Here is a 144,179-nt window from a genome sequence, read left to right on the forward strand (position 1 = left end):
AATGGCTTAATAAGTACTATTTCTACAACTATTTTTCCTCCAAAAGGCCCATATCACTGGTATTCATTCATTCAGTTGTATTTATTGAGTGCTTGCTTCATGCAGAGCACTGTACTAAGCGCTTGGGAAGTACAAGTTGGCAACATATAGAGACGGTCCCTACCCAACAATGGGCTCCAAACATTCCAAAGAAATAGATAGTAAAGATAGTTTCCTCAGTTTTACTGCTTGCCACAGAATAACTGTGACTCACAAAGTAGCATGGCCTGGTGGAAAGAGCGTGACCTGGGATTGGGTTCTAATCCTGGCTCTGCCACTTGTCTGTCATGTGACCTATAGCATTTTGAGCCTCAGTTTCTTCACCTATAAAATGTGAATTCAATATCTGTGAATTCAATATCTGTTCTCCCTTCTATTTAGATTGTGAGCACCACAAGGGTCAGGGAGTGTGTTCCACCTGATCAATACTTGGCACACTAGTAAGAGTGTAACAAATATCATACTTATTATTACTATTCATCTACAGGTATAAGTACTCTATAGTCCGGAACGACTCCAGAAGAGTTGAGAAATAGTGTGGTCTAGTGGATAGAGCTCAGACTTGGGAGTCAGCAGGACCTGGGTTCTAATCCCAGCTCGGCCATTTGCCTGCTGTGTGACCTTGGGCAAGTGACTTGACTTCTCTGTGCCTCAGTTACCTCTTCTCTAAAATGGGGATTATGAGCCCCATGTGAGACAAGGACTATGTCCAACATGATTAGCTTGCATCTACCCCAGTGCTTAGTACAGTGCCTGGCTTAACAAGTGCTTAACAAACAGCATTAAAAAAAACTCAGATAATAATAATAATAATGATGGCATTTGTTAAGCACTTACTATGGGCAAAGCACTGTTCTAAGAGCTGGGGAGGATACAAGGTGATCAGATTGTCCCACCTGGGGCTCACAGTCTTCATCCCCATTTTACAGATGAGGTAACTGAGGCACAGAGAAGTTAAGTGACTTGACAAAAGTCACACAGCTGACAATTGGCGGAGCCAGCATTTGAACCCTTGACCTCTGACTCCCAAGCCCATGCTCTTTCCATTGAGCCACGCTGCTTCTCTAGAAGAATTAGAAGAATTAGGGATACATTTATCTTCAAATTTTTTCTTTGTCCAGATTACTAAATATTGCAGGTACAAAGAGCCTGGACTTTTTTTATATAAAAATAGATAGAATAATGGAGCCAAAGAACTGAGTGAATATTTTCCCAAAGGTTGTTCCCTCTTTAAGATGATTAAGTGTCTCAATGATACAGCACAAATGTTACACTTGAACATGCGGCACTGAAACAGTTTGAATGGCAAAAGAATAAAAACGTCTTTATTCTTTAGTATCCAGCATCATTGAAGCCCATAAAAAAACAGCTTCATTTAATTACCCCCAAATGGCAAAGTAGGAACAATTCTATATAAGAATGCAAAGTGAACAGCCTTTATTAGACTTTAATGAATGACTAAGTGTCTCCTGTCAGGAACGTGCCATGAGCCCCATCCCGGAGACAACAAGACTGAGACACTGTGCAGAGGAATTTATTTTAGTGTTAGTGGCTTGCATCATGCCCTCCCACGCTCTCCTTCCCTCTCAGGTTTCTGCGGTGGTGTTCCTGCTGGGGCTCGAACCGTGGCCATTTAGTATGTGGGCAGTGAGGGTGGCTCATTGATGATGATATTGATAGTATTTGTCAAGCACTTATTATGTGCCAGGCACTCTACTAAGCGCTGGGGTGGATACAAGCTAATCAGGTTGGACATAGTCCCTGTCCCACATGGGGCTCACAGTCTCAATCCCCATTTTACAGATGAGGTAACTGAAGCTGAGAGAAGTGCAGTGACTTACCCAAGGTCACACAGCAGATAAATGCTGGAGCCGGGATCAGAACCCATGACCCTCTGTCTCCCAGGCCTGTGCTTTATTCACTATATGTTTGTACATAGTTTTTACTCTATTTATTTATTTATTTATTTTATTTGTACATATCTATTCTATTTATTTTATTTTGTTAGTATGTTTGGTTTTGTTCTCTGTCTCCCCCTTTTAGACTGTGAGCCCACTGTTGGGTAGGGACTGTCTCTATATGTTGCCAATTTGTACTTCCCAAGCACTTAGTACAGTGCTCTGCACATAGTAAGCGCTCAATAAATACGATTGATGATGATGATGATACTGCTTCCCATTGCCTGGGGCCCAGGACAAAAACTCAGGTCTCCTGATTCCCAGAGCCACGTTCCTTCCACTGGGCCATCCACAGGGCCGATGTGCAACTAATAAGATCTGGAAAAATCCTGGGTGACTAAATGTTGCTGGGGCCACTGAACAGAGAGTTCGCTTCAGAACCTACAGAGTTCATTTCAGCAGATTAGAACTAGGACCAAAGTAAAGCCTGAATTAGTTTATCAAGTAAGAATTGATTTCAGGGTCAAAGTGTTAATAAATGGCAAATATTTTAGATTTGGTTTTCAGGTCCTTTCTTAACTGAAGAAGCATGGCCTCCTGCTTAAAGCATGGGCTTCAGATCCTGGCTCCGCCACTTGCCTGCTCTGTGACTTTAGGAAAGTTACTTAACTTCTCTATGTCTCAGTTTTCTCAGCTGCAAAATAGGATTTCAATACCTGTTCTCCCTCTTACTTAGACTCTGAGCCCCATGTTGGACATGGACAGTGTCTGACCTGATTAACTTGTATCTACAAATCACAAGTCACCTGTGCTGGGCAGCAGCGGCATGGGAGAGAGTCGAGGGCGGAGACTCAAGTTTACTGCACGGAAGGAGGCAATGGTAAACCACTTCAGTATTTTTACCAAGAAAACTCTATGGATACATTACCAGAATGATTGCAGCTGGAGGTGGGGTATTCTGGGAGAGATGTGTCCATGGCGCTGCTATGAGTCAGAGATGACTCAACAGCATAAGACAAGAATCCCGGTGTTTAAAACAATGCTTGACAGTTAGTATGCACTCAACAATAAAATAAAAAAACAACAAGTGACCAACAGGGTTCAAGGGCACAGGGGTTGGGAGATCAACAGTCCCGTGGACACCAGGATGGGGAGGAGGGGATGAAGAAAGAAAATGCAGTAAAGGAAAAGAAAGCAGCATATCCTAATGGATAGCATATGAGCCTGGTAATCAAAAGGACCTAGGTTCTAATCCAGGATACTTCACTTTCCTGATGTGTGACCTTGGGCAAGTCACTTCACTTCTTTGGGCCTCATGTACCTCATCTGTAAAATGGGGATTAAGAACGCGAGCCCTCTGTGGGACAGGGACTGTGTCCAACCTGAGTACCTTGTATCTACCCCAGCACTTAGAACAGTGTCTGACTCATAGTAAGCTCTTAACAAATACATTTTAAAAAGGCAGGATGGAAACAAAGATGCAGACACAAGGAGAAGACTGTAAGCTCCTTTAGCCTGTAAACTTGTTGTGGGCAGGGAACGTGTCTTCCAATTCTGTTATAATGTACTCTCCCAAGTGCTTAGTCCAGTACTCTGCACACTGTAAGCACTCAATAAATATATAGGCAGTGAATGGCAAGAATATTAAATAGACACTTCCCCCAAGTCCTCAAGCCTCATACTCTTTCAGTTTCATATGAAAATACACCCACATAATAATAATAATAATAATAATAACAACAATAATAATAATAATTGTGGTATTTGTTAAGCACTTACTATATGCCAGGCACTGTACTAAGCACTAGGGAAGATATGAGGTGATCAGGTTGGACATAGCCCATGTCGCAGGGGGGACTAACAGTCTTAATCCCCATTCTACAGATGAGGAAACTGAGGCACAGAGAAGGTAAGTGATTTGAAGCAGCGTGGCTCAGTGGAAAAGAGCGCGGGCTTTGGAGTCAGAGGTCATGGGTTCAAATCCCGGCTCCGCCAATTGTCAGCTGTGTGACTTTGGGCAAGTCACTTAACTTCTCTGTGCCTCAGTTACCTCATCTGTAAAAATGGGGATGAAGACTGTGAGCCCCCTGTGGGACAACCTGATCACCTTGTAACCCCCTCAGCGCTTAGAACAGTGCTTTGCACATAGTAAGCGCTTAATAAATACCATTATTATTATTATTATTATTTGCCATAGGTTAACCAGAAGACAAGTGGCAGAGCCAGGATTAGAATCCAGGTCCTCTGATTCCCAGGTCTATGCTCTTCCCACTAGGCCATGTGACTTTAAGAAATATCAAAATTAATATTATTATACCAGTGCAATAGAGCTGGTAGGCAGGATTCCTACCCTCAAGAAGCTTACAGCCTAGTAGGGGAGTCAGGCATTAATAATAAATTGGAGGTAAGGGAGCTGCAGTGTGGAAGGATATGTACCCAAGTACTGTGGGGCTGGGTTGGGATGAGTATCAGAGGTCTTAAGGGAACATGTGCAGAGGTCACTGAGGGGCAAAAACATTCCCTTGACCCCCTCTCTCGGCTACTCTTCTGGAGTTGGTGGCCTATGCAGGACTCAGTTGTGAACTTCTCTCAGGCTGATAAACTAGTGAGGAGGAAACTGAAATTGAAAAGCACTGCAATTGCTACTAAAGAATTGCTGGAGGATAGACATCTCATAAACACCATCAGGAGAGCAACTTCCAGGCACATGAAGACATGTCAAATAATAGGATTGAGTTCTTACTGTGGGCAGAGCACTAAATTAAGCACTTGGAAGAGTACAGTACAATAGAGTTGATCATCACAATCCCTGCCCTGAAAGAGTTTAAAGTGTACCTGAATCAATCTCTAGGAGAGCTGAGGGAATGTTAGGGACTTCATGTCAAAACTAGCCTCCTTCCCCTTAATAACATCATTATCTTCATCATCTACTTCATCCCCATCACAGTAAGTACATATGCTTTCAAGGAGCCAAGGAGACGGACATTGAAATGAATTACAGATAGGGGAATCCTTGGATTTGTATGTAATTGCTGAGAGGGTGGGATAGAGGGTGAGTGCCTAAATGCTCAAAGGTCTCAAGTCTAAATGGGTGGGAAGGTGAGAAATTAGTCAGGAAAGTCTCCTGGATTAAATCCTCATTTCCTCTTCTCCCATCATTTCCTCTTCTCCCACTCCTTCTGGCATTGACCTTGCTCTTGGATTTACTCCCTTTATTCACTCCTCCCTCATCCCAACAGCACTTACATACATATCCATAATTCTTTATTTATATTCATGTCTGCCACCCCCTCTAGATTGTAAACTCGTTGTGGGCAGGGAACTTGTTTGTTGTACTCTCCGAAGTGCTTAGTACAGTGCTCTGCACACAGTAAGTGCTCAATAAATACAGTCGATTGATGGATTTATTTTATGGTATTTATTAAGCACTTACTATGTGCCAGGTACTGTACAAAGCTCTGCGGTAGGTACAAGATAATCAGGTTGAACACAATCCCTGTCCCATGCTGGACTCACAGTCTTAATCCCCATTTTACAGATGAGGTAACTGAAACACAGAAAAGGAAGTGACTCACCCAAGGTCACACAGCAGACAAGTGACACAGCTGAATTGGAACCCAGGTCCTTCTGACTCATTTCATTCAGCCATTCATTCAATCATATTTACTGAGTGCTTACTGTGTGCAGAACACTGTACTGAGCACTTGGGAAAGTACAGTACAACAATAAACAGTGATTCCCAGACCCATGCTCTCTCCACAGGCCACACTGCTTCTCAGCCTGGTTGACTGATTGATTCCTGAAGGAGATATGATTTTATTAGAGCTTTAAAGACCCCATTCCCTCTCATCTTATGAAATCTCTCACTCCGTTCCTTCTCCCCTCCTTAACGTCCATCTTCAACCACTCACTCCCCACTGGTTCCTTCCCCTCTGCCTTCAAACATGCCCACATTTCCCCCATCCTAAAAAAACCCTCTCTTGACCCTACCTCTCCTTCTAATTATCTCCCTATCTCCCTCCTACCATTCCTTTCCAAACACCTAGAATGAGTCTTACACCCGCTGCCTCGAATTCCTCAATGCCAACTCTCTCCTTGACCCCCTCCAACCTGGCTTCCGTCCCCTACACTCCACCAAAACTGCCCTCTCAAAGGTCACCAATGACCTCCTACTTGCCAAATCCAACAGCTCTTAGTCTACCCTAATCCTCCTTGACCTCTCAGCTGCCTTCGACACTGTGGACCACCCCCTTCTCCTCAACACGTTATCCAACCTTGGCTTCACAGACTCTGTCCTCTCCTGGTTCTCCTCTTATCTCTCCGGCCATTCATTCTCAGTCTCCTTTGTGAGCTCCTCCTTCTCCTCCCATACCCTTCCTGTAGGAGTTCCTCAAGGGTCAGTCCTTGGTCCCCTTCTGTTTTCTATCTACACTCACTCCCTAGGGGAACTCATTCGCTCCCACGGCTTCAACTATCATCTCTTTGCTGATGACACCCAAATCTACATCTCTGCCCCTGCTCTCTCCCACTCCCTCCAGGCTTGTATCTCCTCCTACCTTCAGAACATCTCCACCTGGATGTCTGCCCACCATCAAAAACTCAATATGTCCAAGACTGAACTCCTTATCTTCCCTCCCAAACCCTGCCCTCTCCCTGACTTTCCCATCACTGTAGATGGCACTACCATCCTTCCCGTCTCACAAGCCCACAACTTTGGTGTCATCCTCGACTCTGCTTTCTCGTTCACCCCACACATTCAATCCATCACGAAAACCTGCCAATCTCACCTCCACAATATTGCCAAAATCCGCCCTTTCCTCTCCATCCAAACCGCTACCTTGCTGGTTCAATTTCTCGTCCTATCCCAACTGGATTATTGCATCAGCCTCCTCTCTGATCTCCCATCCTCCTGTCTCTTCCACTTCAGTCTATACTTCACTCTGCTATCCAGATTATCTTTGTACAGAAACGTTCTGGGCACATTACTGTCCTCCTCAAAAATCTCAAGTGGCTGCCTTTCAACCTACAAATCAAGCAAAAACTCCTCACTCTCAGTCTCAAGGCTGTCCATCACCTCGCCCCCTCCTACCTCACCTCCCTTCTCTCCTTCTACAGCCCAGCCCGCACCCTCCGCTCCTCTGCTGCTAACCTCCTCAGTGGGCCTCGTTCTCGCCTGTCCCGCCGTCGACCCACAGCCCACATCCTTACCCTGCCTGGAATGCTCTCCCTCCACACATCCTCAAAGTTAGCTCTCTTCCTTCAAAGCCCTACTGAGAACTCACCTCCTCCAGGAGGCCTTCCCATACTGAGCTCCCTTTTTCCTCTCCTCCTCCCCATCCCCCCACCCTACCTCCTTCCCCTCCCCACAGCACTTGTATACATTTGTACAGATTTATTACTCTATTTTACTTGTACATATTTACTGTTCTATTTATTTTGTTAATGATGTGCATATAGCTATAATTCTATTTGTTCTGACGATTTTGACACCTGTCTACATGTTTTGTTTTGTTCTCTCTCTCCCCCTTCTAGACTGTGAGCCTGTTGTTGGGTAGGGACTGTCTCTGTATGTTGCAAACTTGTACTTCCCAAGCACTTAGTACAGTGCTCTGCACACAGTAAGCACTCAATACAAATGAATGAATGAATGAATGAATGAATGGGAGACCCCTGTTCCATCGGATGTGGAGGGAATTCCAGACAGGAGAGAGGATGTGAGCAAGGGGTAGACGGGAAGAGAGACTGGATCAAGGTACAGTGAGTAGGTTTTTTGTTAGAGGAGCAACGTATGAAGAAGGAGAGGAGTAAGGAGAGTCAAAGCCAGTGGTGATGAGTTTCTACTTGATATGGAGGTGGATGTGCAACCATTGACAACCCCACCCATTGAAGTTCCTTGTTTCTTTCCCTAGCACCCTTCCCAGACCCAGAGCAACATGGCAGATTTCATAAGATGGGCGGAAGCCCAGTTATCAAATAGGCCTTCTGGTCTTGCTCCAGAGCTGATACGTCTACTGTTAGCTCAGCCACCCACTCCACAGTTGTCTCTCTCCCAAAAGAGTTGGCTCTGGGTCTCAATCACCTGCTGACACTCCTAGGAACAGTTTCTCAGCTTGAGCTTCTTCCTCAGTAAGATCAGGTCTTTTCTTAGAGGAAGGACAAATAAGCAAGCTAAAGATACATTTTGGATATAAACCTCTGTCCCTACTCCTCTTCATTATGCATCTAGCAGTGACTATCCAGAGGCAATTCAACACTTTGTGGTTTAATATCTACAATGTGTTAGTCATTGTAGATACATCTTTGTACACTGTACATCTTTGTACATTGTAGTACAGTGCTAAGTGCTTAGTACAGTGCTCTGCACATAGTAAGCGCTCAATGAATACGATTGATGATGATTGTAAAGACCCATAAATGCCTTCCCTCTAGGAACTTAACTTCTAAAATGGGATGACACGTTTTTTAATAAATTTCAATTGCTTGCTAATACCCATACCATCCATTAACACTGATCCCTATGTGTAATTTTGCCTTTGGCTTTTCCAGTTTTGTTGTCTGTCTTCATTTTCAGCTTTATATATTTTGTAAATTTGATGTACATGTAAAAGTAGGGAAAACACCGTAAGTAAAAAAAAATTGGGAGCAGGGGAATTCTAGTAAGAGATGAGAAGAAAGGATAGAGGAATCAAGGAGGCTATGTTTAGATCATGAAGCAGGAAGTTTGGGCAAATATTTTTCTGTCAGGTTAGAAGAAGATTTATAACCTTTTTAATCCTGCATCAATAGTCAGTGATACTTACTGAGCACTTACAAGGACTGTATTATTCATTCATTCATTCAATCGTATTTATTGAGCACTTACTGTGTGCAGAGCACTGTACTAAGCGCTTGGGAAGTACAAGTTGGCAACATATAGACGGTCCCTACCCAACAGTGGGCTCACAGTCCAGAAGGGGGAGACAGAGAACAAAACAAAACATATTAGCAAAATAAAATAATTAGAATAAATATGTACAAATAAAATAAATAAATAAATAAGTAATAAATACATACAAACATATATACATATATACAGGTGCTGTGGGGAGGAGAAGGAGGGGGAGAAGGCGGGGGGATGGGGAGGGGGAGGAGGGGGAGAGGAAGGAGGGGGCTCAGTCTGGGAAGGCCTCCTGGAGGAGGTGAGCTCTCAGTAGGGCTTGAAGGGAGGAAGAGAGCTAGCTTGGCAGATGTGGGGAAGAAGGGCATTCCAGGCCAGGGGGATGATGTGGGCCGGGGGTCGATGGAGGGACAGGCGAGAACGAGGCACGGTGAGCACTTGTTAGAGTACAATACGAGTTGGTAAACATGATTCCTACCCACAAGGAACTTACATTCTAGCTTAGGAGATAAACATTAACTTGAATAGCAGGTTGGAAATACCAGAGTATCAAAATGCTGAGTGGGTGCAGAGTTAAGTACATAAGTGACCGAAAGGAGGAAGTAGAAGGTGGGAAAATGAGATATTAGGAAAGGCTTCCTAGAGGAGATATTTTATTAGAGCTTTGAAGATGGGGAGAGTGGTAGTCTGTCAGATATGAAGGAGAAGGGAAAGGCACTCTGAAAATAGTGTGGATAAGAGTACAGATCCCCATTCCTCAAAAATTCAACAAATGTAAAAACATTTATCACCGGATGTATGAGGCAGGAGAAAAATAGAAACGACTAACCAAAAATGAGGGCAAAGGAAGTGCTTAGAACAGTGCTTGGCATGTAATAAGCACTTAACAAATACCATTTTTTTAAAAAGTGCTTTTCAGGACTCAGAAGCAGTGTTGTCTAGTAGAAAACTTGGGCCTGGGAGCCAGAGGATATGAGTTCTAATCGCAGATCTGCCCCTTTTAAAAATGGTATTTGTTAAGGGCTTACTTTAATAATGATGGTATTAGTTTAGTGCTTACTATGTGTGAAGCACTGTTCTAAGCGCTGGGGGGGACACAGAGTGATCAGGTTGTCCCACGTGGCGCTCACAGTCTTAATCACCATTTTACAGATGAGGTAACTGAGGCATGGAGAAGTTAAGTGACTTGCCCAAAGTAACACAGCTGACAAGTGGCGGAGCCAGGATTAGAACCCATGACCTCTGACTCCCAAGCCTGGACTCTTTCCACTGAGCAATGCTGCTTCTCTATGTGCCTTTGGTACTATGTGCCAGGCACTTTGCTAAGCACTGAGGTAGATACAAGATAATCAGATTGGACCCAATCCCTGTCCCACATGAGGCTGACAGCGTAAGTAGGAGAGAGAACAGGTATTGAATTCCTAGTTTTCCGTTGAGGATACTGAGGCACTGAGAAGATAAGTAACTTGCCTAAGGTCACACAGCATTTACTCCACATAGGGGTCACAGTCTGAATCCCCATTTTACAGAAAAGGTAACTGAGGCACAGAGAATTAAGTGACTTGCCCAAAGCACACCCTTGCCTGCTGTGTGGCCTTGGGAAAGTCACTTAACTTTTCTGTGCCTCAGTTACCTCCTTTGTAAAATGGGGATTAAGACTGTAAATCCCATGCAGGACAGGGACTGTGTCCAACCTGGTTATATTGTATTCAACCGTTCATTCAATCATATTTATTGAGCGCTTACTGTGTGCTGAGCACTGTACTAGGCGCTAGGGAAGTACAAGTCGGCAACATATAGAGACAGTCCCTACCCAACAATGGGCTCACAGTCTAGAAGGGAGCAACAGCCTACTCTTTCCATACTCTGCCCCAAATTACTTTCCACAAAATTGTCCCAAAAGTTTCCTTTTCTCTGGCCCTATAGACTAATCTAAAATCATGATGGTGTTTATTATGCACTTTCTATGTGCTAAGAACTGTGCAAAATCCAGGGTAGATACAAGATAATCAGATCAGACATAGTACCTGATCCACATGGGTTTCATAGTCTAAGAGGGAGAGAGTATCGGTATTTTATTCCCACTTTACAGATGAAGAAACTGAGGTATAAAGAAGTTAAATGACTTTCCCAAGGTCTTGCAGCAGGTAAGTGGCAGAACCAGAACTAACCAGGACTTCTGAGACCCAATCCCATTCTCTCTCCACTATATGAAAGATATCCTACCTTTCTGATAAGCACCTTGCATATAAGACCCTATTTCTTCTAGTCATCTTTCTGTTTTCACTATTAGATTATCCTCGTTCCTTGATACCATTTATTCATTTTTTTAAAATTCCTTAGGATCCAATGTGCAGCTTTAAAAAATGTTTGCTCCCTTTTACATATCCTAGTTTTGCTTAAACCTAAACCTAGAACAAAAGATATCTTAGCCAATAATTCCTCTATCTGTATTTTTCATCTCTTTTAATCCTAAATCCATTTGTGCACTATCTTCTTTCTTTCTTCTGTATCACCGTGTTTCTCTTAGGCAAGAAAACTATCAGACAATTCTCTTACTTGACTCAAAGCAGGTATTTGCCTTCCTGGTCATTTTTGGACTGTCCAAAGAGGCATACTGATACTAAACAGCTATCTGATAAAGATCCCTTAGCCAAACATGCAACAACTATTGTTCTAACTAGAAGTTACCCAAGGGATATAAATATACATTTCCTTTTATATATATATAAGGTTGTCTTACCTAAAAAGAACAGCTTCAGACCAAAAAGAAATAGCTTCAATAACAAAACCAGAGAGTTACCAATTACTTGGAATTAGCAATAAGTATGGATCCAATCTGTAGAGCTTGCGAGATGGTTACAAAAATATTCAGGATGTATGTGCAATATGCATTTGTATTACACCCCCAGCAAAAGTAACTTGGATTTCAATTCTGGCAAGGTTCCACAGGTGTGGGTAGTATTATTCCATCTTTCCCAATGTGCATGGTGCAAAGAGTCTGACAGTTGCAGTCTACATTGGATTTGACAGAATTTCCAAATCTACTGAGATCCCGGCTCACTTGCCATTTGGCTACGTGGACCTAAATTGTTCACCAAGCATAATCTCATCCTGAAGACAGGGTGATTCATTGATTCAAGCAAGGAACTTAGAAGCTACATAAACTCTATTCCAAACGAAGTCACTCATCTGTTTTTCCATTGTCCCCTTTCAAAAATATTGAGGAACATTGATTTGTTTGCTATAATAATAATGATGGTATTCGTTTAGTGCTTACTATGTTCCAAGCATTGTTGTAAGTGGGGTAGATACAAGGTAATCAGGTTAGACGCAATTCCTGTCCCACGTGAGGTTCATAGTTCTCAAGGTTCACTTGTGTATATTTGTACATACTTATTATATTTGTACATACTTATTATTCTATATTATTAATGATGTGTACATAGCTATAATTCTATTTATTCTGTCCTCCTAACTGTCATGCTGCGGCCTGCCTTTCCTCTTTCTTCGGGGACCAAGACTGCAGGGAGGGACAGTGTATCTTATATCTGTCATGCCGCACACAGCCTGCCTGTCCTCTTTCCTCAGGGACAAAAGCCACATGGAAGGACAGTGTCTTCTGTCATGCCACGAGTCCTCTTTCCTCGGGGACCAAGGCTGCAGGGAGGGACAGTGTCCTCTTACATCTGTCGTGCCAAGACCTGCCTGTCCTCTTTCTTCCGGGACAAAAGCCGCAAGGAAGGGCAGTGTCTTCTGTCATGCCATGGCCTGCCTTTCCTCTTTCTTCAGGGACCAAGGCTGCAGGGAGGGACAATGTCCTCCTTTCTGTCGTAATGCAGCCTGCCTTTCCTCTTTCCTCAGGGACCAAGGCCGCCCGGAGGGACACTGTCTTGTACCAATCGTGCCCCGGCCTGCCCGTGCAGGCTCGGATCGGGCTGACCCCCGCCTGACTCCAACTCCCCAGGTCAGGAACGGTCAGGGCTGCATGTCCAGCCCGAAGGAGAGGCAGGCTCTGAGGCCTCTGCGGGCGGAAGGCCATGGCAGAGCAGATGTTGGCGTGCCCCCTCAGGGAGCAGAGGGGGGCCTGGGGGGCGGCCGACTCTATGATCTCGACGGCCCCCGAGTCATCGGCCAAGGCCAGGAGGCCTTCCATCTTGTTCAGCGAGATGCAGTTGATCTCCTCGGCGTTCACGTGGAAGTGGCGGATGGGGTCCCCGAGGGCCCGGGCGTCCAGCACGCTGACGACCTGGCCGTGAGAAGCGAAGAGCGTGGCAGGGTGGGTTATTGGTTATTGGTTAGATGTCGTTATTCTGATCAATAAATGGAGCTCACTCCTCTTTGGAGAAGTATAAACTAGGCATCAATCTTAGTCTCCTACTCCTGAGAAAGCTAGTGGCCAAAACTAAGGGTGAAGGAAATCATCATCAATCGTATTTATTTATTGAGCGCTTACTGTGTGCAGAGCACTGTACTAAGCACTTGGGAAGTACAAGTTGGCAACATATAGAGACAGTCCCTACCCAACAGTGGGCTCACAGTCTAAAAATGCCTATATTTCTTTAGTTAACTGGAATAGTAACAGTGGTATCAGAGTGGCTCAATGGAAAGAGCACGGCTTGGGAGTCAGAGGTCATGGGTTCAAATCCCAGCTCTGCCAATTGTCAGCTGTGTGACTTTGGGCAAGTCATTTAACTTCTCTGTGCCTCAGTTACCTCATCTGTAAAATGGGGATGAAGATGGTGAGCTCCATGTGGGACAACCTGATCACCTTGTGTCATGATTATTATTATTATTATTATCTTTACAAGAGCCTGAAAGGTTTAATCATTTGCTAATACTCTAAATTTTGCAGAATACTAATGTTTCAGAAATGGCCATGCAGTTGGGAATCTGATCATTTCAGTGAATCAGGATTGGCTGCTTAGTCTTAGTTTACTTCTGTCTTTATCAGAAATGCTGTGGTGTGGCTAAGGTGTCCTATTAACAATTTTCTGTTTATGGAAAATAGTTTTTAATGAGGAGTCATACCCAAATATTCAGCACCTGTATAAAGCAGGAGTGGCTCATGACATAAAAGAAAATATTCAGCGTGCAAGGTTAAGAATTGTGTCAACATTCAGTTCTCTAATGAGGCAGTCAGCTGCCTCTTCAAATCATATTAAACAATCTAAGGCTGGTTACAGCAAACTTAGTTATCTTTTCTAGCTGATGAAGACAGTGGGTTTTCATTCATTCATTCAATCATATTTATTGAGTGCTTACTGTGTGCAGAGCACTGTACTAAACACTTGGAAAGTACAGGTTGGCAACATATAGAGACGGTCCCTACGCAACAATGGGCTCACAGTCTAGAAGGGGAGACAGACAATAAAACAAAACATATGGACAGGTGTCAAGTTGACAGAACAAATAGAATTAAAGTTAGATGCACATCATTAACAAAATAAATAGAATAGTAATTATGTACAAGTAAAATAGAGTAATAAATCTGTACAAACATATATACAGGTGCTGTGGGGAGGGGAAGGAGGTAGGGTGGGGAGGATGGGGAGGAGGAGAGGAAAAAGGGTGTTCAGTCTAGGAAGGCCTCGGAGGACGTGAGCTCTCAGTGGGGCTTTGAAGGGAGGAAGGGCTTTGAAGGGAGGCTTTGAGGGTTTTCATTGACTTCCAGAAATTTTATCAAGGCATGACTCTTGTTCATAGTCTCTTTGGTTTTAATTGTTCCTTTCAGGCCAGGCAGCTCTTCCCCATCTGCCTGGACCATGCTGTGTGACCTTGGGCAAGTCACTTCACTTTGTGCCTCAGTTACCTCATTTATAAAATGAGAATTGAGATTGTGAGCCCTGTGTCAGAGAAGAACTGTCCAACCAACCCAATTTGCTTGTATCCACCCTGCACTGAGTTCAGTGCCTGGCACACAGTAAGTGCTTAACAAATATTATTATTATTAGTAGTAATAATAATAATAATAATAAATGCCAGTAATCTTTAAACAACATTGTGCCTTCTTTATGTTATTAACCAAAGCACGCAAAATTCAAATAGGTAGTCAAGATCAGTTGTCTTGGCACATTGTCTTCAAAGTGCACTTTATAAATTGTTTTCCATAAAACATGTTTCTTAGCCTGTTTGCCCAACTTTTCTTTACCCTTTAGTAACAGAGTAATCCTTCAGCTCAAAGTGTGCTGTCACTAGTAAGAGCGCATTCATGAGTGTTTGTCTTTGAGAGAAGATCTGTTGCATACTTTGCCCATGAAAATAGTCACACACCTTTTCCGGGCCCCTGACATTGGGTAATGGTGGCTCACACATTAATGGTTTAAAGGGTAAAGGTATGCCTTACTACCAGCAGGACTTGCTTGTAAATGTTTCTGCAATAGTGGTGATGGTTTGCACTGAGTCATCCACACTCCCTGATCTGGTTATCATACACTCCCTCACGTGTTTATCACATGCCATCATCATCATCAGTTGCATTTGAGTGTCCACTGTTTGAAAAGTTTTAAAGTGTGGGGAGAGGTGGTCTGGTGTATCAGAAGGAGTAGGGAATTCCAGACCAGAGGGAGGATGTTGGAAAGGGATCGGTGGTGAGATAGACAAGACTGAAGCATGGTGAGCGAACTGGCGCCAGGGGAGCAAAATATGCAAGCTGAGCTGTAGCAGACGTTCAGTGAGGTGAAGTAGGATGGGGTGAGCTGATTGTGTGTTTCAGAGTCAGTGGTAAGGAATTTCTGACATGGAAGTAGATGGGCAACCACTGGAGGTTCTAGACTCTAAGCTCATTGTGGGCAGGGAACATGTCTTTTACATTATACTCTCCCAAGGGCTTAGTACAGTGCTCTGCACTGTAAGCACTCAATAAATACTATTGAATGAATAAATGTAGATGGAACTTTTTTCAGAAAAATGATCTGGGCAGCAGAGTAAAGTACGTACTGGAGTAGGGAGAGATAAGAGGCAGGGGAGATCAGCAAGAAGAGAGAGGCAGGAGTCAAGGCAGGTTAGGATAAGTGTTTGGATTAGTGCAGTGGCAATTTGGGTGGAAAGGAAAGGGCAGATATTAATGATGTTGTGAAGGTAGAACTAACAGGTTTTGGTGACGGATTGAATATGTGGGTTGAGCGAGAGAGTTGAGGCGACGATAATGCCGAGGTTATGGGCTTGTGAGATAGGGAGGGTAGTGGTATTTTTGGTTTTGTTCTCTGTCTTCCCCTTTTAGACTGTGAGCCCACTGTTGGGTAGGGACTGTCTCTATGTGTTGCCAATTTGTACTTCCCAAGCGCTTAGTACAGTGCTCTGCATATAGTAAGCGCTCAATAAATACGATTGATGATGATGATGATTGATGATGCCAAGCAGCAAACATTGCAACATGGCTGGTAGGGAAAACCAATATAGTGTGTGGCCATAGAACAGTCTCTGAAACCTCACTAGCAGTGGACATCCCTGTGTTCTTACCTTACTTTACTATCATTTAGTAGGAGGTTCAGAGGGCTTGGTTGGGCGTTCTTGTCCAGGTGACAGTATAACCCTAATGAGCAAGAACTATGATTTGTGACTCATACCATGTCACCCAAACAAGGGTTCTGAGCACAGATATAGATTTTCCATCAGTTCCTGGAATTAAAAATTGTCAAAAACTTTTATAGCACTTGTATTTTTCATAAGCTTTCTATGATCCTTTGGACAGGTCAATTTGGAGACAAGTTATGGTGCACAAAACCTGAGAGGTGAAGAGTTAGAGAACTGTGATCAATTTAACTTTTTTGTCTCAGTGACAAGCAAAGAAAGTATCACAGAATGGGTGGAGCAGCAGGGAATGGGGAAGGCCAGGCAGGCCAGGCAGTGGCTGCTACCCACTACCCATCCCCAATTTACTGCCTTTTTTCAAGAGTGAGCCCACCCAGCCCTTTAAAAGGAATTATTCTGAAAACAAGTAAAAGAAGAAAGAAACGAGGCCTGTGAGGATAGAGTCTGTATCAGTCTAGAAACCCATAGCCCCATCCATCCATCCATCAATCAGTGGCATTTATTGAGTGCTTACTGTGTGCAGAGCACTGTACTAAGGCACTTAAGACCAAGAAAGAAAAAGATGAAAGCTTGTAAGTTGTAGGGCTGTGGATAGGGTCAACACAGAATTATTTCCTAAATCCCAATCCACAGGCCTAGAGGACATCTATTGAAACTTGAAAGTGGTAAATTCTGAATAAACAGAAAAGGAAATATGTCTTCACACAGCAGGTAGTAAGCAAGAGAATATTTTATCACAGTGAGTTCTGCAAGCACAAAATATCGATCCATTCAAGAAGAGGTTGGATAAATTCATGGATGATTTTCTTCAGTGGTATTTATTAAGTATTTATTATTACACTGATCCTCTAGAATGGAAGTTTTTTGTGCCAGGGAATGTTTCCATGAACTCTGTTATATTATACTCTCCCAAGTGCTCAGTACAGTGCTCTGCATACAGAAATTTCTCAATAAATATGATTGATTGGTTGATTGATTCCAAACACTGTACTAAGCACTGGAGTAGATACAGATAATCAGGTTGGACAAAGCACTGGAGTAGATACAGATAATCAGGTTGGACACAGTCTGTGTCATTCATTCATTCAATCATATTTATTGAGTGCCTACTGTGTGCAGAACACTGTACTAAGTGCTTGGAAAGTACATGGGGCTCACAGTATAAGTAGGAGGAAGCAGGATTTAATCCCCACTTTACAGAAGAGGAAACTTGGACACAGACAAGTTAAGTGACTTGTCCAGGGTTATACGCCTGGCAAGTGACAGAGCTAGGTTTAGACCGTCTCTATATGTTGCCGATTTGTACTTTCCAAGTGCTTAGTACAGTGCTCTGCACACAGTAAGCGCTCAATAAATATGATTGAATGAATGAATCAATGAATCTGATCCTTTCATTCATTCAATCATATTTATTAAGCGCTTACTGTGTGCAGAGCACTGTACTAAGCACTTGGAAAGTATAATTTGGCAACACATAGAGACAGTCCCTACCCAACAATGGGCTCACAGCCTAGAAGTGGGAGACAGACAACGAAATAGAACAAGTAGACAGGTGATCCTGTGACTTTCAGATCCATATTCTTTCCACGAGGCCATGCAGCTCCTATTTGCCCAAATTACTTAATAAGGGAAATCTTCGAGTCGTTAGAAGGCTTTAGAGGATTTAAATTGATTACTAATGAGTTAGAGAAAAAAGAAAATTAGAAGGCACATCCCTAACATGAAGGGTATATAAAGTTCATGCAATAGTATTTACTGAGTGCTTACTGTGTGTAGAACGTCCTCCTTTGGTTCTGTTAATATCCGGCTAAATAGACCATTGGTCTGATTCTATATGGTATTGCTCATGTCTGTAGATTTCCCTTACCTGTGAGCATTTAATATTCCAGGAAATTTGAAAAATATATTTTATGAAAGCACTCACTGGGGCATTTTCCAACCAGCATGAATAAAACAGCTTCCTACAGTGAATAAAGCCCTGCATGTCTCTCATCCTCCATTTTCTCCTAAACAAATTTGCTTGGACACCCCTAAAACATTTAGATTAGTAATTCTCTATTATTATTATTATTACTATTACTAATAATAATAATGAAAATAATAAGTATTTACTGCTTAGTATGTACCAAGCATTGGGATACACACAGTACAATAATAATGATGGCATTTGTTAAGCGCTTACTATGTGCAAAGCACTGTTCTAAGCACTGGGGGGGATACAAAGTGGTCAGTGTGTCCCATGTGGGGTTCACAGTCTTAATCCCCATTTTCCAGATGAGGTAACTGAGGCTCAGAGAAGTTAAGTGACTTTCAGACCTTCTAGACTGTGAGCCCGTTGTTGATAGGGACTGTCTCTATATGTTGCCGACTTGTACTTCCCAAGTGCTTAGTACAGTGCTCTGCACACAGAAAGCGCTCAATAAATACGATTGAATGAATGAATGAATTAGACGTGGTTTCTGTTCACATGGGGCTCACAATCTAATGGGAGGGAGAAGAGGTACTTAATTCCCATTTAACAGATGAGGTAACTGAGGAACAGAGAAGTTGTGACTTTCTCATGATAATTCAACTAGAAAATGGTGAAGAAGGGATTAGAATTAGATTTCCTAATTGCTTTTCCTGTGCTTTTGCCACTAGGTAGTGTGATTTGCCTGGATCCTTCCCATGTAATATAGGAATATGGTGCTCGCACATATCTGTGTTTTGCTCAGATATTCTGGGCAATCTTGTAATTTATGAGACACCAGAATAGCTTTTGTCCCAGAAATTGTGTCCTGCTGTGACTCTCAGACTTTCATGCAGATCAGACTTCTGAGCTGTCACAAGATCAGGGATACAAATGTGTATCCCTGACACTTCATTTGGGTAGGGTGAATGGGTTTAGCCTCAGGGAAATCGAAATGAAACATTTTGAGAATACAAATGCCAGAACCCAACTAATAGAATATGTGAAAAATTCTGATTTAGCATAAACTTTGCAACTTCCTTCAGGATTTTTGTCAAGGAGATAGGACATATTCAAATAAGCATCTCAGGTTAAGGAGTTGAAAATCAAAAAGGTGGCCTTACTTCCCAGGTCAACAAACAAGTTTGTGTCAGGGCTGGGCTTGAAACTCAAAATTCCCCTCTGGAAATTTTCCTGCTCTCTCTCTCTCCCTCCGGGCTCACATCTCCTCCTGCCTTCAGGACATCTCCATCTGGGTGTCTGCACGCCACCTAAAACTCACCATGTCCAAGACTGAGCTCCCTGTCTTCCCTCCCAAACCCTGCCCTCTCCCTAACTTCCCCATCACTATTGATAGCATTACCATCCTTCCCGTCTCACAAGCCCGCAACCTTGGTGTCATCCTCGACTCTGCTCTCTCGTTCACCCCTCACATCCAAGCCGTCACCAAAACTTGCCAGTCTCACCTCCGCAACATTGCCAAGATCCGCCCTTTCCTCTCCATCCAAACCACTACCCTGATTGTTCCAGCTCTCATCCTATCCTGTCTGGTTTACTGTATCAGCCTCCTCTCCTATCTCCCATCCTCCTGTCTCTCCCCACTTCAATCCATACTTCATGCCGCTGCCCAGATTGTCTTTGTCCAGAAACACTCTGGGCATGTTATTCCCCTCCTCAAAAATCTCCAGTGGCTACCAATCAACCTACACATCAGGCAAAAACTCCTCACCCTCGGCTTCAAGGCTGTCCATCACCTCGCCCCCTCCTACCTCACCTCCCTTTTCTCCTTCTACAGCCCAGCCCGCACCCTCTGCTTCTCTGCCACTAATCACCTCACCATGCCTCGTTCTCACCTGTCCTGCCGTCAACCCCCGGCCCACGTTATCCCCCTGGCCTGGAATGCCCTCCCTCCACACATCCACCAAGCTAGCTCCCTTCCTCCCTTCAAGGCCCTACTGAGAGCTCACCTCCTCCAGAAGGCCTTCCCAGACTGAGCCCCCTCCTTCCTCTCCCCCTCCTCCCCATCCCCCCCACCTTACCTCCTTTCCCTCCCCACAGCACCTGTATATATGTATATATGTTTGTACATATCTATTACTCTCATTTGCACATGTTTATTCTATTAATTTTATTTTGTTAATATGTTTTGTTTTGTTCTGTCTCCCCCTTCTAGACTGTGAGCCCACTGTTGGGTAGGGACCGTCTCTATATGTTGCCAACTGGTACTTCCCAAGCGCTTAGTATAGTACTCTGCACACAGTAAGCACTCAATAAATATGATTGAATTAATGAATGAATGAAATAGTAATGATTTTAACAGTAATACCAATCAATCAATGATTTGTATTTACTGAATGCTTACTGAGAACAGAACGCTATACTAAAGTGCTTGGGAGAGCACAATAAAACTGAGTTAGAAGACATGGTCCCTGCCCACAAGGAGTTTACAGTCCAGAGGGGGATACAGACATAAATATAAATAAATTACAGATGTGGACAAAAGTGCTGTTGGGCTGAGGGTGGGATGAATAAAGAGTACCAGTCCAAGTACTAGGGTGAAGCACAAGGGAGAGGGACTAAGGGTAATGAGGGTTTAGTCGGGGAAGCCTCTTGGAGGAGGTATGATTTTAATAAAGCTTTGAAGGTAGGATGGAAGAAAATTTTACAGACTCTGCATTGTGTTCAGGAAAAGGTATGTCAGAGACAAGTTTTAGTACTACTAGTGCTTCATCCAGCATTAGTAGGGAGGGATGTTGAATGGCAGAGATTCCCCTGCTAGTCAAGGCCAGCTCCACTTCAAGCAATACAGAGATTCTTTGTATACCATTAGTACAGCATTCGTAATGGCCAGAACAATACAATAGGAGAAATACTTTAGAATAGAAAGCAGTGAGTTCCTGGGGCATTTTCTGTTTAGTCCTGGACCACCTTTGATAAGGGAAAAGTACGGCCAGGGGCTTGATTGGTTCAAAGACTTGGCTTTACCATGTTGTAATGTGCTTGACTGAGATCCATTTTGGCTACTCTGAATCAATCATGAAACCAAGTTATTGAGTTAATCATATAGCCAAGTTATTTGAGTCAAATGCCTGGGCTTGGCTTTTAGTAAATGAATAAATCAGGTACTTTGGGTTAAACAAACTACTGGGCTTGATCTGATTGACTCTAGTAACCAAGCCTGGAGTCAGGCACACCCAAAGTGGTCAAGTGGGCCTAGGCAGAGGGAAAGGTCAGAGAGAAAGGTGGACAAATGCAGGACCTCGACCATTGTGCTTCCACATTAGGGAGAGAGAGCGTCTGTTGGAAATGAAAAAGGTCCAGGCCAGAGGCAAAACATGGGTGAGTGGTCAGCAATGAGATAGACAAGATCAAGGAACAGTGAGTAGGTTGGCATAAGAGGAGCAAAGTGAGCATGCTGGGTTATAAATCACCCAGGTGAAATAGGAGGGGGTGAGGTGATTGAGTGCTTTAAAGCCAATGGTTGGGTTTTTGTTTGGTGCAGAGGTGGATAGGCAACCCTAGGAGGTTCTTAAGTGAGGAAATATGGACTGAACATTTTCTTTTAGAAAAATAATCTGGGCAGCAGAGTGAAGTATGGACTGGATTTGGGAGACACCAGAGGCAGGGAGTTTTGCAAGAAGGCTGATGCAGTAGTCAAGGTGGGATAGGATAAGTGTTTGGAGCAATGCAGTAGCAGTTTAGATGGAGAAGAAAGGGCATAATTAATCAATGTTGTGAAGGTTGAACTGACAAGATTTGGTGACATTGAATACGTGGGCTGAATGAGAGAGTTGAGTTGAGGATAATGCCAAAATTACAGGCTTGTGAGACAGGGAAGATAGTGGTGCTGTCTACTGTAATGGCAAATCTGTGGGGAGGACAAGGTTTGGGTGGGAAATGAAGAGATCTGATTTGGACATATTTAGTTAATTTTAGGTACTGGCAGGACATCCAAGTAGAAGTGTTCTGAAGGCAGGAGGAAATATGGATTGCAAGGAGGAGAAAGGTCAGAGGTAGAGAGGTAGCTTTAAAAATCATCTGCATAGAGATGGTAGTTGAAGCCATGGAAGTGAACGAGTTCTCCAAGGAAGTAGATGTAGATGGAGAATACAAGTGGATCCAGAACTGAGCCTTGAGGAACTCCCAGAGTTAGAGGATGGGAGGCAGAAGAGGAGCCTGAGAAAGAGACTGAGAATGAGAGGCCAGAGAGATTAGTCAATCAATCATATTTATGGAGTGCTTACTATCTGCAAAGCATTATTATTAATTATTATTATTATTTAAGCACTTGAGAGAGTACAATACCACAGAATTAGCAGTCATGGGCATAATGAGCTTAAAGCATAGAGGAGGAGAGAAACAGGAGAAGACAGTATTGGTGAACCCAAGACAGTTGAGAGGTTGAGGAGGATTAGGATGGAGTGGAGGCTGTTGGATTTGGCAAGAAAAATATCACTTATAACCTTTGAGAGGGCAGTTTCCATGGAGTGAAGGGGGCAGAAGCCAGATTGTAGGGGATCAAGGAGAGAAATGGAGGAGAAGAGAGTAAGGGTACTTATAGAATGTCTAGTGTAGGTGGTGCACTGTGCTAAACAGTTGGGAAATGCTACAAAACTGAAAACAGGTTCTCTTCCCACAAGGAGCTTACACTCTAATGGGAAAGATGATGATGGAAACAGTCACAACAGTTGATCCAGATTAAATAAAATGGAATGATCAGTCAAATATAGATACACAGGTGCTGAGGATGGGCATAAACAACTAAGTGCATATAAATAAATATATAAGTGCAGGAGGAGGTGTAAGATTTGGGGTATTGATAATTAGTTGGGGAAGATTTAAGAAAGGCTTTGAGGGTGGAGAGGGTTGAGGGCTGCAGTACTTGCAGGGTAATGAAGTTCCAAGAGCAAAGGGTTGGAAATGTGCTCTAAGCAGGGATGGTGACTATCACTGCTAATGTACAGTTCTTTCTCAAGTGCTTAGTACAGTGTTCTATATACAGGAAGAGCTCAATAAATACTACTGATTGAAGATGAAAACTGGATATAACTAAGGAGGTGGGCTTGAGAGGAGAAAAAAGTGCAAGCAGGTAAAGTAGCAGATGAGAAGAGATGAAAAGTAAGGTAGAGAGGACAAGTGAAGAACTTTGAAGCCAATGGTAAATTTGAGGTGGAGGGAAACAGACAAAACTTGGAAGAGTTTTGAAGATAGGAAAGGCATGTGCTGAGAGACAAAAAAAGATCAGGAAAATGATCCTCGCAGTGGACACAATTGTCCAGTTATGATAAGCAAACACTTGAATCAATTAATAGTATTTGTTGAGCAGAGTACTGCACTAATCACTGGGAAAGATGGGAATTAGACACGGATCTTGTCCCTTGAGGGGCTCACAGTGTATGAATATAACGACAGTCAGAATACATGATTCTTCCACCAAGAAACATTATCCAGGGAGAGGCAGACACAAAATAATTGCAGAGGGGAAGAAAAAGACAATGGAAAAATGGGTATGTAGATGAGTAAATGCTTTTCAAGTCGATTTATACACAAGACCTGGAAGTGGGTGTGAGTTCTGAACTGTGAAGGGTTGAAGTGGTTGTTGTAGGAAGTCCACTGTAAGCTCATTGAGGGCAGGAATCCAAACAACTCTAGAGGGTTTATTACAGTGTTCTGCACAAAGTAAGCACTCAGTAGATACAAATGATCGATTAATTGAGGATGTCAGCAGGGGAGAAGGTCTCCTAGAGGAGGTCAGATATGAGAAGGGCTTTGAAAAAGTTAAGAAACAGAGCAAAAAGATGGGCCTTTATTTAAATGTCAAGGAAAGTTTTAGCACATTTGTAGGAGACAGAAGATTGAAATAGTTGACCATTTTTCTTTCCTGGGATCGATAATCAATAATAAAGGAACTAGAGGCAGGAAATACGCTGAAGATTAATGTTAGGAAGACTTGCTATGAGGAGCCTGGAAAAAGTCATGAAATGTGCTGATGTAACAATTGCCACAAAAGTGCAAATTGTCAACTCTATGGTGTTTCCAGTGACAAACTATGGATTAGAAAGCTGGACAGTCATCGATTCTTTTGAAATCTGGTGTTGGAGAAGGCTTTTGCAAATATCATGGACTGCCTGAAAAACAAACAAATGGATTTTTTGAGCAAATTAACCAAAATGGTCTTTGGAAGGCCAAAAGACTTGACTTAGATTAGCATATTTTGGACACAATCAGGAGGACTAATTCTCTGGAGAAGACAATAATGCTAGGAAAAGACCATGGAAAATGAGGAAGAGGCAGACTGGCAGCTAGATGGATAGAGACCATAACAACGATAACAGAAGAATCATTAGAAAGGTTGCGGGTTATGGCAGAGGACAGGATGTTCTGGAGAAAATATATCCATGGAGTCGCTATGAATCGGAAACGACTTGTCAGAATTTAATAGTAATACCAACTCTGTTGTACTCTCCCAAGCACTTAGTACAGTTCTCTGCACACAGTAAGCACTAAATAAATATGACTGACTGATTGATGTCATAGAAGGCTTGACCTCATACATTAAGCAACAGTGGAGAAATTTAGGGATCATGACCCTGACTCCGCCTCCCCCTTACTAGGTTAACTGCTAGCCTCTCTGTTCCTTAGTTTTCTCTTCTCTCAATGAAGATGCTATTCCACAACATTATCCGAGTACGCAGGGAAGCTTTAAGTTACTGGAGGTGGTTAAAAATTGATTATATTGTATAAACAGAAAAACACAAAAGGCCCTGTTTTGTTCCCTTACATTAGGGAAGAATGGCAGTCTGAAGTCTGAGGGGAGACACCTGTGGGAACGTAAGTATGGACAGACTAGATGTTCTCCCTCCTGTGCACTATGTAAGGAGGGCACATGTGTTTGTGAGGGGCTCTAGCGATAGTTGCAGCATTTGGAGGCATAGCTGAAAAGACTAGAGGCAGCTCCTGGCAATCCTGCTTAAGCATAACAGATGCTACTTAATTCTCCTCTAATTTCACTATTGGTGATCTTGAAAGATGTGTCTAGTAGCCCCAGCAACTGTTGTCTGACAGTTGGCTACACACGGACTGCCAGAAGCCTGCCAGCAAAAATAATTTACCAAAAAGGATTTACTCAGAGAGGAATGCAAGAGATCATTCCAACTTCAACCATGAAACCCAACAGCTCCAAACCCATATTACTAAGGTTAATTTTCCCTCAGTTATTGATTATGCAAAGAGAGAAGAGTGTTGAGAAGAGGATGGAGCACAGGCCTGGGAATCAGAAGGACCTGTGTTCTAATCCTAGCTCCACCACTTCATTCATTCAATCATATTTATTGAGCACTCACTGTGTGCAGAGGACTGTACTAAACACTTGGGAAGTACAAGTCGGCAACATATAGAGACGGTCCCTACCCAACAACGAGCTCACAGTCTAGAAGGGGGAGACAGACAACAAAACAAAACATGTAGACAGGTGTCAAGGTCGTCAGAATAAATAGAATTATAGCTATATGCACATCATTAAAATAGAGTGGTAAATATGTACAAGTAAAATAAATAGGGTAATAAATCTGTGCAAATATATACAAGTGCTGTGGGGAGGGGAAGGAGGTTGGGCAGCGGGGGGGACGGAGCGGAGGAGAGGAAAAAGGGGGCTCAGTCTGGGAAGGCTTCCTGGAGGAGGTGATCTCTCAGTAGGGCTTTGAAGGGAGGTAGAGAACTAGTTTGGCGGATGTGTGGAGGGAGGGCATTCCAGGCCAGGGGAAGGACGTGGGTTGGGGGTTGATGGTGGGAGAGGCGAGATTGAGGCACAGTGAGACGGTTAGTGGCAGAAGAGCGGAAGGTGCAGGCTGGGCTGAAGAAGGAGAGAAGGGAGGTGAGGTAGGTGATGGAGAGCCTTGAAACCGAGAATGAGGAGTTTTTGCTCAATTCGCAGGTTGACAGGCAACCACTGGAGATTTTTGAAGAGGGGAGTGACATGCCCAGAGCGTTTCTGTACAAAGATAATCTGAGCAGCAGAGTGAAATACAGACTGAAGCGCCACTTGTGTGCCGTGTGACCTGGAAAAGGTCACAATTTCTCTGTGCCTCAGTTACCTAATCTGTAAAATGGGCATTAAGACTGTGACTTGGGGACATGGACTGTGTCCAGCTTGATTACTTGTATTTAACCCAGCACTTAGTACAGTGTCTGACACATAGTAAGTACTTAAAAATACCATTAAACAAATAAGAGAGGCAGCCTCATGTGAAAATCCTAGTTCCAAGGGATCTGAGGATTCCATTTCTTCCTGTCAGGGCTCAAAGAAAGAGAGCAAACTCCTCCACCCCTCCAACTCTGGGAGCTTTGCTTCACCCAAAATAATGCCTTGCCATCCTTCAACAGGATTTCTGATTTGATATTTTGAAATCACACAGGATTCGCCACACAGCACAGCCTAACACCTGTCTTAGATAGGTAAGCTCTGTGAAGTCATCTTTTATTTCTATTATACTCATCCAACTTACCATTCAGTTTTGTACTCTCATGTTGCAAGCATTCAATAAGATTTTTTCTTTTTTCTATACTTTCTTTAAGTGCTTACTATGTGCCAGGCACTGTACTAAACACTGGGGTCTATACAAATTAATCAGGTTGGACACAGTCCATGTCCTAAATGGGGCTCAAAGTCTTAATCTCCATTTTACAGGTGAGGTAACTGAGGCACAGACAAGTGGCGGAGCCAGGATTAGATCCCAGGTCCTCTAACTCCCAGGCCTGTGCTCTATCTACTAAGCCACACAGCTCCTCATCAGTTCTGTTCCTTCCTTGATTGATAGTGCAGAAAGTCTTGGGCAGAGGTAACAGCTCTAAAAGAGACATTTAAAATCCTTCAAACATTTAGACAGGATCTGTGTTTAAGATCATGAACAATCTTACAGATTTTAGAGATGCCAAATTCTTGTGAGCAGTGTAGATTCATTGCCCCAGAAAGTCATAGTTTTTGTAAGCCCCTTGAGTGCTGGGAGTGAGTCTAGCAACTCTGTTATAGTATACTCTCCCAAGCACTTAGTACAGAGTTCTGCACACAGTAAGTGCTCAATAAATACGACTGAATGAATGAATGAATGAATGAATGAATGAATGAACTGTGGGTAGGGAATGCTTATACCAACTCTGTTATATTGCACTCTCTCAAGTGCTTAGTGCAGTGCCCTGCATACAGTAAGCACTCAATAAATACAATTGATTCATTGATTGATTGATTAATTAAAAAGTCCATTGGTTGATAAGTACGTAGCAGGAAGGAAAAGTGGAACAAAAGTCCTACTTCATCCATAGACTGGATGATCGACCCTTAAATATTTGAAAGTTGTTTGAACAGTGTCATGAAAAAAATATTTCAAATTAAATTCATTTTCTAATGCTCCTTTCAGATGAAAAAAATATTTTAAAACATATTGGTATTCACTTATTCCAGAGAGTTGGTTGTAAATATGTTTTATAGCATTTTTATTTATAAAGAACATTTCTTTCTCACACATTCTGAGCTTTACCTCCTGAAGAAGAAGGTTTGAACTGATGACTTAGTTCCTGATCATCTCTGTTTGAAATAGTAGGCTGATGAAGGCCTCTTCCAACTTCACTATACAAGCATTTCCTCATCACCACTTTGGTTAGTTAAGGAATGCAATATTTCTAGGGTTTTCCATAATAACTGGAATGACTAGTAACCATACAATAAGAAAATAGAAATGGCTGTAAAAACCCTGCCAAGCTATGCTTGGAGAGGATATAATTGATATAATTGATATAGGTTATATTTTAAACTGTCTTTTTTAACACCCAAAACTAGAAAATCATTAGCACTCATGTTCCAAAGGGTGACTGAATTGAAAAATAAAGCTGCAAAGCAACAATTTATACAACAAGTGGAATCAAGGCATCAGCCTGTCAACTTTTTAAGGGATTAGATTCAAGTGAATCACAGGTTTTATTTTCCACCTTCTTTTAACATGAAACGCATTACTGTGAAAGCGTACAATTGACTAGATCTCTTACTTTGGGCCCCAGAGAAATCCAAGATTCTGTGTTCCTTTGTCTTGAGGGGAAAATAGGTAACAAATGAAGAGAATCTATTCCAATTCCAATGATGTAAAAAGCCATCAACATGCAATCATCGTGTTACATTGCCTGTGGACGAGTGCAATCCAGCAGACCTGCAAATATGAAAAAAAATAAAGCACCAGAGCAAATGGCGAGTCAGGCTATACAACTGATGCTATGCATCCCTAAGTTCCATCTATCTATTTCAATTTTATTTGACAAAGCGAGCAGACTGACATGCAACCACAGCATAGCCCATGATGATGGACTTTGAACTATCACTCACAACTCAGAAAAGATGTCTCAGTTATTGTTGCCTGCTTTAGATCACAGGCCTAAGCAATCAATAGAATTCATTGAGCACTCACGGTGTTTTGAACATTGCACTAAGCCCAGGAGAGAGTACAATAAAAGGTTCTTACAATCAAGCATAGGAGGCAGGCAGAGAACAAATTACAGAGAGGAGGAAGAAAAGGATGGCAATTCATGTAGATGAATAAGTGTTTAAATAGTAGAATACGCAAATCGAGATTGACAGAAGTGCTTGCTAGTGTAAATGTGTAGAGGTGGTATTGAAGTGGTAATTGTGAGGATATGATGGGATCACAATAATAATAATGGTGGCATTTATTAAGCGTTTACTATGTGTAAAGCACTTTTCTAAGTTCTGGGGAGGTTACAAGGTGAACAGGTTGTCCCACAGGGGGCTCACAGTCTTAATCCTCATTTTACAGATGAGGGAACTGAGGCCCAGACAAGTGAAGTGACTTACCCAAAGTCACACAGCTGACAAGTGGTGGAGCCGGAATTAGAACCCATGACCCCTGGCTCCGAAGCCCGTGCTCTTTTCACTGAGCCATGCTGCTTCTCAGAGAAGAAAAATTAATTGGGGGAAACCTCCTGGAAGTGGTGGGATTTCAAAAGGTCTTTAATGATGAGGGGAACTATGGTCTGGCAGATTTAAAAGGGAAAGGGCAGGGAGAAGGGTGTGTACTTTAGTTATTTTCATTCTTCTTATTCTTTTGGTATTTGCTAAGTGCTTCATATGTTTCAAGCACTGTTCTAAGCGCTGGGGTTAGTACAAGATAATCATGTCCCCCTCCTACCTCACCTCCCTTCTCTCCTTCTACAGCCCAGCCCGCACCCTCCATTCCTCTGCCGCTAATCTCCTCACCGTGCCTCGTTCTCACCTGTCCTGCCGTCGACCCCCGGCCCACATCATCCCCCTGGCCTGGAATGCCCTCCCTCCCCACATCCGCCAAGCTAGCTCTCTTCCTCCCTTCAAGGCCCTACTGAGAGCTCGCCTCCTCCAGGAGGCCTTCCCAGACTGAGCCCCCTCCTTCCTTTCCCCCTCCTTCCTCTCTCCATCCCCTCGCCTTACCTCCTTCCCTTCCCCACAGCCCCTGCATATATGTATATATGTTTGCACGTATTTATTACTCTATTTATTTTACTTGTACATGCGTATTCTATTTATTTTATTTTGTTAATATGTTTTGTTTTGTTCTCTGTCTCCCCCTTCTAGACTGTGAGCCCACTGTTGGGTAGGGATATGTTGCCAACTTGTACTTCCCAAGCACTTAGTACACTGCTCTGCACACAGTAAGCGCTCAATAAATACGATTGATTGATTACTCTATTTATTTATTTATTTTATTTGTACATATTTATTCTAATTATTTTATTAGTACGTTTTGTTGTCTGTCTCCCCCTTCTAGACTGTGAGCCCATTGTCGGGTAGGGACCGTCTCTATATGTTGCTGAGTTGTACTTCCCAAGGGCTTAGTACAGTGCTCTGCACACAGTAAGCGCTCAATAAATACAATTGAATGAATGAATAAACGTTGCCGACTTGTACTTCCCAAGTGCTTAGTACAGTGCTCTGCACACAGTAAGCGCTCAATAAATAAGATTGAATGAATGAACATCTCTCCCAGAACGCCCCACCTCCATTTGAAATCATTCTAGTAATGCATCTATAGAGTTTCTTGGTAAAAATATGGAAGTGGTTTACAATTGTCTCCTTCCGTGCCGTAAATTTGAGTCTCCACCCTCAACTCACTCCCACACCCCTGCTGCCCAGCACAGGTGAGTTTTGACTTGTAGCAGATTGCCTTCCACTCACTAGCCACTGCCCAAGCTAAGAATGGAATAGATGTGCCTCTACTTGACTCTCCCTCCTCTAGTCGAGACAGGTAGAGAGAGTACTGGAAACTCTCCAGGTGTTGCCCTGAGAGGGGGCAATCAATTAATCAAACAATGGCACGTATTGAGTGCTTACTATGTGCAGGGCACTGTACTAAGCACTTGTCAAAAAATAATATAATAGGGTTGGTAGATATGATCGCTGCCCACAAGGAATTTACAAACAGACAATCTTCTAGCCTGTAAGCTCATTGTGGGCAGGGAATGTGTCTGTAATATTGTTAAAGTGTAAGCAATTCAATGTTGCTTGTTAAAGCAATGTTTAATTGTTTATCTAAGCACTTACTGTTCTGCACACAATAAGCCCTCAAATATGATTGATTAATTGATGCAAAAATAAATTACTGATAGGGGAAATAGTGGAGTATATATTTATATAAGTGCTGTGGGGCTCAAGTTCAAAATGTTCACATTCCAAGACATCATTGACATTGATATTCATCTGTGAGTGTGATGCAAATGGTCACTGTGGGACCTACAACCTTGACCACACAGTACACACAAAAGTGATGTCACACAAAGGCTGAAGATGTGATGACATTTGCTGTTTATAGTGTCAGGTGCAGTTTGTGCTTTTGCCACTGTCTCTCAATCCGAAGCGTGGCTTAGTGGAAAGGGCAAGGGATTGGGAGTCAGAGGTCATGGGTTCTAATCCCGGCTCTGCCGCTTGTCAGCCATGTGACCTTGGGCAAGTCACTTAACTTGTCTGTGCCTCAGTTACCTGTAAAATGGGGATTAAGACTGTGAACCCCACGCGGGACAACCTGATTACCTTGTATCTTCCCCAGCGCTTATAACAGTTCTTGGCACGTAGTAAGCGCTTAACAAATACCAACATTATTTTATTGCAAGTCTTTGGCTCAAAAAGAGCAGCTCCTTGCTTGATGGCAGCCCATCACTAGGCTCTCTCTGTGGCAATCCATTCCCAGATTTTAGCCGAGATGCAGAATAGACAGTGTCCTCCTTGCTTGGCCTTCCCAGTTTCAACTCACAACAGCTGTGTGGCTATCCTACCATCATCTGTTCTTCTCACGCCTCTCGCCCGGGGCAGCCATGAGGAGGTTAGCTGTCTCAGTGTCAGGAGGCTGACTTCATTATCTGTGAGTCTGTCTAGCCACTTGATGTTGAAGTGATGTAAATGGGTACCTTCCTACCGGGCTTGGGTCCTATACTAAGCATTGGAAAAAGAAAATAAAGATCATTATTTATAATCCATAGCCCACAGGGGGCTCACGGTCTAAGAATGAAGGAAGGAGGAGAAGGGGAGGCAGGGGCAGATGAAGAAAGATCAACAGGATAAAAACTCCGAAAGAAGGTAAGAAAATAAAGACAGTAAATTCAATAAGAAGAGGAGAACAATAAATGCAACGAGTAGGGGTCCCAGCAGCAGGATTTAAATGCTTCTTGTTGCTCAGACAGGTTTAATAATAATAATAAAATAATAATAATGGCATCTAAGCATTTACTTTGTGCAAAGCACTGTTCTAAGCGCTGGGGAGGATACAGGGTGATCTGGTTGTCCCATGTGGGGCTCAGTCTTAATCCCCATTTTCCAGATGAGGTAACTGAGGCACAGAGAAGTTAAGTGACTTGCCCAAAGTCACACAGCTGACAAGTGGCGAAGGAGGGATTTGAACCCATGACCTCTGACTCCTAAGCCCAGGCTCTTTCCATTGAGCCACGCTGCTTCTCTGTTTAGACATATCTAAACAGCCACAACTTTGCCAGTTTCTAAAGGATGAACTGCCCCACACCTTCCCCTGGTTCCTCCAGAACCTTGGTTGGTTTGGGGACTAGGCAGTGTTTCTTCTGGATGATGGAGGATCCCCCAAGGTCATAATAATAATGATGATAATAATGGCATTTGTTAAGCAGCATGGCATAATGGTTAGAACACAGGCCTGGGTGTCAGAAGGTCATGGGTTCTAATCCTACCTCCACCACTAATCTGCTGTGTGACCTTGGTCAAGTCACTTTATTTTTCTGGACCTCAGTTACCTCCTCTGTAAAATGGGGATTGAGAACTGTGAGCTTGATGTGGGATAGGGACTGTGTCCAATCCGATTTGCTTGTACCCACCCCAGCGCCTGGTACAGTGCCTGGCATTGGTAGGCGCTTAACAAATACCATAATTATTGTTACTATTGTTATTAGTATTATTATTACTATAGCTGTTTCTTCTGGATGTGCAATTTTGCTGTATTTGAGGCATTTCACCTATGGACTGAGTGCCTCAGTTTCCTCATCTGTAAAGTGGGGATTCAATACCCATTTCCTGCCCTCTTAGACTATGAGACCCATGTGGGACAGGGCCTGGGCCTGACCTGATTAGTGCTTAGTACAGTACAGTGCTTGGCACATACCACTTAAAATACCACTATTATTAATGATAATAATAATAATAATGATTAGCATAGAATCTTTAGACTTCCTCAAAATGCTGAAACTTTCTGCAGTACCCAGGAGGCTCTCAATGAAGACTGTTAATGATGATGATTGATGATGATGATTAGGGTAGTTGTTAAATGCTTACTAGAGAAGCAGTGTGGCTCAGTGGAAAATGCCCGGGCTTTGGAGTCAGAGGTCATGGGTTCAAATCCCAGCTCTGCCAACTGTCAGCTGTGTGACTTTGGGCAAGTCACTTCACTTCTCTGGGCCTCAGTTATCTCACCTGTAAAATGGAGATTAAGACTGTGAGCCCCCCGTGGGACAACCTGATCACCTTGTAATCACCCCAGCACTTAGAACAGTGCTTTGCACATAGTAAGTGCTTAATAGATGCCATCATCATTATTACTATGTTCTGTTCTAAGAACTGGGGTAGATACAAGTTAATAAGTTTGGACACAGTCCCTGTCCCACATGAGGCTCACAGTCTTAACACCCCCATTTTGTAAATGAAGTAACTAAGGCCCAGAGAAGTGAAGTGACTTGCCCAAGGTCACACAGGAGACATGTGGTGGAGCTGAGATTAGAACTCAGGTCCTTCTGACCTCCAGGCCTATGCCCTATCCACTAGGCCACGCCGCTTCTCAACCGATTGATTGAAACAAGCTTTGTTCTAGAAGCTGCCCTCTGCTTTGCTCTGTAGCCATGGTCTCCTGAACCACTCATCAAAAACTCATTACCTCATTGCCTCTAAACCAAAAATAAAATCTTTTCTCTGCCCATAGGAGGAAAATTGGTGGACGGAGTCGAGAACAGCAAATGAACCTCAGTCTTGAGTCTGGGTAGAGGGAATTAATTACAATGCCAGTAGTTTGTGCCGGCCTACTGACACCCTCTTTCCTGACACTCATGTTCCTGCTGTGGCAAGAAGCGTTGAAAGTGAGTCAAGGACAGGGGTGCAATACATTGCTAAGTGCACATATTAAGATTATTTTCCACACAGGACCCGCAGGTTAAGGCCATAGTTACAGCAGCACGGTGACTAGCCCACCATTCATTCATTCAATCGTATTGATCGAGGGCTTACTGTGTGCAGAGCACTCTACTAAGCACTTGGGAAGTACAAGTCAGCAACATATAGAGACGGTCCCTACCCAACAAGGGACTCACAGTTTAGAATAATTACAATAATAGTGGTATTTGTTAAGCGCTTACTATGTGCAAAGCACTGTTCTAAACACTTGGGGGATACAAGGTGATCAGGTTGTCCCACGTGGGGCTCACAGTCTTAGTCCCCATTTTGCAGATGAGGAACTGAGGCACAGAGAAGTTAAGTGGCTTGCCCAAGATAACAAAGCTGACAAGTGGCGGAGCAGGTTTAGAACCCATGACCTCTGACTCCCAAGTCCATGCTCTTTCCACTGAGCCACACTGTTCTAAGCGCTGGGGGAGATACAAGGGGTTGGGAACTGGGTTTGTACATATTTATTACTCTACTTATTTATTTATTTTACTTGTACATATCTATTTTATTTATTTTATTTTGTTAATATGTTTGGTTTTGTTCTCTGTCTCCCCCTTCTAGACTGTGAGCCCACTGTTGGGTAGGGACTGTCCCTACATGTTGCCAACTTGTACTTCCCAAGCGCTTAGCACAGTGCTCTGCACACAGTAAGCACTCAATAAATACGAACGATTGATTGATTAGCCCCTAGGACTGATGTTCAGGCAGTCACTGCTATTTATTGAGTGCTCACTCAGTGCACAGCACTGTACTAAGTGCTCAGGAGAGAGCTATGAATGCAACAGAATTTGTATTTTCTGTTTTCCCCTTCTAGACTGTGAGCCCGTTGTGGGCAGGGATCATCTCTCTCTATTGTTGTATTGTACTTTCCCAAGCACTTAGTACAGTGCTCTGCACACAGTAAACGCTCAACAAATACGATTGAATGAATGAATCAATCAATCAATCAATAGTAGCATGGCTTAGTGGCAAGAGCACAGGCTTGGGAGTCAGAGGACATGGATTCTAATCCCGGCTCTGCCGCTTGTCTGCTGTGTGACCTTGGGAAAGCCACCTAACCACTCTGTGCCTCAGTTACCTCATCTGTAAAATGGGGATTAAAACTGTGAGCCTCATGTGGGACGACCTGATTACCTTGTATCTATCCCAGCGCTGTGTGCTTGGCACATAGTAAGCACTTAACAAATACCATCATTATTATTTATTGAGCACTTACTGTGTCCAGAGCACTGTACTAAGCACTTGGGAGAGTAAAATGCAACAGAGTTATTAGACATGTTCCCTGCCCACAAGAAGCTTGCAGTCTAGAAGAACCCATGCTATACTGCAGTGGCCAGGACGGTAGTTGCCCCAGTAGCCACGGTAGTCTAGGCTGCCCACGAAAGCCAGTTATTTTTCCAGATATTTGCTGGGCTTGTTCACCTCACAGAACATCCTAGGAATTTTTCTGGCCAGAAATCTTTCCACTTAAGGGAAAGCCGCAGAAGGCAGAACCAAGACTGGGATCCCGGTTTCCTGGTCCTCAAAGAGGTGTTTTTGGGAAGCAGCATGAACTAACGGCAAGACCACAGGCTTGGGAGCCAGAGATCGTGGGTTCTAATTCCAGCTCTGCCACATGTCTCCTGTGTGGCCTTGGGCAAGTCACTTAACTTCTCTGTGCCTCAGTTACCTCATCTGTAAAATGGGGATTGAGTGTGAGCCTCACGTGGAACAGGGACTGTGTCCAACCTGATTACCTTGTAACTATCCCAGCATTTAGAACAGTGTAAGTGCTTAAATACCAAAATTATTATTATTATTACTGGATCAACAACAGGGTATGTGAAGAAAGACTAACTAAAACTCCTCCTCTTGACTGTAAGCTCCTTGTTTGCAGGGATTGTGTCCACCAACTCTACTGTACTCTCTCCCGAATGCTTAGTACAGTGCTCTGCATTCAATCATATTTATTGAGTACTTACTGTGTGCAGTACATGCTCAATAAATACTATTGATTGACTGATAAACAGATAAGGCTCTAAGAATAATTAACCAGTAGGGTCTATCAGCTTAGGAATCAATCGATGGTATTTATTCTTACTATGTGCAGAGCACTGTATTAACTGCTTGGAAAAGTTCCACACAATTAATGGATACATTCCCTGCCCATAACAAGAAATGCTTCCGGACCCCCAAAAATGAAAGAAAAAAATGAATGCTAAGGATGCAACCAGCAGCTCTGGAAACTGACCACCTAGAACAATGTGACTTCTTGACTTCTGGATAAAACAGACTATCTGTTTTTAAACTGCTTGATGAAGGAAAAGTTACACTCTTTTCTCCTTTTTTTCATGTTGCCCCCAACTAAAGAAATGTCATATTTCACACCCAAAAACTAGTGAACCATCAAGAATGCAGAAGGCAAAACAAGGAAAAAAAATCAAATTAATAAATGTCAACACATATGCCCAGGAGTCACTGCATTATATAATTCCCAAAATTGGGGGAATAATATAAATGATAAAATTATCAGAGCAATGAGAACTATATCCTATTAAGACTTACAAAATAACCAAAGAATCTTAAAATATCTCTGAAGAATGTGTGGAAGAATAATTAAAATTTAAAGACTGAAGGTGATTAGTTCAAATAGAGGATTTGGGAATAGATCATAGCATGACAAGCATGGCTTCCCAAAGCTAATGCAAAATTGAATTGAATCGGAGTAATGTACCCAACATTCATTTTTGTTCTCCCAGCCATTTCCAACTAGCACCACATTGTAAAACTCAATAGCTTATCGGGTTCTTTCCAGAAGCCTGTACCCACCTTTCACTAATGAAAGGTGGCCCTGCTGAGAGAGGAATTTTTAGAAACAAACTACATAATGGGATGAGCTGAATTCAGGCCTCCTTTCTCACTAATTGTACCTTGAACACAGCTGGGCAAATGTGACCATGTCTTTGAAGGCTGAAATAAATACTATAAGTGGGAGCCAGGTCAAGGAAACGGCCAAGTTGACTAGCCAGAAACCAGACCAGTTTCCTTATTAAAATTTGCTGAAGTAAAAAAAAAAAAAGCCTTAAGAACTAAAGCTCTTCCTTTGTAAAATAGTATCACTAAACCTGATTATATTGTAGCTTCCAAAAGCCTTTTTAAATTGATCTTATGGTAATTTTAAACATTAACAAATGTTCCAGGTTCTGTACATATAAGCCATTAGGTTGGACACGGTCCCTGTCCCACACTAGGCTAACAGTCTTAATCCCCATTTTACAGGTGAAGTAACCAAGTCACAGTGATTTACCCAAGGTCACATAGTAGACAAGCGGTGGTGCCGGAATTAGAACCCATGTCCTCTGACTCTGAGACCCCCATGCTCTTTCCACTAGGCCACACTGCTTCTCATCTTAAAGAGCATGGTCCTTTTTGAATGGGTGAAAGCCTTGGGCCTAATTCAGACTTGCAGGACTGGGCTCAACTCTCCAAGGAGAGGTCAGTGCTGGCCACTGTCAGACATGTAGCAACTCAAATGGCCACTTATCAATCAACTTATTGATCAATCAGTGGTATTTGAGTGCTTATTGTTTGCAGAACACAAAGGACAATAAAATGGCATTGATAACCATGATCCCCTGCCCATAAGGAGTTTTCAATCTGTGTAGATATACTTAAGTGAAATAACATGTGCTGAAGGCTATTCATTTTCATCATCATCATCATCACCAATCGTATTTATTGAGCACTTATTATGTGCAGAGCACTGTACTAAGTGCTTGGGAAGTACAAATTGGCAACATATAGAGACAGTCCCTACCCAACAGTGGGCTCACAGTCTAAAAGGGGTATTATTTCAAAGATAATACCGCTGACCAACCGTGCAAGAATGTCCGCACAGGCCAATGCAACCCCAACCACATTGCTTGCATTTCATTCATTCAATCATTCATTTATTTAAGCTCTTGCTGTGCACAGAGCACTGTACTAAGTAAGCACTTAGAAAGTACAATTCAGGAATAAAGAGAGACAATCCCTGCACACTATGAGCTCACAGTCTAGACAAGGGGCAGACAGACATCAATACAAGTAAACAGGCATCAATATAAATAAATAAAATTACAGATATAAACATTAAGTGCTGTGGGGTGGGGAGAGGGGGAAAGAGCAAAGGGAGTGAGTTAGGGTGATGCAGAAGGGAGTGGAAGATGAGGAAAAGTGGGGCTTAGTCTGGGAAGTCCTCTTGGGGGGAGATGCACCTTCAGTAAGGCTTTGAAGACGGGGAGGGTAATTGTCTGGAGGATTTGAGGAGGGAGGGTATTCCGGGCCAGAGGTAGGAAGTGGACCAGGGGTCGGCGGCACGACAGGCGAGATCGGGGCACAGTGGGAAGGTTAGCACCAGAGGAGCGAATTGTGCGGACTGGGTTGTAGGAGAGAAGGGAGTGATGTAGGAGGGGGGAAGGTGATGGAGAGCTTTAAAGCCAATGGTGAAGAGTTTTTGTTGATACGGAGGTGGATAGGCAAATAATGGGGATTTCTGAGGATGGGGGTCGGTGACATGCCCTGAACGTTTCTGCAGAAAGATAATATGGGCAACGGAGTGAAGTATGGACTGGAGTGAAGAGAGGCAGGAGGTTAGGAAGTCACAAAGGAGGCAGTGACCTAGGCGGGATAGGATGAGTGATTGTACTAGCATCCTAGCAGTTTGGATAGAGAGAAAAGGATGGTTTTTAGCAATGTTGTGAAGGTGAGATCGACAGGATTTGGTGATGGATTGGATATGTTGGTTGAATGAGAGCGGCATCAAGGATGACACCAAGGTTACGGGCTTGTGAGACAAGGAGGATGGTTTTGCCACTTACAGTAAAGGGCATTTAAGGGTAGACCCTTGCTGCATTCAAATGCATTTGTCCCAGACAATACCTGTTTTCACATCTAGTCCCTTTTAGACTGTGAGCCCACTGTTGGGTAGGGACAGTCTCTATATATTGCCAACTTGTACTTCCCAAGCGCTTAGTACAGTGCTCTGCACACAGTAAGCGCTCAATAAATACGATTGATGATGATTGATGATGATCTGCTTCTTGGAACCAAGTTTAAGTTGGGTGAGACAACGTTTAGTAACCTTTTTTAGCCCCACCCCTATTCAAGATGACCAGTACATCCTTAAATAGGGCTGTTCAGCTACCAAGGACACCACTACTCCTTCAATCAATGGTATTTATTGAGTGCTTACTACGCACAGAGTACTGTATTAAGCCCTTGGAATAGTACTGATAATAAAGATGGTATGTTAAGCACTTGCTATGTGCCAAGCACTGTACTAAACATTAAATACCAGATGATCATGGGGGTCACAGTAGAAGTGGGAGGGAGAACAGATACCGAATCCCCATTTTACTGATGAGGAAAAGGAGGCATCATCATCATCATCAATCGTATTTATTGAGCGCTTACTGTGTGCAGAACACTGTACTAAGCGCTTGGGAAGTACAAATTGGCAACATATAGAGACAGTCCCTACCCAACAGTGGGCACACAGTCTAAAAGGGGGAGACAGAGAACAAAACCAAACATACTAACAAAATAAAATAAATAGAATAGATATGTACAAGTAAAATAAATAAATAAATAAATAGAGCAATAAATATGTACAAACATATATACATATATACAGGTGCTGTGGGGAAGGGAAGGAGGTAAGATGGGGGGGATGGAGAGGGGGACGAGGGGGAGAGGAAGGAAGGGGCTCAGTCTGGGAAAGCCTCCTGGAGTAGGTGAGCTCTCAATAGGGCACAGAGAAATTAAGTGACTTGCCCACAGTTATACAGCAGGCAAGTGGCAGAATTGGGATTAGAACCCAAGTCCTCGTGATCTTTCCACTAAGCCATGTTGCTTCTCATAGCATTGGTAGACACAATTACCCTCCCCCCAACACACACACACCCACACAAATAGTTTACAATTTTCATTAGGGATCAGACATTCCAAACCTAATCTGCCTTCTTGTTTTTTGCTTAGGGAATAATGATGGCATTTGCTAAGTGCTTACTATGTGCAAAGCATTGTTCTAAGCGCTGGGGGTGGATACAAGGTGATCAGGTTGTTCCATGTGGGGCTTATAGTCTTAATCCCCACTTTACAGATGAGGTAACAGGCTCAGAGAAGTTAAGGGACTTGCCCAAGGTCACACAGCAGACAGTGACGGAGCCGGGATTAGAACCCATGACCTCTGACTCTCAAACTCATGCTCTTTCCACTGGGCCACGTAAAAGGAGTTGGGATATCCCACCATCGGTTCCACTTGAGTTGCTTCTCCAATAGGGGAGTTTGCCGAAAGCCCTCCAAATAATAATAGTGATGACATTTGCTACGCGCTTACTATGTGCAAAGCACTGTTCTAAGCACTGGGGGGGATACAAAGTGATCAGGTTGTCCCACGTGGGGCTCAGTGTCTTAATCCCCATTTTACAGATGAGGTCACTGAGGCACAGAGAAGTTGTGACTTGCCCAAAGTCACACAGCAGACACAAGGCAGAGCCAGGATTAGAACCAAACCTCTGAATCCCAAGCCTATGCTCTTTCCACTGAGCCACGCTGCTTCTCCAGATGCTCTCACCTGGCCCTCCCTCTGACAAGCTCTAAGTATTCACAAGATGGTTGATGGGGGCATAGGGGTGCCATGGGACTGAATATCTCTGTGAACCCTCTGCAGCTCCAGGTACTGCTGAGCCTGGTCCTTTTTTAAACTACTGTTGAGTGAGGCACTTAACATCGGCCGGGATATTCTCCTTTTTGGATCAGCACTGATTGATCCATGGCCTCCGCAGTTGGGCATGTTTAAGTTGAGGTTTTATTCTTTTATGGCATTTATTAAGCACTTACTATGTGCAAAGCACAGTTCTAAGCACTGAGGAGGTTACAAGGTGATCAAGTTGTCCCACGGGGGGCTCACAGTCTTAATCCCCATTTTACAGATGAGGTAACTGAGGCCCAGGGAAGCTAAGTGAATTGCCCAAATTCACACAGCTGACAATTGGCGGAGCCAGGATAGGAACCCATGACCTCTGACTCCAAAGTCCGTGCTCTTTCCACAGAGCCACGCTGCTTCTCTAGTGAGGATTCTATTTTCCTGTATACTTCCCTGCTCCTGCAGTTCCTTTTCCCACCTCCATTACAGCCATCCTTTTAATTTTTTTACATTTTTTCTAAACAATTTGCCTTGTCCTTTTCTCTGACTTTTATCCTATTTCTTATCATCATCATCATCATCAATTGTATTTATTGAGCGCTTACTATGTGCAGAGCACTGTACTGAGCGCTTGGGAAGTACAAATTGGCAACATATAGAGACAGTCCCTACCCAACAGTGGGCTCACAGTCTAAAAGGGGGAGACAGAGAACAAAACCAAACATACTAACAAAATAAAATAAATAGAATAGATATGTACAAATAAAATAAATAAATAAAGAGAGTAATAAATATGTACAAACATATATACATATATACAGGTGCTGTGGGGAAGGGAAGGAGGTAAGATGGGGGGGATGGAGGGGGGACGAGGGGGAGAGGAAGGGGCTCAGTCTGGGAAGGCCTCCTGGAGGAGGTGAGCTCTCAGTAGGGCCTTGAAGGGAGGAAGAGAGCTAGCTTGGCGGATGGGCAGTATCCTTCCTTCCATTTTGGAGATCTCCTGGCATTTTGAGCTTCTACCAGGCCAGATGATGTGGCAGGAGAGAGGGCTGAAAATAGAGGTGATGTATTATCAAAGTATTCATACAATCATATTTATTGAGTGCTTACTGTGTGCAGAGCACTGTACTAAGCACTTGGGAAGTACAAGTTGGCAACATATAGAGACAGTCCCTACCCAACAACAGATCTAGAGTGACTACAGCAAAAAGCAAAATGAGAGTGGATGAGCACCTTAGCCCTCTTCTCCCTTTTGACTCCACATTTGTGGACTACCCCACACCCCGCAATACACGCACCTCTTGATTCCTCAATCCTCTTATATGGCATTGAAGTCCCGAGACAAGATTTGTGGTTAACAGGGGCATGAATTCCGCCTGGTTTGTGTCAGGAAACAATGAATTACAACACCTTACAACCCTTTGGTATGTCTCAATACTGCTTCAAACTCTTTGAATATACATTAGGGGAAAACTCATCATTTACCCATGTTGTACAGCATACAACATTGACAAATGTTTGTTCCTGCTGTCAGTAACAGCAGTGTGAAGGAAAGCTGATTAAGTTTGCTTCACCATCCAGCTGGCAAAAAAATTCCCTAAAGAACTGGTGGGGCGGAATTTCACTGCAACTCAATTGCGTGAAAGGTCAGATAAAACAATCAGGCCATGACCAGTCTAGGCAGTTCACACACCCGTATTTTAATAAAGACGACAAAAAGAAAGCTTCGTGTTCTATTCTCAGCAACCTATAGCTTTTAGGATACAAAATGAGCCTAATTCAAGTCAGTATGAATGTGCTTTGTAAAGTATTACAGGCTCTTTAACACCGGTCTTAATGTATTTAAATTTCCCTCAGATTTTACCCCCATTTTGAGAGTTCAGCTAGCTACTGAAAAGGTAAAATAGATTGAATTTGACTTCTCTAGAGAAATCTGAAAAATTACACAAGAGCCAGCGAAAACATTCAGTGGAACCTTCAGCTCCTTGGCTAAACTGTAAAATCCTTGAGGGCAAGGGATCATGCCGTTGACGGACTGATTGAAAGCCATGTAGCTCAATTCATTTCCCTTCATAAACTGGTGACTTGATAAACTACTGACTGAATCAGTATTAAAGAACCATTTAAAAATTTGGCTAAGTGCTTACTATTTCCCAGACACTACCAATCTCCTACATCTATTTTAATGTTTTAATCTCAAATCAATCAATGGAATTTATTCAGCGCTTTCTATGTGCAGAGCATTGTACTAAGCATTTGGGACAGTATAACAAAACAGAATTAGTGGACACATTTCCTGCCTAAAATGAGTTTACAGTCTAGATTATGTGTTATTTAATAAGGATTTGCCACTCTCTCAACTGTTACCAAATCCAAAAAGGATCAATTAACTTGGTCAATTAACCTGCAGGGATTATGTCATCAGCAACGAAGGTTTCTGACTGCCAAACCACTGACGACACAAAGCGAACCGGCCAAGCAAGAATCCTGAAATCTGCATTTGGCTGGAAAGAGCACAAGGTATTGCCCCAACCACTAGCACTACAATCAACTCTTTCACTCGGGGTTCTTGGTCCCGAAGTCTCAGGAATGAGGCTCCTCTGCTTTCTCAACCAGAGAGTCTATCAGCATTAACATTAAGTATTGAGGAAGTAATCTAGCTCCGGCTGTCATGGAGATTGCAATCTAAGACAAATAAATTGAAACCTTCATTGACAAAGTAGAATGAAGTACGAACTAATGAAAGACCACATTGCAAAACTTTCCTGAACCTACAGTTCAGCTCACACTTTTCACTCATTCTATTAACATCTTTCTCCAATTCTCCAATGTCCTAAGGACTGTTCTAGCTGGTTTCACCCCACTCCCTGCTCTTGAAAGGCAAGCATAATAATGGCAATAATGTAAAGTCAGAACAAATGTTCAGGCCTCTGAAGACCCTCTGACTTCCTGAGTTCTGATCTGTTGTCCAGGTGCTAGGCAGACATACTCAAGAGCTTCCACCTACTCCCAAACTTCTCCCACAAAACCAGGTTCCCCTCTTTAAGGGCTTTTCCAGGCCTCCTCTTCTTGGACCTTAGCAAGAGGGAAAGGTGGGGCAATTAATGCTACAGTTCTGGCCCAATCCTAAAATTTTGACACAAACAGTCATCAGCATTATCAATCCCACACTTTCAAATTGTAACACAATTGTATATATGTTTGTACAGATTTATTACTCTATTTTACTTGTACATATTTACTATTCTATTTTGTTAATGATGTGCATCTAGCTTTACTTCTATTTATTCCGATGACTTGATACCAGTCCACATGTTATGTTGTCTGTCTCCCCCTTCTAGACTGTGAGCCCGTTGTTGGGTAGGGACCGTCTCTATATGTTGCCAACTTGTACTTCCCAAGCTCTTAGTACAGTGCTCTGCACACAGTAAGCACTCAATAAATACGATCGAATGAATGACTGTACACGAGGGCTGCAAAAAAACCACTTTTTGCTTCTCAAAAGTCAGATACCAGTAGCTACACAGAAATATTATTTGTTCCTGCCTCTCAGACCTGTTCTTTCAAATGTATCAATAAGCCAAAAGGACGTGATGACACCATCTGAACATGTTGTGAAAGGTCTGGATCTGAAATCTAAGAGTCCTAAAGAGCTCGCTCTAACCACCGACCTCCAAAATGGAGCGGGCCCAGATCATCCATGAAAGATCAGCAATAATTTTTTAAAGGGATGCTTGCCAAAATCAATTTTTTGAGAGCAAGCAACAGTATTTATTGAGCGTCTACTATATGCATGGAGCACTGTACTAAGCCCCTGGGAGAGCATAGTAGAAGACATGATTCTTGCCCACAAGGAGATTACAATTTAGTAGGAGCTGGGGGTGGGGGACACAAAATATTTTACAAAGAAGTGTTCAGAGAGTAAAGTATATAAAGCTCCAGGTACAAAAGTTCAACAGGAAGTAGAGAGAACAAAAGTGCTTTGTAGGAGAAAGTGCTGAGATGAAATGACAACAAGATTCATTCAGTCAATCGTATTTATTGAGCGCTTACTGTGTGCAGAGCACTGTACTAAGCGCTTGGGAAGTACAAGTTGGCGACATATAGAGATGGTCCCTACCCAACAACAGGCTCACAGTTTAGAAGGGGGAGCAGGTCATCCTGAAGGCATTACCCCTTTTCCACAAAAGAACAGGGTAGCAATCTAAGATGCCAGATTCAGTGCTCAGAAAAACAGAGATTCTGAAGCATCTGCGGTCCCGTTTCCAGGGAAAACCGGCTCCAGAGCGAGGGACTGTACATTCATTCATTCAATCATATTTATTGAGCACTTACTGTGTGCAGAGCACTGTACTAAGCGCTTGGGAAGTACAAGTTGGCAACTGTTAATTCCGCTAGGGTACGCGGATCCCTCTCCTTGCTACAGCAGCTTAGAAACTGGTCTCTTCCGATGTCTGGTGGCCTTCCGTTCAGGTTAGAGACGGGGAGGGGAAGAAGAGGATAGGTGAAGCGGCCGGGGGAGGGAGGGGAAGTTTGCAGTGGAGGATGCCACACACACTATGGCTGGGCCTGTGGATACCTAGAAAGCACAAACAGGGATTAACAATAAAGGGAATGTCTCAACAGGAAACATACGATAAACCTGTCAACACTGCCAGCCTACCATTCTGCCCAAGCCTTGAGAGGTTTCCAAGAAGCTCTCAACATACCAGCCGGAATGAATCATTTTTCGATCTGAATCTACACTGAGCAAGTCAAACACTGAACATCAACCTAAAGTTATCCATGGGATTTGTCTCCACCTTAACTCCCACACAAATTAAGGCCATTCTTCTTCTGTTCTTTTAACTGTGCATTTCCTTCCTTAAACCTTTCCTTTAAATTAAGGCCAAATAAATGACCTTTCTCAATCTAATTCATACCAATGACTCTCCTGTCTTTGACTTGATCCACTTTGCAGAAATTAATTTCAGTGGAGGTGAGTGTGTACAGTAGAAATGGGAGGGGCTAGAAAAGGAAGAGAAGCAGTGTGGCCTAGTGGATAGAGGACAGGCCTGGGAGTCAGAGGGAGCTGGGTTCTAATCTCCACTCTGCCATAGGTCTGCTTGATGACCTTGGGCAAGTCACTTAACTTCTCAGTGCTTCAATTACCTTCAATTACAGTCATCTGTATACAGACGGAGACTAACACTGTGAGCTCCATGTGGGACATGGACTGTATCCAACATGACTAGCCTGTAGGGAAAAAGAAAAAAAAACCCAAAAATCAAACCAGGGAAAACCTTCTGGAGTAGGTGGGATATCAAAAGGAATTTGGAGATATCTAACCCAGCACTTAGTAGAGTGCCTGGTACATAGTAAGCACTTAATACTATTAAATAAAATTTAGAGGAATGGAGAACTGGATAGGAAAGAGGGACAGTGCTAATGGAATGCCTTAAATTCATTCATTCATATTTATTGAGCGCTTACTATGTGCACTGTACTATGCGCTTGGGAAAGTACCATACCACAATAAACAGTGATATTCCCTGCCCACAATGAGCTCACAATCTAGAGTGGGGCAGACAGACATCAATAGAAATAAATAATAATAATAATAACTGTGGTATTTAAGCGCTTACTATGTGCCAAGCACTGTACTAAGTGCTGGGGTGGATACAAGCAAGTCAGGTTGGATACAATCCCTGTCCCACATGAGGCTCACAGTCTCCATCATGTATGTAAGTGCTCACAATCTAGAGTGGGGGGAGACAGACATCAATATAAATAAATACAATTACAGATATGTACATAAGTGCTTTGGGGCTGGGAGGAGGAAAGAGTAAAGGGAGAAAGTCAGGGCAGCACAGATGGGAGTGGGAGATGAGGAACAGTGGGGCATAGGCTGGGAAGGATTCTTGGAGGAGATTTGCCTTCAATACAGCTTCGAATAGTCCCTGCCTTACAAGCCCCAAAGCCTTGGTTTTGTCGACTCAGTTCTCCTATTCAACATACACACAATGGCCCCAAATCCTATCAATTCTACCTTCAAAGTTTTGCTAAAATCCACCCTTTCTTATCCATCCAAACTGCTAACACATTGATCCAAGCACTTATTCTATCATCAATAGTATTTACTGAACTCTGTGTGCAGCACTGTACTAAGTGCTTGGGAGAGAATAACACAACAGAACTGGGAGATACGTTCTCTGCCCACGAGTTTCTTCTATCCTGCCAGGACTACTGCATCAGACTCCTTTTCTAATTTTAAATGATATATTAACCACTTACAATGTGCCAGGCACTGTAATAGATGCAAGCTAATCACGTTGGACACGGTCCATGTCCTTTGTAGGGCTCACGGTCTTAATCCCCATTTTACAGATGAGGTAACTGAGGCACAGAGAAATTGAATTCCCAAGAACACACAGCAGGCAAGTGGCAGGGCTGGGGTTAGAACCCAGGTCCTGTAACTCCCAGTCCCAAGCTTTTCACTAGGCCATGCTGTTTTTCTGCTTCCTCACCACCTCATCTCTTCCCACTCCAGTTCATGCTTCACTCTGCTGCCCAGATATATATACATTCATTCATTCATTCGTATTTATTGAGCGCTGTGTGCAGAGCACTGTACTAAGCGCTTGGGAAGTACAGGTTGGCAACATATAGAGACGGTCCCTACCCAACGGCGGGCTCACAGTCTAGAAGGGGGAGAGGGGGACACAATGGGGGATGAGTTTTCCTGGCAGCATCCAGTTTTCCTGGATGCTTTTACCATCCTGTTCCGGGTGGGTCCCGGCCTCTCTTTTCTTGCTGAGGAATCAAAGGGGATGTGGGGCTCCGCAAGAGGATACCTGGAAGTGGTGGGGGGCAGTCAGTGGCATACTAGAAATGATCCCAATGCTTGGCTGGGCACAAGGCTGCTGAAAAGCGTCCTCATTCTGGCAGTGCTTGCTGGCAGATTTCTGCAGGGCTAGGGATATGTGACTGGGGCCACTATGACACGGTTGGAAAGCAGTGCGAGGCAAAAGGGTGGAAAGAGTAAACGGCTGAGCTGGGGCTTTCTGTCAGTCTGGCGTGACCCACCTCTAGCCCCTTCTGTTCCCTTCCCACACACATCTCCCTGCCTCCTTTGTTTCCCAGTAAACGGGGAGTCCAGATGTTTCTGCAGGGATGGCATTTCTGCCCAAGAACATAGGGGTAGGGGCAGGGGTTGGAAAGGCAGGGCTTCCATTCACTGAGGGGAAAGCTGTGGGGCAGAGAGACAAGGCAAGGAAATACTTTTTTTCCTGGGAGCAACGGGTCATAATGTCACATGGGGTTCACAGATTCCACGCACAATTAGTTCTTGGCATGCTTCTGGATTTCTGTCTGAGGGAAGCAGTGTGGCCTAGTGGAGACTGTACGGGCCTGAGAGGCAGAGGACTTAGGTTCTAATCCAGCTTCTGCCACTTGCCTATTGGGAGACCTTGGACAAGTCACAACTTGCCTCAGTTTCCTCATCTGGAACATGCGGATTAAATCCTACTCCCTCCTACTTATACTGTGAGGCCTGTGTGGGACAAGGATTGTGTCCAACCTGATCATCCTGTAACTACACCAGCTGGTACCTGGCATATGGTAAGTGCTTATTATTATTATTGTCATTATTATTATTATTGAGATCGTTCTGAACTATGGCTAAGGCTAAACTGATTATTTCTAGTATTTCAGCTTTACCAATGATCTGCTAGATGGTTGGGAGCAAGTTTTACTGTAGCTCAATTTCCTCACATGTGAAAGCAGGATCTCTCAAAGAATACCAGCAAAGATTCCACGCACAACAATTTATGCCGACTTGTACTTCCCAAGCGCTTAGTATAGCGCTCTGCACACAGAAAGCACTAAATAAATACGATTGAATTAATGAATGAATAAGCCGTGAACAATGACTAAAGTCCTAACAAATATCTACAGAATTTTTATGAATATTTGGCAATTTGCCGAATTGTACTTTCCAAGCGCTTAGTAAAGTGCTCTGCACACAGTCCATGTCTCCCCACTCCTCACAAACCTCCAAATCTCACAAAGCCCATCCACTTTCACATAAAACAGAAGTTCCTAATCATCGACTTTAACGCACTCAATCAGCTCTCCCCACCTAAGCTCACTCGTCTCCTACACTTCGTTTCTTTACCACCGACCTACTCAACCTTCATTGAGGTTCCTTCTTTTCATGTACCTCATCACTGACCCCTTGCCCATATTCTCCCTCTGATCTGGAATTCCTTTCCCCTTCATGTATGACAGAAAATCACTCTCTCCAACCTTCTCCTCTCCTCCAAAAGGCCACTGACAAAGTCCACATTTCCTTACTTGCTCTTCCTTCTGCACTGCCTACCCATTTGGATCTTTACCATCTAAGCACTTGATATTTGCTCCACAGCACGCACATATATATATATATGTATATATATATATATATATATATATATATATATATATATACAAGCTCCTTATGGGCAGAGAACATGTCTAACTTTGTTGTATTGTACTCTCCTAAGCACTTAGCACAGGGCTCTCTGCCCACCATAAGCGATCAATAGGTACCAATGACTGATCTGACCAGCTTTAATATAAAGTTGATGGGTAACCATTGGTGGTATTCATTCATTTGCATTTATTGAGCGCTTACTGTGTGCAGAGCACTGTACTAAGCACTTGGGAAGTACAAGTTGGAAATACATAGAGACGGTCCCTACCCAACAATGGGTTCACAGTCTAGAAGGTATCAAAGGAGTGGAAAGATATATGCAGAATGCTTTGGACAAACAAAGCCACAGAATGGAATATGGACTGGAAAGGGGAGAGGCTGACACAAACTGGAATATGACAAGGGATCGGACCAGGGTGGTGGCTAACTGGACAGAGAAAGGAGAGATTTGGGAAATGTTGTGGAAGAAAGACCGATTCTAGCATAGACTTAATGTGAGAGTCAAAAGCAAACAATGAGTCAAGGAAAATGCTAGTTGCAGGCTTTATAAGCAGGTAGGATGGTGGTGCTACAGGAAAGGTAGGTGGATGAGAGGATTTAGGAGGAAAGATGAGTTCAGTTTCTGACATATCGAGCTTTCTATTGAGAAACTCTTTCATGTGGATTTGACCAGTAAGTAGCTTTGTGATTTCATTAAGCAAAAAAACAAACAAACAAACAAAAAAAACCAGACAAAAAAAGAGCAGAAGTTACAAATTTTCCACCTGTAGAGATACTGGTTAAGATTTAATTCAGGGAATGACTCACCCTAAGTAAATATAGTGCCTACCTAGACAAAGTATGCTGAAAGCCCATATTAAAAAAGACTTTGTCAACCACAAAGTTAATCACAATAAAAAAGTAACAATAACAAACACAAGGTAAGTTTTTAAAAACAGAGTAAAACCAAATAGAGGAGTAATACAGATGCAATTAAAGTAAGGTTTAAGTAGTTATCAATTAGATCCTTCCTTGAAAATGCAATCCTATGTGAAATTTTTCACAAGCCAACTTCTTCATGGATTGTTTATGTCTCCCAAGGCATAGAAGCAGGAATGGTGATTCATCAAATTCTCACTAGGGAGCAGCTGTAATAAACCTTTAAAGTACATCCATTCTTCCAGAACATGTGTTTCATTACAGATTAGAGCAGGACAAAACCATTTGGGAATGTTCTTCCACCGTGAGCCTAAATACAGTGCAGTGTAATGTCAGAAGAAACAGGTCAGTGGTTTTGTGTGTTTGTGATGTGGACAGAGTAAATATTAAAAACTTAAGGGGTTTATCACAACACAAGTCTCACATATTGAACTGAGGCTTCGTAACAGAAATACATTTTTTAGTATTATTATTATATTCCTTAAGAGCTTACTATGTGTCAAGCACTGTTCTAAGCACTGGAGCGGATACAAAATAATCAGGTTAGGGTCAGTCAGACTTAGTACAGTATCAAGTGCTTAGAACAGAGCTTTGCACACAATTAGTGTTTAATGAATACAACAGTGAATGATGTTCCTGTCCCATAGTCTACATGGGAAGAAGAGGCATTGAATCCCCATCTTACAGATAGGGAGACAAAGGCTCAGAGAAGTTAAGTGACTTTAGAACACAGAGCAGGCTCATTTCTTTTCTTCAATATCCACTCCAATCATTTTATTAAATGTTCTTTCTACTCACCAGATTACACAATGGAAGTATAGACCATACCATTAAAAACTTTTCTTTAAGTAGTAATGAAACGATCATAATCGCCAGTGTTTGTCTTTGTCAAACTACTTTTATTCAATTCAGAGGTCAAGCAATAGTGAGGTCAGCATTTATATGCAGAAGTTCAGAGAAATTAAAAATATAAATGGCAGCCATTGATATTGATTCAGAAGTGGAACTCAAGTCATAGTGTCAGATTTCATTATGCTTTAGCAAATGGCAGTGTCCTTGAGATAAACTATATAACTAAACCCTGCTTAGTCATTAACATGAAAAAACACTTTCAGAAATATAATAATAATGGTGGTATTTGTTAAGCGCTTACTATGTACCAGGCACTGTACTAAGCGCTGGGATCGATACAAGCAACTTGGGTTGGACATAGTCCTTGTCCCAGATGGGGCTCAGTCTTAACCTCCATTTGACAGATGAGGTAACCGCGGCACAGAGAAGTTAAGTGACTTGTCCAAGGTCACACAGCAGATTTAGTGGTGGAGCCAGAATCAGAACTCATGACCTTCTGACCCCCAGGCCTGTGCTCTATCCAGTATCCCATGCTGCTTCAGTCACTGATGCTATAAAAATTATCAATCAATGCTATTTATCAAGCACTTACTGCATACAGAGCACCGTATTAAGTGCTTGGGAGAGTACGATAAAACAGTTGGTAGAAATGTTCTCTGCCCACAAGTCCCAGCAGTTTTAAAATATACCAAATGCTGTATACCCAACCCTTTAGCATCTAGAAAGCCTCCACCCACTGGAAGAAAGTTTATAGCAATTGATATATGTTGAAATGTACTCTAAATGCGTAGGAAATTAATAAATTCCTGCCCAGTATAAGCTATTTTGATTAGGAAACAGTCCACCCAATAACAAGCAACAATAACAAGCTGGTTCAGGGCTGGAATTCCAGGTGTCATGTCAACAGTACATACCTGAATGTACACATGGTTGTGACTATTAACAACATATAGGTGAACTCCCACCCCTAAATGCTTGCTGTCAGCATCTTGCTCTCCAAATTTACATAACCTGCTGGTGGGATTTTAGTCTTAACCTTGCAGCTCTCTCCAGGCCTCTCTATGGCTATATAAAACTCTCTCCAGCACAGCTCTGAATATTAACTAGCATGGCTTGGTGGATAGCGCACAGGACTAGGAGTCAGAAGAACCTAGGTTCTAATCCTGGCTCTGCTATTTGTCTGTGTGATCTTGGGCAAGTCACTTCACTTCTCTGGGCCTCACTTACCTCATCTGTAAAATGGAGATTAAGACTGTGAGCCCTATGTGGGACAGGGGCTGTGTCCAACCTGATTAACTTGCACCTACCGTGGTGTTTTAGAACAGTGCTTGGCACATAGTAAGTGCTTAACAAGTACCATAATTATTTTTTCCATTCCCAATAGATATGTGCAAGTATATATATGTATACACACACACACACACACACACACACACACACACACACACACACACGCAGACATGAGATTTCTGGGTGATTACATACTATGAGACAGCATTCTTCATGCTAAGCAATTTTGTGAGGTTTGGGTCATTTGCAAAGTGTCTTGAAATATTTTAAGCTTTAGAAATAGTACCTCCAAATCAATAGCCCTAAAAACTCTAAGGAAACACCGGGAGAGATGTGTCCATACTGTCTTTATGGGTCGGAGACGACTCGAAAACATTAAGACAAATCAATGTGTAAAATGCAATTTAAGAAAACGCACGCCTTGTTTTCTCCTCAGCAATTATTGAACAAGTTCTGAGTGCCAAAGCCAGAGAATCCGAGTGGAGAGTGGGGTCTTCCCTGCAACCGCTCAACTCCATCCACACAAAACAAGGCTGGAAGACCACGAAGAAAGCAAGATATTCTCCCACGAAGAAAGCAAGATATTCTCCACCTCTCCCACAAGACTCTACACAGAAATGAATCAACATTAGCGGATTTATCAGGACCTAAGTGCCATGCAACTGGAAACTCACCAAAACAGCCTAAAGACAAAGCTGGCCTTGACACAAAGGGTTCCACATGTTACTGCAGACACACCATGAAAATAAGTCACCTCTTTAAATGGTTTATTTCGTGTTTTTTTCTTTTGAACAGCAAGAGATTATAATTGCAGCAGCTTCATTAGGACATCATCTCTGCTCCCTCTCCACCAGTAGCATCATGAGAGATGTGGAGATCCTCAAGCATCTCAGCCAGACTGATGCGAGGGGCCCCTTCGTCATCTGTGTCACTCTCCACTGGGATTTCCAAGTCTTAAGAAACCAGAACAAGAAAACAAATTTTAGGATAATCTCTCTCTTAAGCGGAGCTTTTAAACTAATAATGTCCATATGATATAAAACTCAAATGAACTGGAAAACATCTAATAAAAGTTACATTCAAAAGGCACTTATATAGAAACCTGTGATTATCAAATTACAATGAGAGCTTTTTGGCTTATTTAGGCACCAACTGTCAAACGTACTTTTATAAATATTGACGTTCCTTCTAATCGCCTCATCTTCTTCAAGATCTTCAAGGAAATCCTGGTACTGCCTGCAAAAGAAAGACCATAGAGCTGAGAAGAAAGTATAGGACCTTATTTTTATTTAGAAGCCTTGAAAAGATTGGGGTGGGGTGAGTGGGGAATCTGACTTGAAATGACTCACAGAAATCACTCTTTCCTTAGCTGTTTCACAAGAAAGGCATCTAATTTCGAATGAACTTGTACCAATCTAGTCCACAGCTCAAGCAACTACAACTTTGCTAGAAAAAGTCTAAGAGATTGACAAGTAATTACTGTGGCTAGGACTGGAAACTCCCCAAACTCTTTGCTATGCCCAATGCCACATGTTTTTCTTACGATTAAAAATATTTCTAAATACACGTCTGATCTATCTTTTATACAAGATCTGAGTTTTACACTTTTTTTTTTTTTTTTGCCACCCTGGACTGTGAGCCCCGTGTAGGACATGGACTATGTCAGACCTGAATATTTGGTTTCTACTCCAGTATGTACAGTTTGGCACACATAGCAAGCTCCTAACAAATACCACAATTATTATTATTACTATTAAATGCCCAAGTGTGTTACACTAAATTACATAACTGCATTCCACAATGAAATATATCACTCGTCTGTAGACCCTGAGGTCAGCAGATTTAAGGTCAGAGAGAAACTGACTGTGAAGAGAGCATATATGTCTATTTCAAAAGTAGCCACATGAGAACTTCCATTTCCCTACACCACAGAAAGTGTCCAGGGCAACCTAAAATTCATCCTTCCTCCTCGGGCAACATGAATCATTCCCTTCCTATCCCGCAGAATTGGGCTATCACCTCCCTTCCCTCTGACACTCAAAACGTATGACTGCAGCCGCCCTGCAATCTAATCACAAAGCAGTGGAAAAAGCAACAGCAGGTATAGAAGCTAGGGAAAAGGAAAAGATGGAGAGAGACGGGGAGGGAGGAACAGTATGTGTGTGAGCGCACACAAATAATTGACTATGAATGCGTAAATTACTAGGTAGGATATTGAAGGGGTTGGGATGCTTTGTGAGAGAATTAAATAACAATGATTAATTCAATTTTTGTGGCCAAGCTTATCCTTCTGGTAATAGATGCTAGGATTTAGTTTGAGGTTACACCGAGAAACGCTATTAACAAAATGACACCTTTCATCATCTGTATCCATGCCCTCTCTGTCCCTTTCAAGTTCCTTCAACTTCCAGTTCCTCCGACGCTGCCGTTTAGTGCGGTCATAACGCTTCTTAATTAACACCTAAAATAACAAGTAGCATTTTAAAGTTACATTCAAAGAGAAACAACTGCAAATCCAGACTTTACAATTCAATAAGTTCAATAATAAATGATGATTTCTGTCCACTACAAATGAAGGGAATAAGTTCTACATTATAGGATTTAATTTATAGTTCTTTCTAGCTTCTTCTAAATCATGTAATGGTATCTGTCACATGAGAGCGGTTTTTCCGCTTATAAAAAAACACATATATAGCTCTATATATTATGTAATTGTGAGGCAGAGAACTCCTTATTTTATATTCCTCTGAGACGTTGTGAGATATTTCCACCAAAATAATACCATTTCCACTTGACAGAACAGAAGGAACAGAAGTGGGACAGTTTACTCCTACTACACAGCTTCATCTTCAACTCACAAATAAACACATACTTTAAAATAGTAAAGCACAGGCAGAATGTGACTCTACAGGCCTATTTCACAAGAACTGCTTTTTATATTTTATAGACGATCAGCATTTAGCAGATTAAGAGAAAAGCCATGATGGAATGAAGTTTGGTTTATTACACTGCAAAAAACCAACGGAGCCTCCCCAAATTTGATAAAATAAAGAGCACTAAAATATCTTACTCAAAATTGGATCATAAAATAGAAAATCCTTACCAAATTCTAGATTTCACAATAACATGGATGCACACGTTGGATTTTTACTCTATGGGAATTTTGAAATGCAAATCATGACAACTAAATTTTCATTTACAGTTGCATCTGAAACTGATAATACTCAATCATATTTACTGAGCACTTATTATGCACAGAGCACTATACGAAGTGCTTGGGAGAATACAATATATAACACACAATCCCTGGCCTCACCAAGGTACTATCTAAGAGGATGAGCTTACAGTCTCGAAGACTGTAAAATATACAATTTTTAAAAGATAGGGCTGGCTCATTTATTCCTCAGAATATTTCACTCATGATTCTGAAAACACTCAATAAAATTGAACCAACATCTTGTAAAATAGGAATATTACTTTTTGATTTATAAAACAAGGCAACCCTACCACATCAGGCACATGATTGGGGTTCATCTTATTTGCAAATTCATCATTTAAGTTGCAGTTGGCCAAATCAAACCTGAAATTAAAAAAAAACTAATTCATCTAATGAATTGTAACATTAAACTATGGTTTATACTTTTGATTTTATGACTCAGTAGCACTAAGCCACTCTTACAGGACGACACAATCCAAAATACCCATAAACTTACCAAGGCAAACAACTTTAAAATTCTAGATTCTAGACTAACTTCACATAAAACACATTTTTGGCTATTAGACTTGTTTTCATTCCTTAAGTTTTCAGTGGAGTCGGCATCAAACAATACTTTGTAGAATACAAATGTATAAGAAATACCTGAGAACTACCTATTTAGCACACAAAGGAAAAATGTAATAAATAAGCCTAATTTTCTATAACTAGACTTAATGACAGAGCAGGGACCAAATCTAAGCATCTCATTTTAGAGTGCCTCCCTACCTGCAAAGATAATTTAAATAAGTGCTCTTGATGATAATGTCCAAAATAAAAGAAAATAAAAAATGTGCAACAAAAGACTGGGCACTATCAATCATATCTATTGAGCACTTTTTTTTAATGGCATTTATTAAGCGCTTACTATGTGCAAAGCACTGTTCTATGCGCTGGGGAGGTTAAAAGGTGATCAGGTTGTCCCATGGGGGGCTCACAGTCGTCATCCCCATTTTACAGCTGAGGTTACTGAGGCACAGAAGTGACTTGCCCAAAGTCACGCAGCTGACAATTGGTAGCCGGGATTAGAAACCACGACCCCTGATTCCCAAACCCGTGCTCTTTCCACTGAGCCACACTGCTTCTCTACTTTACTTACTTTGTTACTTACTGCATGCAGAGCACTGTACTACGCACTTGGGAAAGTACAATATTACAGGGTTGGTTGACACATTCCCTGCCCACAATGTAGCAAATACATGACTGGTAAAATCCATTTAATTTTTATAATGCACAGTTATCAGTTCCTGACCCAGAGATCAAATTTACAACAGCAGGTTGAAATAATCAAGGTACAGATAAGCTCTGAAGAAAACAGAACTAGAAATGCCCACTCACATCTTAATCAGAACATTAAATTTAAAATGGTTTGACACGAATAAGCATGGTTATCAAGGAGCCTCTCAATGACTCATTATGACGAAACTCGAGACTCAGAAGGAATTATATCAGCCTTTTAGGTCAAAGGAGCCAAGGCGCATCCAAGAATATCAGAGATTTGTAGGTAAGAATAACTGTGGTATTTTTCAAGTGCTTACTGTGTGCCAGGCCCATGCTCTATCCACTACGCCATGCTGCTTCCCTTTCCTATTCCATCACAACTTGATTTACATGCTCTGCACAAACTCAAAAACTATCAAAGTCGATTTTAATATTGTTCCTAGTAAATTTGCCAGAAAAGCAAGGCAATTAAAAACGAAACACGAAAAAATTTGACAAACCCCAACACCAGGTCTCCAGGATTTAACAGATGTCCCAGGTGAGTGCGGCAGAAATACTGATTATCTGTATTCATCTCCGATGTTTTTTGAACCCAGACTTCCGCAAGGGTGTGCTAACAGAAAAGGAAATACATAATTTAATAATCCAAAAAGCTTTCCAACTGAGGTCTTGCACAAAGTTCAAATATACGGTTGCTTTTTGCAGGGAAGGTAGAACAGTGAATTTACCCTTGCCGCAGGTTCGCTCAAAAAAGAAACTGACCACCATTCTGAATTGGATATACAAATGCTTAGCTAGCTGGGGAATTTTTGAAGGCTATAAATATCTAATATGACCCAAGTTTTACAATAAAGATTAAATTAGATCAAAATTCTTTACATTCGCATTGTCCTTAACACTCACATCTTAAGTAAAAAGTGGAATGAAAATCCAGGTACTTCCAGGTTAACTAAAATATAGACCCTGCAGCCATCTAGGAGTTTTTTGAAACTTGTCAATTAGAAGGAATTTTGGCAGAAGTGAAAAACCCACATTGGTGGGCTCAGCAGAAAGTATACACAGAAAAGCAGATGAAAAGGAAATCTTAATTGCTGTGAAACTCACAGCTGAGACAAGAATTTCATCACACTCTACCATCTTCAAAATAATATAGTTGTAACAAAAGAGCAAATAAAATCTATTGTACACATTTTATTGACCCAACATTGTCCTGGCTTATCTACAGGGTCAGTACTTTCCCGGAAACGGTGAGATGCCAGTATTGGTTTTTCAAAGCCTCATGATTAAATTACTCTGAGTTAATTTTACTGAAATAAATCTTTTCAACAATTTTGCCTCTTTTCACTGATTTTTTAAATAAATCAATGGTATTTAGAATGCTTATCATGCGCAGAGCACTGTCCTGGAAGAGTACAAGACAACAGAGACAGACATGTTCCCTGCCCACAAGGAGCTTTCATTCTATTGGGTGGGGGGAGAAAGGTAGAGATAGATGTTAAAAAGATGGGGAGAGTGGTGGCCTGTCATATATGAAGGGGAAGGGAGTTCCAGGCCAGAGGGGACATGAGCAATGGGACTGCAGTGAAAAAGACGAGACTGAACCATGAGTAGGTAAGCAAAGTGTGCAAGCTGTGTTATTGGACTTGATCAGAGTAAAAACCACATGCCCGTTGAGGGCAGGGAAACTGTTCACCAAATCTGTTCTAAGGTACTCTACCAAGTGCTTAGTACAGTGCTCTGAACCCAGTAAGCACTCAAATACAAATGATTGATTGAGATAAAGTAGGAGGGGGAGAGCTGACTGAGTGGCTTAGAGCCAATAATAAGCTTCTGCTGGATGCTGATGAGCGACCACTGAGGGTTTCTGAGATGTAGGGAGACATGGACAGAGTTATTTGAAAAATGATCCAAGCAGCAGAGAGAAGTATGGACTGGAGTGGGAACAGAAGAAAGGGAGTAGGGGGTAAGAAAGGAGGTTGCTACAGTAGTCAAGTCGGGAAACGAGGTATGTTTGCATCAGCATTATAGTTGCCAGGATGGAGAAGAAAGGGTGGATTCTAGAGATGCTACAAAGTAGAACCATCAAGAGGGCAAAGCTCTGCCCAAAATAAGCACTCAATAAATACCACTTATTGTTGGGATAACAGAGATAAGTGGAGGGTAATACCAAGGGTATGGGCTTGTGAGACGTGGAATGTGGTGGTGGTGTCCACAGTGAGATGAAAGGTAGGTGTGTGTGTGTGTGGGGGGGTCAGGTGTCAAGGTTTGGGTAGGAAGATGAGTTCTGTTTTGGACATGTTAAGTTTGAGGTGTTGGCAGTACATTGAAGTAGAGGTGTCCTGAAGGCAGGAGGAAATGGAGACTGCAGAGAAGGAGAAAGATAAGGGGTGGAGAGGCATATTTGGGAATCTCCTAAGTAGAGATGGTAGTTGAAGTCATGGGAACAGAGTTCTCCCAAGGGAGTAAGTGCAGATAGAATAGGAGGGGACCTAGAACTGAGGGACTCCAAGAGTTTGAGGGTGGGATGGAGAAGAGTCAAAGTGGGAAGTCATAATAATAATGGTATTCATTAAGCACTTCCTATGCGCCAAGCATGGTTCTAAGCACTGATCTAAGTATGGTCTATCGGAAAGAGCATGGTCTTGGGAGTCAGTGGACTGGTTTCTAATCACATTTTGGCCACTGGTCTGCTGTGTGGTGTACAGCAAGTCACTTACCCTCCTTGTAAAATGAGAATTATAGCTGCTACTCTCTATGTTCACATGTTCATTTTGAGGACAAAGGAAGATATGTAAAAGTGTTCTGAAAAAAGAATTTCAAGGCGTTTATTGCCCATTTTACAGATAACACAACTGAGGTGGAAAGGTTAAGCAGGTGGACCTAGAGGACAGACCCAAACTTTACACTCATTAATCTCTCACCATACGAATTCATTCATTCATTCAATCGTATTTATTGATCGCTTACTGTGTGCAGATCACTGTACTAAGCGCTTGGGAAGTACAAGCTGGAATTCATTTTTAGTTCTAATACTGGTGCTTGAAATAATTTAGTGGGAAAATTTCAGTCCTTTCCTTCCGATTATCTCAAAAGAAAATATTAATTTTCAATCAGTCTACGGTATCCAGAGCTTAAAGTCTAGTAGGATTCAAAATGGCACGTAAGTAAAAATCTGTAACAGCAATGCCTTTGGAAGAAACCACCCATACCTTATTGGATCTCATCCCAGCACCTGCACCATGCTTTTGGTCTCGGACCATACTGCATTCCATTACAATAAACTCCTCCAGTTGCTTTGGGTGGCATAAACTATTGAAGGGATGACGCCAGTAAGTGTTTCCATCAATATCTGCAACTGAAGAAGTACAAAGTATTATGACACTAGGATAAGAGACGGAGCAGGAAAAGGCTTCCTAGTAAACTGCAAAACGTGAACCGGTAAAGTTTTAAATAAAAAGGTACGCTCCAGTGCTGCAGGTCAAACAAAAAGTTCATTCGGACCATGATATTGTCACCAACAGCCCCACTGTCATTCAACATGCGATTAGAAATGTACCTATAGTATTTCAAACTAACCTACTCCCTGTACCTCAATCTCATCTATTCCCACCACCAACCCCTTGCCCAAGTCATCCCTCTGGCCCAGAACTCCCTGCCACTTCATATCCGACTGCCCATCGCTTTCCCCAGCTTCAAAGCCCTCCTAAAATCACATCTCTCTGTGCAGAAGAGATGAGAATCACATCTCATCTTTGTGCAGAAATGCTCTGGGCATGTTACTCCCCTCCTCAAAAATCTCCAGTGGCTACCAATCAACCTACGCATCAGGCAAAAACTCCTCACTCTCGGCTTCAAGGCTGTCCATCACCTCGTCCCCTCCTACCTCACCCCCCTTCTTTCCTTCTACAGCCCAGCCCGCACCCTCCGCTCCTCTGCCGCTAACCTCCTCACTGTGCCTCGTTCTCGCCTGTCCCGCTGTCAACCCCCAGCCCACATCCTCCCCCTGGCCTGGAATGCCCTCCCCCTGCCCATCCACCAAGCTAGCTCTCCTCCTCCCTTCAAAGCCTTACTGAGAGCTCACCTCCTCCAGGATGCCTTCCCAGACTGAGCCCCCTCCTCCCCCTTCCCACAGCACCTGTATATATGTTTGTACAGATTTATTATTCTATTTATTTTACTTGTACATATTTACTATTCTATTTATTTTATTTTGTTAATATGTGTTGTTGTTTTGTTGTCTGTCTCCCCCTTCTAGACTGTAAGCCGGCTATTGGGTAGGGACCGCCTCTATATGTTACCAGCTTGTACTTCCCAAGTGCTTAGTAGTGCTCTGCACACAGTAAGCGCTCAGTAAATATGATTGAATGAATGAATTAAGCCTTCATTTCCCCTACCTGCCCTCTCACAAGTGAATCTCTTGTGCAATTCAGATCTGTAGCCCTTATGCAGTAGATATTCACCCAACTCTTGGCCCCACAACACTCGTTTTACATAACTTTGAACTCTGCCCCTCCCCTTTCAGTAATTTATTTTAATGTCAGTCTCCCCCTCCAATCAATTATATTTATTGAGCACTTACAGTGTGCAGGGCACTGTACTAAGCACCTAGAGTATAATAAAACCGAATTGGTACAGACTAACTCCTTTAGGGGTAGGACTGTGTCTACCAGCTCCATCAATCTGTACTTTCTCCAAGTTGTTGGCACTTAGTACAGTGCTCAATAAATTCTACTGATTGAGAGTTTACAGTAATTATTATTATTATTATTATTATTATTATAGTATTTCTTAAGCGCTTACTCTGTGTTAAGCACTGTTCTAAGTTCTGGGATAGATACAAGTAAATCATGCTGTACATAGTATCTGTCCCACATGGCTTATGGTCGAAGTAGGAGGGGGAAAAAGGGGAAAAACTTCTCACTTTTCAGTGAGAAGTTAAGCAACTTGCCCAGGGTCACCCAGCAAGCAATCGGCAGAGCCAGAATCAGAACTCAGGTCCCCTAACTCCCGGGCCTGGGTTCTTTTCACTAAGCCATGCTGCTTCTCAGGGAGAGCCAGGGAAAAGAAAGCTTAAATCGGGGAAGTCCCTTGGAGAAGTTGTAACCTTAAAATAAGGTTGTGAATATAAGTAACAGTGGCTGTAATTTTAGTTTTTAAAACTTTGTGATATGTTCAGTGTAGTTTTAAACCAAGAACTGCCTGTTATACCAATAAGATTAAATCCCCAAGCAAGAATTACAAAGACAACTTCCAAGTACTTACTTTGCAAAGTATTAGGATCAATGAGGTGAATAGTACTGGTTACACGAATGCAAACACATATTTGGCTCATATTTCCCAAGCTTTGTGCCAGTTTTGGAGACAGACAGACAACATTGTCCTAGAAACACACACACAAACACATAAAAAACACAATCATTTTTTTTCCAATTAAACAAACCCCTACCAGACTCCAAATCAAATGTCCACCAAGCACAAGTGCCTCTAAATAAAACCACCACCCGCAAATTTGACCATAAATCACTTCGAAAACAAAAGAAAAATCATATTCATCTTATAAAAGGTACCTTGCATATTGGAACAATTTCCACAGAGAAAGTGCTTTTGTAATTGTAGGTGTTACTATGGATATCATGAGAAATCAGTCGTTGAGAGGCTTTGAATCTATTAAAAAGAGTTCATATTTATAAAGATTGAAGCTTTTGCAAACAGTGATATATTTCATTTTTAAATTTCTTGATGTGTAAATGATACATTAAATATACAATCTGCTTGGCCTTCCCCTTTAAAAAAAGTTTACGACTTCCTCAAGTATTATAACAGTTTCATGCCATCTTGCCCCATGCTTGAATAACTAAGGAAAAAGAATAAGAATAGCCAAAGAGTTGACAAAAAAAGCAATTCTATTAGTTCGTAATTGAAACTCACTATTTACCACTTAGACTAAGATTAGGATTGGAAAGCCTTTTGTACTCAGCAGGTGAATATCAATGGAAAAATTTATTTTAAACTGTTTGATGACCAAATTATAGGCAAAGCGTGGCCCGGAATTTTTGAAAACCTTCTTAAATACATCATAAGTTACGTGCATAAAATAAATTTCTCTTAATTTTTCCAATTAAACAATTAAACCAAGAATGACAACTGTATTCACAGATCTTCAAGCCCAAGAGACATTTCTTAACTCTAGAAATCATCCAGTTTCATTAATACCACCAAAGGAAGCACCTCCTCTATGAATACTAAACATATAGGAACATAAATCGGAATACTCCAATTGTACTTTAATATATCAAATGTAAAATATCTAGACACAAGGGATAATTAAAACGAAAACATATCAAAACTCAGAAGCCTAAATTTTAAAGGTATCTTTACCCTTAAATAAAGACTATGTGAAAGCATGGTTTCATTAAGACTATAGAAATGTTTAAAGTTTTATTAAACTTCAAGTTAGGTTTCTAAACACGTTATTCTCATTTAAAATGGAGTCCTCCTATAAAATTGTTTTTCTCAAACTTCTATAGGATTGTCTGAACTTCAAGTCTACGAAGGTTCTCAATCAATCAATAGTATTTATTAAGGGCCTGTGTGCAGAGCACTGTACTGAGTCCTTGGGAAATTACAACAGAGTTACTAGACACAGACCCTACCCTCAAAGTCATTACAATCTAGCAGGAGGAGATGGAAACTAAAATGGTTCATAAATAGGAGGAAATATTAGAATTTATTAGAATATTAGAATAGATTAGATTAGAATAGATTAGAATAGAAATATTAGAATATTAGGAAAATTATATCATAAATAGAGAAGCAGCGTGGCTCAGTGGAAAGAGCCCGGGCTTTGGAGCCAGAGGTCATAGGTTCGAATCCCGGCTCCGCCATATGTCTGCTGTGTGACCTTGGGGAAGTCACTTCACTTCTCTGAGCCTCAGAGTTCCCTCATCTGTAAAACGGGGATTAAGATTGTGAGCCCCAGGTGGGACAACCTGATCACCTTGTATCCCCCCCAGCGCTTAGAACAGTGCTTTGCACATAGTAAGCGCTTAACAAATGCCATCATTATTATTATAATTATTATAATAAAGTATAAAGATGCACATAAGGGTCATGGGGTGGGGGTGGGGAGGAGGGAGGTACCCCCACAGTGCTTTAGATGGCTTGGAAATGTGGAAATGACAGTTATAAGAGAGTGGAAATCAATCCAGGAAGGTCTAAGCGCTTAATACAGTGCTCTGCACACAGTAAGCGCTCAATAAATACGATTGATGATGATGTGACTTCAGAAGGGGCTGAAGACAGAAAGAACAGTGGTCTGCCTAATGTGACAGGTAAGGGGGTTCCAAGCAAGATGGTAGCAAGTACAAGAGTTGAGTGTGAGCCAGAACTCCAAGCGGTCCTCCCACATTTTCCCTTTAGCAAATTATCCCTGTGGTTTAACTCTGAACACGGAGCGGATCTAACGGTTAGTTCACATCTCCAATTAATCCTCCCTGTGCTGTCCAACAGGGAGACATATCCTGGATGCAAACTAAGGTAATTGCTCAGGTCCCCCGGCAGACCCTTGAAATCCACCTTTCTGGCACCCTTCTGCAAACCACTCTGGGGGGAAACCAGCAGTCCAGCTCCCAGTCGTATTGCCTGGGCTTTACTACAGCACCACCCACGGTCTACTGCTATTCGGCACCGTTATTAACTGCCATTCTGGTCCCGACTCTGCATTCTGATGGCTTTTGATAATAATGACGGCACTTGTTAAATGCTTACTGTGTGCCAGGCACTGGGGAGGATACAAGTTACTCAGGTTGGACAAAGGCCCTGTCCCACGTGGGGCTCAGTGTCTCAAGCCCCCATTTTCCATGAGGTAACTGAGGCACAGAGAAGTGAAGTGACTTGCTCAAGGTCACACAGCAGACAAATGGTGGAGCAGGGATTAGAAGCTATGACCTTCTGACTCCTAGGCCTATGAGCTATCCACTATACCATGCTGCTTCCCAATTGAAGATGTTTCTCACTCTTTGACCCACAGGGATTTCAATCAATCAACCAAATTTGAACACTTAACTGTGTGCAGAGCACTGGACTAAGTACTTGGAAGGATACAATACAACAGAGGTGGTAGATACGTTCTCTGCCCAATATGAACTTACCCTCCAGGTAAATGATTACACTCCCCTCCCTCCTTTCACTTCATTATACTGCTCATCTTCATTCCACTGTCACCACACATAGGTGCAGACCCACACTAGATCTAAACACAACACTATTTCTAATCTCACCAACTCCAATTTACAACTACCTGACCATTACCTTCTAACCTGCCACCTCACTCCAGCCCCCACAAAACTCAGTCCTCACCCTTCTTCTGCAACCTATGTTCTTTGGACCCACCTCTTCTCCCATTCACTCATTCATTCAATCATATTTACTGAGCGCTTACTGTGTGCAGAGCACTGTCCACGAGCACTTGGAAAATACAATTCAGCAATAAAGACAATCCCTGCCCACACTAGGCTTACAGTCTAGAAGGGGGGGAGACAGTCTGTTTACTTGTTTTGATGTCCATCACGCCTTCTGAACATCCTGCCCTCTCCACCAATCTCAATTCCCTGGCTCCCCTGACTTCCTCACTCTCACAACACCAACCACGGGTCACCTCCACAGTCCGTTTCTTCTGCTCCTGCAACTGTGCCGCTGAACCCAGCTGGAGGAAATTCTGGGACCACCCCAACTTCTCCCATTACAACTTCACTCTGTACTGTTATAGAACAACTCACTCTTCCACTTGAAAGCACTTTATTCTTCCCTCTCAATCTCTTGTCCCAAATAGCCCATCAACTTTCCCAAACCTTTATCTCCTCTCAAAGTCTCCTGTGTTCCCCCATCCCCATGCTCCTTAACTCCTTGATGACTTCACCAATACAGTGGTGGCAAAATTGAGGCCTACAGGAGAGAGCTTCCCAAAGCCTCTTCATCACCTCCTCACCACTTCATCTTTTTTTCTGATTCCCAGCAGTTTCTCAGGGTGAAATCTCGTGCCTAGTAGTGATACCCAGTGGAAATAGCACATGCCCAGGAGTCAAAGGACCTGGGTTCTAATCCCGATTCTGCCACTTGCCTGTGACTTTGGACAAGTCACTGAACTTCCCTGTGCCTCAGTTTCCTCATCTGAAAAACAGGGATTCAATACTTCTATTTCCTTCCACTTAAGACTGTGAGCCCCATGTGGGACAGAGACTGTGCTCATCCTGATTATCCTGTACCCATCCCAGTTCTTAGTACAGTGCTTGGCATACAGTGTTTAAACAAATACCAAAGGACCCAGGGGCTTTAATCCTGGGTGTGCCATGTGTCTGCCATGTGACCTTCTCTCTCCCCCCCTTAGATTAAGACCCACATGGAGCAGGGCCCACATCCAACTTGACTGTACTGTACCTACCCTTAGTGCTAAGTTCAGTGCTTGCCACACAGTAAACACTTAAAAAGTTCCAATTATTACTTTCTAAATTCAACCCCTCTACCTGAACCAGGGATTCATCCCTGACTCAGTCCTTATAAATCACCTGTTCTTGCTCTTCTCCCTTCCCTTTTGCTTTCAAACACTTCTTAGTCTTCTCCAAGGAATCTTTTCCTTTATCCAACAGCCCCTATCCAGCCACCATACCATCTCCTTGCTCTCATTTCTACCCAACTCCTAGGATGGGTTACTTAGACCTGCTGCTTTCACTTCTCCACCATTCATTCATTCAATCGTATTGAGCACTTACTGTGCGCACAGTACTGTACTAAGCGCTTGGGAAGTACAAGTTGGCAACATATAGAGATGGTCCCTACCCAACAGCGGGCTCACAGTCTAGAAGGGGGAGACAGACAACAAAACAAAACATATTAACAAAATAAAATAAATAGAATAATTATGTACAAATAAAATAAATAAATCAATAGAGTAATAAATACGTACAAACATATATACATACATACAGGTGCTGTGGGGAGGGGAAGGAGGTAAGGCAGGGGGATGGGGAGGGGGAGGAGGGGGCTCAGTCTGGGAAGGCCTCCTGGAGGAGGTGAGCTCTCAGTAGGGCTTTGAAGGGAAGTAGGGCTTTGAAGGGAATGGTGTAATGAATTGTATTTATCAATTTATTTATTTATTTATTTTACTTGTACATATCTATTCAATTTATTTTATTTTGTTAGTATGTTTTGGTTTCATTCTCTGTCTCCCCCTTTTTAGACTGTGAGCCCGCTGTTGGGTAGGGACTGTCTCTATATGTTGCCAACTTGTACTTCCCAAGCACTTAGTACAGTGCTCTGCACACAGTAAGTGCTCAATAAATATGACTGATTATCATAAAACACTAATAAGAAATAACTATCTTTGCCAAGATACTCCTCATTCCATACAACATCAGTAGGCATTTTTCTATGTCAGTAGATCCACATTGCTATCCTTATTATTGTCAATATTTATGGGCCCACAATATTCATTCATTCATTCATTCAATCATATTTATTGAGCACTTACTATGTGCACAGCACTGTACGAAGAGCTTGGGAAGTACAAATTGGCAACTTATAGAGACGGTCCCTACCCAACAACAGGCTCACGGACTAGAAGGGGGAGACAGACAACAAAACATGTAGACAGGTGTCAAAATCAACAGAATTATAGTTATTGGCCACATGTGGCCTTAATAATAATTATGGTATTTGTTCAGTGCTTACTATGTGCAAGGCACTGTACTAAGCACTGGGGTGAATACAGGCAAATCAGGTTGGACACAGTCCCTATCCCACTTGGGGCTCACAGTCTTAATTCCCATTTAAAGGAACTGAGGCACAGAGAAGTGAAGTGACAAGAGTCCGGGCTTGGGAGCCAGAGGTCGTGGGTTCTAATCCTGGTTCTGCCACTTCTCAGCAGTGTGACTTTGGGCAAGTCACTTAACTTCTCTGTGCTTCAGTTACCTCATCTGTAAAATGGGGATTAAGACTGTGAGCCCTACGTGGGACAATCTGATAAACTTGTACCTACCCCAGCGCTTAGAACAGTGCTCGGCACATAGTAAGTGCTTAACAAATACCATTATTGGTATTATTATTATACAACAGACAAGTGGCAGATCCAGGAGTAGAACCCAGGACCTCCTGACTCCCAGGTTCATGCTCTATCCATTAGGTAATACTGATTCTCAATAATAATTCCTTGGTTTGATATAGCACTTTTATTACCAAAGCACTTTCACATTAATTACTTCAGTTCAACCCTCATAACAACCCTGTGAGGTAGGGGGACAAGGCAGTAATTATCTCCATTTTAGAGATGGGGAAACTGAGGTACAGGGAAGTTAGGTGACTCACCTACTGTCACACGGCAGGCTAAGAACACAGTTCAAACTCCTCCAGCTTCTAAACAGGTGCTCTGCCGCTTCACCACCTAGAAGCCACTCTTTGAAAAACCCTGCTCTGGAGCATAATACGTGGCATATTTCAAGTTGATTCTTTCCTTCTGATGAACTCCAATTTAAGCATATAATGCTGCTTCCAAAGACAAATCCCACACTAAAAAGTTCAAAAGCCTATTCAATTTAACCTAAATTTAAACCTCATAACCTCAATCTTGCACAGAAGCAGTTCCATTCAATGACAAGTTCATACAGCATTTTTTTCCTTCAAACTTCGTGCCAACTATCCTGTCAGACAAATAACGAAGTGATATTTACTGCAGCCGTCACATCAAACCTCACTCCAATCCACCTTAACATTTTCCCTGTGTCTACTGCAGATTTGGCTCCTAAAGTGCAACTATTTCAACGCTGAAACTTAACACTTTTGAAGTCTCACCAGCACCGTGCTAGCTGCAGTTCATGGAACGTCACTTGCTCTTGAAAAACACATGGCGTTTGACTGATTCATTGGAAGAACACTTTATTTCAAGAAGTCATCTACCTCACCTTCCCCTAAATGATCCTAGCTGCTTCCTAAACAATAAGGAAGTGGCTCAGTTAAGTCTAGCCCAGCAGCCGGGCCTCAGGATCCAAGATTGCCGGAGTTAGTCGGACCTTAGCTAGACTGCAGGCTACATTAGGGAAGGTGATTGCTATGTGCTGAATGGGGGACAGAGCCACTAGAAGGTTACTACAGAGGTTGTTGCCACTGTGCTGAAATCCCATTTGTGCTCACTCCTGTGTAGGTATTTCTTATGGATTTACTCTGGGTCAAGCACTGTTCTAAGCACTGGGGGCAGACACAAGATCATCAAGTCAAATATGGTCCCTGTCGCCCATGGGGCTCACGGTCTAAGTAGGAACAGGCACTGAACCCACATTTTATAAATGAAGAAACTGAGGCACAGACAAGTGACTTGCCCAAGACGACACAACAGTCAAACAATGGAGCAGAATTAGAACCCAAGTCCCCTGACTCCAAAGCCCGTGCTCTTTCCACCAAGCCAGGCTGCTTCCCCCTTTCCCCCTTCTTTGCTACACAAACTTTACAATAAAGAAGTTCCGGGAATGCACCCTGAGGAAATGGTTTGGAGCCTCCTTATCTCCTTGTCAAGATTGTGGATCAGACTCATCAGACAATGAGGGGTTGAAATTCTGACTTTCAGGTGGCTTATGGTTTGTGGTTTCCATTTAGTCCCCTCTTGGATTCTTCTTAATTTTATCTTTAAATGATTATTTGCTTGCCAATGTTATGCTTGGAGAAATATTTACCATGGCTTTGATAGAGTTTTCATTCCAAAACGGCCACACTGCTTATCTCCTTTACTTCTACTGAATGCCCAGTTTGCAGGAGGGATTTTTATACTAAGCAAAGGGAAATGAAGCATGATTCCTCCCACCCACACACATGACATTTAAGACTGTAATAACAGACTAACATAAATACAATTTTAATATTCAATTAGTTTAAAATTTATGTTTACTTTAATAACCAGCTATGTATTCAGAACTACATTTCCATATATTTTCATTGACTTGAACATACTTCGGAACCTACCTTGAAGGAACAGTGCACTGCAGAAAGTCAACCATTTTCTGGGCATGTTGCTTTGAACCGTAATAGAAATCCAACCCATCTTAAAAAAAAAAAATCCAAATGAAAATATCCATGACATTAAAAAAATCATCGCAGAATTTACACAGAAGTGTACTGGACCATCCCTAATTGTGGTGCTTGTTAAGTGTTTACTATGTGCCAAACACTCTTCTAAGCATTGGGGCAGATATACAATCAGGCTGGACACACGGGGCTTACAGTCTTAATCCCCATTTTACCGATGAGGTAACTGGGGCCCAGGAAAGTGAAGTGACTTGTCCAAAGTCACACAGCAGACAAGTGGTGAAGCTGGGATTAGAACCCAGGTCCTCCTGACTGCCAGGCCCGTTATCTATCCATAAGCCACACTGCTTCTCTAACAAACCCTCTTTCTGACTGAAGCAAGTTACTCAATACCTCAAGACTAGTTCCATAGTTCAGAGCCCAATTTTTACCACTTTATATGCCAATTCTTTCTTCTTCCCTCTAATAATAATAATCATATTTGTTAAGTGTTTACTATGTGCCCAACCACTGTACTAAGCGCTTGGATGGACACAAGCAAACTGGCTTGGACACAGTCCCTTGTCCCATGTGGGGCTCACGGTCTCAATCCCCATTTTACAGATGAAATAACTGAGGCCCAGAGAAGTGAAGTGACTTTCCCAAGGTCACCCAGCAGACAAGAGGCGAAGCCTGAATTAGAACCCATGACCTTCTGGCTCCCAAGCCTGTGCTCTCTCCACTATGCCATCTCTCTCCAGATATGACTGCCAAGGTAGCATCATATACCCAATAGTCTGCTTCATAAACAGAGCAAGAACCAAAAGTACCTACTGGGTTTACATGCCTGTACGGAACTGAAGAGCAGTCTAAGGGACCTGAAGGTTTATTTCCTTCGTTTGAGGAGTGCTCAATCCAAAAGAAGTTAGAAACCAAACACATACGGGATGGAGGCAAATAAAAAACGAGGACAAGCATGACTACATCTATGCTCAAAAAAAGAGCTATCAAGGGAAATGAGACAACTGAATGCCTGCCATCTCGTCCAAGGCCAATCTCCAATTAGAGGGAAAGTTTACATGTCTTATATTGATTATTCCAAACTATGGTGAAAAACCCCTATCCTGGCTTTAACCTGTAGTCAGAATTTTTACCTACTACATTATCCGGGCATTATTTTGCCTGGATGCAAAAACTTGCCCTGTCTGTCAATCACATATCCCAGATTAGGAGTTATTATTAAAGTTAAAAAAAATAACATTACCAATATTCCTCAAGAAACTGGAGAAATATATTAACCCCAAAATTTAGAAGGTGACAACAATAGTTTCACTCTCCAAACTTCAAACGCCTACCAGAATTCTTCTTCCACCTGGTAATTTCATTCCCTCCCACAGCTCTACATCACTGAAATGCAGTTTTCAACAGAGCTAGTAGCAGGGAAAATATTAAATAGCAGCATATCCCAGTGATGCTTCCTGGGTTTCCCAAAATCCTGGATGCAACCTGAATGGCTATATCGTGGGATTCATTCATTCGTATTTATTGAGCGCTTACTGTGTGTAGAGCACTGTACTAAGCGCTTCGGAAGTACAGGTTGGCAACATATAGAGATGGTCCCTACCCAACAGCGGGCTCACAGTCTAGAAGGGGGACAGGGGGACACAATGGGGGATGAGTTTTCCTGGCAACATACAGTATTCCTGGATGCTTTTACCATCCTGTTCCAGGTGGGTCCCGGCCTCTCTTTTCTTGCTGAGGAATCGAAGGGGATGTGGGGCTCTGCAAGAGGATACCTGGAAGTGTGGGGGGGGCAGTCAGTGGCATACTAGAAATGATCCCAATGATATGCTGGGCACAAGGCTGCGGAAAAGCGTCCTCATTCCGGCAATGCTTGCTGGAAGATTTCTGCAGGGCTAGGGATATGTGACCGGGGCCACTATGACACGGTTGGAAAGCAGTGTGAGGCAAAAGGGTGGAAAGAGTAAACGGCTGACCTGGGGCTTTCTGTCAGTCTGGCGTGACCCACCTCTAGCCCTTTCTGTTCCCTTCCCACACACATCTCCCTGCCTCCTTTGTTTCCCAGTAAACGGGGAGTCCAGATGTTTCTGCAGGGATGGCATTTCTGCCCAAGAACATAGGGGTAAGGGCAGGGGTTGGAAAGTCAGAGCTTCCATTCACTGAGGGGAAAGCAGTGGGGCAGAGAGACAAGGCAAGGAAATACTTTTTTTCCTGGGAGCGACGGGTCATAATGTCACATGGGGGTTCACAGATTCCACGCACAATTAGTTCTTGGCATGCTCCTGGATTTCTGTCTGAGGGAAGCAGTGTGGCCTAGTGGAGACAGTACGGGCCTAAGAGTCAGAGGATTTAGGTTCTAATCCAGCTTCTGCCACTTGCCTACTGGGAGACCTTGGACAAGTCACAACTTGCCTCAGTTTCCTCATCTGGAAAATCCGGATTAAATCCTACTCCCTCCTACTTATACTGTGAGGCCTGTGTGGGACAAGGACTGTGTCCAACCTGATCATCCTGTAACTACCCCAGCTGGTACCTGGCATATGGTAAGTGCTTATTATTATTACTGTCATTATTATTATTATTGAGATCGTTCTGAACTATGGCTAAGGCTAAACTGATTATTTCTACTATTTCAGCTTTACCAATGATCTGCTAGATGATTGGGAGCAAGTTTTACTGTAGCTCAATTTCCTCACATGTGAAAGCAGGATCTCTCAAAGAATACCAGCAAAGATTCCACACACAACAATTTATGCCAACTTGTACTTCCCAAGCGCTTAGTATAGCGCTCTGCACACAATAAGCACTAAATAAATACAATTGAATTAATGAATGAATAAGCCGTGAACAATGACTAAAGTCCTTACAAATATCTACATAATTTTTATGAATATTCGGCAATTTGCCGAATTGTACTTTCCAAGCGCTTAGTAAAGTGCTCTGCACACAGTAAGTGCTCAATAAATACGACTGAATGAATGATTGACTGAATATTCATAAAAATTCTGTAGATATTTGTAAGGACTATAGTCATTGTTCACGGCTTATTCATTAATTAATTCAATCGTATTTATTTAGTGCTTACTGTGTGCAGAGCGCTACACTAAGCGCTTGGGAAGTACAAGTCGGCAACAGATAGAGACAATCCCTACCCAACAGGCTCACAGTCTAGAAGGGGGAGACAGACAACAAAACAAAACAAGTAGATGGGCATCAACAGCATCAAAATAGATAGAATTATAGATATATACAGATATATGATGAATAATCATCTATTCTCTATTATGATCCAATGTTTCCACAAGTATTACACTTAATTCCTCAGAAGAAGCCAAATAAAGAAATGAAATTTCTGAATGAACTGGGCACCTAGAAAACTATTTTGTAAGCTAAAAATGGGGCTCTTAAATGGAATTTGATTTGAAGAACCTGCAAAGGAACTTGACATTTTATCTAAATATTAGTTTCAATTTCATGAGGCTACTTCACCTACCGTGAATTTCTTTGATGCGAAGTGAATTTTGATGGACTCTGTGCTTTAAAATCAACTGCTCCAGATAAAAGAAGGTCTTTTTGTGCAGGGTCTAAATGGATATTCAGAATTAGGTTAGAAAATGAGTACATCAAATTTTAAAGGCAAAATTCATCACGTCTTCTGCAAATATAACACTGTTACAAAAGAAACTCGAAAAAAGACCGACATCTATAGAAGAAAAGCTAGCCAAGCTAGCTAAAATGAAAAAGGTATAAATATTCATTCATTTGAGCACCCTTCGGATTGAGATCACTACTTGGGTATATTTGGAGGCTTTGGAGGGAGGGGAAGGAATTGAGAGAGGGTTTCATGACTACTCTGCCTTTTTTCCTCACTTGAATGACTGTTAGAGATGAAGCAGAAGAGGAATCGCTGAAATTCAGTCATCCTTCATCCTCATCTCAAGATTACCTTTTGTCTGACTTGAACTACAGCTTTCCAGAAATCCTTAGCTTCAACTCTGTGGCAGTCATCACACATCTGAGCCTGGACAATATACTCCACCACAAACACCTGCTGAAGAATTGCTCCATTCATCACCTACAGAAAAAAATGTGTTTGTGTTCATGGGTTAAACTATATTCATTTTTAGATTATGCAGCCCTAATGTTTGCCACAGGTAAGCAAGCATTATGTTTCATTAACTTAAAAATCTCTTCTCTTTTCCATCATATAATTTCCTTTTGTCATCAGTAAAAACAGTGGAAATTTTTAAGGGCTTTCTCTACATCAAGCACTAAACACTAGGGTTGATAAAATATAAGTAGATTGGATACAGTCCCTATACTACACAGATGAGGGAGAATAGGTATTTTATCTCCATTTTACAGAGGAGGTAACTGAGGCACAGAGAAGTTAAGCTGCATGTCCACGATCACACAGAAGGGAAGTGGTGAATCTAGGATTAGATCCCAGGTCCTCTGATTTACAGGCCTATGCTCAATCTACTAGACCATGATGCTTGTTTACAGTGACAAAAGGCATGGGTTTAACGGACAAAAAGTAGGAATAAATTACATTACAAAAAAGTAGATGAATTAAATGATACATTCTGGGGAATCAAACATGAAAATTTCTACTCATGCCACCATTAAGTTTAAATAAATCTATCTAGATGGCAAACTGGAAAAAGGTCTTTTAGACAATATTCTCCTTTTGATCCTCTCAACGAATGTGGTTTGTAAGAGCTTGGCATAGGTTCTCCTTTCACCCTCTTTTCAATTCTCTATTCGCCCTCCTTTCAATGATGCTTATGCACTTTGATACCAACCACTCACCACCCATTATTGCCCTTATATACATACCCTTATATTCTGTTTTATTTTTTATGGTAGTTGTTAAATGCTAACTACATGTCAAGCACTGTTCTAAGTGCTAGATTATGGGGCTCAGTCTAAGGAGGAGGAAGAATGGAGATTCTGTTGCTTCCCTTTTTATTTCAGTGCCTATCTCCCACACTGGACTGCAAGCTCCTAAAAGCAGGAACTGTTTCCACCAACTCTACTGTACTCTCTCCCAAGTGTTCAGTACAGTGCTCCCAAGGAAAGTGCTCCATACACTGCTTGACTGATCGATCATTCTCCTTAAGAGAAGCCTGTTAGCTCCAAAAAGACTGTGTGTTTAATGTGGCAGCAAGCAGTAGGCGTTAAATATGGTAGAATGACAATTCTCTCTTCTACAAATCAATTAGGCAAGCAAATAACTATTACCACCTCTTTCTTATTCAATACATCTGGCTTACCTCTTTTTGTATAGTCAGCTTAACTTTAAGCCTTTTGGAGTGCGGTTCTGTCCAAACAAAGCCTGCTTCTATCAACCGTACCTTTAACAAAAAACCAAAAACAAAGAATCCAAATGATGCCTAAAACACAGCAATTTGAAGGCAAGAATCAAAAACCTCAACACTTGCTGGGGATAAGAATGTGTAGGTAGGTAACTGAAAACTGTCTCACAATACGTGTGCTGGGCATAAGGGACCAGGCAAAAATGAGTGTGAATAGCTCATTTCAGACCCTCACCTCTTCTGTAAAACAACTGAAGCAGCTAAGTTCAGCTAGTGGGAAGACACACTTCTTCCAATTAAACAGACATCAGATCCTAGACTGTTTAAGAGGAATAACGATGGGAACCATACACACGAAACATGCAGACAATAATAATATTTGTTACGCATTTACTCTGCATCAAGCACCGTACTAAGCACGTTAATCAGGTCAGACACGGCCTGTCAACATGGGGCTCACAGTCCAAGAGGGAGAACTAGTATTTAATCTCCATTTTAGGCTTAAGGAAACAAAGCAGTTAAGTGACTTTTCAAGACCACACTGCAGGCAAGTAGTGGAGTCGGGGTTAGACCCCAAGTCGGCCCATGCTCTTTCCACCAGGCCATGCTGCAGATTCAGCACACACCATGGACAGGTTACAATCCTAGGGACAACCAAAATACCCACTAGGCTGCCCCGGGAGATTTTCATCAGCTATTCTGAACTAAAGCCCCACTCAATGATTCCCACTGGCTGGAAAGCACATTACTCTCTTACTGGCCAGTGGAAAGAGCACGGCTCTGGAGTCCCAAAACCAGAGTTCTGGTGCAAATTCTGCCTGAAGCTGACTGACCCGGGCAGAGAAAGCAAAACACAGTCTGCCATGAGCTGCATGCCCCCTTGCATACTCGCTCACCGCACTCAGTGCCCCATCAGCGACATGACTGTCGGGGATGAGAGACTGTGAGTGGCACTGCACAAACCACTATACCTAGAAGCCACTGTTCTCTGCTCTGTCCTGAGGTTCATCCATCATTCCTGATGTGAGACCCCACCAGCACTGTCTAAAAATATACTGATAAACGGAAAACATGTAGGTGGCATGTTCCTCACTAGACTGTAAGCTCCTAATGGACAGGGAACACGTTTTACTATACTCTCCCAAGTACTTATTATTATTATTATTATTATTAATAATGGTATTGGTTAAATGCTTACTACATGCCAGGCACCGTACTAAGCGCTGGGTTGGACACAGGCAAATTGGGGCTATTTCATATGGGGCTCAGTCTTAATTCCCATTTTACAGAAGAGGGAACGGAGGCCCAGAGAATGATGATGATGATGATGGTATTTGTTAAGTGCTTACTATGTGCCAAGAACTGCTCTAAGCAGTAGACTCAACATGTCCAAGACTGAACTCCTTGTCTTCCCTCCCAAACCCTGCCCTCTCCCTGACTTTCCCATCACTGTTGACGGCACTACCATCCTTCCTGTCTCACAAGCCCGCAACCTTGGTGTCATCCTCGACTCCGCCCTCTCATTCACCCCTCACATCCAATCCGTCAGCAAAACCTGCCGGTCTCACCTCCACAACATCGCCAAGATCCGCCCCTTCCCTCTCCATCCAAACCACTACCCTGCTCGTTCAGGCTCTCATCCTATCCTGTATGGATTACTGCATCAGCCTCCTCTCCGATCTACCATCCTCGTGTCTCTCCCCACTTCAATCCATACGTCACACCGCTGTCCGGATCATCTTTGTCCAGAAACGCTCTGGGCATGCTACTCCCCTCCTCAAAAATCTCCAGTGGCTACCAATCAACTTACGCATCAGGCAAAAACTCCTCACCCTCGGCTTCAAGGCTGTCCATCACCTCGCCCCCTCCTACCTCACCTCCCTTCTCTCCTTCTACAGCCCAGCCCGCACCCTCCGCTCCTCTGCCGCTAATCTCCTCACCGTGCCTCGTTCTCGCCTGTCCTGCCGTCGACCCCCGGCCCACGTCCTCCCCCTGGCCTGGAATGCCCTCCCTCCGCACATCCGCCAAGCTAGCTCTCTTCCTCCCTTCAAAGCCCTACTGAGAGCTCACCTCCTCCAGGAGGCCTTCCCAGACTGAGCCCCCTCCTTCCTCTCCCCCTCCTCACCTCCTTCCCCTCCCCACAGCACCTGTATATATGTATATATGTTTGTACATATTTATTACTCTATTTTATTTGAACATATTTATTCTATTTATTTTATTTTGTTAATATGTTCTGTTTTGTTCTCTGTCTCCCCCTTCTAGACTGTGAGCCCAGTGTTGAGTAGGGACCGTCTCTGTATGTTGCCAACTTGTACTTCCCAAGCGCTTAGTACAGTGCTCTGCACACAGTAAGTGCTCAGTAAACACGATTAAATGAATGAATGAATGAATACAAGGTAATCAGGTTGTCCCACGTGGGGCTCACAGTCGTAATCCCCATTTAAAGATGAGATAACTGGGGCAAAGAGAAGTTAAGTGACTGGCCCAAAGTCACATAGCTGATAGAAAGCATGGCTTAGTGGAAAGAGCACAGGCTCTGGGTCATGGGTTCAAATCCCGGCTCTGCCAATTGTCAGCTGTGTGACTTTGGGCAAGTTACTTAACTTCTCGGTGCCTCAGTTACCTCATCTGTAAAATGGGATTTAAGACTGTGAGCCCCATGTGGGACAAGTTGATTACCCTGTATTTACTCCAGCATTTAGAACAGTGCTTGGCACATAGTAAATGCTTAACAAATACCAACATTATTATTATTATTATTATTATTATTATTATTATTATTAGTGGCAGAGCCAGGATTAGAGCCCACGACCTCTGACTTCCAAGACCAGGCTCTTTCCACTAAGCCATGCCGCCTCTCTAACACAGTGCTCCACACCTGTAAGCACTCAATAAATACGAATGATCGACTGTTCTTTGGGAGACGGAGAGTGACCAAGCTCCAAGACCAAACTGAAACCTTTAGAAGGGGAAAAGTTCAGGACTGGCCACAATCACAATGGCGCCAATGACAGCCAAGTCCTAAAATTTAGCCCACCTATCAACACCACGGTACCGTAATGCATGGCACATCACAACTGCTACACAACCACGGGAGAAGAGAATATGGCTACAGGCAACAGAGGTGGTAGAAGAAATGCTTGATGGATACAAATACAGCAAATTTTAAAATCTTGGAAATAGCAATGGACCGACCAGAATTCATTTGTTCAGGTAATCAAGAACTTGTAGACTTCTGGAGCAAAGACACACTGCATCCACAAACCAGAGGACAGTATTTGTCTGTACAATATGGAAAGAAATGTGTGAAGTCCATCATTCATACTGCATTTGACAACTTCAACATGAAGAACTACACACTTCTGCTTTATAACAGGAGAGTATGGTACAGCATATTTCACAGCTCAAAAAAATATATTCAGTTTCTAGTCAGTTTTCCTTTTAGGCCACCTGCCTGGTACATGATGTAAGATATGCCAAGCACTAAACAAATCAAACAATTCAGCTTTTTTCAACATTTCCATTATGGCATTAAAACTGAATGTTTGTTCAAGCGTGAACTAAAAAAAACGAGGCCTTTCACAGTAGTCAAAAGAAAATGTTAGTGACCAAAAGGAAAAAAACCAAGGTATCTGTGCTACACGCTAGTCTCTGAGTTACACTATTAGTAATGGTGACGAGTAATTTTTCAGTGAAGCCCTTTAGGTGGGCACGGTACTCTTGGCAGTCACAAATATTTTCAATAAGAAAAAATTATTTATCTTTTCAAGAAAATTATTTTGAAAGAACTAGTAAAGTCAAATAATACAGCTCTAGATGCTAAAGAGTAAGGAAGCAGTCTTTAACAGTTTAACAGTACCAGTATACACACATGCACACACACACACACACACACACACACTCTCTCTCTCTCTAAAACCTCAGCTTTTAAAACTCTAGCTGAACAGATTAACATCGGGTGGCTTTGCCACATCTAGAAAAAGCTTTAAGAAACAAAGTCACAGTGAAAAGGGGCAAGTCTAAAAAGCCTGATTGTATCCATATTCAACAAGAATATCTATTTTTCCAACCTGGACTAAGAAAAATGGTGCTAAGGTAAAACGTCAGAAAATACTACCCAAATATACCAAAATCCATCCACTAATACTGCTAATATCAGCCTTCAATTATAAAGCTGCTAAAAAAAACCCCTTATTTTCATACCATTTTCTAACTAAAGGAAATCCATTAACAGCATTCTGATTAAACTTCTAATTATCAGAATATCCATTCATGTGAAAATTGTACCAACAATTTCGTGAATTCCTGCCATCACCTAATTTGAAAGGTCCAAAAGACATTTTCAACTCACTCATCGTATAAAGTTATTATTGATAAAAAGTTGTGGTCTCTGCTAAGTGCTTACTATATGGTTTGTGCTATATTCATTCATTCATTCAATTGTATTTATTGAGCGCTTACTGTATGCAGAGCACTGTACTAAGCGCTTGGGAAGTACAAATCAGCAAAATATAAAAACGGTCCCTACCCAAAAACAGGCTCAGAGTCTAGAAGGGGGAGAAAGACAACAAGGCAAAACAAGTAGAATGGCATCAATAGCATCAGAATAAATAGAATTACAGCTATATACACACCATTAATAAAATAACAGAGGAATAAATGTGTACAAATATATACAAGTGCTGTGGGGAGGGGAAGGGGGTAGGGCAGAGGAAGGGAGTAGGGGCGGTGGAGGGGGAAGAGGAGCAGAGGAAAAGGGGGGGCTCAGTCTAGGAAGGCATCCTGGAGGAGGTGAGCTCTCAGTAGGGTTTTGAAGGGAGAAAGAGAGCTAGTTTGGCAGATGTGTGGAGGGAGGGCACTCCAGGCCAGGGGTCAACGGTGGGACAGGCGAGAACGAGGCACAGTGAGGAGGTTAGCGGCAAAGGAGCGGAGTGTGCGGGCTGGGCTGTAGAGGGGAGGTGAGGTAGGAGGGGGCTTGGTGATAGAGAGCTTTGGAAGCAGAGAGTGAGGAGTTTTTGCTTGATTTGAAGGTTGATAGGCTACCACTGGACATTTTTGAGGAGGGGAGTGACATGCCCAGAGCGTTTCCATACAACGATAATCCCAGCAGCAGAGTGAAGATTAGACTGAAGCAGGGAGAGACATGAGAACGGGATTTCAGAAAGGAGGCCGATGCAGTAATTCAGTCGGGATAGGATAAGAGATTGAACCAACAAGGTAGCGGATTGGATGGAGAGGAAAGGGCGGATCTTGGTTATCCTTGTACTACACAAGTACTAAACACTGGGGCAGATGGAAGACAATCGTTTGGACACAGTTCCTGTCCCACAAGGGGTTCACAGGCTAAGGGGGAGGGGAAACAGGTATTAAATGCCCAATTCACATATGAGGGAACTGAGGCACAGAGAAAAGATAAGTGATTTGCCCAAGGTCATACAGCAGATAAGCGACAGATCCGAGATTAGTACCCAGGACCTCTGACTCCCAGGGCCATGCTTTTTCCCCACCAGTCCCCACTGATTCCCTAACAATGATAATTACTACTACTAATAGTAACAACAACAGCAACAAGAACAGTGGTATTTCTTAAGCACTATGTGCCAAGCATTGTACTAAGTGCTGGGGTAGTTATAACATATGTAGATCAGACTGAATCCCTGCCCTACATTGTCTGAAAGGCATTTAATCCTAATTTTACAAATAAGAAAGCCAAGGAACTGAAGTTAAGTGACTTGTCCAAAGTCACACAGCCGATTAAGTGGTGGATCCAGGACGAGAACCTAGGTCCTCTGACTCAAAGGCCCATGCTTATTTTCCTAGGCCGTAAAGTCACACCTCACCTAGTCAAATACTAGTTTACCAATTTTGTGTCTGTACATTATAAATCTTGATTTCTTAACTTTATAAAACAGGTTTGAATGGTTAAGATAGGGATGCCTAAAGATGAATACATTAAAATCAGTTTGTGATGAATACCCAGTTCTATCAGTGGTTTTTACCTACCTTGCTTAAAGAGGCCTTGATTTTTTTCAAACATAAAGTAAGAAGTTCCCTAGATTCTAAGGCACACTGCACCCAAGTTGCTGGTGGCTGAAGATACCTGACAGGAAAAAACAAAAAAACCCAAAGTAGACTTCAGCAACTCTTGAAATGTTGAAATGTTGAGACTTCACAAAGCAAATGTTTTTGCTTTGCTTCACAAAGCAAAGCAAATGTTGAAACTTCACTTTACCCAATGATTCTGCCTAAATTGCACAAAAATCTGTTTCCTTGATTAACCTCTATGCCTAATTCCAGAAACAAAAACAGAGGTGACTGACAAAGCAGACAGAACCCTAACGATCTACAGCAAGATTCCATTCCAATAAGTGGAAAAGCATTTACATTAGTTTATTCTCTACTGCCCAACTACACGAGGGGTGAGAAAAATAAGCAGAAATTTTAAAAGAGGTTTTTTTTGATACACATTATGGGGTTAATAGGAAAACTACCAAGTTCAACATTCATATTTAACAATTTTTTTTAAATCCTAATGCTCAATCAGTGCTACCCTGGGCACACTCACAAAGAATAACATATGGATCCTAATTTATGTTTTCTATCATCAGTGAGCACCCATTAACAAATGTCAACCTGCAATCAATGGTATTTATTGAGGGTTTACTGTGCAGACTACTGTCCTAAGTGCTTGGGTGCGCATACTACAACAGAGTTGGTAGGCATGTTTCCTGTCCACAATGAGCTTAGTCAGTCAATCTACAGAATTGAAACACTTACCTTTCACACTGTTTGCAGAAATGAACCGAGACTTGTTTCGGAATTCCTTCACTAATGTCTACTTGGGTTCGTAAGCATGCCACACACATGTTGGCAGGATTCGGAGGGATAAGAACGCCACACTGGCAGCACAGGCTTTAAACGAAGCAAAAAATACATACTAAATACAATGACAAATTCTTGACAAATAATGACATGAAACTTATTGCAATGACTATTCATCTGATCAAATCAATAGCATTTATTCAGCTCTTATTGGAGCAGTACCAAACATTTAGAAGACTAGAATACAACTGAGTTGGTAGACCCGTTCCCTACCCACCAAGAAGCTTAGAACCTAGAGGGGGAAACAGACAGACGGACATTAAAAGAATTATGGATACGTACATTAGTGCCAAGGGGTTGAGGGTGGGGTGAACACCAAGGGCTTACTGGGTTACGATCCAAGTGCAAAAAAGTGACACAGAAGGGAGACCAGGTAGGAGAAATGAGGGTTTAGAAAAAGCTTCTTGGAAGAGATATGATTTTCAGAGTGCTTTAGAGATGGAGAGAGTGACTAGTTCATTTAAGCACTCCCTCTGTGCCAAGCACTGTCGTTAACACAAGATAACCAGGTCGGACAGCATGGCCTAGCGGAAAGAGCACGGGCCTGGGAATCAGAAGGTCATGGGTTCTAATCCCAGCTCCATCACCTGTCTGCTGTGTGACCCTGGCCAGTCTCGGTGCCTCAGTTACCTCATCCATAAAGTGAGGTTTGAGACTGTTGAGCCACACAAGCACTTAAATACCATAATTATTAGATGACGATGGCGGCAGTTGTTAAGCGTTTACTATGTGCCAGGCACCGTACTAAGCACTCAAGTTAGACACAGTTCCTATCCTATGTGGGGCTCACTGTCTCAATGTCCGTTTTACAGATAAAGTAACTCAAGTGAAAAGTGAAATGACTTGTCCAAGGTCACACAATAGGCAAGTGGTAGAGCTGGCACTAGAACCCATGACCCTCTAACTCCCAAGCTCATGTTCCATCCACTATGCCACGCTGCTTCTCATGAAGCGCTTAGTACAGTGCTCTGCACACAGTAAGCGCTCAATAAATACGATTGATGATGAAGGGGAAGAAGCTCCAGGCCAGGGGGAGGATAGGGGCAAGAGGTCAGTGGCGAGATAGATAACATCAAGATACAGTGAGTAGGTTGGCATTAGGAGCAGAGTACGCAGGCTGGGCTGTAGTAGATCAGCAAGGTGAGATAGAAAGTGGAGAGCTGATTGAGGACCTTAAAAGGGCAGAGGTGATGGGTGACCATTAGAGGTTTTTTGAGGAGTGGGGAAGATATGGACTGAATGATTTTTCAGAAAAATGATCCAGGCAGCAGAGTGAAGTACGGAATGGAGAGGGGAGAGATTGGATGCAGGAGTCAAGGCAGAAGATGAGAACTGTTTGGATTAGCGTGGTTGCAGTTCGGATAGGAAAGGGCAGATTTTAGAGCTGCTATGAAGGTGTAAGCAACAGGATTTGATGACAGCCTGAATATGACGGCTGAATGAGCGAGATGAGTCAAGGATAATGCCAAGGAGAAACAGCTACAGAACATAAGGAGAAAGAAAAAAAAAAGACAGTATGACAGACGAGTGGAAACAAACTGGAGATTAGGATTGCAAAATAAAGTCCTGAAACTATCGTGGTTGCATATATACTCAACACCTTAAGGAACTGGAGGCATCACTCTAGTCTGCACTGCTTTGGCTAGACCCTTGATAGGAATGAAGGAATGTTTGTCTGAAAGTTAATCTGAATACAGGACGTCACAGTCAGAAGAAAAGGCATGTGCACATACTACGCTGTACTTCAGGAATGGCTGTATTGCTAGAATGTAGAAAGACCAGACTAAAATAAGAAATAAAAATGAGTGGCAGTGAGCAATTTCCCAGTTTGCCTACACACACTAACCTAGGGCAGCAAATTTATAACACTGGGGGGGGGGGGGGGGATAAAGAAACCTCTATTATAAGATGTGTATTTTTTCAATTGTGATTTTTGCCCTATAAGATATAAGAAAATTTTAAATGAACAAAAAAAGGACTGGAATTCTTTGTATAAGTGAAACACTTTTCTCTTTCTTTTTCTAATAAAACTAAGGATGGTCAAATGACTTCCCTAAGTCTGCCGGAGAACAAGCCTTATTCATTCATTCATTCAATCATATTTATTGAGTGCTTACTGCATGCAGAGCCCTGCACTAAGTGTTGGGAAGTACAAATCGGCATCATATAGAGACAGCCCCTACCCAACAACAGGCTTAAAGACTAGAAGGGGGAGATAGACAAAACAAGTAGACAGGTGTCAATACCATCAGAATACACTGAATTACAGCTATATACATGTCATTAATAAAAGAGTAATAAATATGTACAAATAAAATAGAGTAGTAAATATGTACAAATATATACACTTGCTGTGGGGAGGGGAAGGGAGTAGGGCGGAGGGAGGGGAAGAGAGGAAAAAGGGGGGGGTGGCTCAGTCTGGGAAGGTCTCCTGGAGGAGGTGAGCTCTCATATTCGCCCAATACCTAAATGTGTTACCTACTGGAAAGATAGGCATTTTGGAAGGAGCACTCCTTATGGAACAAGGCTGACAAACAGTAACCCTCCCCCCCACCCGACTTTTGTATGATTTTTTCAAAAACTCAAAATAATGCTGACATTTAATTATGAGCTAAAATGAATTTACAACTGGCCTTTAATCCAACATAAAAATCTCAATAAGAAAAAAAGGGAAACTTTTTACTTTATGACAAGAGTATCATACCAAAGAAAAACCCCTCATACTTTTCCCACTGCCTATGGGATATAATTTTTTTAAAAAAATACCAAACACACTCTAAAGCTACCCTTGGAAAACTGTATCATACCGAAGAAAAAACCCTCACACTTTTCCGACTGCCTATAGGATTTAATTTAAAAAAAAATACCAAACACACTCTAGAGCTACCCTTGAAAAACTGGGAACTTACATGTTGCCCTGGCTACTGACGGCGGGTCCCTTCATGTACTCCATTGCCCTCACACTGCACCTGGGGAAAGACATAAGTTAGGAAACGTTAAGGAATTCTCTAATTTTCCCTTACCTGTACTTTTTGACCCCACTTTGTAATTATATTGCACCTAACATCTTAATAGTAAAATAATAACTGTGGTATCTGTTATTCATACATTCTTTCAATCGCATTTATTGAGTGCTTACTGTGTGCAGAGCACTGTACTAAGCGCTTGGGAAGTACAAGTTGGCAACATATAGAGATGGTCCCTACCCACCAGCGGGCTCACAGTCTAGAAGGGGGAGACAGACAACAAAACAAAACATATTAACAAAATAAAATAAATAGAATATGTACAAATAAAATAGAGTAATAAATACGTACAAACATATATACATATATACAGGTGCTGTGGGGAGGGGAAGGAGGTAAGGCGGGGGGGGGAGGGGGAGGAGGGGGAGAGGAAGGAAGGGGTTCAGTCTGGGAAGGCCTCCTGGAGGAGGTGAGCTCTCAGTAGGGCTTTGAAGGGAGGAAGAGAGCTAGCTTGGCGCATGTGCGGAGGGAGGGCATCCCAGGCCAGGGGGAGGATGTGGGCCGGGGGTCGACGGCGGGACGGGCGAGAATGAGGCCCATGGGGCTCTCATCATAATCCCCATTTTACAGAGGAGGTCACTGAGGCACTGAGAAGTGAAGTGAGTTGCCCAAGGTCACACAGTAAACAAGTGGCAGAGCCGGCATTAGACCCCAGGTCCCTCTGACTCCCAGGACCGGGCTCTACCCACTAGGCCACACTGTTTCTCAAGTTAGGATATCCAGTCCCTGCTCCTGTTTGCCTTCATTGTGACTCTGGGCAAGCCACTTAACCTAGAACAGTGCGTAGCACATAAGTGCTTAAATCATTATCATTATTATCTAAGCTCTAGGGCAGCCCAACTTGCACTTCCCAAGCGCTTAGTACAGTGCTCTGCACACAGTAAGCGCTCAACAAATACAAACGTTAAGCATGTACTATGAGCCAGGCACGGTACTAAGCACTGGGGTGGATACAGGATAATTAGGTTGGACATAGTTCCTGTCCCACAAGAGGCTCACAGTCTTAATCCCCATTTCACAGATGAGGTAACTGAAGTACAGAAGCGAAGTGACTAGCCCAAGGTCACACAGCAGAAGCACTCAGTACAGTGCTCTGCACACAGTAAGCACTCCAATATGAGTGAATGAATGAAAAGTGTGCTTTTCCCAAGCGCTTAGTACAGTGCTCTGCACACAGTAAGCGCTCAATAAATACGATTGATTGATTGATTGATTGATTGACTGAAAAGTGGCAGAGCCAGAAATGGGACCCAGGTCCTGCCGACTGCCAGGCCCATGCTCTATCCACTAGGCCAGTCTAGTCTAAATTAATTAATTAATTGTGATAATTGTTAAGCACTTACTATGTGCCAAGCACTGTTCCAAACACTGGGGTAGATACAAGTTAATCAGGATGGACAAAGTCCCTGTGCCTCAGGGGGCTCACAGTCTTAATCCCCATTTTACAGATGAGGTAACTGAGGTCAAGAGAAGTTAAATGAATTGCTCAAGGTCACACAGCAGATGCATGGCAGAGCCGGGATTAGAACCCATGACCTTCTGACTTGCAGGCCCGTGCTCTCCCCCCTACGACATGCTGCCAGTCTAGTCCTCTAGACTGTAAAGGCCCTGCTGAGAGCTCACCTCCTCCAGGAGGCCTTCCCAGACTGAGCCCCTTCTTTCCTCTCCCCCTCGTCCCCCTCTCCATCCCCCCGTCTTACCTCCTTCCCTTCCCCACAGCACCTGTATATATGTATATATGGTTGTACATATTTATTACTCTATTTATTTATTCATTTATTTATTTTACTTGATTGATTGATTGTAAACTCGTTGAGGGCACAGAATGTGTCTGCTTATTCTTGAATTGTCCTCTCCCAAGTGCTTCTAACAAGCAGCTTAGCAAATACGACCATTATGATTCTTACAATATAGCAGCGTGGCTTAGCGGAAAGAGCCTGAGCTTGGGAGTCAGAGGATGCGGGTTCTAATCCCGACTCGGCCACCTGTCTGCTGTGTGACCTTGGGCAAGCCATTTAGCTTTTCTGGGCCTCAGTTACTCATCGGAGAAGCAGCGTGGCTCAGTGGAAAGAGCACGGGCTTTGGAGTCAGAGGTCATGGGTTCAAATCCCGGCTCCACCAACTGTAAGCTGTGTGACTTTGGGCAGGTCACTTAACTTCTCTGGGCCTCAATTACCTCATCTGGAAAATGGGGATTAAAACTGTGAGCCCCCCGTGGGACAACCTGATCACCTTGTAATCTCCCCAGCGCTTAAAACAATGCTTTGCACACAGTAAGTGCTTAACAAATACCATCATCATTATTATTATTATCTGCAAAATGGGGATTAAAAGTGTGAGCCCCACGCGGGACAACCTGATTACCCTATATCCATCCCAGCGCTTAGAACAGTGCTTGGCACATAGTAAACACGTAACAAATACCGTCATTATTATTATTTTAACACTAAAAGAGACACAACGACCCGATGAACTGTGCCCTCTCTCAGGCCTCCAGAAAGCGATGCGGAAGCGGCGTGGCTTAGTGGCAAGAGCCCAGGCGTGGCAGTCAGAGGTCATGGGTTCTAATCCCGACTCTGCTGCCATTTGTCAGCTGTGTGACTTTGGGCGAGTCACTTCACTTCTCTGGGCCTCAGTTCCCTCCTCTGGAAAATGGGGATGAAGACTGTGAGCCCCATGTGGGCCAACCGGATCACCGTGTATCCCCTCCAGCGCTTATCGCACAGTAAGCACTTAACAAATGCCATTATTATTATTATTAATGGCAAGAGCACAGGCTTGGGAGTCACAGGTCGAGGGTTCGAATCCCAACTCTGCTGCCACTTGTCACCTGTGTGACTTTGGGCACGTCACTTCACTTCCCTGGGCCTCAGTTCCCTCCTCTGTAAAATGAGGATGAAAACTGTGAGTCCCACATGGGACGGCCTGATTCATTCATTTACTCAATCGTATTGATTGAGCGCTTACTGTGTGCCGAGCACTGTACTAAGCGCTTGGAAAGTATAAGTCAGCAACATATAGAGACGGTCCCTACCCAACAACGGGCTCACGGTCTAGAAGGGGGGAGACAGAAAACAAAGCAAGTAGACAAGTGTCAATACCATCAGAATAAGTAGACTTACAGTTATATATACATCATTAGAGCAATATGTACAAATAGAGTAATACGTATGTACACATATCTACAAATATATACACAGGCGATGACCTTGTATCTCCTCCAGGGCTTAGAACAGTGCTTGGCACATAGTAAGCACTTCACAAATACCATCATCATTATGATGATGAGAAGTGGCGCGGCTCATCATCATCAAGGGCCCGGGCTTGGGAGTCAGAGGTCATGGGTTCTAACCCCGGCACCCCACGTCTGCTGTGTGACTTTGGAAAAGCCACTTACCTTCTCTGTGCCTCAGTTACCTCATCTGTAAAACAGGGATTAAGACTGTGAGCCCCCTGTGGGACAAGCTCATTACCTTGTATCCCCCCAGCGTTTAGAACAGTGCTTGGCACATACTAAGCACTTAACAAATGCCATCATTATTATTACATCTACCCCAGTGCTTAGAACAGTGCTTGGCACATAGTAAGCGCTTAACAAATGCCATCGTTATTATATCTACCCCAGCGCTTAGAACAGTGCTTGGCACATAGCGCTTAACAAATGCCATCATTGTTATATCTACCCCAGCATCTAGAAGAGTGCTTGGCACATAGTAAGCACTTAACACATGCCATCATTATATCTACCCCAGCGCTTAGCACACAGTAAGTGCTTAACAGATGCCACCATTATTATTATATCTACTCCTGCTCTTAGAACAGTGCTTGGCACACAGTAAGAGCTTAACAGATGCCATCATTATTATATCTACCCCAGCGCTTAGAACAGTGCTTGGCACATAGGAAGCGCTTAACAAATGCCATCATTATTATATCTACCCCAACGCTTAGCACATAGTAAGTGCTTAACAGATGCCACTATTATTATATCTACTTCTGCTCTTAGAACAGTGCTTGGCACATAGTAAGAGCTTCACAAATGCCATCATTATTAATCATACCTACCCCAGCGCTTAGAACAGTGCTTGCAACATAGGAAGCGCTTAACAAATGCCATCATCATTATATCTACCCCACCATTTAGCACATAGTAAGCGCTTAACAGATGCCACCATTATTATTACATCTACTCCTGCTCTTAGAACAGTGCTTGGCACATAGTAAGAGCTTCACAAATGCCATCATCATTATATCTACCCCACCGTTTAGCACATAGTAAGCGCTTAACAGATGCCACCATTATTATCACATCTACTCCTGCTCTTAGAACAGTGCTTGGCACATAGTAAGAGCTTCACAAATGCCATCATTATTATCATATCTACCCCAGCGCTTGGAACAGTGCTTGCCACATAGGAAGCGCTTAACAAATGCCATCATTATTATATCTACCCCAACATTTAGAACACAGTAAGCGCTTAACTGATGCCACCATTATTATTACATTGGGAAGTAACTTGTACTTCCCAAGCGCTTAGTACAGTGTTCTGCACACAATAAGCGCTCAATAAATACGATTGATTGACTGATTCCATCTACTCCTGCTCTTAGAACAGTGCTTGGCACACAGTAAGAGCTTCACAAATGCCATCATTATTATCATATCTACCCCAGCGCTTAGAACAGTACTTGCCACATAGGAAGCGCTTAACAAATGCCATCATTATTACATCTACCCCAACGTTTAGCACATAGTAGGCGCTTAACAGATGCCACCATTATTATTACATCTACTCCTGTTCTTAGAACAGTGCTTGGCACATAGTAAGAGCTTCACAAACGCCATCATTATTATCATATCTACCCCAGCGCTTAGAACAGTGCTCGCCACATAGGAAGCGCTTAACAAATGCCATCATCATTATATCTACCCCAGGGTTTAGAACATAGTAAGCGCTTAACTGATGCCACCATTATTACACTGGGAAGTAACTTGTACATCCCAAGCGCTTAGTACAGTGCTCTGCACACAGTAAGCGCTCAATAAATACGATTGATTGATTGATTGATTACATCTATTCCTGCTCTTAGAACAGTGCTTGGCACATAGTAAGAGCTTCACAAATGCCATCATTATTATCATATCTACCCCAGCGCTTAGAACAGTGCTTGCCACATAGGAAGCGCTTAACAAATGCCATCATTATTATATCTACCCCAACGTTTAGCACATAGTAAGCGCTTAACAGATGCCACCATTATCACATCTACTCCTGCTCTTAGAACAGTGCTTGGCACACAGTAAGAGCTTCACAAATGCCATCATTATTATCATATCTACCCCAGCGCTTGGAACAGTGCTCGCCACATAGGAAGCGCTTAACAAATGCCATCATCATTATATCTACCCCAGGGTTTAGAACATAGTAAGCGCTTAACTGATGCCACCATTATTACACTGGGAAGTAACTTGTACATCCCAAGCGCTTAGTACAGTGCTCTGCACACAGTAAGCACTCAATAAATACGACTGATTGATTACATCTACTCCTGCTCTTAGAACAGTGCTTGGCACATAGTAAGAGCTTCACAGAGGCCATCATTATTATCATATCTACCCCAGCGCTTGGAACAGTGCTTGCCACATAGGAAGCGCCTAACAAATGTCATCATTATTATATCTACCCCAACGTTTAGAACATAGTAGGCGCTTAACAGATGCCACCATTATTATCACATCTACTCCTGCTCTTAGAACAGTGCTTGGCACACAGTAAGAGCTTCACAAATGCCATCTTTATATCTACCCCAGCGCTTAGAACAGTGCTTGGCACATTAGTAAGAGCTTGACAAATGCCATCATTATTATATCTACCCCAACGTTTAGCACATAGTAAGCGCTTAACAGATGCCACCATTATTATTACATCTACTCCTGCTCTTAGAACAGTGCTTGGCACACAGTAAGAGCTTCACAAATGCCATCTTTATACCTACCCCAGCGCTTAGAACAGTGCTTGGCACATAGGAATTGCTTAACAAATGCCATTAATTATTATCATTATTATTATCATTATTATTATCACTATTAGCCGCGTTTCCACAGCAGGGCCCCCGCTGGGCCCGCGCCGTACTGACCCCGCACGCGGACGCCGCCGCCTCAGGCCTCCGGCCTCCAATGACGTCACTTCCGGAAAGGAAGGTCTCGCGAGACTCAGCGGCTTTCTGAGGCCGAGAGGGCGGGGTTAAGGGAAGTCTGGGCCCTGAGTCCGCCATCTTTGTCCCCGCACACCCCGCCATTGAGCTTGGCCTCGGCTGGCCCAGCGTTCAATCAGTCAATCAATCAACCGCTCAGAACAGTGTTTAGCACATAGTAATCAATTAACACATACCATTATTGTCATTATTAGACTGTGAGCCCACTGTTGGGTAGGGCCTGTCTCTATACGTTGCCAATTTGTACTTCCCAAGCGCTTAGTCCAGTGCTCTGCACATAGTAAGCGCTCAATAAATACGATTGACGATGATGATGATGATGATGATGATGATTAATAGACTGGGAGCCCACTGTTGGGCAGGGACTGCCTCTCTATCATCAATTGTATTTATTGAGCGCTTACTGTGTGCAGAGCACTGTACTAAGCGCTTGGGAAGTACAAGTTGGCAACATATAGAGACAGTCCCTGCCCAGCAGTGGGCTCACTGTCTAAAAGGGGGAGACAGAGAACAAAACCAAACTTACTAACAAAATAAAATAAATAGAATAGATATGAACAAGTGAAATAAATAAATAAATAAATAGAGTAATAAATATGTACAAACATATGTACATATACACAGGTGCTGTGGGGAAGGGAAGGAGGTAAGATGGGGGGATGGAGAAGGGGACGAGGGGCAGTGTGTTGGGGGGGTTCTGCGTCTGGGCCCTGAGTCCGCCATCTTTGTCCCCGCACACCCCGCCATTGAGCTTGGCCTCGGCCGGCCCAGCGTTCAATCAGTCAATCAATCAACCGCTTAGAACAGTGTTTAGCACATAGTAATCAATTAATACATACCATTATTGTCATTATTAGACTGTGAGCCCACTGTTGGGTAGGGACTGCCTCTATATGTTGCCAATTTGTACTTCCCAAGCGCTTAGTACAGTGCTCTGCATCATAGATTGATGATGATGATGATGATGATGATTAATAGACTGTGAGCCCACTGTTGGGCAGGGACTGCCTCTCTATCATCATCATCAATCGTATTTATTGAGCGCTTACTGTGTGCAGAGCACTGTACTAAGCGCTTGGGAAGTACAAATTGGCAACATATAGAGACAGTCCCTGCCCAGCAGTGGGCTCACAGTCTAAAAGGGGGAGACAGAGAACAAAACCAAACATACTAACAAAATAAAATAAATACAATAGATATGTGCCAGTAAAATAAATTAAAAAATGAATAAATAGAGTAATAAATATGTACAAACATATATACATATATACAGGTGCTGTGGGGAAGGGAAGGAGGTAAGATGGGGGGGTGGAGAAGGGGACGAGGGGGAGTGTGTGTGGGGGGGTTCTGCGTCTGGGCCCTGAGTCCGCCATCTTTGTCCCCGCACACCCCGCCATTGAGCTTGGCCTCAGCCGGCCCAGCGTTCGATCAGTCAATCAATCAACCGCTTAGAACAGTGTTTAGCACATAGTAATCAATTAATACATACCATTATTGTCATTATTATTATTATTTTTAATAGACTGTGAGCCCACTGTTGGGCAGGGACTGCCTCTCTATGTTGCCAACTTGTACTTCCCAAGCGCTTAGTACAGTGCTCTGCACACAGTAAGCGCTCAATCAATACGATTGATTGATTGATTAATAGTACTATGTGCCAAGTGCTGGGGAGGTTACAGGGTGATGAGGTTGTCCCCCGTGGGGCTCACGGCCTTAATTCCCATTTTGCAGATGAGGGAACTGAGGCCCAGAGAAGTGAATCAATCAATCGTATTTACTGAGCGCTTACTGTGTGCAGAGCACTGTACTAAGCGCTTGGGAGGTACAAGTTGGCAACATATAGAGACAGTCCCTACCCAACAGTGGGCTCACAGTCTAAAAGAAGTGAAGTGAAGTGACTTGCCCAGTCACACAGTTTACAATTGGAGGAGGCAGGATTTGAACCCACGACCTCTGACTCCAAAGCCCGGGCTCTTTCCATTGAGCCACGCTGCTTCTCCATTATTATTATTATTATAAGCAGAGTGGCTCATTCATTCATTCAGTCGTATTTATCGAGCGCTTACTGTGTGCAGAGCACTGTACTAAGCACTTGGGAAGTATAAGTTGGCAACATATAGAGACCGTCCCTACCCAACAGTGGAAAGAGCACGGGCTTTGGAGTCAGAGGTCGTGGGTTCAAATCCTGGCTCCTCCAATTGTAAACTGTGTGACTGGGCAAGTCACTTAACTTCTCTGGGCCTCAGTTACCTCATCTGTAAAATGGGGATGAAGACTGTGAGCCCCACGTGGGACAACCTCATCACCCTGTAACCTCCCCAGCGCTTAGAACAGTGCTTAGCACATAACAAGTGCTTAATAAATGCCACTATTATTATTATTATTAATACATACCATTTTATCATTATTATTATCATTATAAGCAGTGTGGCTCAGTGGAAAGACCACGGGCTTTGGTCAGAGGTTGTGGGTTCAAATCCCGACTGCCAATTGTCAGCTGTGTGACTGGGAAAGTCACTTAACTTCTCTGGGCCTCAGTTACCTCGTCTGTAAAATGGGGATGAAGACTGTGAGCCCCCTGTGGGACAACCTGATCATCTTGTAACCTCCCCAGCGCTTAGAACAGTGCTTAATTAATGCCATTATTATTATTATTAACACATACCATCATCATCATTATTATTATTATCATTATAAGCAGCATGGCTCAGTGGAAAGAACACGGGCTTTGGAGTCAGAGGTCACAGGTTCAAATCCCGGCTCCACCAATTATCAGCAGTGTGACTTTGGGCAAGTCACTTAACTTCTCTGGGCCTCAGTTACCTCATCTGTAAAATGGGGATAAAGACTGTGAGCACCCCGTGGGACAACCTTGTAACCTTGTAACCTCCCCAGTGCTTAGAACAGTGCTTTGCACATAGTAAGCACTTAATAAATGCTATTATTATTATTATTATTACTGATTGAGCACTTATTGGTTACCGAGCCTTCTACAGTGAAGCAGCGCGGCTTAGTGGAAAGATCCCGGGCTTGGGAGGCAGAAGTCTTGGCTTTTCATCCTGGCTCCGACACTTCAATTCAATTCAATCGTCTTTATTGAGCGCTTACAGAGCACTGTACTAAGTGATTAGAATGGTGCTTGGCACCTTCATTCATTAATCTTATTTATTCATTCGTTCATTCATTCAATCGTATTTATTGAGCGCTTACTGTGTGCAGAGCACTGTACTAAGCGCTTGGGAAGTACAAGTCGGCAATAGATAGAGATGGTCCCTAACCAGAAACGGACTCACAGTCTAGAAGGGGGAGACAGACAATAAAACAAAACATGTAGACAGGTGTCAGAATCGTCAGAACAAATAGAATTATAGCTATATGCACATCATTAATAAATAGAACAGTAAATGTGTACAAGTAAAATAAATAGAGTAATAAATCTGTACAAATATATACAAGTGCTATGGGGAGGGGAAGGAGGTAGGGAGCAGGGGGGGATGGGGAGGAGGAGAGGAAAAAGGGGGCTCAGTCAGGGAAGACCTCCTGGAGGCGGTGAGCTCTCAGTAGGGCTGAGAGCTCACATTCATTCATTCATTCAATCGTATTTATTGAGCGCTTACTGTGTGCACAGCACTGTACTAAGAGCTTGGGAAGTACCAGTTGGCAACAGATAGAGACGGTCCCTACCAACAACGGGCTCACAGTCTAGAAGGGGGAGACAGACAACAAAACAAAACATTCATTCATTCAATCGTATTTATTGAGCGCTTACTGTGTGCAGAGCACAGTACTAAGTACTTGGGAAGTACAAGTCGGCAACGTATAGAGACGGTCCCTACTCAACAGCAGGCTCACAGTCTAGAAGGGGGAGACAGACAACAAAACAAAACATATTAACAAAATAAAATAAATAGAATAAATATGTACAAATACAATAGAGTAATAAATACGTACAAACATATATACATATATACAGGTGCTGTGGGGAAGGGAAGGAGGTAAGGCGGGCGGGATGGAGAGGGGGAGGAGGGGGAGAGGAAGGAGGGGGCTCAGTCTGGGAAGGCCTCCTGGAGGAGGTGAGCTCTCAGTAGGGCTTTGAAGGGATTCATTCAATCGTATTTATTGAACGCTTACTATGTGCAGAGCACTGTACTAAGCGCTTGGGAATTACAAGTTGGCAACATAGAGAGATGGTCCCTACCCAGCAGCGGGCTCACAGTCTAGAAAGGGGAGACAGACAATAAAACAAAACATATTAACAAAATAAAATAAATAGAATAAACATGTACAAATAAAATAAATAACTAAATAGAGTAATACATACGTACAAACATATATACATGTAGAGATGGGATGAGGGCGAGGAGACTCACCTTCCGCACAGCCCAAGGTGTAGGCCTCTCCCTCAGCCTGATTGCCAGAACAAATAGAACTAAAGCTATATGCAATTAAAGCTACATTATTTACTGAGCGCTTACTGTGTGCAGAGCACTGTACTAACCGCTTGGAAAGTACAATTTGGCAACAGATAGAGACAGACCCTACTCAACAACGGGCTCACATAGTAAGCGTTTAATAAATACCATCATTATTATTACAATTAGAGAAGCAGCGTGGCTCAATGGAAAGAGCACGGGTTTGGGAGTCAGGGGTCATGGGTTCTAATTCCAGCTCTGCCACTTGTCAGCTGTGTGACTTTGGGCAAGTCACTTAACTTCTCTGGGCCTCAGTTCCCTCATCTGTAAAATGGGGATTAAGATTGTGAGCCCCCCGTGGGACAACCTGATCACCTTGTATCGCCCTCAGTACTTAATACAGTGCTTTGTACATAGTAAGCACTTAACAAATACCATCATTATTATTATTACTATTCAGCAACAAATATAGACGATCCCTGCCCACCACGGGCTCACAGTCTAGAAGTGGGGGAGAATTTGTCACTGTGTGACTTTGGGTACGTCATTTCATTTCTCTGTGCCTCAGTTATCTCATCTGTAAAATGGGGACGAAGACTGTGAGCCCCACGTGGGACAACCTGATTGCCTTGTGTCCACCTCAGCGCTTAGAACAGTGCTTGGCACATAGTAAGTGCTTAACAAATACCATTATTATTATTACTATTATTTATTATTATTTATTTGCTAACCTCATTACCATGTATCCACCCCAGCACTTAATACAGTGCCTGGCACGTAAGCACTTAATATACTTGCTCATTCATTCATTCATTCATTCAATTGTATTTAATGAGCTCTTACTATGTGCAGAGCACTGTACTAAGTGCTTGGAAAGTACAAATCGGCAACATGCAGAGACGGTCGCTACCCAACAACTGGTTCCCACACCACAAATGCATTCATTCTTTCATTCATATTCATTCATTCATTCATTCGTATTTATCAAGCACTTACTGTGTGCAGAGCACTGTACTAAGCTCTTGGAAAGTACAACACTGCAATAAAGGGAGACAATCCCTGCCCACAATGAGCTCACCATCTAGAGGAGGGGGAGACAGATATCAATGCAAGTAAACAGGCATCATTATAAATAAATAAAACTATAGATATAGACATATATACATATATTCATAGGTTCTGTGGGGAGGGGGGAATGAGCAAAGGGAGAGAGTCAGGATGATGCAGAAGAGAGAGGGAAATGAGGAAAAGTGGGGCTTATGTATATTCATTCATACATTCATTCAATCGTATTTATTGAGCACTTACTGTGTGCAGAGCACTGTACTAAGTGCTTGGGAAGTACAAGTTGACAACATATAGAGACGGTCCCTACCCAACAATGGGCTCACAGTCTAGAAGGGAGAGACAGACAACAGGACAAAATATATTAACAAAATAAAATAAATAGAATAGTAAATATGTACAAGTAAAACAAATAGAGTAATAAATCTGTACAAACATATATACAGGTGCTGTGGGGAGGGAAAGGAAGTAGGGTGGGGGGATAGGGAGGAGGAGAGGAAAAAGGGGGGCTCATCTGGGAAGGCCTCCTGGAGGAGGTGAGCTCTCAGTAGGGCTTTGAAGGGAGGAAGAGAGCTAGCTTGGGGGATGTGCGAAGGGAGGGCATTCCTGGCCAGGGGGAGGACATGGGCCCGGGGTCGACAGCAGGACAGGCGAGAACGAGGTACGGTGAGGAGATTAGCGGTGGAGGAGCGGAGGGTGCGGGCTGGGCTGTAGAAGGAGAGAAGGAAGGTGAGGTAGGAGGGGGCGAGGTGATGGAGAGCCTTGAGGCCAAGAATGAGGCGTTTTTGCTTGATGCATAGGTTGACAGGCAGCCACTGGAGATTTTTGAGGAGGGGAATAACATGCACAGAGCATTTCTGCACAAAGATGATCCGGGCAGCAGTGTGAAGTATAGACTGACTGTATATATACATCTGTAATTTATTTATGTATATTAACGTCTGTCTCCCCCTCCAGGCTGTGAGCTCATTGATGGACAGGGAATGTGTCTGATGTTATACTGTACTCTCCCAAGCGGGTAGTACAGTGCTTTGCACACAGTAAGCACTCAATAAATATGATTATTAATATTAAGAAGAAGAAGAAAGAGGATGTTGGAAACATCCCTGCTCACAACGAGCTTATAGTCTAAGGGGCACCACTGCCTGATGTGATCTGGGAAATCCCCAGAGAAGGAGAGCCCATCACCTCCTATGGTAATGAAATCCCGATCTGCAACGCAGCTTGGCCTAGTGGATAGAGCATCATCATCATCATCATCAATCGTATTTATTGAGCGCTTACTAGGTGCAGAGCACTGTACTAAGCGCTTGGGAAGTACAAATTGGCAACCGGGCCTAAGAGTCAGAAGAACCTGGGTTCTAATCCCAACTCTGCCACTTGTCTGCTGTGTGACCTTGGGTAAAATGGGGATTTGTTCAATCGTATTTATTGAGCATTTACTGTGTGCAGAGCACTGTACTAAGCACTCAGAGAAGCAGCGTGGCGTAGTGGAAAGAGCACAGGCTTGGGAGTCAAAGGTCATGGGCTCTAATCCCAGCTCCACCACGTGTCAGTTGTGTGACTTCGGGCAAGTCACTTAACTTCTCTGGGCTTCAGTTACCTCATCTGTAAAAATGAGGATTAAGACTGTAAGCACCCTGTGGGATGACCTGGTTACCTTGTATCTACCCCAGCGCTTAGAACAGTGGTTGGCACATAGTAAGCACTTAACAAATACCATCATCATTATCCATTTAGAGATGTCCTGAAGGCATCAGGAATTGTGAGACTTCCGAGAAGGAGAGAGGTCAGGGCTGGAGAGGTAAATTTGGGAAATATATAAAATTTGGGAAATAACAGAAAAATGTTGAAAGCACAGTAATCGGTATGAAATGTACATATATTTCATACATATGTGTTTTTCAGTCAACATAAGAACCTTTTATACAATGTACTCTCTGAAGGAGATTTTGGCTTAGGTGATACCAATTAAAAACCTTAATCCCTGACAAATAAATTTTTTATTCCATGGCATTTTGGAAATGTTCATCATATCCTCAGTCTTGTCATCCCCCTATCTCATATCCTCTAATCCACAATATCGAGTAAATAATCAAACAGCTTTGTGAAAACTCATTGAGTTCCACAGATTTTTGGATTTATTCGTTAACTTTCTAAGGAAGCTTTCGAGGGGATAAATGGAGGGCTAAAAGATCATATTTATTCATGAGTTTCTTGGCATGCAACTATACATCTTTTTTCCACATGCAAGAAAAAACCTTGAAGTAATTCCATTTTCTAAAACCATATTAATGAATGTATTGCTAAGCACCAAAGATTGGAACCATTCCAAATAAGGTACTGCAATGCAACAGTACAGGTAGTCCTTTATTTATATTTCTAAATTTACACCACGTTTTAGCCTTACAGTTCATTGATCTCAACTTTACAACGTAACTTTCTTCAAGGCACTTGCTTCTGGAATGCAGGTAGAGGAGAGCGGGAATGCTTCTGGAATGTGTGGGAGGTGTGGGAATATGGGGAAACAGTTTTTAAAAGTTGTGATGAGGAGGCAGAAAGGGAAGGAGTTCAAAGTGGTGGGTAAGGGGATGGAGGGGCTGTCCGTTCATCAGGTGAAACAATTAGAGAGGGTCAATATATTCATTTTACTTAGTATAGTGCACATGTGTGCGAACCATCTTGAGAAGATCTGGTATGGGTACCATCTTAAAATCATCATCATCATCATCATCATCATCAATCGTATTTATTGAGCGCTTACTATGTGCAGAGCACTGTACTAAGCTCTTGGGAAGTCCAAGCTGGCAACATATAGAGACAGTCCCTACCCAACAGTGGGCTCACAGTCTAAAAGGGGGAGACAGAGAACAAAACCAAACATACTAACAAAATAAAATAAATAGAATAGATATGTACAAATAAAATAAATAAATAAATAGAGTAATAAATATGTACAAACATATATGCATATATACAGGTGCTGTGGGGAAGGGAAGGAGGTAAGAAGGGGGGGATGGAGAGGGGGACAAGGGGGAGAGGATGTCCCAAGCAGTAGCCATCTACTCATTGAGAAGCAGTGTGGCTTAGTGAATAGAGCACAGGCCTGAGAGTCAGAAGGACCTGGTTTCTAATCCCGGCCTTCATCACATGTCTGCTGTGTGACCTTGGGCAAATCACTTATCTTCTCTCTGTCTCAGTTACCTCATCTGTAAAATGGGGGTTAAGAGTATGAGTCCCATGTGGGACAGGGACTGTGTCTAACCTGATTAACTTGTATCTATCTCAGAGCTTCCCCTCTCAGGGTCGCACCTGGAGAGTTTCAACTACGAGAGGGAGGGTCAAGCAGAGGCATATCCATTCCATGCCTAGCTCTGGCAGTGGCTAGCGAGTGGAAGGCAATCTGCTAGAAATAATAATAATAATAATAATAATAATAATAATAATAATAATGGCATTTATTAAGCGCTTACTATGTGCAGAGCACTGTTCTAAGCGCTGGGAAATTTACAAGGTGATCAGGTTGTCCCACGTGGGGCTCACAGTCTTCATCCCCATTTTCCAGATGAGGGAACTGAGGCCCAGAGAAGTGAAGTGACTTGCCCAAAGTCACACAGTTGACAAGTGGTGGAGCCGGGATTTGAACCCATGACCTCTGACTCCAAAGCCCGCGCTTTTTCCACTGAGCCACGCTGCTTCTCTGATAATATTATTCTCTGATAATATAATAATAATAATAATGATAATAATAATAATAATAATAATAACTTTGGTATTTGTTAAGCGCTTACTATGTGCCAAGCACTGTTCTAAGTGCTGGGGGAGATACAAGGTAATCAGGTTGTCCCACATGGGGCTCACAGTCTTAATCCCCATTTTTCAGATGAGGTAACTGAGGCACAGAGAAGTTAAGTGACTTGCCTGGGCAGCAGCGGCATGGGAGAGAGTCAAGGGCGGAGTCTCTAGTTTACTGCACTGAAGAAAACAGTGGTAAACCACTCCCATATTTCAACCAAGAAAACTCTATGGATACACTACCAGAATGATTGCAGATGGAGGTGAGGCAGTCTGGGAGAGACGTGTCCCCGGCGTCGCTATGGGTTGGAGATGACTTGATGGCATAACACAAGACAAGACTCAAGCACTTAGTACAGTGCTCTACACAGTAAGCTCTCAATAAATATGATTGAATGAACAAGTACCATAATTATTATTACTATTGTTATTATCTTGATGAGTTGCACTGCCACTGCCCGCTGCCATGCAACAACTCTCTGCCTCACACATCCCTCTGCCAAGCACCATAAACCAATGGTTTACCTCAGATGGGCGATCCTTCCTCCTGGCCTTTAAATTATCCACATTACTCTGAAATCTACCAATATATTTGCCCTACCCAACTTCCTATGGTTACAAAATTTGTCTGCTTACCATCCTTGGATGGAAAAGTGTTTTATTTCAGGCTTCAACATGTGAAACTGAAAGCTTATGATTTTTTCATACAAAAGCTACTTAATCCCCTTGATTGTCTTGGTAGGTTAGTGGAAACAGCATGGGACTGGCAGCTAGAAGATCTGGGTTCAAATCCTCGACCTGCCACTTGACTGTTCTGTGACCATAGCCTTAATCTCTAGTGCCTCCATTTCCTTCTGTGCAAATGGGTACAAAACAGACACTCTCCCTATTTCTTAGGTTATAATAATAATAATAATAGTGGCATTTATTAAGCACTTACTATGTGCAAAGCACTGTTCTAAGCACTGGTGAGGTTACAAGGTGATCAGGTTGTCCCACAGGGGGCTCACAGTCTTAATCCCCATTTTACAGATGAGGTAACTGAGGCACAGAGAAGTTATGTGACTTGCCCAAAATCACACAGCTGACAATTGGCAGAGCCGGGATTTGAACCCACGACCTCTGACTCCAAAGCCCGGGCTCTTTTTCACTGAGCCACGAGGTTATGAAACTCGGGTGGGACCGAGACTGGCTGATATGACAATCATAGTGTTTAGCACTATGCTTGGCACACAGTGTCTCATAGTAATAATAGTAATAATGATAGCTGTGGTATTTATTAAGAATTTACTATATGCCAGTCACTGTAATAAGAATTGGGGTAGATTCAAGCAAACTGGGTTGGACACAGTGTCTGTCCCATATGGGCACATGGACAGTCTTATTTTACATTCATTCATTCAATCATATTTCTTGAGCGCTTACTGTGTGCAGAGCACTGTACTAAGTGCTTGGAAAGTACAAATCGGCAACAGATAGAGACAGTCCCTACCTAACAACGGGCTCACAGTCTAGAAGGGGGTGACAGACAACAAAACGAAACAAGTAGACAGGTGACAATAACATCAGAATAGATAAATAGAATTCTAGCAATATACACATCATTAATAAAATAGAGTAATAAATATGTACAAATATACACAAGTGCTATGGGAAGGGGGAGTAGGGCAGAGCGAGGGGGGCAATGGGGAGGAGGGGAGGAGCAGAGGAAAAGGGGGGCTCAGTCTGGGAAGGCTTCCTGGAGGAGGTGAGCTCTCAGTAGGGCTTTGAAGGGAGGAAGAGAGCTAGTTTGGCGGATGTGTAGAGGGAGGGCATTCCAGGCCAGGGGTAAGATGTGGGCCGGGGGTCAACAGCGGGACAGGCGAGAATGAGGCCCAGTGAGGAGGTTAGCGGCAGAGCAGCAGAGTGTGCAGGCTGGGCTGTTTAAGGAGAGTAGGGAGGTGAGGTAGGAGGGGACGAGGTGATGGAGAGCTTTGAAGCTGAGAGTGAGGAGTTTTTGCTTCACGCAAAGGTTGATAGGCAACAACTGGAGATTTCTGAGGAAGGGAGTGATGTGCCCAGAACATTTACAGGTGTGGTAACTGAAGCCCAGAGAAGTGAGGTAACTTGCCCTAGATCACAGAGCGGACAAATGGCAGGGCTGGGAATATTCATTCATTCATTCAGTCGTATTTACTGAGCACTTACTGTGTGCAGAGACTGTACTAAGCACTTGGGAAGTACAAGTTGGCAACATATAGAGACAGTCCCTCCAGGGCCTGTGCTCTGTTTACTAGGCTGTGCTGTTTCTCTGTACATATCACAGCTAAATTTTCCAGCTCTGTGTGTTTCCCAAGATGAGGCAATCAGATCTCCACCAATATTCTCATGTGGATATTCCATGATTTTCATATAATACCCATCAGTCAGTTACTTGTATTTATTGAATGCTTTCTGTGTGCTGTGCACTGTTCGATGCACTGGAGAGAATCAGATAAAACAATATTACAAACACATTCCTTGCCCACAACAAGCTTCAGAGGCAAGATGGGGCTTCAGATTTACTATCACAGACCACATCACCCAGCAGAATCAAATACCAGGAGCATAGCATGAAATCTAATCTCATGCAAAGAAACTCTGTTTTGTCTTCATCAGGATCCTACAACATTTTGTTCACTGTAGACAAGGTCTGGATACAGACAGAAACAAGTCTAGAGTACTGTGTTACTGACAGGGACGAATGTTGGTATGACACCATATTCAAACTTGAGATGGGTCTATGCCATCTGGGATTCAATTTACCCCAGGCACAAAAGTGGAAATGACTCCTGCCTCCAAGAAGATTAATAGAAAAAGACATAAAATGAAGTTTTAAAGTTACAGCAAGAGTGCCATTTTAGCATTCTCCTTACTGGGGGAAAATCAGTTTTCTTATGGCTTACAGTGGGGGTCAGTGAGATAATAAGCTCCATTAGGGCAGAGCAGGGATATGCAGGGATATGAGAGGCAGAATGGTGTAGTGGGTAGAACATGGGAGTCAGAAGGTCATGGATTCTAATCTTGTCTGCTTTGTGACCTTGGGAAAGTCAGTTTATTTCTCTGGGCCTCAGTTACCTCATCTGTAAAATGGGGATTGAGGCTGTGAGCCCCACACGGGACAGAGACAGTGTCCAGCTCGATTTGCTTGTATCCACCCCAGCACTTAGTACAGTGCTCAGCACATAGTAAGCACTTAACAAATACCACCATTATTATTATTATTCTTACTTTGTGTACTCTCCTAAGTGCCTAGTACAGTCCGCTTCACTCAGTAAACACTCAATAAATACCACTGATTGATCAATTGATTAATTGGCAGATTGAATTTACATATCTACAAGTAAAATGATGCATAACCTCCTCATGGGCAGGGAATGTGTCTGTTTATTGTTATATTGCATGCTCCCAAGTGCTTAGTACAGTGTTTTGCACACAGTAAGCTCTCAGTAAATACAGTTGAATGAATGAATGCTTCGGGCCAAATCCCCAAACCCGTGGCACCTTCAGGGTTCTCAGCTTCACTTCCTAATTCTGGAGAAAGTCCAAAAAACCATTTCAAAGTTCTGGGAGCCTCTGTATTCCAGTGACAACCCACATTGCCTGTGAAAGACACCAAACCTTACGGTTTCCCAAGCGCTTAGTGCAGTGCTCTGCACATAGTAAGCGCTCAATAAATACAATTGATGATGATGATTATGCAGTTGGTATAATGAAGATCGCAACAGGAAAAATGCAGGATATGTCCTTTTGACTTACCACATTTTCCTGTGGTGTAGGTCAGGACTAAGAGTCACCCAGATTTTTGTGATCATTCCAAGGGCCTTTAATTATAGATAAGTTCCTTCACAATTAGGATCTTTATCAATGTTGGATTTTAGATGGACATATGGAAGTGATTAAAAATGGACAGAGAAGTTTCCATTTACCCTTAAAATTAGTTAAAATCATTCAGAAAGAAATGCCAGCCTAGGACAAAATGTCTTCTATAAAAATAGATGAAACATGAAAGGCTTATAATAGTGCCACCTACATACCTGAAAATGTTGGTTCTGGAGTGTCAGCATCCAACATAATTTAATGGAGCTGTGTGCTGCAAAGGGAAGGAATGCCATATACAAGAAAATTTTAAGAGAATGAAATGCTACTTTGATAAATCATGAAAATACAAGGCCAATTTCTTGGGGCTGTAGAAGATCAGAACTACAAAGAATTCTATTTTTACTAAAGTAATTTAGTATTTATGAACTATTTTCTAATTTTTCTGATCATTACTCCTGTATATATGTACACATTTATAATTATAATTCTATTTATTTTTATTAATGATATGTGTCTATCTATAATTTTATTTATTTATAATGATGCTACTGATGCTGGTTTACTTGTTTTGATGTCTGTCTCCCCCTTTCTAGACTGTGAGCCTGTTTTGGGCAGAGATTGTCTCTATTTGTTGCTGAATTGTTCTTTCCAAATGCTCAGTACACTGCTCTGCACACAGTAAGCACTCAATAAATACTATTGAATGACTGAATGAATGCCTTATTTTTTTAAATAATGGTATTTGTTAAGCACTTACTATGTGCCAGGCATTGTTATAAGAGCTGGGGTAGATTCATTCATTCAGTCGTATTTCTAGAAGGGGGAGACAGACAACAAAACAAAACATGTGGTCAGGTGTCAAGTCATCAGAATAAATAGAAGTAAAGCTAGATGCACATCATTGACAAAATAAATAGAATAGTAAATATGTACAAGTAAAATAAATAGAGTAATAAATCTGTACAAACATATACATACAGGTGCTGTGGGGAGGGGAAGGAGGTAGGGCAGGGGTGGATGGGGAAGGTATATATGAGATAATCGGGTTGAACACAGTCCCTGTCCCATATGGGGCTCACATTTTAAATCCCCATTTTGCAGATAGGGTAACCAAGGCACAGAGAAGTGAAGTGACTTGTCCAAGGTCACACAGCAGACAAGTGGCGAGGCTGGGGTTAGAACCCAGGTCCTTCTGACTTCCAGTCCCACGTACTTTTCCACTAGGTCAGGCTGTACCATTTTGCCATTGTTAAGTCTTTAGTAAACTATTCCTCAACAATCTTTTGAGAAAGGAAATTGATAATAATAATTACTATATTTGTTAAGTGCTTACTATATGCCAGGCACTGTACTAAGCTCTGGGTTAAAGACAGACAAATTGGGTAGGACACAGTCCCTGTCCCACATGGGGCTCACAGTCTCAATCCCCATTTTACAGATGAGGTAACTGAGGCCCAGAGAAGTGAAATGACTTATCGGGACACAGTCCCCGTCCCACATGGGGCTCACAGTCTCAATCCCCATTTTACAGATGAGGTAACTGAGGCAGAGAGAAGTGAAGTGACTTATCCACGGTTACATAGCAGACGTGTGGTGGAGCTGGGATCAGAACCCTTGACCTTCTGATCCCAGGCCTGTGGTCTACCCACTATGCCATCTTAACTGTTCTAGGGCAGGAACCTGAGCTGAATTAGAGCAGAGACTTAACGGGTTGCAGATCCAGGTCTGGCTTTAGGATTTAGGGAGTACCCACCTCTCCTGCCACCAAGAGACATGTGTGACACGAGGGGCTGTCACTGCAGGTAACAACTGTACACCTCCTAACCCTACCTTACCCTACCATGGCCACCACTTGGGATATTACTAAGATGACCCCCAAACTAGACTTTCTAATGATGGCCTCCACACATGGACACCAACGGAGAAGGTGGAATGGCACTAGAGCTGACCTGCAGTTCCCAATGCCCCACCAAACTCCTGCTTCCTCTGAAGCCGTGGGAGCGAATGAGTTCACCAAGGGAGTGAGTGTAGATAGAGAACAGAAGGGGACCAAGAACTGACCCTTGAGAACCCCTACAGTAAGGGGATGGGAGGGGGAGGAAGAGCCCGTGAAGGAGACTGAGAATGAATGGCCGGAGAGATAAGAAGAGTACTAGGAGAGGATGGAGTCTGTGAAGCCAGGGTTGGATAGCGTGTTGAGGAGAAGGGGGTGATCCGCAGTGTCACAGGCAGCTGAGAGTTCGAAGAGAATTAGGATAGAGTAGGAGACATTGGATTTGGCAAGAAGGAGGTCATTGTGCTCTTTGTTAAGTGCTTACTATGTACTAAGTTCTGGGGTAGACATGAGATAATCAGGTCCCACGTGGGGCTCACAGTTAAGAAGATCAGGTATTGAATCCCTCTTCTGCAGGGAACTAAGGCATAGAGAAGTTCAGTGACTTGGCTAAGGTCACACAGCAAGTAAGTGGTGGAGCTGGGTTGAGAACCCAGGTCCTCTGCCTCCCAGGTGCGTGCTCTTTCTATTAGGCCTCACTGCTTCCTATCCAAGCACAGCCATAGGGACGCCATCTTCCATTTCCTGGTAAGGATGGAAGTCCAGCAGGGACCAAAGGGAGCGGGTGTGGAAGGAGGGCTCACACCAGTTGCCCTCAGGATTTGTAATGGAGAAGGATTAATAATAATAATAACAATAATGGTGGTATTTGTTAAGCGTTTACTATGTGCAAAGCACTGTTCTAAGCGCTGGCAGGGATACAAGGTGGTCAGGTTGTCCCATGTGGAGCTCACAGTCTTAATCCCCATTTTACAGATGAAGGAAATGAGGCTCAGAGAAGTTAAGTGACTTGCCCAAGGTCACACAGCTGACAATTGGCAGAGCTGGGATTCGAACCCATGACCTCTCACTCCCAAGCCCTTGCTCTTTCCACTGAGCCATGCTGCTTCCCGAGGATTGAGGGGCAAAGTGTGCTGTAATGATGTCACATGCCCCCACCCCAAATCTTATAGTCCTGGGGGCTATAATCCAACCCTGGCAGGAATGTGTCCTTTTGTATGTACTCTTTGCCCCAGTAAGAGCATGACTTGAAGGAGATGAGGGAGGGGAGTCCAGCACAAGCCTGCCACATTAGAGACCATTCCTTTGCACAAGTTTTCAGTTCATCATGAGATCAAGGCTGACGATCTGGCAGTGTATGACAAGAGACTCCATCATCTATGCCCCCAGGCACCTAGTACCATGCTTGGTACAATTATTGTTGCCCTTACTACTGGCTTTTTATCATGGAAAGAAACTGTGGAACCAAGGAAATGATTTCTAGAAATGAAGTGGCTTGCCCAAGGTTGCACAGCAGTCATGTGGTAGATCCCGGATGAGAGCCCATGACCTTCTGACTCTGAGGCCCATGTTCTATCCACTATGCCATTATTATTATTGTTGTTGTTCTAGACCGTGAGCCCGTTGTTGGGCATAGACCGTCTCTACATGCTGCCGATTTGTACTTCCCAAGCGTTTAGTCCAGTGATCTGCACACAGGAAACACTCAATAAATACGATTGAATGAATGAATGAATCATTTTAGGAAGAAGGCATCTGCTTTGTCTTTAAAAGGAGACTAAGCCATTCAGTTGACCAGATCTTGAGTGTGTGTTTTGCTCCCTGAATAGACTGTACATCCTGACAATCCCTCAATCAATGGTATTTGGATGCTTACTGTATGCAGGGCTTTATCAGGAATCTGATGACTAGAAATAACACATTTAAGCCCCCGTTCATACTGTGTGCACCCGATTCTGTGGGTGGAGATTTTTGAGTATGGATGGGTGTTATCGAAACCCAGAAAGGTTTAAAACCCATGCATTCCTTCCCTTGGAGAACTGAAGACAGGGCTTGGCTTAAAGCGTTGACTTGACACCCGTCCACATGTTTTGTTTTGTTGTCTGGTTGTCTGTCTCCTCCTTCTAGACTGTGAGCCCGTTGTAGGGTAGGAACCGTCTCTATATGTTGCCAACTTGTACTTCCCAAGCGCTTAGTACAGTGCTCTGCATACAGTAAGCGCTCAATAAATATGACTGAATGAATGAATGAATGAATGAATGAATTTCTACTTCATCATGCAAAGGGAGAATTTGATTCAGGCTGGATTTCAGGGTCCGGCCCAGCCAAAGGTATCTCAGGTCTGAAAGACATTGATATTTCAGAACCTGGCTTGTTTGTGTCCTGAAATTTGAAGAGTTTTCTGTGCAGCAGGACAGTCTTCTAATGAGATTGCATTTTCTTTAATTGCTGCTCTGGCTCTGGCCACAGAAAAATTCACTTACTTAAATTCCTTCTCGACCTTCCTTCACCTAGTACCCCTCTCCTTCCACTCCCTTTTTTGGCTGTTTAGCTAGGCAGTAACCCCTTGGCAGGAAAGTTCACTCATTCATTCAATCATATTTATTGAGCACTTACCGTGTGCAGAACACTGTACTAAGCGCTTGGGAAGTACAAGTTGACAACATATAGAGACGGTCCCTACCCAACAATGGGCTCACAGCCTAGTTAGTGGAAACAGCAGTTTGAGTCCTGCTTAAATCCACCCAAATTTGCCTCTGTCAGCCAAGCCCAATGCAACACGCTCAGTTTGATAGCATCTGTGATATCATACAGCACTTGACTCATTCATTCAACTGTATTTATTAAGCACTTACTCTGTGCAGAGCGCTGTACTTAGCATTTGGGAGAGTACACTATAACAATGAACAGTCACATCTTCTGCCCACAGTGAGTTTACAGTCTAGAAGGGGAGACAGACATCAATATAAATAAATAAATTACCGATATGTACTTAAGTACTGTGGGGCTGGGATGGGGGGATGAATAAAGGGAGCAAATCAGGGTGATGCAGACGGGAGTGGGAGAAGAGGAAAGGGGGGCTTAGTCAGGGAAGGCCTCTTGGAGGAGATTTTCCTTCAATAAGGCTTTGAAGGCGGGAGCAATTGCCTGCTGGATTTGAGGAGGGACAGTGTTCCAGACCAGAGGCAGGACGAGGGCTAGGGATCGGCGGTGGGATAGATGAGATCAAGGCATAGTAAGAAGATTAGCATTATACTTGATAACAATAATAATAATAATAATAATTGTGGTATTCGTTAAGTGCTTCATTTGTAATAATAATAATTATGGTACTTGTTAAGCACTTACTTTGTGTTAAGTACTTACTTTGTGTCAAGCACTGCTCTAAGCACGGGGGTAGATACAAGTTACTCAGGTTGAATACAGTCCCTGTCCCACATGAGGGCTCACACTCTTAATCCCCATTTTACAGATGAGGTAACTGAGTCCCAGAGAAATTAAGTGACTTGCCCAAGGTCACACAGCAAACCTGTGGCAGAGCCAGGATTGTACTGAGCACTGGGGTGGATACTGGCAAATCGGGTTGGAACAGTCCCTGTCCCACGTGGGGCTCACAGTCTCTATCCCCATTTTACAGATGAGGCAACTGAGGCACAGAGAAGTAAAGTGACTTGCCCAAGGTCACAAGCTCTGACAAATGGTGGAGTCAGAATAAGAACCCATGAGACTCTGACTCCCAGGACCATGCTCTCTCCATTATGCCACTAAGTCAGCCAAAGAGTGTAGTTCTGACAAGCCTGGGTGTCAACAGACCCCATTCCTAATACTGTTTCTGCCATTTGCCTGCCTTGGGCAAGTCACTTAACTTCTCTGTGCCTCAGTTGCCTCATCTGTAAAGTGGGCATAAACTACCCATTTTTCCCTCCTACTTACAGTGTGACCCCTGATGAGGAACAGGGACTACATTTGGCTACTTACCTTGTACCTAGCTTAAAGCTTAAAATGATTGTTAGCACATAGTGCTTAACAATACCCCTCATTATCATCATTATTATCATTATATTCTCCCCAAACTCTATATTTATGAACTCCTTGCCAAATCCAGCGACCTCTAATCCCCCTCGATCTCTCAGCTGTCTTCAACATTTGTGGACCACCCCCTTCTCCTGGAAACATTACCCAACCTTGGCTTCACAGACACTGTGATTTCCTGGTTTTCCTCTTGTCTCTCTGGCCACTCATTCTCAGTCTCTTTTGCAGGCTCCTCCTCTCCCTCCCAACCCCTTACTGTGGGTGTCCCTCAGGGTTCAGTTCTGGGTCCCTTCTATTCTCCATCTACACCTAATCCCTTGGAGAAGTCATTCGCTCACTTGGCTTCAACTACCACCTCTATGAGGATGATACCCAAATCTCCATCTCCAGCCCTGATCTCTCTCCAATTCTCTGCAGTCTCAGATTTCCTTCTGCCTTCATGACAGCTCTACTTGGATGTCCTCCAGTCACCTCAAACTTACAGAAACGCTCTGGGCATGTCACTCCCCTCCTCAAAATCTCCGGTGGTTGCCTATCAACCTTCGTATGAAGCAAAAGCTCCTCACTCTCAGCTTCAAGGCTCTCCATCACCTCACCCCTTCCTTCCTCACCTCCCTTCTCTCTTTCTACAGTCCAGCATGCACCTTCTGCTCCTTTGCCACTAACCTCCTCACTGTGCCTCCTTCTCGCTTGTCCCACCATTGACCCCTGGCCCATGTCCTACCTCTGGCCTGGAATGCCCTTCCTCCTCATATCCGCCAAACTAGCTCTCTTCCCCTCTTAAAAGCCCTACGGAGAGACTGAGCCCCCCTTTTCTTCTGCTTCTCCTCCTCTCCCCATAGCCCCTACTCCCTCCCTCTCCTCTACCCCCTTCTCCTTCCCACTGCACTTGTGTATATTTGTATATATTTATTACTGTATTTATTTTATTATTATTATTATTAATAATAATAATAATGGCATTTATTAAGCGCTTACTATGTGCAAAGCACTGTTCTAAGCGCTGGGGAGGTTACAAGGTGATCAGGTTGTCCCACGTGGGGCTCACAGTCTCAATCCCCATTTTACAGATGAGGTAACTGAGGCCCAGAGAAGTGAAGTGACTTGCCCAAAGTCACACAGCTGACAATTGGCGGAGCCGGGGTTTGAACCCATGACCTCTGACTCCAAAGCCCATGCTCTTCTCCACTGAGCCACGCTGCTTCATTAATGACCATTAATGACCATTTATAACATATTAATCATTAATTAATTATAATTAATTAATACAATTAAAATTATAATAATTAATATTGATTATATAATATTATTATAAGTATATACCTATAATTCTAGTTATCTATTTTCGTGGTATTGATGCCTGTCTACGTGTTTTGTTTTGTTGTCTGTCTCCCTCTTCAAGACTGTGAGCCCGTTGTTGGGTAGGGATTGTCTCTATCTGTTGCTGAATTGTACTTTCCAAGTGCTTAGCACAGTGCTCTGCACACAGTAAGCACGTAAAAAATGTGATTGAATGAATGGATGAATGAACATGTCTAAAATAGAACTCCTTACCTTCCCACCCAAACCCTGTCCTGCTCCTGACTTTCCCGTCACTGTAGATGGCATCACCACCCTACCTGTCTCACAAGCCCATAACCTTGGTGTTACCCTTGACTCATCTCTCTCATTCAACCCACATATTCAATCCATCTCCAAATCCTGTCGGTGACAACTTCACGACAGTGCTAAAATCCACCCTTTCCTTTCCATCCAAACTGCAATGACGTTAATGCAATCCCTTATTCTATCTCACCTGGATTACTGCATCAGCCTCCTTGCTGACATCCCAGCCTCCTGTCTCTCCCCATTCCAGTCCATACTTAAATCTGCTGCCCAGATCATTTTTCTACAAAAATGTTCAGAACATGTCACCCCACTCCTCAGAAAACTCGGTTGGTTCCCCATCCTCCTCCACATCAAGCAAAAACTCCTCCCTCATTTTTGGCTTTAAAGCATTTCATCACCTTGCCCCCTCCAACCTCAACTTGTTACTCTCTTTCTACAACCCAGACTGCACACTTCTCTCCTCTAATGCTAACTTTTTCATTGTGCCTCGATCTCGCTCCACTGACCCCTCACCCACGTCATTCATTCATTCATTCATTTAATCATATTTATTGAGCACTTACTGTGTGCAGAGCACTGTACTAAGCACTTGGGAAGTACAAATTGGCAACATATAGAGATGGTCCCTACCCAACCACGGGCTCACAGTCTAGAAGGGGGAGACAGACAACAAAACAAAACATGTGGACAGATGTCAAGTCATCAGAATAAATAGAAGTAAAGCTAGATGCACATCATTAACAAAATAAATAGAATAGTAAACATGTACAAGTAAAATAAATAGAGTAATAAATCTGTACAAACATATATACAGGTGCTATGGGGAGGGGAAGGAGGTAGGGCAGGGGGGATGGGGAGCAGGAGAGGAAAAAGGGGGCTCAGTCTGGAAAGGCTTCCTGGAGGAGGTGAGCTCTGCTTCTGGTCTAGAACACCCTCCCTCCTCAAGTCTGACAGAAAATTACTCTACCCCTCTTCAAAGCCTTATTGAAGACCTCCTCCAAGAGGCCTTCCCAAGCTATGCTCCTTCTTTTTCCTCTTCTCCCAATCCTTTCTGCATTGCCCTGACTTGCTCCCTTTGTTCTTCCCCCCCATCCCAGCCCCACAGCACTTATGTACATATCTGTAATTTATTTATTTGTATTGATGTCTGTCTCCCCCGATCTGGACTGTAAACTCACTGTTGGCAAGGAATGTGTCCATTTATTATTGTATTGTATTCTCCCAAGTGTTTAATACAAGTGCTCTGTACTCAGTAAGCATTCAATAAATATGATCAAATAAATGAATAAGAATAAATAAGAATTTGAAAAATAGCATTTGGATTGCTACTTCCAGAGTGGGCCTCTTTTGGGTCGAGACTGGAGATTCGAGAGGAGCATTCTGCAGCCATTTGGACAGCATACAAAGACAGCCATAAGTAGATAGTTTGTATATGAAGGAGGGGGGATGGTGACTGTAAAACTCACTGTGTCAACCTAAAAGTCCTCAAAGATATAACAGTAAAATCCTTAGTCAATTAATCCATCAATTGTATTTATGGAGGGTGTCTATTTGAAAGAGAATAGTATCAAACTTTTCGATCAACCCTGCCTCTATCCTTGTTATTTGATATTAGTCAACTTTATAAATTTCTTGCTTCTTCTTATATAAAATCAAAGTGAAATTCAGCCCAAATGTCCTTTCAGGGTATGTGTGTGGAGATAACTTGCCAGTAAATTTTAGTGAATATTCTCAAGCATAGGTTTTGTAGTTTACTTACTATAAAGGCAAGGGGCTTCCAATATTAGTACACAATTTAGAGAAACTAATCTAATTTTTTTGTGATATTTGTTAGGCTCTTACTATTTGCCAGGTATTGTTCTAAGAACTGGGGTAGAAACAAGCTAAGTAGGTTGCACACAGTCCATGACCCACATGGGGTTCACAGTCTTAATCCCCATTTTACAAAAGAGGGAACGGAGGCACAGAAAAGTGAAGTGACTTACCCAAGGTCACCCAGCAGCTCACGTGGTGGAGCTGGGATTAGAATCCAGGTCTTCTGATTCCCTGGACCATTCTTTATCCACTAGGCCATGTTGTTTCCCGATTTAAATAATAATTATGGTATTTGTTAAGCCCTCACTATGTGCCAAGCAGTATTCTAAGCACTGGGGTAGATACAGGGTGATCAGGTTGTCTCACGTGGGGTTCATAGGGATCTGTAATCCCTATTTTACAGATGAGGTAACTGAAGCATAGATAAGTTATGTGACTTGCCCAAGGTCACACAGCAGACAAGTGGCTGAGCCAAGATTAGAAGCCACATACTCTGACTCCCAAGCCTGTGTTCTTTCCACTAAGCCATGCTGCTCCTTTATTATAAAAAAGCAATAGGCCCTAGAGCCCAATGAAGGTGAAAAAAATCATGCCATCAGGAGCAAATGGTGGGGCTGATTGCTGGGCTCTTCTCCAGCCTTTTTTGATTTTTTGATTTTTTAATGATATTTGTTAAGTGCTTACTATATGCCAGGCACTGGGGTAGATTCAAAATAATCTGGTTGGACACAGCTAGGATTAGAACCCAGGTCCTTCTGACTACCATGCCTGCGGTCTTTCCACTAGGCAATTCTGTTTCTCTGTCCTTCCTTCCTTAGGTCTGACCATCATACCCAAAAAGCTAATAATTAATAATACTGGATAAAAGATAATCAGATCTGACAAAGTCCCTGTCCCACGTGGGGTTCATGGTTTTATTAGCTTTGTCCCCTCTGAGGCAATCTCCTCGGGTGATGGCACTCCTCATGGCCTTATGATCATCTCTCCTGAGTGAGCATGGAGGTAGAATTGAGCTGTTCATAAGAATCACAGTTGGAGTTATACAAAGGGCCTTCCCCTCCCCCATCTCCCTAGGATCCCGATTTGTCCATTATAGATTCGCATCAAAAATTACCATGTCAACTGAAAAGTAGAGGGCAGTTGAACATATTTGCCTCGTTTGATATAGCTACTATCTCCAAATTGCAGAAATCCAGAAATAATGTTTTTTGAGAGTTTCTGGCAGAGAACTATTTGAAGATAAAAATGAAAATCCTTCTAAAATTTTCCTTCATGAGGAATGTTATTTCATGTCTTAATAGTTACCAAAAAAAATGCACAAGCGATTTTCCCTAGAATGTCAGTAATCAGTTTAGACAGAAGAGACATGCCCTGGATCCCTGCTTCCAGCACCCTACCTGACACTCTCAGACTCCTCCATTGTCACCAAGTCTTTGAGCTTACTTTGCATATTTGTTTGTTTTGGGATTTAATGTTTCATCACTCCTGATGGGTCTATTTCCAATCCATTTTCTCCACACAATATTAATAATAATAATTGTGGTATCTGTCAGGTGCTTACTGTGTGTCAAGCACTGTACTAAACGCTGTGGTAGATACAAGGTCATCAGGTCCCATGTGAGGCTCACAGTCTTTATCCCCATTTTACAGATGAGGCAACTGAGGCATAGAGAAGTGAAGTGACTTGCCCAAGGTCACACTGTAGAAATGTGGGGGAACCAGAATTAGAACCCAGGTCCTTCTGAGCACTTGGGAGAGTATAATAACAATAATAATCATCATCATCATCATCATGCCATTAGGAGCAGGGAATGTGTCTACCAAATCTGTTATATTGTACTCCCCCACATACTTCACACAGAGCTCTGCACACAGTAAGCACTCAATAAATATAATCGACCAGTTGTTTGAAAGAAACAGCCCAAAATGCACAGACAGTGTGACTAGGATGGTTAAGACAGAGAATGAAGGCTTAGTCAGGAAAGGCCTCTTGGATGAGATATGCTTTGGAGAGTACAGTACAGTTGGTAGGCACGATCCCTGTCCTCAGATAACTTATGGTCTGGTGAAGGAGACAGATATTAAAATAAATTATGGAAGTAAGGGAAGCAACCGAGTACAAGGATAAGTATGTACGAGCTGTGCATGTGAGAGGTAACATCTAAAAATGATGAAGGGGTGGGTTTAAGCACTTGGGAGAGGTAGTAGGAGGGGAAATAGTGTTGGGAGGTGAAAGCTTAATCAGAGACAGCTTCCTGGATGAGATTTGATTTTAGTAGGGCGCTGAAGGTGGGGAGAATGCCAGTCCATTGAAGATCAATCAATCAATGACATTTATTAAGTGCTTACTTTGTGAAGAACACTATACTAAGTGCTTGGGAGAGTACAGTGCAATGGAATCAGTAGGCACATTCCCTGCTCACAGCAAGCTTAAATTCTAGAGGGGGAAACAGAGAATAAGCATTCAATAAATACTCTTGATCGATAGACTGATGACCTAAGTAGCATCACATAACATTTTTACAGACTTCACAAATTCACAAACCAATTTTGCTCATTTGTCATTCAACTAAGAAAAAAGTTTTAGGCCTTCTAATTATAAAGCTATAATAATTATGGTATTTGTTAAGTGCTTACCATGGTGTCAGGCACTGTTCTAAACACTGCAGTAGATACAATCAATCAATCAATCAATCATATTTATTGAGTGCTTACTGTGTGCAGAGCACTGTACTAAGCGCTTGGGAAGTACAAGTAAGCTAATAAGTTCAGGCAGATATCTTCCGAAGAGTGGTGAATGAACCCATTTGAATGGCTGGTTGTTCTGGCTGATGACACTAATAATTCTCCCCTATGACTAAGTGTTTTTGGTTTTGTTTGTTTTTTAACCGAATCGATTTATTTTTTAATTTTCAAACGTCAAATCCTATCCCAAAGGGCTACCCTTGAGAGTGATTTACTGAGGAGGTTGGGTGAAGGATGGAGTGGGCAGAATGAGGGGCGGGTGAAGGGTTCCTTTTAAATCAAATGAAGACTGTGATGCTTATCGGAAATCAATTTAAATGCAGGTATATTCATTCCGTCCTCAAGAAATCCCACTCAGAGGCTCAAGCTTCTGTAATAGCTTGGAACTTGGAACACAAACTACCGTTGACAGTGATCCTATCTAGTAGTTTCAGTGTTTAAGTCAAATCTTTCGAGGGGAAAGTAGCAGCCTTCTGACTTGCTGTCAGAAGCTTTTTAATCTCACTAAGCCCGGTGCCAACATTTTAAGCGTGTTCAGAGCAACTTTAGATAAAAGTCTGAAATTGGAAACATCACTGGGAGGCATCTAAAGTCAGGTTTAACCAAATGACAACGAAACTCATTTGCAAGAGCCAGACATGTAATTTCAGAGATGTCGATTGAACCCTCCCAAGCACTTTGTACATTGCTTTAATCCCAGTAAAAGCACAATATTCATTCTTTCAATAGTACTTATTGAGCACTTGCTGTGTGCTGATTGCAGAGCAGTGTACTAAGTGCTTGGGCGAGTACAATACAACAATAAGCAGAAACGTTCCCTGCCCACAATGAGCTTACAGTCTAATAATAATAATAATGGTGTTTGTTAAGTGCTTACTATGTGCCAAGCACTGTTCTGAGCACTGGAGCAGATACAAGGTAATCAGGTTGTACCAAGAGGGGCTCACAGTCTTAATCCCCATTTTACAGATGAGGTAACTGAGGCACAGAGAAGCAAAGTGGCTTGCCCAAGTGTTCACACAGCAGACAGCGGCAGAGCCGGGATTAGAACCCATGTCCTCTGACTCCCAAGCCCATGCACTTTCCACTAAGCCATGCTGCTTCCCCTTTCTCGAGTGAGGGAGACAGACATCAGTACAAATAAAATAAATTACAGATAAGTACATCGGTGCTGTGGGGCTTGAAGGGGCAAAGAACGAAGGGAGCAAATCAGGATGATGCAGAAGGGAATGGAAGAGGAAAGAGGAAATCAATCAATAAAGATGATTGAATGATTGATTGTTGATGCAATCATATGATTCTATATCACTCCCTACCCTAAGAACACCTTCCTTCTCAAATTAATCAATCAATCAATGGTATTTCTGGAGCACTTATTGGGTGCAGGGCCTTTCAAACACTCTCCTTTCTCCTCCTCCTCCAAAATCCTTTACAAATCACACTTCTTTACAATCCTTTACAGATCACCCTAATGACCAAAAGTCCCCAGCCCTGTTTATATTTTTCATTTTTATCATTGTTCTTGTTTCATATTTTTTCTGTTTTTATTATTATTAATAATAATAACAGTGCCATTTGTTATGCGCTTACTATGTGCAAAGCACTGTTCTAAGTGCTAGGATACAAGGTGATCAGGTTGTCCCACGTGGGGCTCACAGTCTTAATCCCCATTTTACAGATGAGGTAACTGAGGCAGAGAGAAGTTAAGTGACTTGCCCAAAGTCACACAGCTGACAAGCAGCGGAACCGGGATTAGAACCTATGACCTCTGACTCCCAAGCCTGGGCTCCTTCCACTGAGCCACACTGCTTCCCATGATGACGATGGTATTCGTCAAGCGCTTATCATGTGCCGAGCACTGCACTAAGCGCTGGGGCAGATATAAGATCATCAAGGTAATATTAATGCCTATATTAAGCCAAAAAAGTACACTACCTTGTAGAACAAAAAAGAGGATAGGGCCTCAACCTATGTTCCACACACCTAAAACTGTCATAGGTACCCAATGTAAATGCAGAGGCTCTTGTTCCCTGTCAGCATTCCACCGCAGAGTCCGGAAGGTTTAGGGCTCTCCTTTCCCGTTACTACTTACTTAATATTTCATCCTTCCATGTCTGTTGCCAGTTCCCTTCCACCTCCTTATTTTTAAGGTCCCTTGGGTATCTAGGACCATGTATAATCCTCTCCTGCGTTGTTGTTTTTTCCCCTCTCTTACTGTAGAGCCTTGAATTTATTAGGTACTTAATAAACACTATTATTGCTACTACTACTAATAATAATAATAATGGCAATTATTAAGCACGTACTATGTGCAAAGCACCGTTCTAAGCTCTGGGGAGGTTACAAGGTGATCAGGTTGTTCCACAGGGGCTCACAGTCTTAATCCCCATTTTACAGATGAGGTAACTGAGGCCCAGAGAAGTGAAGTGACTTGCCCAAAGTCACACAGCTGACAATTGGCAGAGCTGGGATTAGAACCCATGACCTCTGACTCCAAAGCCTGGGCTCTTTCCACTGAGCAACGGTGTGAGTTGCCCAAGGTCACATTCATTCATTCATTCAATCGTATTTATTGAGTGCTTACTGTGTGCAGAGCACTGTACTAAGCACTTAGCACGGTAGACTGTAAGCTTCTTGTGGGTAGGATACCAACTCTGTTGTATTGTACTTTCCTAAGAGCTTAGTACAGTGTTCTGCACACAGATAGCGCTCAATAAATGCCATTGATTGATTATTTAGCACCTGAATGCTAGGCACTAAATAGCTGGGAGAACATAACAGTAGCAAGGCGCATATTCCCTAGCTTCGAGTTATAGCATGCTCTAGTACAATCAACAGAGGTTTAGGAGTTAGTGGACCTATGTTCTAATCCTGGCTCTGCCACTTGCCTTGATGTGTGACCTTGAGCAAATGACTTAACTTCTCTGGGCCTCGTTCTGTGCCTCAGTTTCCTCCTTCATAAAATGGGGATTAAATACTTGTTTTCCTTCCCACTTAAACTGTGAGCCCCATGAGAGACAGAAACTATGCCCAATTTGATTATCTTGTAACCAAGCAGCATGGCTCAATGGAAAGAGCCCTGGCTTGGGAGTCAGAGGTCATGGGTTCAAATCCCAGATCTGCCAATTGTCAGCTGTGTGACCTTGGGCATGTCACTTAACTTCTCTGTGCCTCAGTTACCTCATCTGTAAAATGGGGATTAAGACTGTGAGCCCCACGTGGGACAACCTGATCACCTTGTATCCTCCCCCGTGCTTAGAACAGTGCTTTGCACATAGTAAGCACTTAACAAATGCCATCATCATTATTATTATTATTCTAGTGCTTAGAACAGTGCTTGGCACATAAGAGATAATCAAGTGCTTATTATTATTTTATGACCATTATTACAGTTATTATTATTATTATTACAACCTATTTGATGAAACTGTTTCTGCTTGATGTAGAGACAGATTAGTAGCTACTGGAGGTATTTGAGGAGAGGAAAGATGTGCACCAAATGGATTTGTAGAAAAGTGATTCAGGCAGTAGAGTGAAGTATGGAATACAGAGAAGAGAGAGGCTGGAGGCATGGAGGTCAGAAAGGAGAGATTAGTCAAGATGAGATATAAGTGCTTGAATTGGTGTGGAGTTGGAGGAAAAGACTGAGAATGAGTGGCCAGAGAGATAGGAGGAAAACCAGGAGAAGGTGGTGTCAGTGGAGGAAAACCAGGAGAAGGTGGTGTCAGTGAAGCCAGAGCTGGATAATGTTCCCAGGAGCAGGGGGTGGTTGACAGTGTTGAAGGCAGCTGCGAGGTTGAGGAGGATTAGGATGGACTAGAGGCCATTGGATTTATCAAGAAGAAGATCATTGGTAACCTTTGAGAGGGCAGTTTCCATGGAGTGAAGGGGGTGGAAGCTAGATTGCAGGGGGCCAAGGAAAGAACTGGGGGAAAGGGCATGGAGGCAGCAGGTGTAGATTATTCCTTCATGGAGTCTGAAGATGGGGAAGCAGCATGATGTAGTGGATAAAGCACTGGCCTGGGACTCAGAAGGTCATGGGTTCTAAGCCCAGCTCCACCCCTTGTCTGCTGTGTGGCCTTGGACAAGTCATTTCACTTCTCTGTGCCTCAGTTACCTCATCTATAAAATGGGGATTAAGACTGTGAGCCCCATGCAGGACAGGGACTGTATCCAACCCGATTTGCTTGTATCCACCCCAGTACTTAGTACAGTGCCTGGCACATAGTAAGCACTTAACAAATACTGTAATTATTATTAAAGGTAGGAGGGAGATAGAGTGGTAACTGGAGGGAGTCATGGGAAAGGGGATACATGAGCATGTTTGAAGCCAATGGGAAATAAGCCATTGGAGAATCAGTAGTTGAAGGTGGCAGTCAGGGAGGGAAGAAGGGAAGGGGCAACTGTTTTAATAAGGTGTGAAGGGTTGGAGTCACAGGTGCAGGAGAAAGTGATAGATTTTGAGAGAAGGCAGGAGATTTCCTCTTGAATTATTGGTAGGAAAGACAGGAGTTAAAGACAGAGGCAGAAGGAGAAAGGAACTGAAGAGAAGGAGGGGCAATTTTAAGGCGCTTGCTCCTGATAGCTTTAATTTTATCGATAAAGTACATGGCCTGGTCATTAGGAGGAGGAAATGGGGTGGGAGTTTGGGGTGTGGAGGAGGAAGTTAAATATCTGAAACAACTGGTGAGGGTAATGGGCATGGGAGTCAAGAAGGAGGGAGCAATAATCTTGCTGGGCAGAGGAGAGGACAGAGTAAAGCAGGCAAGGGTGAAATTAAGGTGGACAAGGTCAGCCTGATATCTGGATTTCTGCCAACAGTGCTCTGCAGTTCATGCACAAGAGCGAAGGAAACATACTGTGGAGGTGATCCAGGGCTACGAGATCGGTGAAGGGATAGGGGAGTGAGTGAGTTGACTTCAGTAGAAGGTGTTGTTGAGGGCATCAGTGTGTGCATCATGAGAAGATAGTTTGGGTATCAATCAATCATTCAATCAATGGTATTTACTGAGTGCTTACTATGTGCAAAGCACTGTACTAAGTGCTTGGGAGAGTACAATACAGAAGAATTAGCAGATATGCTACCTGTGCACAACAAGCTAACAGTTTTAGAGGAAGCTTACAGCCTAGAGGGTATGGAGACTAACTGGGGCATGGTGACTTGAGAAAATCAGTGCAGGTCAAAAGATTGGCGGTCTCTTTGGGGGAACAGAACAGATCTTTCAGGGAAGGAGTGTGGAGAGAGAAGACAGGTGAGTAGGTTGTGGTTGGGTAGAGGGGTTTCAGAGTTGGTACAGTGCTCTGCATGCAGTAAGTGCTCAATAGATACCAGTGATAGACTGACAGACACTGTCTTCCCAGCACTACTACAAGAGATCTCCTGCTCCCTCTCAAAATCTCTCCCCAGCTCCCTACAGTTATCTCCTCATCTTCCTCCTAATATTTCTCTCCAAACTCTTTGAGGGAGTTGTCTTTACTCCCTGCCTCCACTTCCTCTCCTCCAATTCTCTCCTTGTCACCCTAAAACCTGGTTTCTGCTCCCCACCCTCCAAGGAAACTCCCCTCTCTAAGGTCACCAGTCACCTCCTTCTTGCCCAAACCAACGGTCTCTACTCCATCTAATCTTTCTCGACCTCTCAGCTGCCTTTGCCTTGGTAGACCCCTCTCTTTTCCTTGAAACATTATCTAGCCTTGGCTTCACTGACACCATCCTCTCCTGGTTCTTCTTTCTCTCTGACTGCTGATTCTCAGTTTCTTTCCCAGGTTCTTCCTCTACCTCTTTCCCTCTGGCTTTGGGAACCCCACAAGGCTCAGTTTGGGGTTCTGGGTTCCCTTAGAGAACTCATTCACTCCCATGGCTTTAACTACCATCTCTATGCAGATGATTCCCAAATCTCCCTCTTTAACTCTGTCCTTTCTCCTTCTCTACATTTACTCTTGCTTTTCCTCTTGCCTTCAGGACATCTCTACTTGGGTGTCCTACCAACACCTCAAACCTACCATGCCCAGAGCAGAACTCCTCATCTTCCCAACAAACCCTGACCTCTCTTTGTCTTTCCTGGTACTGTAGACAACACCACCATCCTCCCTATTTCAGAATCCCATAACCTTGGCATTATCCTGGACTCATACCTCTCATTCAACCCATATGTTCAATTTGTCACCAAATCCTGTTGGTGTCAGTCTCTCCCAAGTGCTTAGTACAGGGCTTTGCACACAGTAAGCACTCAATAAAGATCAAATGAATGAATGAACCTAACATCCACTCTTTCCTCTCCACTCAAACTGCTACCATGCTGATCCAAGCACTTATCATGTTCCACCTTGACTATTGCATCAGCTTTCTCACCGATCTCCCTGCCTCCTGTCTGTCCCCACTCCAGTCCATACTTCATTCTGCCACCCAGATCATTTTTCTAGAAATATGTTCCTTTCATGTCTCCCCATTCTTCATAAATCTCCAGTGGTTGCTCATCTACCTCCTCCTCAAAGAGAAACTCCATACCAAACTCATTAAAGCACTGTCACCTCTCTCCCTCCTAACTTCACTGATCTACTGCTGCAAATCCACTCACACACTTTACTCCTGTAACGCCAATGTACTCATTCTGTTTCCATCTCATCTACCTCACCACCAACCCCTTGTCCCCCAGTTATCTCATTTAACCCAACCTATTTATATGTGTAGAACATAAACTCTATTGTAGGAACAATTGTTGGTGCAATCTAGCATTATAACCATTTTCTACGCACTCAATTTCAATCAATCAATCAATCGTATTTATTGAGTGCAATCGTATTTATTGAGTGAATCGTATTTATTATTGCTACAATGAAGTACTCTCTTGATTTTTAGCTGTACAGTAGTGTGTTAAATCTGATAATCATATATTTACCCTGGCATCTAGCAGTAGTGGTGGTATTTATTGTTTTCTACTATGTAATGCACTGTACTAAGTGCTTGGGAAAGGATAGCTGAAGCACAAGACATATTACCTGCCCAAAAGGTGTTTATTCACTAATAAGGGAAGATAGATACGGAAATTCTCACAAATAATGGAAAAATTGATCAATCAATCAATCAGTGGTATTTACTGAGCATTCATTGTGTGCAGAGCACTGTACTAAGAGAGAGTACTGTACAATAGAGTCTGTAGGCACTTTCCCTGGCCACAGTGAGCAAATAATTAGATGCACAATTGAATCTACATGTATAAACAAATGTTAAGGGTGAGTTTAAATCAATATTTTATGTTAAGTGCTTGAGAAGTGGTGAGGCCTAGTGGAAAGAGCATCACCCTACAAGTCAAAGGACCTAGATTCTAATTCCAGCTCTGCCACTTGTCTGCTGTGGGACCTTGGGTAAGTCACTTAACTTCCTGTAGTCTTAGTTGCCTCCTCAGTAAGAGGGGATTTAAAAACCTGTTTTCCTCTGGACTGTGAGCTCACTGTGGGCAGGGAATGTGTCTACCAACTCTACTGCATTGTACTCTGCACACAATAAGTACTCAATAAATACAATTGATTGACTGATTGATTGGTTGCCTCCCACTTAGACTTTGATCCACATGTGGGACAGGGACTCTGTCAGATCCTGATTATCTTGTATCAACTCAAGTGCTTCATTTCTGTAATTAATTTATTGATATTAATGTCTGCCTCCCCCTCTAGACTATATGCTCACTGTGAGCAGGGAATGTGTCTGTTTATTGTTATATTATACTCTCCCAAGTGCTTAGTATAGTGCTCTGCACACAGTAAGAACTCAATAAATATGATTGACTGATATGGGAGCTTAACAAATAGTATTATTATTATCTTTATTATTAGCAGTGGAGCTGATTAGATTTGGGGTTGTTGGGATTTGAGCAGAAAAGGCTTGTTACAGAATATGGAATTTATGAAGTCTTTGAAGATGGGAAGAGCTGTCATTTGGTAGATTAGGGGAAAAGAATTCCAAGTGGGGAAACAGAATGAGCTAGGTAAAGGAAACAGGAGATCCAAGAGTCAGGTGACCTGAGAGTAAGAAGGTGAGCTTGGGTGGAGTGAAAACTGGAAACTGGAAAGTAACAGGTGAAGAAAGCTGGTATGTAAAATGGGGACAACTGGGGAGAGTCCCTTGACATCAACATTGAGGAGTTTTTGATTGGTTCCAAGGCAAAGGGGAATCTATGGATGTTTCTGAGTGGAAAAATGTGTGCTAGACAACCTGCATAGCAGTGGGTAAATATAGATTGGAGAAGGGAAAAGGATGGAGTCAGGTAGACCAATAAAATAATGATGATCATATTTTTTAAGCATTTGCTATGGACCCAGCCTTTCAAGAGGCTTGGCCAAGCTTGGCCAAGCTTCCTTGTTCTTCAGTTTCCTAATCTGTAAAATGGGGGTAAAATACCTGTTTTTTATGGTGTTTGTTAAACCCTTACTATGTTACAGGCACTGTTCTAAGTGCTGGGGTAGATACAAGCTGGTCTCCCTTCTTCTGTCATGTTTGTTGTGTGCAGCACAAGCATAGGAAGAAGGAAAATGAAAGAAGGGTTTTCATTTGCCTAGAATGACAAAAACATCTTGTACCATCTTTGAGAGCAGGGAAAAGAGTCAAGATCCAAGCGCTTAGTACAGTGTTCTGTGCACAGTAAGCTCTCAATAAATATGTTTGAATGAAGATTAAAACCAAATAGGGATTTCACATTAATCCATCTGGATCATAGTCCCTGATATATGATAGGACTTGGTTTCTAATTCTGCCTCTTCTCTTGTCTGCCGTGTGACTTTGGGCAATTGATTTAAATTCCGTGTGTCTCAATTTCCTCATCTGGGAAATTGTGATTCAATTCTCCCCCCTTCTACTTAGACTGTGAGCCCCAGGAGGGACAGGAACTGTGTCCAACCTGATCATGTCATATCTACCCCAGCGCTTAATGTAGGGCTTGGCTCAAAACAAGCACCATAAAAAAAAAGATGCAGTACCTACGTGAAATTTCCATAATCCTACTTTTCCTAAATTGCCCACTAGTCTTCTTGGTAATAATGATAATGATGGTATTTGTTAAGTGCTTACTATGTGCAAAGCACTGTTCTAAGCGCTGGAGTACTGTTCTAAGCCCTGAGCACTGTTCTAAGCGCTGGACAAATTGAAATATAACCCAGCCCCACAGTATTTTTGTACATATTCTTATATTCTGCTGCTTACTTTATCTGTACTTCATTTCAATGTCTGTCTCCCCCACTGGATTATAAACTTATTGTGGGCGGGGATCATTCTATTGTACTGTACTCTTCCAAGCACTTAGTACAGCTCTCTGCACACAGTAAATGTTCAATAAATACCATTGCTTGATTGATTTCATCTACAAAATTCATTTTATGGCTTTATTCAGGACCTTGATTAATATGAAAACATTCTTCTTTGATCTATAATTCAAATTATCATTTGAAATACCGCAATCATTTTGGATAACAACAACAACAACAAAAAAAAACCCAACCTATACTAGTGCAGAGTTAAATGAAGAATCAGATATGGAATGTTCAAGTTATTCTGCAGCTTTTTAAAAACTGCTTCAAAAGAGTAAAGAGCACAGTATATTGTCTATTTTCCAAAGCAGGTCATAATTTGGGTCATACTGAGCCTTCCCTGGCAGATATATCTGCATCCTCAAAATAGGATATTTTATTGCTCTCATAATAATTCATGCCCAGAATAGCAGTGGAAATAGGAGCAATATCTGTAGCAGCAGATCAAAGTGAATCAACCAAAGGCAAGTTAGTAAAGATATCACTTTTCTTTCAGTATTATCATGTCTGAGAGTCAGAGGACCTGGGTTCTAATCCTATCTCTGCCACTTACCTACAGTGTGGCCTTGGTGAGTCAATCAATAAATGGCTTTTACTGAGTGCTTACTAGGTGTAGAGCACTATACTAAGAGCTTGGGGGAGTACAATACAGCAGAATTAGCAGACACATTCCCTGCCCCAAACGAGCTTACAGTCTAGAGGGGGAGACAGATATTAATATGAGTGAATAAGTCATTTATAATATATAATTTAAAGATACGTACATTCATACATGGGGTTGGGGAGTGGGTTGAATATCAAATGTCTGAAGGTCACAGATCCAAGAGCCCAGATGACAGAAGGGAGAGTGAGACGGGGAAAAGAAAAGGGAGAGTTAGTCCGAGGAAGGCCTCTTGGAGGAGATGTGACCCTAGAGGAGATGTGGCCTTGGAGGAGATATGTCACTTAACTTCTCTAGGCCTCAGTTTCCTCACCTGCAAAATGGGAATTCAATACCTGTTCTCCCTCCTACTTAGACCGTGAGCCCCATGTGGGACCTGATGATTTTGTATCTACTCCAGCACTTAGTACAGTGCTTGGCACATAGAAAGCACTTAAGAAAAACCACAATAATTATTTTTTATTATTGAAAGGGGACATATGCCACATGTGAACAACTGTTTTTTAGCTTTCTAACCCCACAGTGTCCAATGAATGACTTTTCCACATTACAGAATCACTGCCCAGCCATTCATTGAAATCTCTCCTCATGATCAGCTTGTCCAATTTTAAAGTCAATATGATAAACTGATCCAAGTCCTCATCAAATTTTTCTTTCTCCTCCTTACTATTTGTCATCATTAGTGTTTATGCTAATGATGGTAATAAAAGACTTTAGCTTCAGAGGCAAATGAAGAGTCATCAGTTGGTCAATTATGCCTCTGGAATGATTTGGAAGTTTGAAGAGCGAGGACTGTTTCGATGCAATCTAACATCTAAATGATGTTGCTCGGAAGAGGAAAGACTTCTCCAGCTAACGTATGCTTCCCAGAGAGACTGGAAATATGGCAACCCCTTAAGGCTGAGGTTTATGTAAACCATTTATTCATTCATATTTATTGAGTGCTTACTGTGTGCAAACCACTGTACTAAACACTTGGGAGAGTTCAATCTAACAACAGACACATTCCTGCCCACAGTGAGCTCACAGACTAGAGGGGAGGCAGATATTAATATAAATAAATATGTAGATAAATGAATAAACAAATTACAGATATATACAGCTATATACATAAGTGCTGTGGGGATGAGAGGGAGGGTGAATGAAGGAGCGTGTAAGAGTGGGGCAGAAGGGAATGGGAGAAGAAGAGAGGGGGGCTTAGTCAGGGAAGGTTTCTTGGACGAGATGTGACTTCAACAAGTTTTAGAAGTGGGGGAGAGCAATTATCTATCTGATATGAGAAGGGAGGATGATATGAGGAGTGAGGACTTCAGTACTTAAACTCCTCCTCCCTGAAAATTATTTTCTGTCCATCTCCATCACTGGATTGTGATCTTTTTGAAGGCAGGCACCTCATTATCTCCTTCAGTCGCAGTCTCCCAAGCTCATTGAACAATGCCTTGCCCTCAGTAGGTGCTAAATAAATCATATTTATTAACTGAAGGCAGGGAGCACATCTTCTCCTTTTATTGTATTCTTCCACATGATTCCTCATTGGGGTGATGCACTTTATGAAACACTACTCAGTTAAAAGGCTTTAAGATGATATTACAGCTGTGAACTTTTTAATGGCTACTGATCGATCCATCTCATAGTTTAAGTTACCAGTTTGCTTGATCTGGTGAGCTAGAGATGACACCAAAGAAGAGGGAAGTGAGTCTTTCCATGAAGCTCAGGTAGAAGGATCCCAGCCTGACTACGGGGCCATGTACACTTTCCTTAGAAACCGAAGCATGTGTGGGTGAACTAGTTGCTCACTCCCATGGCAGGGGTGGACCCCAGTCTGGGCCGAAGCAACCTCGGGAGGGTTTGGGCTGCCCAAGGCCCTTCTCCCTACTCATCAGACTGGAGCAGGGAAAGCAGGAAAAAAGCACCCATGAGAACCTTTGGGGGTTTTTTTCTTTTTATTTGAAAATAAATAAAAAATAAATCCCCCGGGGCCAGTGGCGAACCAAGTCGGGAGAGCACTGGGGCCACGTGTCAGATTGTCACATGGGACTGGCTGGGTGAGGTGGCACCACGAGCAGGACCACACATAGGATGGGTACAGGCCAGCATCAGATTGCATCAAGGAGACTGTGAGCCCACCTTTTAGACTGTGAGCCCACTGTTGGGTAGGGACTGTCTCTATATGTTGCCAACTTGTACTGCCCAAGCGCTTAGTACAGTGCTCTGCACACAGTAAGCGCTCAATAAATACAATTGATGATGAGGTGGCGCCATGTTGGATTGTGGTTCAACCCTTTGCATCAGGGTCAGTAGAATTGATAGGACACTCCGACAACTTCATAAGCCAACTAAATGACTCTTATGCAAATCGCACTCCCATTGTAAACTCTCCCATGAGCCTAGTACAATGCTCTGCACCTAGAAGATGCTTAATAAATGCTGGGTGTTATAATATCTTGATCAGCAAATTAAGAACTTTTACTCATCCCGAAAGAAGCTGGATCTGCCAATTGCTTGCTGTGTGACCTTGGGCAAGTAACTTAACTTCTCTGGACTTCAATTTCCTCAACTGTAAAATGGGGAAATACCTGTTCTCCCTCCTATCTAGACTGTGAACCCCATGTGGGACAACTCCAACTTAATTACCATGTACCTAACACAGTGCTTAGAACACTGTTTGACACATAGTAGGCACTTAAATACCACTTCAACCATCTTGAGCACTTTCAAAATCTCCTATAAGCCAAAGTCATTATCAAAGGTCAGGACAAAATGACAATCAACTAGATCTCAGAGTGAAGACAACTCACCAGCACAGAAGCACTGCTTGCATGTGAGAAGAATGGATGACAGCAGGATATTCAAGTGGCCGCTATGTGGAAAACTAAAAGGGACAACACACAAGTAGAAGAGGGGATGGGGAAGAGGGATAAATAAATTGATTATTTAGAGACTCAGTGAAGCGCAGTCTTAAACAATGTAGTGTAGCAGTGGATTTTGAGGTGAACACAGCTGCAGGCTAGCCTAGCTGTCAGAATTCAGGAGAGGAGATATTGTCCTCAAGCAAAAGTTTCATAAAATTGGGATAACAAGCAGCAGACTCAAAACCAGGACCTCTCTGTATAGGACAAATGCATTAACACAATAGGAAAATAATTGTTGTGTGCGAAAAGTGTGGAAGGGGATGTCAATCACACAACATTCTTTTTAGTAACAACTTGCCTGCTTGGAGAGGGTGTCATCTTTGCAAGTAATAGCCACCATAACTATGCACATGAACATGGCTGTTTCACTTCCCCAGGAGTTATACATGTTTGGTTATTCTTAAGGTACAAGGCTTCAAGGCTCTCCATCACCTCACCCCCTCCTACCTCACCTCCCTTCTCTCCCTCCTTAAGGTACAACAGAAAAACCCTCATTCTCTTTCTTGTACGATGGTATGCTAAATAAGGTCATCAGCACTGGGTAAGTGAAAAGAGTAGAGGTTGAAAGTCAAACCTGATTTTGGAAATTTAGCTATGGCAATTGTGAACTCTTTCCTAGTCTCTTAGTTCGATATTTGCATTGAATGTTTGAGAAATAGGCCAGCTATTAAGTGAAGACTGCTCTCTAAATTTGAAATTTCTTTTAGATATTTGCAAAACATTAGGTATCACAGTGGTAATGTCCACTGTGGAACATTCACAGGAAAGAAATTACTAGTTTAAAAATCTCAGTAAAAAGTCTTCCCTTTACTGTCTTGAACTAAACTCATTTTTTACTGGTATGAATGAGGATCCTGATGAGATGTCTTCATAGACCGTAACTGTCTGATGATAATATTTCTGCTTTCCACTCCACAGGAAGCAAAAATTAATTACCAAACACGAGAAATGTGAAAATGCATGATTCGGTAATTTCCTTCCAATCTGGGACTCCTTTGCACGTGCAAAAAAAGCTACAAGAAATTGTAATGTAGTTTTTCCTTTCCAGTTTTTCTTGCTTGGGAATGTAGAATGGCTATCAAAATATTGTCATAGCCCAATAAATTACTAGATGAGATGTTTCAAAATGAAGCAAACCTCCAAAGTGATAGCATCATTTGTCAAGTACTTACTTGGTGTGGTGCCCTATACTAGGGACTTTCTAAGTACGGAATAATGAAGTGACACATTTCCTGCCCACAAGGAGTTTTCACCTTAACAGGAGATAGCTAGAATGGACAAAATTAATAAACTGAGCAAAAGGGTCACTTTTATCCCAGATGGGGATTCATGAGTGGAAGAGAATATATAGACAACAGCAGGAAGCAAAGCGACTGTCACCAGTTACTTGGGTTATGACTGGAAAGGGAGCAAGATGCATGACTGCCTTAGAGTCAAATGGAGTGTATGCCTCTCTTTAGAGGCAGCAGGTGTAGACAACTCGCTCAAGGAGTTGGGAGAGAAATAATAATAATAACTATTATTATTATTATGGTATTTGTCAAACACTTACTGTGTGCCAGGCTCCGTTCTAAGCGCTGGGGTGGATACAAGCAAATTGGGGTGGACACAGTCCCTGTCCCACATTGGGCTCGCAGTTTCAAGCCCCATTTTACAAATGAGGTAACTGAGGCATGGATAAGTGAAAGTGACTTGCCCAAGGTCACGCAGCAGACAAGTGGCAGAGCAGAGACTAGAACCCAAGGCCTTCTTACTCCCAGGTCCCTGCTCTATCACTATGTATGGCAGCACGGAGGTGGGGCGATAACTGGAGGGAGCGGTGGGGTCAAGGGAGAGTTTTTTTTTTATGGTGGGGGGGATACGTGGACAAGTATGAAAACAGTGGGGGAAGGAGGGATTGGAAGGTAAACAGTTGAAGATCAAGGCTGGGGGAAGAAGGGAGGGAGCAAGTGTTTTGATAAGGTGTGAAGGGATGAAGTCAGACACAGTTGGAGAGGGCAGATTCTGAGAGGAGGCAGGGAATCTCTTTACCTTTTAATTATTGCACTTCCATCATCTGTTTCAATCGGAGGTAAGGAAAGGTTTGCAAAACACAACTTAAGAGTAATGAAAACAATATAGAAAGGCTCCAGGGGAAAGCCAAAGTCATTATGAGGCTTGAAGAGGTGATCTGTAACAGAATTGTTAAATTGCGACAGGATAGGGAAAAGTTCCTGCCTAGAAGGCTTGTTAGACACAGGTGACCATGAACAATGAAGGTTGTGAAGCCTCTCTCCCTTAAAAACAGAAACAAAAAAGCCAACCATTATTCTACATATATACACACATGTACATATTTATAAATTATATATCATAAATTATTTCTATTAATGTCTAGACTGTTAGCTCATTGTGGTCAGGGAATGTGCCTATCAACTCTGTTGTACTGTACTCTCCCAATGGCTTAGTATAGGGCTCTGCACACAGTAAGCACTCAACAGTTACCATTGTTGATGCTCAGTCTAGATTTTCAACTTACCAGTATTATTTATTTAGCCCCTACTGTGTGCTGGGCCCCGTATTAAATGCAGTAGGTTCCAGTCGAGATAGAAGAAGGGATCAATTCAGTTAGATGAGAAGGCTGGGAAGTGGCTATCCAACCTGGAATTCAATGCAAAGTACTTTGACTGTAGAGTGATAGTGTAACATCTGGGTAAATGTTAAAGAGCTGATTTAAATCCATTTCTATCACTTTTACTGGAATATGGAAAATCCTTGGATTGTCGGTAGAAGACATAAGGAGAAAATTAAAATACCTAGAAATGAAATTCAAATTTCATTTTTTTTAAATCAAATATTTGATCTAGACAGGGGTCTCAAAGTGGGGTTGCGTAACGAACTAACTCTCCTTTGACTTTCCTCTTCCCAGCTCTCCTTTAATAGAACCCTAAGTAAATTGTCCTTCACATTTTTCATCATGAGATGTCACATGCAGATTTTTTTTTCCATTCTAAGGAACATATTTGAGGCTGTAGAAGCTCCAAAGAAAGGATGTCTTTGAGTTAGAAACAGCAGTTAGCGACAATGATTAAAGACCATCGGTGAAAATTAATGGAGAATTAGACTAAGGTTCCTGTTAATGGTTTCCAGCTAATCCTGCACAAGCCTAAGTAGTATAAATGAGGCTGTATTTCCCAGTGTTTAAGCTGTACCTTAGCAGTAAGTTTCTTGTGGGCAAGAAATGTTTCATTTCTGAGAAGCAGCATGGCTCAGTGGAAAGAGCCCAGGCTTGGGAGTAAGCGGTCATGGGTTTTAACCCCAGGTCATGGGTTCTAATTCTGACTCTCCCATTTATCAGCTGTGTGACTTTGGGCAAGTCACTTAACTTCTCTGTGCCTCAGTTACCTCATCTGGAAAATGAGGATTAAGACTTGAGCCCCACGTGGGACAACCTGATTACCTTGTATCTCCCCCAGCGCTTAGAACAGTGCTTTGCACATAGTAAGCGCCTAACAAATGCCATCATTATTATTAATATTAATACCATGGGAATTATACATGGTCTCTGTCCCTCAAGAGCTCCAAATATAAGAATATAAGTAGGAGAAAGGGGACTGGTGACAGATTCGCCAGGAGTGATGAAACAATATAACAATGAAGCAGCACAAAAGACAGGACAAATACACAAAATTAAATAAAGAAGTCAGTAGAGTTGTGGTTAGAAAAGCAGGAGTTCAGGCTTCTCATGGCTCAGAGTCCAAGGCACCCAATAGCCATGGAGACTGCTAAAGCAGTCATTAGGCTTCCCAAGGTTTTGTGGTGGCCTCATCCTGTGGCTGCTGTTCTCTTTCCTGCTGCAATAGTGGAAGGCAGGGTGGGATGGACTCTCCTAGATGGCGTGGAGGCATCACAGTTGTTTCATTGAGGGGGATGCTGAGAACATGAGGCAGCAGTTTTTATCCATGGCTCCAGCACCCACAGAGTATTTTGGGAGCAGGGGGCCTCAGTTTCTTTGCTCATAGTATTGTTCCATGGGGGTCTGAAAATGTAAGTCCTCCTAAAGGTGTCTATTTCTACCAACTCCTTGCCCCTGTCTAACCTCTGGCCTACAGCTCCCCCATCTTCATATCTACAGACCACCACATCATCCATCTTCAAAGTCCTACTAAAATAAAATCTCCTCCAAGAGGCCTTCCCTGTTTAATCCCTCACTTCACCCTCCTTATCACCCTCTTCTCTGGTTTGCCTATGCTCTTGGATCTGTAACCCTTAATCACTTTGATACCCCGGCCCCACAATAATAATAATAATAACATCAATAATAATGTTGGCATTTGTTAAGCGCTTACTATGTGCCAAGCACTGTTCTAAGCACTGGGGTAGATACAAGGTAATCAGGTTGTCCCACGTGGGGCTCACAGTCTTCATCCCCATTTTCCAGATGAGGTAACTGAGGCACAGAGAGGTTAAGTGACTTGCCCAGGGTCACACAGCTGACAAGTGGAGGAGCCAGGATTAGAACCCACGACCTCTGACTCCCAAGCCCGTGCCCTTTCCACTGAGCCGCGCTGCTTCTACTTACATAGTTTACTCTGCTGTTTCCCTATCTCCATTTTATTTGAACATCTGTATCCCCTATAAGCTGTAAGCTCCTTCTGGGAGGGAATTGTGTCTACCAACTCTATTTTACTCTCCCAAGTGCTCAGTACAGTACTCTGCATACAGCAAGTGCTCGATAAATACCATTTATTGACTGATTGGCAGTGTGCAATACAATCCTCAAAAACCAAGAAACAGTATTATAAAAATGAGCTCCATACCCAAGTCAATCTTATTTCATTCATTCATTCAATCGTATTTATTGAGTGCTTACTGCGTGCAGAGCACTGTACTAAGCGCTTGCTAAGTCGGCAACATATAGAGATGGTCCCTACCTGTCATAGAGCTTGTTGAATAGGACAATTTGAAGAGAAGCAACATGGATAGAGCATGGGCCTGGGTGTCAGAAGGTCATGGGTTCTAATCCCAGCTCCTTTCATTCATTCATTCATTCATTCAATCGCATTTATTGAGCACTTACTGTGTACAGAGCATTATACTAAGCGCTTGGGAAGTACCAGTTGGCAACATATAGAGACGGTCCCTACCCAACAACGGGCGTGACCTTGGGCAAGTCACTTAACTTCTCTGTGCCTCAATTACCTCTTCTATTTAAAAAATGGGGATTAAGAATGTGTGCCCAATGTGGGACAGGAACTGTGTCCAGCTGATTAAGTTGTATCTACCCCAGAGCCTACAACAGTGCTTGGCATATAGTAAGCACTTAACAAGTAGCATAATTATTATTAAAGAGCTCAGCGCATCTCTCTCTTTCTCTTTTTCTCCCAAGAAGAGATCTGTCCAAAGACTGACTGTCTTTAAGACGCATTTACTCAAGAGGGGAGGAGCGAAGGGAAATTCCCCCCTCCCTGCCATCTGTCCCCATTTCCTTGGTATTAGACCAAGGGCATATGACTACTGACCTAGCCTGGTTCATAGTAGTTCAGCCTCAGAATGGAACATGGGACTATAGAGCAATTTTTCCACCTTGAGCCCAGAAATGTTTCTGGAAAGGAGAAAGATTCTTCCCGCCCCCACCCCTCCACCTACACTCAATTACATCATTTACTCTTCCCAGATTGGGGGGAAGCCAAGGGAAAGCTGAAGGCCTCTGGAGTTCTGACAGAAGACTGGGTATACTCCTCAACCAGCCTGTGTCTCCTCTTAATATATTTTTGAGAAACCATCTTCAGGTTTCTAATCAATTAGAATGTAATTCAGTTTTATGATGAATGTGAAACTATGTCTTCTAAAATATATGAACATATTTCTAGGCTCCAAAATGTTAAGTACATTTTACACACTATTGAGCCAGGCATTTCCCTAGTTATTTTGAAATGTGAAATTTATGTTCTATTTGTAAAATTCAGAAATATTTAGAGACTAATTCTGTGGGTTTTTAAAGTAGCTCTTTACTTTGAAATAAAATGAATGATCTACTGAGCATCTGAGGGCAGAGCACAAGACTAGGCCCTTCTCTAATCCCTTTTAAATTTCTCATGGGAAAAAAAAACATTTTCCCTATAGAAGTACTGAATCATCTAGTCTATTGGAAATTATTGATTCTACATTCTAGATTTCAGGCTGGATTTTTCATTAATTTGGAGATTAATAGGAAAAAGAACAAATAAAGAAGACTACATTTTAAAATATACAAGTGCAGTCCAGCTAGCTGTTTCTATAGATAAGAGATTTTATAAAATCATAAATAATTCTCTCCTAGCGGGCCTTAGTGTGTCATTGTGCAATTGCTTTCTAATAGAATCCTGAGGGCTAAACCAGAATTTATTAGGCACGTTTGACAATGAATCAGAATTACATTTTCACAATCCCTTCCTAAAGTGGAATAATAAAGTAATCATCTGTTCTTTGCTGTAACATAATTCAATTTTATGATGAATGTGAAACTCTGTCTTTTAAAACACATACAGACATATTTCTAGACACCAAAATGTTAAGTACATTTTACACACTATTGAGCTAGGTATTTCCCTAATTATTTTGAAATGTGAAATTTATGTTCTATTTGTCAAATTCAGAAATATTTAGAGATTAGTTCTGTAGGCTTTTAAAGTAGCTCTTTACTTTCAAATATCATATATTTACTAACATGTGTATTTATCAATACAAACTGCATCATTCCCCCTGAAACAGATGGTATGGCCAATCTCTAGAGGCAAAATGAATCCACGATTTCAGGTAATTATGCAGGCAAGTCAAGTAAAAGAATCTCATAAATTATAATTCAGGCAAAGATGAGGCTTTTTGCTTGAATAACCTGAATAACTGTTTCAGTTCTTCCCTCTGTGATGCCCCTGGAAAACCAGTCCCTGAGTGGCTTAAAAGGTCGCAAGGAATCTCGAATAGAAAATGTCATTGTATTTATAATTATAGGTAATATTTCAAGAACTCATTCTCTGTTGTTCTGCCTTCTAAATGAAACAACTAATCTAATGTTCATTATATTTATATTTTTGACTGGGATGGCATCATCCTTAATCTCTCAGCCAAGTAGTCAGTGAGATAGTAATTAAGTGTATGTTATAGTACAAGTAAAATCTGGTTTGCATAACCAAAACAAAGCGGACAGCCACTACTGTGACCAGGAGTGGGAGGTCAAAGCTGAAGAGATCAGGTAAATGCGGGCCACCACCAAACTAATACTACTACTATTACTACTACAAATAATAATAATAATAATAATGAAAATAATAGGGGCATTTATTAAGTGCTTAAAATGTGTCAAGTGCTGGGATAGATACTAGTTAATCAAGCCGGGTACTGTCTCTGTCCCACATGGGACTCACAGTCTACGTAGAAGGGAGAGCAGGTATTGAATCCCCAGAGAAACATGGCTTAGTGGCAAGAGCACGGGCTTGGGAGTGAGAGGACGTCGGTTCTAATCCCGGCTCCGCCATTTGTCAGCTTTGTGACTTTAGGCAAAGTACTTCACTTCTCTGGGCCTCAGTTACCTCATCTGTAAAATGGAGATGAAGATTGTAAGCCCCATGTGGAACAACCTGATAACCTGGTATGGGTATGAAGACTGTGAGCCCCATGTGGGACAACCTGATTTCCTTGTATCTACCCCAGCACTTAGAACAGTGCTTGGCACATAGTAAGCACTTAACAAATGCCATCATTATTATTATTTTGCTGAGCGAGAACTGAGACACTGACAGGTTAAGCAACTTGCCTAAGAACACACAGCAGTCAAGTGGCAAAGACAGGATTAGAACTCGGATCTTCTGACTCCTAGGCCCGTGCTATTTCTCACTTCTATTTTCACACTGCTTCTCACTTCTGAACTTCTGTTCATCATTAAAGAAGGTCTTTGGTGCCAATCATCCAATGCTGGTACTACTGGAGAGTGCAGGTAGAACCGTCATCATCAGAGACAAATAAGCACTCTTTCATAGGTAGAAAGAACTCTATAAAAAACTCCTGAATATGTCTTTCCCCAGAGGGAGATTCCCTTCAGAGCAAAAAAAACTGACAGAGAGAAGTGAAGTGATTCATCCAAGGTCACACAGCAGACAAGTGGTGGAGCTGGGTTTAATAATAATAATAATAATGGCATTTGTTAAGTGCTTACTATGTGCAAAGCACTGTTCTAAGTGCTGGAGAGGATACAAGGTGATCAAGTTGTCCCACGTGGGGCTCACAGTCTTAATCCCCATTTTACAGATGAGGTCACTGAGGCACGGAGAAGTTAAGTGGCTTGCCCAAGATCACACAGCTGACAGTTGGCAGAGCCAGGATTTGAACCTATGACCTCTGACCCCCAAGCCCGTGCTCTTTCCATTGAGCCGTAGGTTTAGAACCTATGACCTTCTGACTCCTGTGCTCTATCCACTACACCATGCTTCTCCCTTAATTATCATCATCATCATCATCATCAATCGTATTTATTGAGCGCTTACTATGCGCAGAGCACTGTACTAAGCGCTTGGGAAGTACAAATTGGCAACATATAGAGACAGTTCCTACCCAACAGTGGGCTCACAGTCTAAAAGGGGGAGACAGAGAACAAAACCAAACATACTAACAAAATAAAATAAATAGGATAGATATGTACAAGTAAAATAAATAAATAGAGTAAATAATATTATAGAATAAATAATTATTATTATTGTTGTTATTATTACTGTGTGCAGAGCACTGTACCAAGCGCTTATCACCCATCCAGCATCACCCACCTGAGAACAGCGGAAGCTCTGTGCCAGGGGTGCAGTTCCTGTTCCATCGCTGGCTACTGCAATGATAGAAGGCCTTCTTCCTGCACTGCTGGTTTGAGGTCATAAATGCAGGACTCCATCACTGCGTGTCATAGGTACATGAGCACAGCTGTAGTGTGGATTCATCAGGCAGTGCTGTATCAGGATCCTGCTGGCTTGGGAGTCAGAGGTTGTGGGTTCTAATCCCGGCTCCGCCACTTGTCTGATCTGAGACCTTGGGCAAATCACTTAACTTCTCTGTGCCTCGGTAACCTCATCTGGAAAATGGGGATTAAGACTGTGAGCCCCACGTGGGACAACCTGATTACCTTGTATCTACCCCAGCGCTTAGAACAGTGCTTAGCACATAGTAAGTGCTTAACAAATACCATTATTATTATTATTATTATTTTCCTCCAGGAGGCCTTCCCTGACTAAGCCCCCCCTTCCCTCTTCTTCCATTCCCTCTGCATTGCCCTGTCTTGCTCTCTCTTTTCTCCCCCCTCCCAGCCCCAAAGCACTTATGTATATATCTGTAATTTATTTTTATATTAAAGTCTATCTCCCTCCCATCTAGACTGTAAACTCAAAGAGGGCAGGGAATGTGTCTGTTTGTCATTTTATTGTACTCTCCCAAGAGCTTAATATAGTGCTCTGCACACAGTAAGTGCTCAACAAATATGATTGAAGGAATGAATCACAGATGCAGGAGCTCCTCCCAAGGGATGTTGATTCAGTGCTATAGGTGTGCTGGGGACTTTAATCCTTGGATCAGTTTCCTTTCTCCCCAGGCAAAAGTCTCTCTGTTTTAGCTATTACCCTTCTCAGAGAACCACTGATATTTCAGTGGTTCCATCAGGTCCGACCTCCCCAAAGTCTCTTCCCCGCTTTCTCCAACCCCCCGGCTCTCAACACTCTCTGCTACTCTCCCATCCTTCCCAGCGGTATCCTCAGAGGAACTCTCCTCCCTCCTCTCAAGTGCTACTCCGGCCACCTGTGCTTCTGACCCCATTCCCTCTCATCTTATGAAATCTCTCACTCCATCCCTTCTCCCCTCCTTAACTTCCATCTTCAACCTCTCACTCTCCACTGGTTCCTTCCCCTCTGCCTTCAAACATGCCCATGTCTCTCCCATCCTAAAAAAACCCTCTCTTGACCCCACCTCACCTTCTAGTTATCGTCCCATATCCCTCCTACCATTCCTTTCCAAACTCCTTGAACGAGTTGTCTACACGCGCTGCCTAGAATTCCTCAACATCAACTCTCTCCTCGACCCCCTCCAGTCTGGCTTCCGTCCCCTTCATTCCACTGAAACTGAGCTCTCAAAGGTCACCAATGACCTCCTGCTTGCCAAATCCAACGGCTCATACTCTGTCCTAATCCTCCTCGACCTCTCAGCTGCCTTTGACACTGTGGCCCACCCCCTTCTCCTCAACACGTTATCTGACCTTGGCTTCACAGACTCCGTCCTCTCCTGGTTCTCCTCTTATCTCTCCGGTCGTTCTTTCTCAGTCTCTTTTGCAGGCTCCTCCTCCCCCTCCCATCCTCTTACTGTGGGGGTTCCCCAAGGTTCAGTGCTTGGTCCCCTTCTGTTCTCAATCTACACTCACTCCCTTGGTGACCTCATTCGCTCCCACGGCTTCAACTATCATCTCTACGCTGATGACACCCAGATCTACATCTCTGCCCCTGCTCTCTCCCCCTCCCTCCAGGCTCGCATCTCCTCCTGCCTTCAGGACATCTCCATCTGGATGTCCGCCCGCCACCTAAAGCTCAACATGTCGAAGACTGAGCTCCTTGTCTTCCCTCCCAAACCTTGTCCTCTCCCTGACTTTCCCATCTCTGTTGACGGCACTACCATCCTTCCCGTCTCACAAGCCCGCAACCTTGGTGTCATCCTCGACTCCGCTCTCTCATTCACCCCTCACATCCAAGCCGTCACCAAAACCTGCCGGTCTCAGCTCCGCAACATTGCCAAGATCCGCCCTTTCCTCTCCATCCAAACCGCTACCCTGCTCATTCAAGCTCTCATCCTATCCCGTCTGGACTACTGCACTAGCCTTCTCTCTCATCTCTCATCCTCGTGTCTCTCTCCACTTCAATCCATACTTCATGCTGCTGCCCGGATTATCTTTGTCCAGAAACGCTCTGGACATATTACTCCCCTCCTCAAAAACCTCCAATGGCTACCGATCAATCTGCGCATCAGGCAGAAACTCCTCACCCTGGGCTTCAAGGCTCTCCATCACCTCGCCCCCTCCTACCTCACCTCCCTTCTCTCCTTCTACTGCCCAGCCCGCACCCTCCGCTCCTCCACCACTAATCTCCTCACTGTACCTCGCTCTCGCCTGTCCCGCCATCGACCCCCGGCCCACGTCATCCCCCGGGCCTGGAATGCCCTCCCTCTGCCCCTCCGCCAAGCTAGCTCTCTTCCTCCCTTCAAGGCCCTGCTGAGAGCTCACCTCCTCCAGGAGGCCTTCCCAGACTGAGCCCCTTCTTTCCTCTCCCCCTCGTCCCCCTCTCCATCCCCCCGTTTTGCCTCCTTCCCTTCCCCACAGCACCTGTATATATGTATATATGGTTGTACATATTTATTACTCTATTTATTTATTTATTCATTTATTTTACTTGTACATTTCTATCCTACTTATTTTATTTTGTTGGTATGTTTGGTTCTGTTCTCTGTCTCCCCCTTTTAGACTGTGAGCCCACTGTTGGGTAGGGACTGTCTCTATGTGATGCCAATTTGTACTTCCCAAGCGCTTAGTACAGTGCTCTGCACATAGTAAGCGCTCAATAAATACGATTGATTGATTGATTCAGCACTTACAACCAGTAGAGAAAATCTCTCTACCCAACTCAACCTCCTCACTTTCCATGCATCCTTTCTAATAAATCCCATTTCACTTGGGATGACTCCCTTTCCCTCCTACAATAGAGATCTGTCTTGGTGCCAAGTTTCTAGGGCTGTTACCCTTTGAACCCTCAGTCTGTTGTAGTTTTTTGGTCCTGCCTCTGTTACCCAGAGGTCTTAGTAAATAGGTGGTATGCAAATAAGTGCATGTATTTGAAAACCAGGTCAAACATGCAATCCAAGCCACTTATAATTCTTACCATTTGCCAAACTACCTCTTTATATCCTCATCTGCTCATAGCCACACTCGAGGAGAGTGACTTTATCATCATGTCATAACAATAATAATAATGATGGCATTTATTAAGCACTCACTATGTACAAAGCACTGTTCTAAGCGCTGGGGAGGTTACAAGGTGATCAGGTTGCCCCATGGGGGTCTCACAGTCTTAATCCCCATTTTACAGATGAAGGAACTGAGGCACAGAGAAGTTAAGTGACTTGGCCAAAGTCATACAGCTGACGGAGTGGCAGAGCTGGGATTTGAACCCATGACCTCTGACTCCAGAGCCCGTGCTCTTTCCACTGAGCCACGCTGGTATCGTCTAATGCTGCTGCTGTGCCATATTTGTTGGAGAAGCCTTCACTACATCTTCTAAACATTCGTTCATGCCTGCAAATATACTTGTACATATCTATTCTATTTATTTTATTTTGTTAGTATGTTTGGTTTTGTTCTCTGTCTCCCCCTTCTAGACTGTGAGCCCGCTGTTGGGTAGGGACTGTCTCTATGTGTTGCCGACTTGTACTTCCCAAGCGCTTAGTACAGTGCTCTGCACACAGTAAGCGCTCAATAAATACGATTGATTGATTGATTGATTGCAAATGCACCACCCTGCAGCTGTTCGTGGATTTTGTTATCAATTCACCTCTCCGTTCCCACTCTGCAAAGCTGTGTTGATATAGCTTGGCCTTGATGCTGTCAAACGACAGAGTTGCAGGGGTGTGTGGTTCTCTCTTGCCATTTGATGTCAACTATGAGTTCATGGGTCACGTTACTGAAATTGATTGGGAAGTAGAATGAGCCTTTTGTGGCATCCAGGTCTCCCACCCATATAGAAGATCAAATGCACTACAGTTTTATAGACATTTAGTTTTGAATAAAGACTGATGGGAAGTTGTCACCTTACTCTGTTTGCTGTGCTTCCCAAAGACAGTTATTCATTTATTTTAATGTCTGTGTCCCCCTCTAGACTGTAAGCTCACTGTGGGCAGCAAATATGTCTACCAACTCTGTTATATTTAATTTTCCCAAGCTGAGTGCACAGTAAATGTCCAGTAAGCATTTACTCAAGAAGCAGCTTGGCTGAGGAGCAGCTTGGCTCAGGGGAAAGAGCCCGGGCTTTGGAGTCAGAGGCTGTGGGTTCAAATCCCAGCTCTGCCAATTGTCAGCTGTGGGACTTTGGGCAAGTCACTTAACTTCTCTGGGCCTCAGTTCCCTCATCGGTAAAATGGGAATTAAGACTGTGAGCCCCCCGTGGGACAACCTGATCACCCTGTAGCCTTCCCAGCACTTAGAACAGTGCTTTGCATGTAGTAAGCGCTTAATAAATGCCATCATTATTATTATTATTATTAATAAGTTTCATAGCTTAGTTGATTGACTGATACTGATCTGGATGTTAATGACAGTGGCATTCAACTTAACCCCATCCTGAGGCATTTCTAGGGCCAAAATATCTATTTCCAAAAAATGCAGGGAAATTAGTGAAGTCCTTTTGTGACTCTAGGAGTAAGTCTATTTTAATCACTAGATATTAAAAAAAACTTTAATCCTACCAAGACCAAAAGCTTACACCAGTTTTTGAAGCCAAGAGGTAGGCTTACAGATTTTGATGAGAGATAGAAATTGCTTCTAGCTCTTTATAAGAGGCATCTCACTGACCCCACAGACAACATGTTTCTTGTCTTCTAGCAACTCTCCAGGTAAATAATGAGACAGTGTGAAGAACAGGCTCAAGACTGTGAGCTCGTTGTAGGCAGGGAATGTGTTTGATGTTATGTTGTACTCTCCAAAGCACTTAGTACAGTGCTTTGCAGGCAGTAAGTGCTCAATAAATACGATTATTGTTACTATTATTAATAATAATAATAATGATAATAACAGGCCCAGGCATAAATCTTCACTTCACTCTTAAAAGGCTTGAGGAGCTTCCTGCTTTTTAAAAATGTTATTCTTTAAAGTGCTTACTATGTGCCAGGCACTACCATTTGCAAAAAAAGCCAATTTATAACTTGCTAGTGAAAACCATAAGGCCAAAGAAGCCTCCCTCACCCCACCTTGGTTCCTTACAACTTTCCACCACAGAACAGTACCACTTTGAGGTATGTGTGTGTGTGAAGTGGGGAAGGTCACTTGAACTTGAACCACTGGATAGAAGGGGCAGCAGTTCAAGACCTACCATCCTCAGGGTCCCCTTAGCCTGCACGGAAGTTGTTGTGTCCTGGAAATTGCCCCATTTTGCTCCCAAAATTCCAAGTGCCTTCCTCCTGGCTTATTTTTGATGGAGCGCAGTAACTGAGGCGGTGGCCTGGCTCATCTCTGTGCAGTCCTGCTCCAATGCCTATTAAGAGCAATTCCTTCTAAGAAGCCTGTTGTGTGAACATATCTTTAGACGACTCTGATTAAAATGGGTAATCTGAACTATGACCCAGCCGCCGCACGTTGCTCTTCTAGCACCAACGTTCTCAAGTGCTTCATTCTCATCTCTCTCACCACTGATCTCTTGATCATGCCCTCCGTCCTGTCTGGAGCTTCCTCCCTCCTTCACAATAATGATGGTAATTGTTAAGCGCTTACTATGTGCAAAGCACTGTTCTAAACGCTGACAATGTTCAAGAGGTACAATCCCCCCGCTTGAGGAGTTTACGGACTAACAGGGGAGAGGGCAAATGCAGAGACAAAAATTCTAGAGTTTAAATTGAGAGAATAGATACCAGTAACAAACTAAACAGATAAAGGCTGCGGAGTTGTGAATACAGTGGGAAGCTTGGGGTGGGGGATTAATCCTGACAAACCCCTCCTGTCCTCTCTGCCAGGGCCCCAGCAGTTCACCCCCATCCCACAAAGTGACAGACCACCACTCTCTCCTTCTTCCAAGTTCCACTAAAATCATTTGTCCTCCAGTAAGCCTTTCCTGATTAACTGTTCATCTTCCCCACTCAATTTTCCCTCCCTTATACCAAGTATTATATTCTTCCAAGTACTTATTACAGTGTTCTGCACACAGTAAACCCTCAATAAATACCATTAATTGACTAATTAGTCATCTTTCCACTCAATTTTCCCTCCCTTT

At 42.8% G+C, this 144,179-nt stretch overlaps 1 protein-coding gene across 1 annotated transcript; it reads right to left on the reverse strand.

Moving 5' to 3' along the window:
• Positions 1-52,924: 52,924 nt before the first annotated feature.
• On the reverse strand, positions 52,925-91,100 carry NMD3 (NMD3 ribosome export adaptor). Its single transcript, XM_038743249.1, has 16 exons — positions 91,081-91,100; positions 84,826-84,885; positions 81,812-81,946; positions 81,038-81,134; positions 74,990-75,070; positions 73,660-73,788; positions 73,207-73,297; positions 69,651-69,729; positions 62,216-62,312; positions 61,911-62,028; positions 59,858-60,003; positions 57,149-57,261; positions 55,682-55,754; positions 54,529-54,635; positions 53,340-53,410; positions 52,925-53,127 (listed from the first exon to the last, which is right to left on the reverse strand). Exons 2-16 carry the CDS (start codon positions 84,867-84,869, stop codon positions 52,997-52,999), a joined length of 1,512 nt encoding a protein of 503 aa, XP_038599177.1. The 5' UTR covers positions 84,870-84,885; positions 91,081-91,100; the 3' UTR covers positions 52,925-52,996.
• Between the last annotated feature and the right edge of the window lie 53,079 nt (positions 91,101-144,179).

Source organism: Tachyglossus aculeatus, chromosome 1 (genome assembly GCF_015852505.1).
Source record: "Tachyglossus aculeatus isolate mTacAcu1 chromosome 1, mTacAcu1.pri, whole genome shotgun sequence".
NCBI lineage: Eukaryota > Metazoa > Chordata > Mammalia > Monotremata > Tachyglossidae > Tachyglossus > Tachyglossus aculeatus.

What these genes read in the sequence shown, in the direction of transcription:
- NMD3 (XM_038743249.1), bottom strand. Translation starts at nt 84,869, where the DNA reads ATGGAGTACATGAAGGGACCCGCCGTCAGTAGCCAGGGCAACAT. An exon ending in TTCTGCAAACAGTGTGAAAG is followed by an intron (nt 81,135 to 81,811) that starts GTAAGTGTTTCA and finishes TTTTCCTGTCAG; the next exon opens with GTATCTTCAGCCACCAGCAA. An exon ending in TGATCCTAATACTTTGCAAA is followed by an intron (nt 60,004 to 61,910) that starts GTAAGTACTTGG and finishes GTACTTCTTCAG; the next exon opens with TTGCAGATATTGATGGAAAC.